Source organism: Abramis brama (assembly GCF_963993115.1).
Source record: "Abramis brama genome assembly, chromosome: 2".
Taxonomy (NCBI): Eukaryota; Metazoa; Chordata; class Actinopteri; order Cypriniformes; family Leuciscidae; genus Abramis; species Abramis brama.
Genome location: NC_139964.1, coordinates 62,621,122 through 62,750,780, shown reverse-complemented (window position 1 = coordinate 62,750,780; position 129,659 = coordinate 62,621,122). Strand labels below are relative to the sequence as shown.

General features: G+C 36.3%; 7 protein-coding genes across 19 annotated transcripts; 6 read left to right on the top strand and 1 right to left on the bottom strand.

Annotated features, from left to right (window-relative positions):
- Window positions 1-12,454: 12,454 nt before the first annotated feature.
- On the top strand, window positions 12,455-27,243 carry abcb6a (ATP binding cassette subfamily B member 6 (LAN blood group) a). Its single transcript, XM_084092099.1, has 20 exons — window positions 12,455-12,696; window positions 13,575-14,127; window positions 15,772-15,909; window positions 16,004-16,193; window positions 18,733-18,825; window positions 18,927-19,119; window positions 19,354-19,475; window positions 20,644-20,753; window positions 20,903-20,968; window positions 21,097-21,222; window positions 22,780-22,856; window positions 22,964-23,027; window positions 23,113-23,198; window positions 23,300-23,357; window positions 23,946-24,050; window positions 24,199-24,373; window positions 24,597-24,709; window positions 26,129-26,223; window positions 26,780-26,848; window positions 26,940-27,243. The coding sequence occupies exons 2-20, from the start codon at window positions 13,612-13,614 to the stop codon at window positions 27,103-27,105; spliced, it is 2,562 nt and encodes an 853-aa protein (XP_083948225.1). The 5' UTR covers window positions 12,455-12,696; window positions 13,575-13,611; the 3' UTR covers window positions 27,106-27,243.
- A 2,386-nt stretch (window positions 27,244-29,629) lies between these two features.
- Window positions 29,630-37,541, top strand: cnppd1 (cyclin Pas1/PHO80 domain containing 1). Its single transcript, XM_084101202.1, has 8 exons — window positions 29,630-29,816; window positions 30,184-30,286; window positions 30,862-30,943; window positions 31,829-31,949; window positions 32,068-32,196; window positions 32,362-32,423; window positions 33,609-33,726; window positions 35,936-37,541. The coding sequence occupies exons 1-8, from the start codon at window positions 29,754-29,756 to the stop codon at window positions 36,542-36,544; spliced, it is 1,287 nt and encodes a 428-aa protein (XP_083957328.1). The 5' UTR covers window positions 29,630-29,753; the 3' UTR covers window positions 36,545-37,541.
- Window positions 37,542-39,256: 1,715 nt separating this feature from the next.
- On the top strand, window positions 39,257-48,793 carry prkag3a (protein kinase, AMP-activated, gamma 3a non-catalytic subunit). Of its 11 annotated transcripts, none has more exons than XR_014605169.1 (13): window positions 39,257-39,623; window positions 40,074-40,110; window positions 40,219-40,325; window positions 40,467-40,548; window positions 40,645-40,703; window positions 41,663-41,723; window positions 42,215-42,269; window positions 43,181-43,307; window positions 43,388-43,553; window positions 43,642-43,679; window positions 43,794-43,940; window positions 46,286-46,454; window positions 48,455-48,793. XR_014605169.1 is itself a non-coding variant. In XM_084107265.1 (13 exons), the coding sequence occupies exons 1-13, from the start codon at window positions 39,567-39,569 to the stop codon at window positions 48,469-48,471; spliced, it is 1,047 nt and encodes a 348-aa protein (XP_083963391.1). In that variant the 5' UTR covers window positions 39,257-39,566; the 3' UTR covers window positions 48,472-48,793. The 11 variants fall into 11 exon arrangements, 7 of the variants coding, with proteins under 7 accessions (XP_083963391.1, XP_083963387.1, XP_083963390.1 ...); XR_014605172.1 differs by lacking the exon at window positions 48,455-48,793 and adding an exon at window positions 48,014-48,153; XM_084107265.1 differs by having other exon boundaries at window positions 46,286-46,379.
- Window positions 48,794-49,961: 1,168 nt separating this feature from the next.
- Window positions 49,962-64,476, top strand: retreg2 (reticulophagy regulator family member 2). 2 transcript variants are annotated; one of them, XM_084105687.1, is made up of 9 exons: window positions 49,962-50,354; window positions 51,379-51,482; window positions 51,796-51,826; window positions 52,992-53,121; window positions 54,382-54,466; window positions 55,922-56,059; window positions 57,157-57,245; window positions 59,556-59,691; window positions 61,938-64,476. In XM_084105687.1, exons 1-9 carry the CDS (start codon window positions 50,113-50,115, stop codon window positions 62,681-62,683), a joined length of 1,701 nt encoding a protein of 566 aa, XP_083961813.1. In that variant the 5' UTR covers window positions 49,962-50,112; the 3' UTR covers window positions 62,684-64,476. The 2 variants fall into 2 exon arrangements, with proteins under 2 accessions (XP_083961813.1, XP_083961814.1); XM_084105688.1 differs by having other exon boundaries at window positions 49,974-50,354; window positions 61,941-64,393.
- A 2,336-nt stretch (window positions 64,477-66,812) lies between these two features.
- Window positions 66,813-74,690, bottom strand: mdh1b (malate dehydrogenase 1B, NAD (soluble)). The gene is made up of 9 exons (XM_084107120.1): window positions 74,649-74,690; window positions 74,030-74,142; window positions 73,760-73,894; window positions 70,435-70,577; window positions 69,479-69,993; window positions 68,662-68,803; window positions 68,250-68,425; window positions 67,715-67,854; window positions 66,813-67,345 (listed from the first exon to the last, which is right to left on the bottom strand). Exons 1-9 carry the CDS (start codon window positions 74,668-74,670, stop codon window positions 67,319-67,321), a joined length of 1,413 nt encoding a protein of 470 aa, XP_083963246.1. The 5' UTR covers window positions 74,671-74,690; the 3' UTR covers window positions 66,813-67,318.
- Window positions 74,691-74,891: 201 nt separating this feature from the next.
- Window positions 74,892-88,252, top strand: fastkd2 (FAST kinase domains 2). Of its 2 annotated transcripts, none has more exons than XM_084097936.1 (12): window positions 74,892-75,006; window positions 76,370-76,985; window positions 79,705-79,808; window positions 79,890-79,956; window positions 81,001-81,124; window positions 81,222-81,361; window positions 81,476-81,648; window positions 83,351-83,514; window positions 83,599-83,823; window positions 86,766-86,850; window positions 86,991-87,105; window positions 87,905-88,252. In XM_084097936.1, exons 2-12 carry the CDS (start codon window positions 76,407-76,409, stop codon window positions 88,031-88,033), a joined length of 1,905 nt encoding a protein of 634 aa, XP_083954062.1. In that variant the 5' UTR covers window positions 74,892-75,006; window positions 76,370-76,406; the 3' UTR covers window positions 88,034-88,252. The 2 variants fall into 2 exon arrangements, with proteins under 2 accessions (XP_083954062.1, XP_083954061.1); XM_084097935.1 differs by having other exon boundaries at window positions 79,890-79,998.
- Window positions 88,253-93,079: 4,827 nt separating this feature from the next.
- gtf3c3 (general transcription factor IIIC, polypeptide 3) lies at window positions 93,080-109,304 on the top strand. Its single transcript, XM_084105686.1, has 18 exons — window positions 93,080-93,285; window positions 93,483-93,582; window positions 94,802-95,073; window positions 95,176-95,299; window positions 97,016-97,207; window positions 98,036-98,201; window positions 98,465-98,612; window positions 100,120-100,252; window positions 101,297-101,397; window positions 101,839-102,010; window positions 102,882-103,084; window positions 103,157-103,258; window positions 105,078-105,213; window positions 105,495-105,720; window positions 107,259-107,449; window positions 107,657-107,781; window positions 108,733-108,885; window positions 109,083-109,304. The coding sequence occupies exons 1-18, from the start codon at window positions 93,199-93,201 to the stop codon at window positions 109,203-109,205; spliced, it is 2,754 nt and encodes a 917-aa protein (XP_083961812.1). The 5' UTR covers window positions 93,080-93,198; the 3' UTR covers window positions 109,206-109,304.
- Window positions 109,305-129,659: the final 20,355 nt, after the last annotated feature.

The following is a 129,659-nucleotide window of genomic DNA, read 5'->3' as shown; positions in this document are numbered from 1 at the left end:
ACAGTATACATACCGCAAAATTAGCCTAAACAAATGCTGAATTTGGAACAGCATAATCATACTATTTCTTAATTGCATAATCATTTACAATTTCTGCCATATAAAGCTGAAATGATAAGGGTAGTATGCTATTCTGAATTCATCCAGCCTGAAAGTCCTCCAAAGCTCTCAGCTGCTAAATGCAACATAATTACAGCTGCCGCTGCCCTCTAGTGGTACGAGTACTCAGAGCTCAGAGCTCATTTAGCATGTTTCGTAATGAGCAGCTGCTGCCTGTCTGTGTCTGTGGGGAGTATGGGGTCATGGATACCTGCTTCATGCGGTCCCCAGCAGATGGCCCTTGCTTTCTGGCACCGGTGTCGCAGACGCCACCGGTCCCATTCAGATCCCCTGGGCCAAATTAGAGGCCATTAATAGAGTTACTCAGAATGGCATAATAGGGTTGATAGGCAGCTCCAACTGATCTGAGACCTGTCCTCTCACAGCTTCCTCTTGTGTCAGAGTGTTTAGCACAGCATGTCATAAAATTCTGTGAAAGACTAACACAACACACCACCCGATAAACACGCTTTGTGCTCGGAGTCGTGAGGGAATCTGCAGTGTGTTTTGTGGAACAGAGTGTGAAAATCTTTTGCAACCTCTGAATATAGAGAATATTAGGGTATATTTTATCAAAGAATTATGTTTTTCCCCTTAATTAGCATATGTTATAGTGTATAAATGAGTAAAAGGAGAACTAAAAAGCATGGTTCTGTGTCTTTTCACAAAGATAAATCTCAAAGAAAAATTTTCATTTAAAAAGTTATTAGGCCTATAGCCTAATTCTGACAAAGGTTATCCACTTGACTTCATGAACTTTTTAACTTTTTATATTGGACATTTAAAAATGGCCTGCATAAATATGTTGATGTGACATATTAATCATGAGCCTAATTTCTTTATATAAGTATAAAAATAGCTTCTTCTTTTTTTACAAGGTAAACATATTTATACATAAGATAGGCTAGACAATATATTTTAAATACATAGGCCTACTGGTGAAACCCCATGTTTTACAGTTCAAAAATATAAATATATGTCTATATTTGAAATAAATGAATCTTATTTCCTTATTTAAGTATAAAAGTACCCTTTTTCATTCTATTTTAATATTAATACAAATTCTCATATATTTTAATTACATATCTTTGAGCCAATGTTTTCTTATGCCATACCATTTCTTTTTTCCATAATGATGACAATCAATATTATTGTTAAATATAGTTTTAAATACATTTCCTCACGTTGTCATGTGATCAAAGTATCAACAGTTGAAAGTATTAACAATAGGCTTGTTCGACTTGAACCGGCGCTGCACAGACCGATCGGTTTATGACATCAAAGTACCGCGAGAGCAATTCAAAAGCATAAGGAGCCGTCTACTTTCTATTCGCTCTCGCGGTACTTTGATATCATTCACCGATCGGTCTGTGCAGCGCCGGTTCAAGTCGAACAAGCCTGTTGTGAAATGTATGTGAAGTTGTCAGCAGTAGAACGGAACTTTTTTGATTGGCATGGGCTGGAGGGAAATTTACAAGGGCGGAGTCAAATCTGAACTTGACCTTTCCTACCAATCAACATTAAAGACTGATATCCCTTGAGAACTCAGTGGAATATATTGAGAGACAAACAATGGGAAGAAGTTCAGTGGTTATTGATTTTATATTTACAGTTTCATGTGGATTAATGTGCTGTGCTGAACAATTGAATGTATGGGAACAATCTTTCGATCAGGGTTCACGTCAAAATGATGTCTTCAGATATCCAATGCCAGCACAAGGGCCTGCACAAACTGATCAAAGTGCGGTAGGCTTTGCATCCAACATGTTTCAAAATCTTCTTGAATCCAGGGGACCTTCACCTGTGGCTCCTTGGAGACCTGACCCAGCATTGGTGGGACCTTCATCGCAAGAGCTACCAATGCAAGCACAATCTCAGAGAACCAACTACGCACCCGTGCCCCTTCATCCTAGCATGCCTTTGCGAAGCCAAGTGAATTTTGGACTGATAAAACCTGAACAAAAGGTTGAGACTTTCTCTCAAACCCAACAGGGATTCCAGAAGCCCATTCCAGGTCCTAACCTCTTTCCTGACATCCATGATGAGGAGGTGGTTATGGAGCCAGATTTCGAACCCAAAGCGCCAGAGCCAGCAAACTCTGTGGAGGTTCATTGTGGCGAGGTCTCTGTCAAAGTGCAGGTGAAGCAAGATTTCTTGGGAAACAATCAGTTCATCAACCCTTCTGATCTGACGCTGGGTGGTTGTCCATCTGTTGGATTTGATGACCATGCCAGGATTGTTGCCTTTGAATCAGCTCTACAAGAGTGTGGAAGCACACTAACGGTACTGTATGTCCTGAGCATTGGTGCTCTAGCTGTTTACTTCTGTTTTAGTTGTGTAATCCAGCTATTAGGAACTTAAGGATTTTTGTAACCTTTTAGACAAAATGCTCTTTGGGTGTTTTCATTTTTGCATTGACCTCAATATGGCCACATGAAAAGGTAAATGTGTAATATTTGAATTATGTGATTGGGATATTGGTTGACTATTTTTTTATTTATTTATTTATTTTAATTTATTTAGCCATGTTGTTATTTTTTTTTGTCTTTGTATGTTTATATTTTAAATGTATAAATAAATAAATAAATAAATAAATAAATAAATAAATAAATAAATAATTTTTTTAATTGAGCATTTATCTTATCTTATTTTGTATTTCTCTTCATCCTTTCCTTTTTTTCTATATTTTATTTTTTATATCGGGTCTTGTTTTTATTTGCATTTTTTTTCTTGCATTTTTTTTCTTTGTCTTTTTTTTTATCATTTCATTTTTTTTTTTTGTATGAATAAAATTAATGTGTTTATGTGGACCATTATTTATTTTCAGATGACTGAAGATTCGCTTGTTTATTCATTTATTTTGGTGTATTCACCTTCACCTCTTCCAAACACACCCATTGTGAAGACCAATGAAGCTAGGGTTGCAATTCACTGCGTCTACCCAAGGTAAACCTCTTTAAATCTACTGCAAAGCTACATGCATGACAACCAGGCTTTAGTTTACAAGAGCTAATGACAGCTTTTTAGTGCAACATATAGAACAAATTTAAGATTTTGAGAATAAAGTTGTAATGTTTTGGGAATGAGATTATAATAGGCCTTTTTTGAGAATAAAGTACAATTTTATGTTTTTCCCCCTCTCAAATGTTTAATCTATTCACTTTTACTTCACATTAATTTTTAACAACCTCATTTTACAATTTAAGTCATATAGTTGTCATACTTTCTTTGGTTCTCCACATGCTGTACATTTTCTTGTATCTTTCAGGAAACACAATGTAAGTAGTAATTCATTGCATCCCACTTGGATTCCCTATGCTGCCGCGAGAGCTGGCGAAGAATACCTACACTTTTCCCTTAAGATCATGAGTGGTAAGTGGTCTTTTAGCATTGTGTTAGTTCTTAACCTGAATGCCTTAATCGTACGGCCTTAACCTGTCCTACAGATGACTGGAGGAATGAGCGACCCTCTAACGTCTACTTTCTGGGAGACTTCATAAACCTGGAAGCCTCAGTGGTCCGTGGCAATCACGTTCCCCTGCGGGTGTTTGTGGAAAGCTGCGCTGCTACTTTGAGCCCCAGCGGGGAAGCAAACTCCGTCTACACGTTCATCGAGAACAGCGGGTGAGCGACTGTTTTAGACAGACCTGTTGAACGCTTTATTTTTGCGCCATTGTTGCTTTATAATGTAAAATCTTTAGGTGCATGTTGGATGCCAAGCTGACGAATTCCAGATCCAGGTTCATGCCCAGGATACAGGATGACAAGATACAGTTTCAGATAGAGGCATTCAGATTTAAGCAAGATTCCCGTGGATTGGTGAGTCCATTACTGTACACTATCATAAAAATGTGCAAAGGGTTACAATAGTTTGTCAATGGTAAAAGGGCAACTTTGTACACTACCAATCCCTAAAAGGTGCACCTTGGAATAGTAATGTGTATCGTTGAGGTATTACTGTGAACTTTCGAGTAAATAAGGTACAACGATTAAGGGTACTGCCCTAGGCGCGTTTCCATTACAGATTTGCGCAAAACTTTTGAATATTTTTTATTTTTTTAATGTCGACAAAAAACTATTGTGAAATAACAGCGTTTACATTGACCGATGTTATGCGACTTTTGCAATAAGTAAAATCATTCCAAAAACCATGGCAACGGACGTTGGTGGGTTTATGTACTATATCCCAGCCACTGCACTAGCCATTATTATTAATCGAAGGAGATGCATGTGTGTTTTCCAAGCATTAATGGTAAGGAACGACCCTTATTATACTTGTGAGCGGCACATATGAGGTGTTTCTGGGTGTTTCTCCCTCATATCTGCTTCGAGGTCTTGATTGTGGCATTTATTTGAGGTTTAGAATCCATTATTCCTGTAATTCTTTTGTCTTATATGAGTTTAATAAAGAACTCTGTCTCGTATTCTGTCCAAACACACCGGCATCTACGTCAGCTGACCTGTAAATGTGCAAAAACTGTTTCCATTGCAGTTTTGCGAAATATTTCTTTTTCGAATTGCCTGAAAAACCACCTCATGCGAGCGTAAACTTTTTTTCCGATAAATGGGAGTTTTTGCGAAATTGACGTGTTTCCATTGGGCGTATTTTCAATTCGCAATTTCAATTTGCGCAATTTGAAGGGTAATGGAAACGCGGCTAGTGACAAGCTGTTGTACCCCTAAAAGTTTTGCACTTTTGCTTCTGCGAGTGTAGCCTACAGTTTGTTCCATTCACACTTGATCTAGATCAGCTGTTTATTAATCTGAATTAATCAGACTGAGTTTCGTATTTTGTTTTTCTCTCCCAGATCTACATCACTTGTCATTTAAAGGCTACTACAACATCCAGTCCCACTGATATGACGCACAAGGCCTGCTCATTTGTTCATGAAACAAACAGGTATGGGTGAAGTAATGTCGGAAACAATTTCAGGAGTCTCCATTAAACGTCCAATGAGTTTTTCCCTGTGTGTCCTAACAGCTGGACTTCTGCAAACGGAGACGATCAGGTGTGTGGCTGTTGTGACACCAGCTGTGCCATGAGGAAGGCCAGAAGTCTGGACACTGATGGTATCGTTCCACTTTTAAATCCATTCAAATATATTTGGAAAGCTATAAACTACTGCTGTGCAATGTGAATGTTATTTCCATCTTTTTTGCATTTTAAGATTCCACGTTGGAAGATGAGGCTACTATTGGACCGATTTTTGTCCAGCAGCTGAGACCAATGGAGAACGAGACTTTACTGCAAATTCAAGAGTCTTATCAAGAGCCATCGAAAGATGCAGGTGACCGTTGACTTGACTGATATGATGGATTTAGCATACAGTGGCCACAAAATGCAAACAGTTTTGGGTTGGTACAATTGTGAAATATTTTAAGAGTCTCTTATGATTTATTCCTGTGATCAAAGCTGAATATTCAGCATCATTACTCCAGTCTTCAGTGTCACATGATCCTTCAGAAATCATTCTAATATGATGATTTGCCACTCAAGAAACATTTCTTATCCATGTTTCAAATAGTTGTGCTGCTTAATTTTTCTGTGGAAACTGTCATGCATTTATTTTAGGATTTTTTTTAACGGAAAGATTAGAAAAAAAGGTACAAAAGCTGTCACTGTGGCGGTACCTTTTCAAAAGGTACAGCTTTGTACCTAAAGAGTGCATAAAAGTCCCTCAAAGGTACATATTGGTACCAAACGTGTACACATTAGTACCTAAATGGTACATATTAGAACCCTTTTGAAGGGTACTGTCCCAGTGACAGCTTTTGTACCTTTTTTTTTCTGAGAGTGAACAGTAGTTTTGTCTGTCCTGCATCCACGTCATAACCCTCACTCCTTTACCTTCTTTCTCCAGAGTACTCCATCGAGTTGGTGCTCATTACTGTTTTGGTGGTTGCAGTTGGAATTTTGTGTGTCATTATCCTCGGAACGTTATTTTGCCGAAGACGCCAGAAAGTGCGTGCGCTGACTTGTGAATGACAATAAAAGGTGTTTTGTCTAATGGGTGTGTTTGTTTCCTTGGTCTGCTGTCGCCCGCAGTTAGTTGGTTAAAGACCATTAGGTTCTTGTTTCTGTTCAGGGAATCCCATCTGTAGTAAATGACCCATCAACTTTTAAAATTGCTGATGCGACACTGTTTACTGGTTTGGAGCATGCTAACAATTTGCCATTGACTGCTTTCTGGCGCTTTTAAAGCGACACAGATGTAGGCTACGTGTCTGTGTGCTTCTATGCTTTCAAAGGGAAAAAGTGAATATCTGACTTTGGATTTGACTGTTCAACCAACAAAATCCTAGATGAGAGTTTGACTACACTGTTAAAAAGATATGCATTTATTGTTTTGAAAAGTTAGTACTTTTTAATCAGCAAGAATGCATTCAATTGATCAAAAGTGAAAGTCATTTATAAAGTTACGAAAGATTTCGATTTCAAATAAGTGTTGTCTCTCTTTATTCAATAAAAGAATCCTAAAAATGCATTGTGCTTTCCACAAAAAATATTAAGCTACACAACTGCTTTCAACATTGATAAATGTTTCTTGAGCAGCAAATCAGCATTAGAATGATTTCTGAAGGATCATGTGACACTGAAGACTGGAGTAATGACTGAAAATTCAGCTTTGCATCACAGAAATTAATTAGTTTATTTTTTTATTTTTTTTTATAGAAAACAGTTCTTCTGTAATATTTCACAGAATTACTGTTTTTACTGCGTCTTTTATCAAATAAATGCAGCCTTTATTGGCATTAGAGACGTCTTTCATCAGCATTAAAATGATTAAAAATGGACCTGAATAAAATTTGTTTGTTTTTTTAAATTATATTTCTCGTCAAATATAAAACCACTTGCATAAAAATGGCTTTTATATTTTGGCGACTGAGTTTTATGGTCCATGTCTTGCGCTTGCTGAAACAGACTGCATCCCTGCACATGGCTCATGGGAACAGGAAGACAAATAGACGTAATTAAAAGGGCCATAAAAGCTATAGGAAGCTTTATTAAAATGAAGTGAGGTATGGAAGTATAATGGTGTGTTTGTAGCCAGCTGATGTTGTGTAATATTGGTGTGTTTTACAAACACATCCATTGACTCGCAGTGACCCAGTAATGAGTAATAAACCACATGGTTTATGGTGTGGTTTTGCTGCCTTACAAATACCCAAAACGAGAGAGAGAGAGAGAGAAAGAGAAAGAAATGCTCATGTGGAAATATTTATAATTCAGGGCAGTTATGATAAATTACTATGTTGTTGTAAAATAAAATATGCCTTTGACTAGATGATTCCAGATCAAAAAATATTTGAACCCAAAATAAATGTTAAAAGGAACTAAACTTACAATGCATTTGACAAAATAATAAATCAAAATGACTGAAGTAAAGCCAAATAAGGTGAGCAATTATTACATTTTTCAATTGTTTTGTTTTTCATTTCAGGATCATTCTGTTTATAATTTTAACCAGAGAAATCAAGTTTAAAGAATTAACGTAATGAGCTGACACCCAAATGCATATAATCCTATTTATGTTGTATGTTTTTAAAGAATGCAACACTTGTCTTGGCTTTTTACTACTTTTGTGTTGGAAATATTAATGACCAAAAAATAATAAAAAGGAGTAAAAACACATGCAAACATTGCAGAAAATCCTACTTTTAAACTCTATTTTGCACTGTTTTCCATTAAAAAGTCTAAATATATATATATATTTTTAAAAATCAATTTAAATGGATTAAAATGTTATGAGATATTACTTTTAAGATAATATATCTTTAATATATATATATATATATATATATATATATATATATATATATGTGTGTGTGTGTGTGTGTGTATGTGTATATATATATATATATATATGTATATATATATGTGTGTGTATACATATACATACAGTACATACATATTCATATAGGCTATATTTACAATTTGTATAAGAACTTTGTGTCCATGTGTAAAATATATCTATAGTATTTAAAATGTAAAAATAAAATAAAATTATTTTACATGTCATGAAATGTATGACATGCCATGTATTTTTTTTTCCAATGGCCATATTTCTATGTATAATAACTCATTTAAACAGCCTTTTTGTGTCGGTTTATAAATGTACTTATAATATAGAATACGTAAAAAAGAATGTAAATGCATAAATATGGAAAATGTTGACATCATTAATATTTCTGTATTTTTTGGCAACTTGTGAATGATGTCTTTCTGGATTTGCCATGTATAATTTCTTTTGTGTAGTGTGTTTTTATGAGAAGCACTGCAGTTATTGAACTCTTTCACTGTAAATGACCCTGTTCTTCTTGTGTTTGAATGAGGAAGGTAGACTGACCAAGATAAAGATGACAAAGGCCTCCGTCATGGAGCGAGACGACCCCTGTCAGAGCTCATAATTAACCCCCTTAATTAAGACCCCCGTCAACAATGAAATGTTCATAATGGAGGAGGAGATTTAATTACCTTTCTCTTGCAGACCAAGATCCAGACACTCAGGAAACAATTAAGTTCCTCTTAGCCTGTGTAATGGCCCTGAGTCTGGGCTTCACTGACCTCCTCTATTAATAACACATAAGATGTCTTCAGATCACAGACTTCACTTCAGTGTATTCAGGAAATGATGAGGTAATTGTCTTTGTAAAATGAATGAACACAGAGGTCATTTCAGCGGCTAATACTGGATTCTGAGGTGAGGATGACTTATGACTGGTCGGGGGAAGTTGGTCCTTTAAAACATATTAACTGATGAAGCTTTTGATGTATATTAGATTAACAAATGCTTTATTTTTCATTGTTAGTCTATGTTAACTAATGTTAACCAACGGAACCATTTTAGATTATTAGAAAACAGCTGTGCCGAACCAATGCATAGAAACAGTCCACAGAATGAGAATAAAATAAAATGTTTAATAAATATGACGTGAACGTGCAATTTGTCTTGAAACACGCACGTATACAATTCAAGAAACGGACAAGAATAAAATAACAGAGTAGCAAGTTTTTGTTTTTTTTAAAGGGATACTCCACTTTTTTTGGAAATAGGCTCATTTTACAACTCCCCCAGAGTTAAACAGTTGAGTCTTACTGTTTTCGAATCCATTCAGCCGGACTCCGGGTCTGGCGGTACCACTTTTAGCATAGCTTAGCATAGATCATTGAATCGGACAGGACCATTAGCATCTCTCTCAAAAAAATGACCAAAGAGTTTCGATATTTTTCCTATTTAAAACTTGACTCTTCTGCAGTTACATCGTGTACTGAGACCGATGGAAAATGTAAATTTAAGATTTTCTAGGCTGATATGGCTAGGAACTATACTCTCATTCCTGCGTAATAATCAAGAAACTTTGCTGCCGTACCATGAGTCCAGCAGGCGTAATGGTATGACGCAGCGCCTGAAAATAGGTCTAATAGGTTAGACAAACTTAGTCCCGGTCACGTTGGAAGTTACCGAGCTGGGGACTACTGTCATAAGAGTCAAGTTTTAAATAGGAAAAATATCGAAACTCTTTGGTCATTTTTTTGAGAGAGATGCTAATGGTCCTGTCCGATTCAATGATCTATGCTAAGCTATGCTAAAAGTGGTACCGCCAGACCCGGAGTTCGGCTGAATGGATTCGAAAACAGTAAGACTCTGTTTAACTCTGGCGGAGTTGTAAAATGAACCTATTTCCAAAAAAAGTGGAGTATCCCTTTAAGTGTGTGTGTAGAAACATGGAGTAGCCTGAGTAAAAAAATATTAAAGTGTCCATGAAATCAAAATGGAAGTTTTTTGGGGCTTTTAGAATGAATATGTTAGCCTTATGGTTATCTATAAGCTAGTGTGCTCCAAAACAATGACAAAATTCTAATTTATTAGATATAAGAATTAAAAATGTAAAGTCTCTCACTTCCGCCAATTAATGATTTTGATGACATTACTCTGCACTTTAGCTTCTCATCAGATTTTCTGTCCAATCAAATCTAGAATCTAAAGCGTCCCGCCCCCAGATAAACGCTGAAGCTACGGCTGAAATCAGTCACTTTTACTATTTTATATTTGTCACATAGTGCACTGTATAGGGGATAGGGAACTATTCAGACAGTGTAAATATGCTTTCCATTGGGGCGAATGAAGTCTGGTTTCACATTAGCGTCACGCGAACTGCCGCAGCGCACACACAGTCTGGTCCAGTCCAGAGACACGATAGTACAGAGCGCGCAGACCAGAAAAGGTATCGGACTCAGAATTCTATATTTTAAAGCGGTATGGAGGAGATAGGAGGAGAAACAGTTTGATTAGAAGCAAATACTGTACAGCTTTGTCACGCTCAATGGCTCTGGCTGAGCTGTGATATAAATACTGCTAATACTGCTTTGTCAAGCTCAATGGCCCTGGCCGAGCTGAAATGCTATTGGCTATTTTTTTTAAAGGGGAGGAGCTGTTCGACGTGTCCCGCCCTGTCTTTCTGTTTCAGTGGAAATTACATCAGCACATGGAATAAGGCTGCACGATTCAAGGCACTTCATTGGGCCTTTAACACCCTGTTTAACACAAAGACAGAGCCTGTGTTCGCAAAAGCATATGCTACTGCTATACTACACTGCACTTACAGTCTGTATAGGAGGCTATATTATGCTCAATAAGTTAATTGTCTGTATGCACGAGATATCCGGATGAAAATAACCGTGCAACAGAGTCAGAATAACGTGCAATGCAACATGATGGACCTGACAGTTGCAAGGCAAGGCAAGTAATATCAGCCATTATTTTAACACTTCTTTTTTTGACTCATAATTTGACAGTGTGTAATAATGCAAGCTGTTTCACATACTACCTAAAAATAGTAGGTACTATAGTGAGGTGGTGTAGGCGGTGTCTGCTGCACAACACAGCCTGTATAATGCTGCCCTCTGCTGGTGATTGAATTGATCCTTATTAAAAATAAAGTCTGTCATCATTTACTCACACTCAAGTTGTTCCAAACCTTTATAAATGTCTTTCTTCTGCTGTACAAGAATGTTTGTAACCATATCTCGGGCCCCATTGACTACCATATAATTTTTCCCCTACTATGGAAGTCAATGTGGCCCAAGATCTACAGTTTGGTGACCAACATTCTTCAAAATACTATCTTCCTCTGTGTACAGCAGAACAAAGACAGGGTTGGAACAACATGAGGGTGAGTAAATGATGACAGACTTTATTTTTAATAAAGGATCAATTCAATCACCAGCAGAGGGCACCAAATTGACCTAAATTGTATAAAAAAGAAAAATCTTAACAGAATCGCTCGCTCTGTGCTGTCAACTGATATTATTTTAAATCACCAGCATTACCCTTAAACATGAATTACACAATGTTTAAAATAATAAGACATAAAAACATATGACATAAGAATGAACACCCCCCCCCCCCACACACACACACATATATATATATATGTTTTGTTTTTTCACTTTTTTTACTGTGAAAAAACAAAACAAAAACCGTCATACCTTAAATAGCTTGAATGCAACTCCACAACTTTGCTTCATTTAGTAGGCTATATGCAGCAGCAGAACCATAAATATACAAATGAGCCCCGCCTCCACTCACTCATACAGGGTCCTCTACAAGTCAGTGTATCAGAATGGTAACCATAATGCTTTTTATGTATCGATATCTACAACGTCAGACACATAATGATAATTAATATCCTTTTGCTTGACTAGTTATCAAACAGCTAGTAAAGTGTTGCTAATGTTACACAAACCATGTTCCCGCTTTGAAAAGGTAGTTTGAGATGTAAGACGCGTTTTTGAAACTGTCTTTTTTCACTACTGTTTTAAGAAGAAAATACTCATTAATGATGTTGACTTATGAATTTGCACATCGTTTGTCTTAAAGCATATTAAAATCACACCATAGATAAACAACTTGATTTTCACCACATGGGGTCTTATTATTGATTGAATTATTGAATAAATTATCTATTCAACTATTTTATTATTATGATGCAAAAGTCATATAAATTAATTGGTCAGAACCGTTGAAAAAAAAAATTCTCTCTCTCTCTCTCTCTCTCTCTCTCTCTCTCTCTCTCTCTCTCTCTCTCTCTCTCTCTCTCAATACAACAGAGAATTGCAAAGACGCAACAGTATCTATCAGATTGGAAACCGAAACATATGGGGTACCTTTGAATCCCATTCAAATCTTAGGATGTCTTTTGACTTTTTGTAGACATAAGAAAGAACATGGTGTTTTAAATTGATAAATCCCACAGTTTATTAATTTACAATAAACGGCATTATGAAAAAATCAACGAGGGACTTTGATTGGACCATTCTTATTTGCGCTGAGAAAAGTCACGTGTACCACGTGACCGCGTAATGAGGGCGCTAGGACCACGAGGCGTTTGTTTGCCCCGGTGTTATTTATTGTGTAATGGATGCAGGAGTGGAACTGCGTGAGTTTCTGACTGTAGTGTAAGGTCATATACAGCGACAACATACCATGACATGTTTTAGGAGCGCTAACATCATCATAATCCATCTGAGGGGGTAGCTAGTTATTCAAGGACGCACACCAAAGACTAGCAGGATCCCACTGACATTGGAAACAGGTTAGTTGATATTCTCACTGTTCCCGTGGACTTGGTTTCACACGGTAATACTATGTTACTTTGCATAGGTACTTTGGTATATGTGGTTATAAATAACAATTACAAAGAAGTGGAGCTGTCATGTTCTTTGTACATGGTACAGTAGCATGTATTATGCATGCATGTTTTATCATGGTAACGTTAGTGTATTAGTAAGTTGGTCACAACAACAAAACAATGGTATTATATTATAATATAATGCATTATAATCTAAGGTATTATTATAATGACAGGCTCGTGAACATCCTCAACAATAAACTTTGCTTTTTAAATACGTATTATTTATTATCTTTAGTAAAATGAGAACATTTAATATCAGTATGTATAAGAAATAATAATGTCATTTTAAAAATCAAGTTTTATTATCGTTGATGTTTTTGTACATGTATGGTATTACTTTGGTATTATTTAAAAGTACCTTGGGGTACCATATAAAAACCATGGTATATGACTATATCATAGTAGCAGTGTCTGGACTTGAAACTATCACTGTACCATGCAGTTATTTTAGTATTGTTGAGATACTATTATAATTTTTATTTTTATAAAGTTTTAGTAATTTTATATTAAAGTTTTATATTTTTATATTTATATATATATATATATATATATATATATATATGTGTATATATGTATATATGTATATATATATGTATATATATATATATATATATATATATATATATATATATATATATATATGTCTGTATAGTTTTTATTAATTAAAATTTTTGTACACAAGTTTATGATACTGTCCCTGTATTATGGTCCTGCCACAGTATGTTTTTGTTGTGGGAAACACAAGTTTATTTTGTTCCTCACCATATAATTTTTTCCAGATATTCTTTGTGTGGCTCCATCATCATCATCTTCATCATGGTGGAGATGAAGAGTTTCTGTGAAGCTGGAGTCTCCATGCAGCAGGTGTGGGTGGACGGCGGTCTGACTCTCTGCTTCTACTTCACCCTGGTGCCGTCCGTCCTCCTCACCCTCTTCTTCCTCTTCGGCACGTTTCTGTGTGTTTGGTACAGCCGCTACGGCACAGACATGGAGCCCAAGTTCATCCCTCGCTCTCGACTCTACCGGCTCCAAGTGGGCCTGTCGGTGCTGCTCGTCCTGCAGGCTCTGGGCTGGATGGTGTTTCGGATCGCTCGCAGCGGAGAGCTGCCGGGATACGTGGTCCTGTACGGCTGTCTCTCCATGATGGGCTGGCTTTGGGCCGTGGCTCTGCTGCGTCTGGAGAGAAGGAGGGTTCTGGTGCGGGACAGGACCAGAGGACACAGTTCGGTACTGTTGTTGTACTGGGCCATAGCTTTTGCGGCTGAAAACCTGGCGTTTGTGTCGTGGATGAGCCCTCAGTGGTGGTGGACTCTGGAGACGTCCGATCAACAGGTATGTGTGTGATTTGTTAGGAATACATCACCAAATAAGTATGCATTATTAAACAATAAATAAGTTTAAAAATAAACTGTTGTCTAATAATAAATCTGTTGATAAAGATGATTTGCATATGCTAAATTGTTGTAGTAATATAAATAATTGGGCTTTTTTTTAAAACCTGTTTATCTACCACTAGGTGAAAGGTAATGGCAAACCTCTCATAAACACAATTCATATCGAGTTGCATCAAATTAAGCACCAGATTGTAGTAGTTTTTAGTGTTTTATATTGTATTATCATGCATGTCTGTAACATATCCTTTGGCACTGATGCCATTGTCCTGCCAAAAGTGAAAGTATTTGAAAGGGGTGGCAGATGTAGGAATGCTGCTCACACACCATGACTCGGCATTATGGTAATTTTGTGAAAGGATTTTTTATTTACAATACATATTGAGTGACTCTGCAATTCTTTGAATGACTCTGCAATTCTGTAAAGTTTGGATGGTCATTAATAACAGTATTGTTGAGTCATTTTGTGCTTTTAAACAGTAGGCAGTGACAATATTGTTGAGTCATGGTCAGGTCTGGCTGCGTTCCTTTTTTGGCCTCTGGCCACGCCCCAACCGTTTAGGTTTGACCAATCAGATAACAGTTTGTGTGACGCTCCATGAGGTAGCAGTTTTACTCTAGTCTTTACTCTAGTCTTGCTCTAAACTTTGAATGTTGAATGCAAAAGTTGATTGCATATTATAAAAAAAGCATGTTATAAAAATGGCCAACAATTTTGCCAGATTTAACTAAAAGAGCATTTACAAAATTATTACAGTTTTCAAATTTGTCTCTAAAAAAAGCAAATGTGTATATATATATATATATATATATATATATTATATTATATTATATTATATTATATTATATTATTATTATTACATTAAATTTAATAAAATTGTTATTAATTTATTTGCCCCTTTTACAGTATATATATAATTTTTTATTTATTTATTTTTTATTATTTATTTTTTATTTATTTATTATTAAACCGTTAATACATCAGTTTAAAAATAAAATATAACCCTTAAATACACAGTATATAATTATAAATGTAAATAGACCTAAAACTTAAAGCTAAGTCTAAATTTAAACATTTTAATATTATATATATATGTTTAAATATTTTAGATTTAAAATATTATATGTTTTTTGTATATCCTTTGCTTTAAATTTGGCACCCCATGCTAAAGATACAATTGTTTTTATTTGTAATTTATTAATTAGAGAAGACAAATCGAGTAAGACACACTGGATAAATTGCAGTCAAATCCATGCCACAATATATATATATATATATATATATATATATATATATATATATATAATTATTATTATTATTATTATTATTATTATTATTATTTTTTTTTTTTTTTTTTTTATTATTATTATTATTATTATTTTTTTTTTTTTATAGCAAAAGAAACCATAAAATCGAAAAACTTTGAAGTAATTTCTTTGCATGCTAACGACCAAAAATCTCAAAACACATAGTGATGGTCTTTACTCTTTACACCATATCAGAGATATGTATGATATGATTGTAGCAGATACAAACAATAGCAAATAATAATGGCTTTATGCATATTGTTCATTGTGACTGCAGTTGGAGTTTGCGTTCTGGCTGGTGCGATACTTCAGCTCAGGTTTGCTGTTCCTGTTGGGCCTCAAAGCTCCAGGCTTGCCTCGCCGACCGTACATGCTCCTGATCAATGAAGACGAGCGAGATGTTGAGCACGGAGCAGTAAGACATCAGATGCACTCTGCTGTTGGCAAATCTGCATAAATAAATGCATCTTACTGTCATAACCATGAATCTCATTAATGCATCTTCTCAGCCTCTCTTGGGTAATTCTGACGAGAACCAGTCTACGTGGAAAGACTTTGGGCAGAAGGTGCGTCTGTTGGTGCCGTACATGTGGCCTAAAGGCAGTGCCGTGCTTCAGCTGCTGGTTCTGCTGTGTCTCGGGATGCTGGCCGTGGAACGCGTCATCAATGTGTTTGTGCCCATCTACTACAAGAACATAGGTGCAGAATAAGAGTCTTGTTCAGTCATGATTGAATTATTTATGAAATATAAGGGAAATTATTGTATATTATCGGGTCAGTAGCCCTTTCTTAGTCTTTTTGTCCACAGTAGTGCAGGCTTCGCAACAAATTTCTGGAATTATATATTTTATATATGTGAATCACAAAACCAGTCACAAGTCGCACGGGTATATTTGTGGCAAAAGCCAACAATACATTGTATGGGTCAAAATTATCGATTTTTCTTTTATGCCAAAAATCATTAGGATATTAAGTAAAGATTATGTTCCATGAAGATATTTAGTAAATTTCCTACCGTAAATATATAAAACATTTATTTTTGTGAGTGAATGCAGCACAATCGCGAACGTAAATGCACAACTTTAAAGGCGATTTTCTCAATGTTTCGATTTTTTTGCACCCTCAGATTCCAGGGCCCGTATTCATAAAGAATCTTAATGCAAAGAGTAGCTCCTAGTGACAAAATTCTAAGAAAATTCTTAGAAATGTGGGCGTTTACTCTTAAAATTGAAGAAAAAATCCTAGTAAAGAAAAAAGTATTTCAGAAAGCATCTTAACTCTTAAAAGAGGTCTTAAGGTCAAAATTGTTAGGAGCACGGACGAGGACTTTTAAGAGGCTTAAGAGTTTCTTTAGCAGAGGAGAAAATGACAGAAAGACGAAGAAGGAGAAGAAATGTGTTGCAGACAATGGATGACAGTGAGTTAATAAGAAGCTATATATTAGATCGTGCAGGGATCATGTTTGTGACTGATCTTATTAGAGACACGCTAATATCTCCGACACAGCGCAGAAATGCCATAGCGCCAGAAATGAAAGTAATCACTACATTACGATATTTGGCAACTGGGAAAATTCCATGTTTGATACATTAAAACCAACATTCAAACCACCACTTAAATAGACACGCCAGCAATCAGTGTAATTGGAAAGAGTGGAACAATTTTTATAATTCTAAGCCAATCAAATACCTTATAGGAAATTAACAGCATGGTAAATAAAAAAAAAGGATGTATATACACATATATAATGTGTGTGTGTGTGTGTGAACGGTCAAATAGGAAAAATTACGCATGTAATTTCAAAGTGGAGGCTTAGAATAGAAATATAAATCTTTTTTTCCTTCTTGGTCAACCAACCAATCACAGTCGTCAAAAGATAGTGTCATACGTAGCAACTGGGTCAACCCCGCCTCCTCACTAGGATAAAAGTTTTTGTCTTTTCCTTACTCAGAGTTGCTCTCAGATCGGTCTCGAATTGCTCTTAAAGGGTAACTAAACCCCTGGTCAGAGCCTGACTCCACCCACTGTCAATATTTGAAAAATGCTAGAAAAGTGGGCAGACCCCAGCGGAGAGAGAGGGGACGAACCGTGAGCGGGGGGGCGTGCACCTGAGACCTGCTGTCACTCAGACTCTAAAATGGAGTTTGCTCACAGGGTCGCAAGACGACGTAAAGTACATGCATCTGATGAGTTTTATCAGAGCCCGTCATTCTCTGGTTTTATCGAGTTGATGTCAAGGCGCACGCTCTCTCTATAGGCATATTCATATTTTGCCGCTATGTGAAAAAATCCAGCAAAATGCGCCGACGCGTTTGTCGACCCCAGAGGAATAACTTTAGCCTAACCATAAATTGTGATTAAATATGATCACTCACATCAAGACGCCGCTGCGGTGGTCGAGTCCATGCAGGAGGAGCAGCGTTTGTCACTGCGTCGCTTTTCAGCGCGAGCTGTGTGGAGAAGCCCATTTCCACCTCGATTGCATTGGAGAAGAAATCCCGCGAAAATGCATGTTTCACACTCACGGTCTTCCAGGCCAAGTTCATGCAAACACTGGCGCCTATTTTCCAAGTCTGCTGGAAAGTTATGCAGTCCAGCAGTGCTGTTGCAACCAGCAACACTACACCTACGTACCCTCCTGCCCACTGTACAATACAGATAAATCTGCGCTAGCTCATACCAAGGGCGTGGTGAGCTCGTACCAGGGGCGTGGTAGAGCTGGAACCTGCTTACGTCACCTGCCACCTTTTACGTCACTTGCCACCGCAACATCCAATAGGAAAATTCAACTGCAGTAGCCACCGTTCAACCTTAAGAGGGCAGCACTCAGACGTTTTTACACCATATATTGTAAAATTAAAACACTTTATACCCTAATGTCAAAAAAGTTACTCGAATCAATGAACAGCACTAATAAAGCCTCATTCTTACAGATCATTAAATAAAAAAAGTTGGTTTAGGGTTTAGTTACCCTTTAAGCTAAGACTACTACGTAAAAGTTTTTAAGCTAAATTAAGAGTTTTCTGAGAGGATTCTTAGAATCTTTAGAATCGGGCCCAGATGTTCAAATAGTTGAATCTCGGTCAAATATTGTACTATCCTGACAACCCATACATCAATGGAAAGTTTATTTATTCAGCTTTCAGATGATGCATAAAGCTCAATTTCCAAAAATTGACCCATGTGACTGGTTTTGTGGTCCAGGGTCACATATGTACATTATTAATCTCCTTTCCAGTGAACCAGCTGACAGATGGGAGCTCTTGGAAGACTCTGGTCACTACAGTGTGTATTTACGCGCTTCTGAAGTTCCTGCAGGGCGGTGGAGCTGGTGAGGGAACATCACCCAATTTAATGATATCTTTGTAGCGTGACGTGAAATATCAGTTTGAATCTGACCACAGTCTCATCTTCATCTGTTTCCGTCTGCAGGAGCGTCTGGGTTTGTGAGTAACATGCGTTCGTTCCTGTGGATTCGGGTGCAGCAGTACACTAACCGTGTGGTGCAGGTGCGTCTCTTCGCTCACCTGCACTCTCTGTCTCTGCGCTGGCACCTGGGCCGCCGCACCGGAGACGTCCTGAGAAGCATCGACAGAGGAACCTCCTCCATCAACAGCCTGCTGAGGTACAGCTGAAAAATCATTTGAAATTTTGACATTAGCTTTAGATAAAATTGTGTCCTGATACCACAAACCTTCTTATCTCGAGGTGTTTGCATTTGGATGCATGTATAAACAAGGTCAACTTTGTAGTATTAGATGCATACAGTCCTGTGTACAGATAGTGTGCTTTTACAGTAAAAGTGATCCCAGTCTCTATTTTCCTGAAATATTTTGTTTTATTTGGTTTCTTCCAACAGCTACATCGTGTTCAGCATCTTCCCCACCATCGCTGACATTATCATCGCCATTATCTATTTTATATCCAATTTCAATGCCTGGTTTGGCCTCATAGTCTTCGTTTGCATGGCCCTCTACCTCAGTGAGTATCTAACAATGTGTATACATGAACACACACACACACACATTTGTCTTCCCTTATTGTTGCCCCCATTTCAAATGATTTACATTCGAAATTTGTAATTTTACCTAAAGTACTATATCTGCTCCTTGTCTGGTCTGAGTATTAAAAGTACAGTTGCATTACTGAAAGAAACGATTTATTTATTGCATTGAGTGACATTTGAGATCTTGAGCAATATATTGTAATAATGTTTTTAGTCTTTTACTAAAAACTAAATACTATAGCTGCCCCTTTGAGTATTAAAAGTAGAATTGCATGCTGAATGTATTTATTATCTAATCCAACTTAATTTATGAAGCACATAATAAAACAACACAGTGCTTATGTAAAAAAATATGTTTTTAACTGTTTCTTAAAGTCATTCAGAGATGATGATTGTCTCAAATACGCTGGTGAACTTACACCATGCAGAGAATGATTGTCCTGTACCCAAAGATCTTGTTTCTTGAGTTTTGTTTTCTTACACTTATATTTCAAGTTATACCCGAATAACTTGTCTAGTTGTTTCAGGTGATTAATTAGAATAATGGATGTGTTTGAAACAGAAATATACTGCCTACTAAGTGTAGTTTGTGAAACAGAATGCAGTATCCATACATCTATGCTATATTAGATTAATTGTTTTGTATATATTGGCAACTAAATGAAAAAAAAAACTTAAGTTGAAATACTAAAATTACTTAAACTGAATACAAATTAATTAAAGCTAAATAGAAAAATAGAAAAAAATGACAAAAAAATCTAATTAAATAACTAAATAAAGGTTAATTAAACATTTTATAAATACTTAGTAATACTAAAATATTGTAATTCTGCAATTGGTGCACATTTATGACTTTGTAAATGTTATGTTAAAATTACATTATTTCTGGCTTATTCGTCACACTGAAAATGTAAGATCAAGTAGTCTAGTGCATTGCATTGTGGGAGACAGTGTGCTTTAGTGTGCTGCACAATTCAGCAAATTTAATTTGTATTCTGTGCAAATAGAAAATTCACACACTGTTAACACCATACGACATTCTGCAGGAGTGCGGTTTTGGTTCTCCTCGTCTCAGGAGTTACTAAAGACAGAAGAAGAGAAATATACCAGATCAGCATTTGATTGATTGACTGTCTCTTTCAGCTCTCACCATCGTCATCACAGAATGGAGAACTAAATACAGACGAGACATGAACATACAAGATAACAATGCCAAATCGAAAGCTGTGGACTCTTTATTGAACTTTGAGACGGTATGGTTTTGCTTTGTTCCCTCTTTGTTTGTCTAAGGTCGGTGTCTGAATATGTGTCGTAAAAAAATAAAATACAATTGTGCTGTGCAATATAATGCACGTAATGCGCATTTTAATATGGAGTGATTGAATTATGATATTGTCAACAGGTGAAATATTACAATGCAGAGCTTTATGAAGCGAGTCGCTTTGAGGATGCCATCTTGAAATATCAGGTAGATTGTTTTTTGACTGCTCTCCACACCAGATTTGTTAAAACGTGTATTTTATAGTTTATTGATTAATAGCTCACAGGAATAAATCATAAATATCACTTTTGTAATTATATTTTATTTTTGCTCAGGTATCGGAATGGAAGACCAACGCGTCTCTGGCGTTTTTAAACCAAACGCAAAACCTCATCATCGGTTTGGGTCTTCTGACCGGATCTTTGCTCTGTGCGTACTTCGTGACCGAGGGAAAGTTTCAGGTACGAACAGTCAGGACAGCTCATCATATCAGGCCACTGCCAGAAACTTCTGAATGGTTTAAAGCAGGAAAAAAAAGATTTGAAACAAATAAAAAAGGAACATACATTTTTATAGAAAGTAGTACTTTTATTCAGCAAGGATGCATAAGTCATAGTAGACATATACAATGTTGAAAAAAGATTTCAATTTCAAATAAATCATGTTTTTTTTATATTTCTATTTATCTGTTAAGCCTGAGAAAAAGTGGGATGGTTATAAATATATGTAAAAAATATATATATTAAGCAGAACAACTGTTTTCAACATTGATATTAATAAAAATAAATTATTTTTGAGTAGCAAATCATCATATTAAAATGATTTCTGAAGAATCATGTGACACTGAAGACTGGAGTAATGATGCTGAAAATTCAGCTTTGCATCACAGGAATAAACTACATTTTTAAATATGTTAATCTACAAAACAGTATTACAGTATTTGCATGTACTTTAGATCAAATAAATGCAGTCTTTTTGAGCATAAGACCTCAAACTTTTGATTGCTAATGTACATTAATAAAATAGATCTGGCTTTAAAAAAAATTAGTTCTGGCTTTAAAATCTGATTGGATTAGCAATCAGATTTTAAATTGCACACCTGTAAGACACATCAATTGAATTCCGTTGTAATGCTTCTTTCTTAAGCTTTTCTGCTGCTTTGCAATAATCAACAGCCTACAGTTTGGCTAATGCACTAAAAGATTTTGATTAAAGTTTGAGATTGTGATAGAAATGCCAATGTGGAATTTCCACTCCAGACTTACTCATGAGGATTTACATGCCTAATGTCAGAGTTCACTGTCTCTGAAGCATATTTTATTGGAGTGTGGTGGGTTTAATGGCTTGAGAAAAAGTTATTAATCTAACAGTGGCAAAAAAAAAGTGTTATTTTTACATATTATTTTAATGTCTTTTAATACATTTTAAAATAAAATAAGAAAACTTAAATAAAAAAGAACAAATTTAAAATACTTCAATTAAATATTAATATTTTGAATTTTTATTAATATAATTTTAATTGTATTTAAATATTATTTCAGGAACCAGACCAGTCTAGGACAATTCTCTGGACTCTAGATCTATAATTATCAAAAAAAGTTGAACTTTTGCATTTGGATGGCTGTAATAGGGTCATTTATAAAATGGGCGTGGCATGATACACTAAAAAGCCTATAAGTCCTAAACAAAAAATCGGTGAGCATATGTGACATAACATCATTAACAAGCATGCAAAATTGTATGGAGATCGGACAATAGGTGGCGCTATAACTGATAAAAAGCTTTAAAACCATGTATTTCCTATGGTACATTGCCTGTTTTGGCTGTAAATGGTATTTTCCATCTATTATATCACTGGTTACATGCTTGCTAAATAAAACTTAATAACTTTTGATGCTTTTGTGCTTAAAGGCCTTAACTGCTTGAACCCAGATAAATGCTGCTTGCAGCTTTAATTGTTATTTTTCTTTGTATCGTCTTGTGTCATGAACGGCTTGTAACTCGTGGTGGTCTTCCAGGTTGGAGATTATGTGCTGTTTGGAACATACATCATCCAGCTCTACACGCCACTCAACTGGTTTGGCACATACTACAGGTATGGAGCTTTTTTCATCTTTATAGATCGTCCGTTTATAGATCACTATTTATATGCGTTTTCAAAAGAACAAAGACAACCGTAAGCATGTATCTTTCCTTGAACAGAATGATCCAGAACTCCTTCATCGACATGGAAAGCATGTTCAAGCTCTTCACTGAGGACGAGGAAGTGAGTGGAGGGACTGTTTTCTTTGAAATTCAGTTCAGAGAAGCTTTTGAATAATTAATGACATGTTATTTGGGATTTTGTTTAGGTGAAGGATGACGTCAACGCAGGAAGCCTCTACTACAGACAGGGGAAAGTAGATTTCGAGAATGTCTTCTTCAGCTACACGCAAGGGTAAGCAGCTTCAGTTAAATATATTTCTATTATTATTATTATTAGAGTAATTTATTTATTTACATTTTATTTTATTTTATACGATGCGGATATTTTTGCAGCAAGGAAATTCTAAAAGACGTCTCTTTCACCGTACATCCCGGACAGACGGTCGCACTTGTAAGTCTGTTCTCTGTTTTATACATCCTTTAAAAGTTTTGCTGCTGTTAATGCCTTTCCTGCTTTGTCTTGGTTTATACAAAAAGTTTGGGGTCGGTAAGATTTTTAAATTATTTTGAAAGTCTCTTATGCTCACCAAGACGGCATCAAAAATACATTAAAACAGTAATATTGTGAAATATAATGTAATATATTCCTGTTATGACAAATCCACATTTTCTCAGCATCATTACTCCAGTCTTCAGTGTCACATGATCCTTCAGAAATCATTCTAATATAATGATTTTCTGCTCAAGAAATATTTCTTATGATTATCAATGTTGAAAACAGTTGTGCTGATTCATATTTTTATGGAAACTGATGGTTTTTTTTCTATTCTTTGAATAGAAATTTCAAAAGAACAACATTTATTTGAAATAGAAATCCTTTATAACAATATAAATGTCTTTACTGTCACTTTTGATCAACTTAAAGCATCATTGCTGAAGTATTAATTTCTTAAAAAAATAAAATAAAATTATACTGACCCCAAACTTTTGCGGGTGTGCGCGTGTGTGTGACTCATGGCTGTTTTGATTTTTTTTTCAGGTCGGACAGTCTGGATCAGGAAAGAGCACCATCATCCGTCTGCTTTTCCGTTTTTATGACGTTCAGGGCGGGTGTATAAAAATAGACGGTCAAGACATCTCAAAGGTGAACCTGCCATTGGCTTGTAATATATAAAAGGCACCCAAACCTGTTCCTACATGAGCATGTGGAGGGATATTTTGTCCTTTGTATCTTATGTTTCACATTTTTCACTTGTGCGCTGTGTTAATTCATACGTCTGGTTGTGTCTCAGGTGAAGCAGTCCTCTCTGCGCGCTCACATTGGGGTCGTCCCTCAGGACACCGTCCTGTTTAATGACAACATCCGGGACAACATCCGTTACGGTCGAGTTGCTGCTACTGACCAGGAGGTGGAGGAGGCCGCGATTGCCGCTGACATCCATGACAAAATCATAACTTTCCCGGACGGTGAGAACCTTTTTTGCCATTGAAAAAGTAGAATTAAACTGTAAGCAATGAATATAAGTAGGAGGTCTGAAATACAGACCGTTATTAATGAGCTCTGATTATTTTGAGTCATTGTGCAGGACGGAAAGCATCATTTAGTTTTTATGCCATCCATTCGGCTCATGTTGAGTCTAGATCATGTTTGAGTTCATAGTTGATATTCATAATTGTTTTATATTTGTAGGCTATGACACTCAGGTGGGTGAGAGGGGGCTGAAGTTGAGCGGAGGAGAGAAGCAGAGAGTCGCCATCGCTCGCACCATCCTCAAAGCGCCTCAGATCATCCTCCTTGATGAGGTACGTCACCAGTGCATTATGGGAGAATACATACACAGTTGTTTTAGGATGAGGGAATTATCCCAGTTTTGCATGATTTCTTGTTGGGAGATTTTTTTTTACTTGTTTTAGCAAGTTTAGGTTCAAAAGTTTGGGGTTAGTAAGAATTACTTTTATTACCAACATTTTTATTTTTATTAGTTTTATTACCAGTAATACTGTTATTCAGCAAAGACACATTAATTTAACAAAATGTGTCAGTAAAAACTAAAATTTCTATTTCAAATAAATTCAGGGGTTTTTTTAAACTTCATATTCATCAAAGAATCCTAAACAAAAATATATCATGGTTTCCACAGAAATATAAAGCAGCACAACTGCTTTCAACATTGATAATAATCAGAAATGTTTGTTGAGCGGCAAATCATCATATTAGAATGATTTCTGAAAGATCATGCGACACTGAAGACTGGAGTAATGATGCTGAAAATTCAGCTTTAATTCAATTCAATTCAATTCAAATTTATTTGTATAGCGCTTTTCACAATACATATTGTTTCAAAGCAGCTTTACAGAAAGTGCATTTCAGAAATGTACATAGAAAAATACAGTTAGTTAATTAATCATGCATTAATTTAGGGCATAAACATATCGCCAGCGTCGAGTCGTCTCTGCACAGGCGTCGAGTCGTCTCTTCACAGGCGTGAACAACAGAATAACAATAGCAATAATGATAACAACAGAAAAGCAGATGGGAAATAATTAGCGCAGCTGCTGTTCATAACAATAATGCATTCAACCTGATTCAACTGTAGTATAAAAGGTAAGTATTATGTGAATGCTTGGCTAAAGAAATGCGTCTTTAATCTAGTTTTAAACTGGGACAGCGAGTCTGAACCTCGAACAATATCAGGAAGGCCATTCCACAGTTTAGGAGCTAAATATGAAAATGCCCTCCCTCCTTTAGTGGACTTAGATATCCTAGGAATGACCAGAAGCCTCAAATTTAGTGATCTTAAAGAGCGCAGGAATAAATTACATTTTAAAATATATTGAAATAGAAAACAGTAATTTCAATTGTAATAACATTTCACAGTATTTTTGATCCAATAATTGCAGCCTTGGTAAGCATAAGAGACTTCTTTCAAATACATTCAACAAATTGGATCTTTTTGGATTGGATTTTTGAACGTTAGCGTGTCAAAAAAAAGAAAAAAAAGCAACAAATTCACAGTAGTGAAAGATTCTGAACCAATGAAATTTCAGTGGACGAAGCTACTCAGCTTTACCGGACAGAAACCGAGAACAAGCAACCAATAATAAGTCTTTTTGTGATTAGAGCAAAAACTTTTTGGTTAGGACCAGTTTCCTGTTCAGTACTCAAGTATTTTTTTTATTTATTATTTATCATGGACTAATTTTCTCATCCTCTACCAATAGGCCACGTCTGCTCTAGACACACAGACTGAGCGAAATATCCAGGCATCGCTGGCTAAAGTCTGCACCAACAGAACCTCCATTGTGGTGGCACACAGGTAAACACATGATTGAATGATTTATGAGAGTGTGATGTTTCAATAATCCGGCGCCTTTAAAGGGGTTAAGAGAGTTTTTACTCAAATCAACTGCCGTCAATTATCACAGTTAAAGCATAATTCATAAAACATGATATTAAGGTCTTTAATACATTACAGGATTTCTTATTGTATAACGCTATAGCCCCTTTCACACAGCGCGTCGAACCCGGGAAATTGCAGTAAAATTGCTCGAGTGCATTCTGTGTGAACGCAAACACGTCCCGGGATTGATGCCGGGATCGATTCCTGGCATGGGGACCTAGTCTCGGAACAATGCCGGGATCAGTCCCGGAACGCGCCCTGTGTGAACAAAAGCCAATGCCGTGAGGAGTGTCGTAGTGATAACTTGATAACCACGTGTCTTTACGGGATGTGTGTGAACACACTCACAGATTCTGGAAAATCACTGGCAGTGTGAATGAACCAAAGTCAAACGATCAAACGAATCACATTATCCGTGTATTTTCCGGAATCTCTGTGAAAGGGGCTTAACTCTGATGTGCATCTATTGTAGATTGTCGACTGTCATTGGAGCCGACATGATTCTTGTGCTTCGTGATGGGCAGATTGTGGAGAGAGGAAGGTGAGTTATTCACTACTACGCTGAACACAAAGTCCGACTCGCTAGTGCATGAACTATGCGGTTTAAAGTCCAGTATTCTTGCTTGTCGTAGGCATGAGGAGCTGTTGGCGAAGGGAGGGCTGTACTCTGACATGTGGATGAAACAGCAGCAGGTGCAGGATTTAGACTCCGCCTCCGACAGCGAGACGAAAGACAGGAAATCAGAGAAACTACAGCCACAAACATCCACTACAGGAACAGGACACAAGGGACACTAGATACGTGATGGGACCTGGTTTTAGTGCATTTTAAAACAAATTAAGATATTTTTGATTAAATCTGAGAGCTGGATCACTCCTCCATAGGCTTCTAAGGGACTGAAACTTGCTGGACGAGAATACTTTTTGTGCGAAAAAAAAACAAAAATAACGACTTTATTCCACTATAAATTTCCTTCTCTCTGGGCCTCGAGTTATTTCACGTAGTGTTTTAGCGCAGCGCGTCTGTGTTGTACGTCACACGCATCACACACATGACCAGCGTCGGCCAATAGTGAGCCTACAACACAGACGCGCTGCGCTAAAACACTACGTGAAAAAACTCAAGGCCCAGAGAGAAGGAAATGAATAGTGGAATAAAGTCGTATTTTTTTTGTTTTTTTGCGCACAAAAAGTATTCTCGTCGCTTGATAAACTTAAGACTGAGCCACTGTAGTCACTTGGACTATATTAACGATGTCTTTAATAACTTTTCTGGGCCAGCAAGTTGATAAGGGACAATTTGATAGTTCTTAATTGACAGAATTATCATTTTTGGGTGAACTAACCCTTTAAGCTCGCACAATGCTGTTGTGGCATATTAGATTTATAATTATTTAATAGTATACATTTCTTATGTTTTTTTGCCAGTTCTCAAAAGTGCTCCATTTTGCTTAAGGATTTATTTATAAGATATTGAAGTCCTTAATATTAAGTCCTTAAGTCCTTTTAACATATATATATATATATATATATATATATATATATATATATATATATATATATATATATATATATATATTTCTTTGCATTCACTTTCCACTCATTTTATTCTAAGTGCATTTATTATCTTAAATAATATGGCCATCAATGAGAGAAGACTGACAGAGTTATTGTGCATTGCATAAATCCCTCCATATCTATAACTTTAGGCAATACATTGCTGACACCTTATTATAATGAATGTACATTCTGTTATTTAAATGAATTTCTGTGGTTGCATTGATTCGATGATGCTTCCGATTTGCTGTTCTTTGTAAGAGGGAAAACTGCTTGTTGTTGTAAATATGCTCATATTCTTTGAGGCTTTATTTAATTTGAAAAGGGATAGTTATCTTTCTGGTGCCATTGTATATCAGTAGATACTAATAATGCTGATATTTGACTTTCTATACAAGCTAAGATTCAATTTGAATGTAGGACTAAGTTTTAAGCAAAGGGAAAAACACTCATCAATCAATTTTAATGTTAATTTCTGACATTATGCACATTCGTCTGATTTTTTTTACTGTCTTTATGATCGTTTGTGTGGTTAAAGTTCATGTTTTATTATGCTGTGTGTGTGGAGTGGTACTTGGGTGCAATAGATGCTGTACTGTACAACTTCAGTTCATCAAAGGGACAAAGGAGATCACTCACTTTATAGCATTTTGACTAAACTCAGGGGACAAGGTTGCAATGAGCCATTGTGATGTGTTTTTAGTCATGGAAAAAGGGAAATAGCCTTGTATACAATAATTAAGTTGTGACTGGCTAAAGTCTAAATAATTGTGTTTTATTGTACAATAAAGATAGAGACTTGCATATGTTCATATTAATGTTTATTCTGCTTACTGATAATCCATTATTCTGTGCATGAAATATTCTCTGTATTGTACATTAAATTGAAATACGTGTAGTCCCTTTATATTTTGTTTACAAATTAAAATACCCATTTTATATACATTATACACACACATAAACATACATAAATACATGTGTGTGTGTTTGTTTAATTATTGGTATGGTTATTGATCTCAAGTGCTGATCATGGGCGTTTTGGGATTAGTTTGTTTACACAATATATGAAAATGTAAAGAAATATGGAATAAAAAGTTATCAGTTATCATAAATATCACCAATCACCGGTGTATATGATTTGCTGAAACCTACGGCTCGTGAGTCGTGAATATGAAACACCGTACGTGATTGGACGCTTGACTGAGTGAGGCGACCATTGAATGCGAAGTATGAAGAACTTCATGAAGCTTTTGCCATAATAGGACAGGTAAACTGTCATAAATACCGATCTAGAAAAAACTTGGAAAAGTACACACACACACAAATGCTTCTTTCCTCTAGTGGGCGCTTTACGGTCAAAAATACGAAATACTCCACTCAAATCTATTTATACATTGAATAAAACATATTTTAAATATATTACTCCGAATGTGAATTACTTGACATATAAATAAAATTTCCTTTCGCAATCTGAAATATAATTATTTTAAAAACGCCTTAGCGCGTAACGTTAATCATAAACGACTGCGATTGGTCCATTAACAACAGCGGTGTTTTGTGATAGATAACACAGAGGAACGTTAATAATAGCCTTTGAATACAATTTCACACAAAAATATTCACTGTACCTGACATATTAGAAACCATAAATATGTTTGACCCAACTTCCGTTCCGTCCACTAAAAGTCCCGCCCCTGTCAGAACCCACACTAACCGCTGTTTACGCTCCTTTACTCTATTTCTACACAGCTGAGCGCAATGACTTGCGTAACTGCGATTCTGAATACGCTGCAACGTATCTGTCACGGTAGAGATAGGGCGCCTCAACGACGCCTTTCTTCGGCCTTTCTGTGTTTTCAGCCCCTTTAAATGAACGTTGGAGGCCCAAAATGGATTTTGGCGATTTATTTGATGAGCGGACGTTCACCTTTTCTGACTTTCAAGAGTTTACGGTCAGTATCTTGGATGTTGTTGTTCCGGTTGCGCTGCTTTGGCGGGTGACCGAGAAACTCACGCGAAACTGACTGATACAAGAACTTGTGTATTTAATAATGTCCTTCCTTCATTTAAAGCCCAGAATATTAGACTAAAAGAAAATGATTACTCGTATATACAGCAAATGTCTCCTTTTTTAGTACTGTAAGACAGTAACTTTTTGCTGTGAGTGTTCTAACTGTTAGTTCGAGGCTTCATAATAGGCCCAATGTTTAGGTGTGAAGAAACTCGCACACCAGTAACGTTACTTATGTTATTGCTTTAATGATGCTACGACATATATCTGACATTTAAACATGTTTTGCATTCTGTCATCCTGATCAGTTCCTGCCTAGACACGAGCATTGGTCAGAGAGAGTAAGGAAACGACTGTATTATGGTCTTGATTCTGACAGCCCGTTGGATGCTTTATCTTGTCCCATGACAGGTGAGTTAACTAGTAAAACTAGTGCAAACTACAGTAGTCAGGATTTGAAGTGGATCAAGAAAGTTACTCAAAGTTGTCCTAAGACAAGAACGGGTATTGTTCAGAATGCATGTATAACTTTGATGAAAGGTTTTGATCCACTTCAAATGTTGACTACTGTAGTAACGTTAGTTTGCACTGTTACGTAATATTTTAATCTAATAATTTAAATTAAATCATTTAAGTTTTTTTTTTATTTTTATTTTTTACATTTTTACAATTATGTGCATGATGTTCTTTAACTATTATTATGTTTATTAACTTTATTTATTACTTAATAATTAAGTATATTTTTATTATGACTTAATTATTTATACTCCTATTTACAATTCTAAGAATTTAATTTGAAGTCTAAAATTACATACAGGGGAACATTTTACTCGTATTTGTACTTGGTCTTTGCATGAAATTGATTGGGGTCAAGCAAAGATTGTATATCATTGCATTCCTAGATTTGGCCATGTTTGGATACTTTTTAACATACATATTCTATACATATGGATACACTTAACTCATAATAATTGTATTTCCACTAGATATTGCTGTGGAACTGCTCCAGAAATCTGCCCCAAGTCCCATAAGGAAACTTCACAAGAAATACGCTGCACATGTGGCCAGGTAAGATTACCTCATTACAATACATGCTGTATATTAGGGCTGTGCGATTAATCAAAATTGATTTTCGATTTCAATTTTGGCTTCCAATGATTATGAAAACAAGATAATCGAGGTAAAACGATTATTGTGCCACTGCCGTATTCCGGTGTTGTAAAATGCAGTCTACTGTCGCTAAACTGCGGGATCATGTGTTTGATATTAAACAGTGTTATTAAAAGAACATTAAGCTGCAAAAGAAACACTGTTCTTTTGTCTTAAGTTATTGTACACAGTTTAGAAAGAAAACGCGTGTGTAACAGTATATTGGATCCGTGCATTAGGTCTTAAAGTGACAGCAGCCTAATAATCCTGCTGCAGTCTGTCTTTAATGATAATTAAACAAAGGAAAATGAATAACTGACTGAATAACTGAAGTAGCTTTAATAAGGTTAATCTATATTTAATATGTACAGTAAGACTGCAGTGTTATTTTACATTTAATTATTCCATTTTTTTATTTAAGGCTGTTACTTATCTGAATACTAGTACATCTTCCTGAAAAACTTAAAAGTTATTTGTCCATTTTTTTTGTAATTAGTTTCTTTGTTCTTATTGTATTGTTGACTGTTAACTTGTCCAATTTATAATTTTTAGGACCTTTTTCTGACATTAGTTAGGCCTAACCTTGTATTACTTTTTGCTGAAGTATTGATAATTGTAAAATTTCACTGATATTAACACTTACTCATCATACAAAATAAGATCATATCGCCTACAAATAATCGTGATTTCAATATTGACCAAAAATAATCATGATTATTATTTTTGCCACAATCAAGCAGCCCTACTGTATATGTTAAATATTCACTGGATCAATATCAAACCCTTTTTTTTTGTGTGTTACAGGGAAGCATGTATATCTCCTTGCGCTATGATGTTGGCCTTGATATACATTGAAAGACTGCGACACAGAAACCCTGAATACCTGCAACAGATCTCATCCTCAGACCTCTTTTTGATATCCATGGTATGCACATCCAAGCATGTTTATTAGCTTTATTTTTTCTGGTTCGCTATTCTGGTCAATTTCAATGATGCTGTTGGTAATAAATCATATTTCTCTGAATTTCTCCTGTCGTCTCCAGATGGTTGCCAGTAAATATTTGTATGATGAAGGAGAAGAGGAGGAGGTTTTCAACGATGAATGGGGTACTGCGGCCAAACTGGATGTTCAGACTGTCAATACTCTAGAGATGAACTTCCTCAATGCGATCGTAAGCGTGACTTTCCAAAGAACCACAGCTATTTAAAGTAGTTTGGCTTGTTTTGCCCTTTTATGTAGAGTATGAATTTTTAAGACTAATACTGGATTAGGTTTCATTGTTGATTGTGATTTTTCTATTGAAATTGATTTGAAACAAGATCTTTCACATTTACAGGACTGGAACCTCTTCACCGAGCCCAGTGACTTCTTTAAAATCCTCAGTAAGGTGGAAACCAGGTTGGTTAACACGCACTTACTGTGTCGTACATCTAATATTATCCTTATGCGCTTTGAGTGAACAACCCTACTGGCCTTTAAGAGGTCACAGCATTTTTGTTCTTTTCAAAAGTTCACAGACAATTTTAGATGGCCTGACCTGTTTTAATAGCTTTTACTGGGCAGTGGCTCCCTTGGGCTTAATGCAGCTGCCCTTTTTAGGCTAATCTGTTTGTCAGAGTGATTTTAAATAGCTGTGCATTTAAAGGTCCCGTTCTTCGTGATCCCATGTTTCAAACTTTAGTTAGTGTGTAATGTTGTTGTTAGAGTATAATAATATCTGTAAAATTATAAAGCTCAAAGTTCAATGCCAAGCGAGATATTTTATTTAACAGAAGTCGCCTACATCGAACGGCCCGTTTGGACTACATCCCTCTACTTCCTTCTTTAATGACGTCACTAGAACAGTTTTTTGACTAACCTCCGCCCACAGGAATGCTCCCTCAACTCTACCGAAATACGTTTATGTACTTGCGCACTTCTTATAACTTACTGTGTTTACTCAGCTCTTACGTGATTTTCTGAAGTAAAACTGACGCTTCATCTTTTGTGTGATGTACAATAAACTTTATTAAACTCATCAGTATATGTTTGATCATCATTCAGACAGCAGACTTGTAGGCTATTAATAAATAATGGATACATACAAGCAGATGAAAAATACGTTATAATAACCGCAATTTAACTACTAAACTATACCTGTTCCATCTCTATACAGCACTCTGACTCTGTAGGCATTATTGTCCGACTCGAAATGAACACCGTTACTGAGAGTTTCTGATATTATCATCATTCCGTGAGATGAAATTGTCCTGAGAGACTGAGTGCGAGCTCATGAAGCTCCGCCCCCTGGGTCGTCCAGCAGCAGCTTATTTGCATTTAAAGGGCACACACTAAAACAGCGCGTTTTTCTGAGCACCAAAAAATTACAATTTAAACATGCTGTAAAAAATGATCTGTTGGGTATTTTGAGCTGAAACTTCACATACACACTCTGGGGACATCAGAGACTTATTTTACATCTTGTGAAAAGGGGCTAATACGGGACCTTTAAGTTCTGAGTCATGTGCTGATTTTGTTGTTACAATGTTATTATGAGTTTCAGTGTAAAAAGATCAAATATTTTAATGTGCTTTTTCCCTGCAGCATTGCGGAGCGGCAAGGTATGAAGCGAGGCTGGTTCACCTACACGGATCTCTGCGTCCTGTTGGAGCAAACCAATTGGAGGGAAGCCCTATCAGCCATCTACCAGCACTTTACCAAGGTGAACAATCAAAGCTAAACCCATATGAGCTCATAAATGCACCAAAAAAGTAGCTCATATAATATGTGCACTGTATTCCAAGCCATCTAAAGCCTGAAAATCTTCCCCGTATTTGCACTCAAATCTCATTTGATTCAAATTTGGCACATCAAGACTGTTTTGACATCAGTGATATTTCACAATGGGGCAAGAGAGAAGATTTTGAGCAAATACCAGCTTAAATTTTGATCTGTTCCTCACGCTAAAGCAATTGTATGGCTTAAGAAACAATATTTGTAATCGTCTTTAATTAGAGGCTGCACAATTTGAGGAGAAAAAATCCAATTATGAATTTTCGTATTAAAAATTGTGCTTTTTAAAGTGTTTACTGTGCATGTTTTTTTAGGGTGGCACAATTTGGACAAAAATTTAGTTATATATATCAATGTGACTATAAAATAATATATATACTGTATAATATCACAATTTGTACAACTAAATGATTAAAATAGTAAATATTACTACTGTATTATTTCACTGTAAAATAAAATATATTATATTGAAATTAATTATAAAATTATAATACTAATATTTATGGCTGTAATTTCTTCGATTTCAAATGGTAAACCATTGAGCTTTAATTTTGGTGGTAATCCGTTGGGAGCCCTTAAAGTGCTTATCATTATTATCAGGTTGAAAAGATGGTGTGTGTTTCATTTACAAATGCTCGTTATAAGCAACCCAAACTCTCAGCACTTATAGAGCTCATGTAGAGCTAGGGCTGGGTACCGAGTTCGATACTTTTTAGGTACCGACCGAATTGCCTCGATACTATTGAGAATCGAAAAATGACTTGTTTTTCGGTACCAGATTTCGATACCTAAGGGGTTAACTCGTCAACGTCAGTGCTCAAACAAATACATATGAAATGCACAACTACACGCCTAAAGTCGCTCGCGCACATACACGTGAACTCTACACACACGAGACGCGCAGAACTCTCCTCGCACATACCCATATTAGACGCGCGCGCGCACACAAACTGTCCACGCACATTCTCATATGAGACGCGAGCACACACACACAAACTCGCGCACATACTCAATGAGACGCGAGCACACACACTCACAATACCCTAAAGATGTGGAAAAGTCGATCAAAGGTGTGGCTACATTTCTCCAGGCTCGATGCCAACAGCGCGCAATGCAGTATTTGCCATAAAATAATTGCTGCAAAGACGGTACCGCGACAGATATGATAAAGACCTTGACAGTGCACGGAGTAAATAAGAGCAGTAAGTTGCTCCGTCTTTGACTGGTAAATGAAGAGATACCTTGTTGATCACTCTGACAGTGTTTATATTACAATAATGACCTACTGAATGTACACTACCGTTCAATGTGTTAGTCAGAATTTTTGTTCAGTAAGAATGCATTAAAGTGATCAAAAATGACCTTAAAACGTGTAATGTTACAAAAGATTTCTGTTTCAAATAAATGCTGTTCTTTTGAATTTATTCATCAAAGAATCATGAAAAAATGTATCATATAGTTTCCAAAAACTGTTTTCATATTTCTGAAGGATCATGTGACACTGAAGTAATGATTTTGAAAATTCAGCTTTGACATCACAGGAATAAATTACATTTTGAAATATATTCAAATAAGATTTTAAATTGTAATACTATTCCACAATATTACAAGTTTTACTGTATTTTTGATCAAACCAATTCAGCTTTGGTGAGCATGAGCTCTTTATAAAAAAAAATATTTTGTTCCTTATGTATATGTATAAGGAATATTTTGTTCCTTTGTGCTTTTTTGTTCCTTTGTGCACTGGCTAAGGAGCATGAGTCAAACTGAAAAAATAAAACCAAAGTTTTCTGAGGTAATGTGTTATGTAATCTTGTTAAAATGGATTTCATAAAATTGGTATAGAAAAAAGTATCGTTCAGGAACCGGTATCGAAATCAAGGTATCGGTATCGGTATTGGTATCGGAATTTTTTGAACGATACCCAGCCCTATGTGGAGCAACATTAACCGAGCCACTGAAAACATAGCGTGTGAATGAACACAGTGTCACACTTCACTCTAAAACCTGCAGCGCATATATTTGTTCACATCCTTTGCGATGTGTTAACCACACTATATATCACGCTTATGCTTTCATTTAGTTTAACTGTTCAGCCCTATCTTTAATCAGTTATTGTGTTCTTTGTCTTCCTTCAGATTACCTGTATGTTGGGTCTCCTGTACTTGACTAGCGTAGCCAGTCTCATCGCTTCTTCCGCTGTCATCCACCAGCTCAGCCGTCTTCCCAACACCAGCCACACTTACTTGGACCCGATTAAGCACACATCCATTCAGACACCAGCAGTCCTTCCTGACACTCGGCCAACCTTAAACCTCAACTGCTGTGTCCTGACCAACGACAGCTTGAAGCCGCGGCCCACCGTCGTGCCAGAGCAGCTGGTTCCTACCTCTTCATCCTATCAGAACATGGTGCTCTGCCTCTGGGGCTCCATCCTCTCTACTTTTTCCTACTCAAACCCCTCGTTGGACATCCAGCCACAAGACTGTTTGGTATCTGAAGTGATCTGTCACAGTCACACGGGCGGTTTCCCCCAATTCGCAATCGCTCGCAATGGTTCGACGACTCTTTCCTCGCCGTGGTATGCCCGTCTCACAGCACATTGGCTCGGGTTAGGTCAGTTTAGCATAGGCCTGATGTTTCCAGACCCCCATGTTAGCTCAATGCCACCTTTTCAAAGACACCCATGTTGCCCAGAGGCTACTTTGCCATTTGGGAAATTGCCATCTCTTCTAATGCCCGGTTAGATGAGTCCTAGAGCAAAATAAAACCAGCTAAGTTTACATACGCAGTCGACTCCCTAGGTTTCCCTTGTTGTAAATGAACCAGTGATATAGGTTGGTTATAACCGGGTTGTGGTGGGATAGTATGTTGGAGAGAGGGTAGTGAGGAGGTTTGGCATATGCTGATCGACAGTGAATCTTGACGTGTGTGATGCAGTGAGTGCACACTAATGCAGTATGAGGCTTTCTTTTCTTTTCCGGCGGACGGGTCTCTTTTCTTTTTTTTTTTCTTTTTTTTTTTAGCTGTTACATGAAACCTCCAAAGAAAGCACCCAAACAAAAATAATGCTTAGTAGTTACATAAGTTCACAAAAGGGTCTGCTCTTATGCCGGAAGTGCGTGCTCTTGTTTGGAGGGAGGGAGGGCTGTATTGTTATGAAGTTTCTTCCTGTGAAAGCCTATTTTCAAGTTGGGAAATTGTTTGAATTTAAGCCTGGTTTTGTTCACTTGGTTTCAGAGAGGACGGGTAGAAGAAAAGCAAAAAGGGATCAGTTTTACAATGTCAGTTATACAATTTAGTTTAAGATAGATCTAAGATTTCTAATGTTCAGATAGTTGATGCCATACGTCATCCACAAAGCGTTCATCGTAGAATGCAACCGTTTTGTAAAAATCCTCAGTATTTTGATATCCTAAAGTAATAACATATTGGAATTGCTGAACGGGCTAATTCAATAGATTTATTTGGGTTCATTGCTTGACTTTAAGTTTAATTTGGCTTTATTTTATGTTCTTTAAATGTAATAAAGTAAATTATATATTATTAGGGCTTGGGCATAAAAATGCACCATTTAACTCCTGATTTAGTGATCTTTTACATATCCACCATAATTTGTTCATGACAAAAATTGGACTATTTTCATGACTTATATTTTCTGTCCCATTTTGTACATTTTGTATAGAAATTATAAAAGAACATATAGCTGCAACAATGGAAGTAATAAAAACATCTTAATCTCAATCTTTTGTATGTCTTTTTATTATTGCTATTTATATTTATTTGTGCTATGCAATAGAAAATGTTTTAAGCATGGATTTGTAGAATGCATATTGCTTTATACTAAACGGTTGTAATTTTTCACTTCAGAGACTTTGGGGGCATGATTTAATTGCTGTATTTTTCCCCCCAATCATTTTATACATTATTTATAGATCGACAGACAAAATTATCAATACTTTTAAATTTTAGAACATTAAGTTTTCTCATTCTTTAAAAGTAGGGATGCACCGATATGAAAATTTCTGCCCATACGGGTAATTCTTTATATTTGAAAGCCGATAACCGATATTGTTGATTGTTGTTGTTGATACTTTATTAATCCTTTACATGAAATTGCATTGTCACAGCTTCATCACACAAAGATACAGCACCACACTTAACAAACAAGTCACTTCCGACTCTACCGATCTACAATATACAAATTAAAAACAGAGTTAATACATAACAAATATAAATAGTTTACTGAGTCTCATCTATATACCATATGACTAGTCGTTGATGAATATTAATATTGAAAATTCAGTAGCTGATGAATATTCATAGCACTAAGCAATCTGATAGCAGCCAACAGACTTCCTGAAGGTGCAGTTGGGACAGGGCCTTAATCATCCCAAGGGCATGGAGTGGATGTGAGGAACTGTCCATTATTGATCTCAGCCTAGAGCGTAGGCTATTCTTTGCTCCGCCACCTGCTGGACCATGTCAAATTCAGTCCCCACAACAGAGCCAGCTTTCTTAATCAGTTTGTTGATTCTAATAATAGAGTCAATAGAGATATAATGGCCGATACATCTAAATCCAGATTTTTAGATAATTTTTGAGAAAAAATGTAGCTTTCATATATCGGACAAATGTTCTTATAGGGATGATGATGTATGGAAGTAAAATAATGACAAATGTTTTTGAATCAAAAAAGCTTGTTGAATTGCACTACTTGAAAAAATATGCATTGCATTAATCCTGCTTGCATTTTAAAGCATTGTATTTTCAGGGCTTGCATTTTTATAGGCTGAAATTCAACATTGTATATTTGAGTCATTCCACGAAATCGTTTCGATTTACACATTTTGGGATTTTTTACTTATATTTATTACTTTTCTGTACACCCCACAACATTAATTACATATTTAACTTCCAGAAAAACACATTTTCCCACCTCAGGCATCATAATCTGAAACGCATGAAATCTGAAAGGTGAATATGGATTATTGAATTTTTAATAATGAAAACGTGTGTTAAATGTTTTGAATTGAAATATTCACAGCTTAAATAATACAACCATGTTGAATTTCAGCCCATAAAAATGCAAGCCCTGAAAATACAATGCATTATTTAAAATGTAAGTAGGGTTAATGCAATGCATATTTTTTCGAGTAGTCCAATTCAACACGCTTTTTTATTTCAAAAACATTTGTCATTATTTTACTTCCATAATGATAACATTAAAAATGAACATATCGGCCGATACCGATATGGTGGCGATATCGTGCATCCCTACTTAAAAGACTGACCCACTTGATCAAGGTATTTGTTTTATTTTACGTAAATTATATTAAAACCCAGTTAAATCACTAAATATTTTTAGCAATATCAAAGACATTTCTTAGTTGGCTTTTAGGGAGGTGTGGCATAAAGTTAATTTTGGACCCTTCATGAAGGAATGGGTGGTCGCGCGCATATCACACAGGCCACGCGCTATATTTGGAATAACCTGCGCGCGCTCTCCTACATGCCAGCTCTCGTTTCGTGTTGTCTGTCAGTGTCAAACCAGACATCTTTACGCCACATTTAACAGGACTCCTACAGCAATATCCCAAAATAGATATTCTTCTTTTCACCAGAGCGTCGTCGCTTTGCCTTTGTCTCTGTCCATCGGCCATACTGCGTTTAGAGGCAGCGTCGCGTCTTAAATAACCGACCTCAGTTCAGTTGATCCTAATATAGCTCTGGTGAAGCGGGATCAGCGGGCATGCGCAGGACGCGGAGATGTGCACGCAGGAGCTCGACTGTAGTGCACACGCACAAATGGACACTGACACGCAGGTAAGTGACAGCAGGTAATAAACCTTCTCTCAAGGGTGTAAATCAGCGTCGGATGCATGCGTTAAAATAAAGGCTTGAAGAGAATGAAGAATGTTTTATACGTTATTTACAAAAATACCATAGTGCTACTGTGCATTACTTTTTTGTATGTGTGCAAAACCATGGTGGTTTGGAAGTCCAATGATGCACAAATTATAATCTATGGTAGCCTATACTATATACTGTATTAAAGTACCATAATACTACCATCTGATCTGATACACCAATTACTTTTTGTAAGGGATGTAGCATAGCAATGCCATTTTTTAGCTACTGTTTTGATGCACATTATGTAACAGTTATGTTATGCATTATTATTAGTGCACCTAATTAAAATTCTTTCATTTAATTTCTGAGCGCATAATAATAGTCAACATAATGATAATGTCAACATGTTTGTTTTTTGGGCAGGACGTTTGCCATGAGGACTATATAATGAACAGCACAGGTAGGGCAACGTACATGTCATAAATCATGGAGAATTTGCATCCAGCACTTTAGGTTCTTAGGCATTTTCAAAATGAAGATGTGATTTGGTGTTTTCATGTCCTTCCAGAACCCGATCCGAATGCAGAAGCTTATATGAACTTCATGAAGAAACACTGTTGTTATGATGCCATTCCCACCAGCTGCAAACTGGTCATTTTTGACACCACACTGCCGGTTGGGATGCAGTACTGTACATTTCCTGGGTGTTATCATTTAACATGATTTAAAATGTGATTCTCGTTGACATCAATAATTAATTTATACACAAAATATTTGTTTCGAGGAGGTGAACACACATCTTTTGTATCGACACAGGTGAAGAAGGCCTTCTTTGCTCTGGTTGCGAACGGCCTGAGAGCGGCCCCTCTCTGGGACAACAAACTGCAGAGATTTGTGGGTAAGCCTGACCCTGATGAGCCTGTGTGTATTCTTTTTATCTTTATGAATTGTTCTCTTTCGTCGTGTTTACTTCATTTCCTTGCCATTTTCTCAGGTATGCTGACAATCACAGATTTTATCAATATTCTTCATCGGTATTACAGGTCACCTATGGTGGGTTGCGATCCCTGCCTCTTCTCTTGTGTTGTCCTTCATGGTTTGAATCATATTGATTTCTGCATTGACTGTCCACATAATGCTGCATGATACAGATATTGTCTCTTTGTTAGCTGATAACATGCCTTGGAATAGTGTTCGGCATCAGTCTTTTTTCATACTAATGATTTCCTCAACCTGATATCTTGAGCTTTTGATTTGTAAATCAGTCTCTGTAACAGTTCAGCCCAGTAAAAAAAGAAAATGAAACTGTTAACAGTGTAGTTACCAAAGAAAGTACTGGTAATAGAAGGTTATAACTTCAGGGTTAGTACCTAGTTATAACCCAGTTATTGTAATTACTATAATAAGTATATAGTATGTACATGTGGAACAGGACTTTAAAATAAAGTGCTACCAAATCTTCTCATCAGCTTTAACTACATTTCCAGATATGTGTTGTCTTCTCAACTTATGTAACAGGTATAAAGAGAAGTAATTTTTTTTACTGTTTAAAAGTTTGGGGCAAGTTCTTTTGAAAGAAATTAATACTTTTATTAAGCATTAAAATAAAAAAGCATTACATTGATCAAAAGTGACAGTGAAGACCTTTATTATGTAACAAACGATTTGTATTTTCAATAGATTTCCTTTAAATTCTGTTATTTTTTTACCTTTGTTTCATCAAAGAAACCTGAAAAAATGTATCAGTGTTTCCACAAGAAGGATCATGTGACACTGAAGACTGGAGTGATGATGCTGAAAATTCAGCTTTGCAAAATAACATTTTGAAAATATATTCAAATCGAAAACACAATTTAAATTGTAATAATATTTCACAATATTACTGTTTTTACTGTATTTTTGTGAGCATAAGAGACTTTCAAAAACATTAAAAAATCAGTAGTCTATATTTAAATATAGTCTATATATTATCTTTATTATTATATATTTTACAGGTACTTTCTTTCTTGTAGGTTCAGATCTATGAACTGGAGGAGCACAAGATTGAGACATGGAGAGGTGATTCATTTCAAAGTAAATAATCTGAACTACACAGATGATGTTTGGATGTTGTCTAGTACAGCTATAAGGACGGACATTACCAGTTTTATCTAATGAATTCTGTCTTAAAGGACGATGGGTTTTACTTACTAAAGCATTTAATATGTAAAATGTTGTGCTGAATCAAAAAAGAAAGAAAAAATGCTTTTGACAGACTTGCATTAGTTGCCCACTTTTTCCCTTCGTTGAAGAAGAAAAGAGTGAAATCAAAATGGACTATTTTTTAATTTTTTTATTTTAATAACCATTCTTTGCATCACTTCAGATGTTAGGATGACATATTTAGTATTGAAACATTATCAGGCTGGCTGTATCTCCACAGGGCTCGATGTATTTTCATTGACTGTCATTGTGTGATTATAGGGCACATTTGCTGCACAGTGTCACCTGAGATGAACGACATGCATTTGATTTTTTCCCAATGTTTTTCTGTTTCTCTCGTCATGTGCTCTCTCTTTCTGTAGACGTCTATCTGCAATATCACGATCAGTATCTCATCAGTATCACGCCTGATGCGAGGTATTAAAAACACAGTTTGAGTTATGTAAGTGGTGCCAGGGTTCCTGGTGCCACATACCGTATTATTCTTATACATAATAATTGTAATCGTAACTTATATATAAGATGCAAAATAGATATTCATGTTTACACTACCATTCAAAATGTTGGGGTCTGTACAATTGTTTAAAAGTGTTTTAATGCATGTTTTAAATATAGTGTTACGGAAAACTTGGTAACACTTTATTTTACAGTGTCTTTGTTACATATGTTACATGTACGTACTATAGTAATAACAGTAAATGATGCATAATTACATGCAATTAACCTTCAACCAAATCCTAATCCTAACCTAACCCTATAGTAAGTACATGTAATTACTTAATATTGCTCAGTACTTAAATATATAATTACACTGTAACAATGACACCTTAAAATAAAGTGTAACCGAAAACTTTATTTTACGCTGTCATTGTTACATGTTACATATAGTTACTATAGTAATAACTATAAATTATGCATAATTACATGCAACTAACCCTAACCCTATAGTAAGTACATGTAGTTACTTAATATTACTTAAATGTATAATTACATTGTAACAAAGACACCTTCAAATAAAGTATAACCGTATTTTATATTTGAATATATTTAAAATTGTTAATTAATTAACCAATTTTTTTGTTAATATCAGTGTTTAAAACAGTGGTGCTGCTTAAAATATGTATTTCTTTGATGAATAGAAAGTTCAAAAGAACAGCATTTTACTCTCACTTTCGATCAGTTTAATGCGTGACTGCTGATTCTGAATGAGTGTTATTTAAAAAATATATATATATATCTTACCGACCCCAAACCTTTGAACAGTAGTGTATCTATTTATAACATATATTATATAATCTATATTTCTACATTTTCCTGTCCGTACACAGCCTCTTTGATGCCGTCTACTCTTTACTGAAACACAAAATCCACAGGCTGCCGGTCATCGACCCAGAGTCTGGAAATGTCCTTCACATACTGACCCATAAGAGGATCCTCAAGTTCCTTCATTTATTTGTAAGCCGAATTCATGGCTCCATTTGAAGACAGATCAGCATGTTTTGGTATAAATAATATGATTTTCTTTTCATCTCCAGGAAGCCGCAGTGCCCAAGCCACGCTTCTTGAAGATGCAGATTAAAGATGCAGGAATAGGAACTTTCACAGACGTGGCCACAGTCTCACAGACGGCCACTGTGTACGAAGCCCTGTCTGTGTTTGTGGAGCGACGTGTGTCCGCTCTCCCAGTGGTGGATGACAACGGTACACTTAACTCAATGAAATAACTCAGAAATGAATGTGTTACAGGACTAAATAAATGTACTTCCCTTCCTTCTGTTTTGTTTTGTAGGCAAAGTGGTTGCCCTGTATTCCAGATTCGATGTGATTGTGAGAATCTCCTTTTTTTAATTTTTTAATTTCAGATATTAAAAGCAGAACTGGGTTATTGAGAGAACTTGTTTCCAATATCTTGTACGATTGTGTGTCTGTTTCTTCTGACAGAATCTTGCGGCTCAGAAAACTTACAATAACCTGAGCATGAGCATGCAGGAGGCAGTGCGGAGGAGGCGCTGTTATGTGGAAGGAGTCATTAAATGTTACCCTGACGAGACTTTGGAAACTGTCATTGACAGAATAGTCAAGGCAGAGGTAAGGATGTGTCTTCTAAACTGAGGCTGCTCTCATTATTTCTGAGATGTTTACTTTGGCTAAAGGACTACAGTTGGAAATCAGCCAGTTGGCTAATACTGGCACATTTATAGAAGTGTGAATTCATGTGAATTGTCTTTATAAATATATGAAGAGTTCAGATGCAAAAGCCTCTAAGTGCCATCTGATCATTTTTATCAAGCTTGTATATTTAAGTTCAGTAATTTCACTTAAATGACAATTAATAGGTCATTTTCATTGCCATTTAAAGGCACAATATGTAACTTTTTTGCTTTAAAAATAGCAAAAATCACTATATCTATGTTATATATATTTTTTAGTTGTGTACTTACATTATCCCGACTGTTTCCAACAACTTTCAAACCAGGAGAAATTTGTAATTTAATTCGAGAAACGTCCCGTTTCTTTATTTCCGTTTTGTCGGCGTCAATGTCGTCATATCCGCGTTGTCCCTGGTTTCCGCTCGTACTGCCATAGCAACCAGAGCCCTCTGATAGTAACCAAAGCGACTGACGCGGACAACTTTGTAGTTCGCAATGTCTATCTGCACGCTGTTGTTGTTTCGTTCAAAAATTATGGACCATGGCAAGCAGACTTTGGATAAAAAAGGAGAACTAAAACGAGAATCAATATCAGCGCGGTGTTTTCGAGATGCCGAGAGCTCCCATAGACAGTATATAAACGAGAGCTCCACGTCCGAGACTTCGACCGCTCCTACATGTACTTTATTAAACAGGTGAGCACATTTACATAAAATTAATCAATGTTATATAGTTCAACAATGATAAAATGTCAGAATATGATCTGTATATTATTCTAATGTTGATCTAGCTTACTGCTAGTCTCATACAGACAGACTAACACATACATTTAAACACATTCAAATGCAGTTTAGTGTGCTAGTGTAATGTTAGACCAGGTGAAACAGCGCTGCGTTACCTCACAAGTTTAATTTGTCTAATAAACTGACCTGTGAGTAGTAATTCTGCGTGTAGTTCGGTAGAATGAAATGTCCATATTCCTTTTATATCCGCGGGACTCGCGTCGCGTGTGGAGCTGATAGCTGTCTCTTAGCAATCCCGAACTGCTTCATATCACAGTCATGATAAAAACATTGATGTATTCAGTCATCCATAAACATTATTAGATCGGTCGGCTTGACGTTGACGACAAGATCCATAATTCTTAGCAAATGTTGTGTCATCAAACTACGCCTTTGTTATTGTAAATAGGTTAGCGACCCCTAGTGGCGAAAAATTCCATAGTGTCCGTTTAAGTGAAATTATTGAACTTAAATATACAAGCTTGATAAAAATGATCATTCTAGAAGAAATTTTCAGATGGCACTTAGAGGCTTTTGCATCTGAACTCTTCATATACATTGGAATAGAAGTATATTTTTATTTCACGCATTTTTTTATGTCTTGTCTTTTTAAATGGCAAATGTGGTACTATTTTATTGTTTTGTTCCGAATTAGATTTGTCATGGTTTGTTATTTTGTTTTACAACAAGTGTCATTTAATTGGAACAGAAGTTGCACTAGTCTTTTCTTCCCTATTGTGACATACACTGCTGTTCAAAAGTTTGGGATCAAATACTTTTATGAAATGAATACTTTTCTTCAGCAAGGATGCATTCAAATGATCAAAAGTGACAGCAGACATTTAATGTTCTTTTGAACTTTCTACTCATTAACAAAAATCCTTAATATATCAGTTTCCACAAAAATATTAAGCAGCACAACTTTTTTCGACATTGATAAAAATAAGAAATGCTTCTTGAGCACTAAATCGACGTGTTGAAAAATATTACTGTTATTACTTTGTTTTTGATCACATAAATGCATTATTGGTGAGCATAAGAGACTTTTCTCGAAAAACATTTAAAAAAATCTTACTGACCCCAAACTTTTGAACAGTAGTGTATATCCGAGTGAAATGGCTTGGGCGGGACTTGATTTTGTCCATGGGGAATTGATTGGATGGTTGTGGTTTTCTATTGGTCGATCTCATGTGAGTGACAGGTTGTCCCGCCCTCACGCCAGTAAACACAACATCATTAGAGAAGAGATGTCTCTGCTAGAGGGGAGAGGATGATATTTTTATTTTGATTAAAGATGACAAGGGCATATGAAAATAATAATAATAATAATAATAATAATAATGTGCACAAATACTGCAATGTTCCATAAAATAAATAAGAGTTGTCAAATTTGATTTCATGGTGACTTTAACTTTTATTTTGTCAAATTTTGTGTTTTAATTTTAGTTTGTGTGCGCGTGTGTGTGTTCTCTCTGAGATGTTTTATCTTGGCTCTGTCCAGGTCCATAGGCTGGTGCTTGTGGACAGAGATGACGTGGTTCGGGGAATAATCTCTCTCTCAGACCTGCTGCAGGCTATAGTCTTATCTCCAGCAGGTATTGATGCTCTGTTTTCCTAACCTGAGGAGATGTTTTCTCCTGTTCCCTCATCTAACCAGCACTAGTATCCAGGTAGGCTTTACTCTGCCTAGCTTTGCCAACACATGCATTGCTACTGCATACAGTACTAGTCAAAAGTTTGCACACACCTACTCAGAGCCGACCCTGACCTCCCTGGGGGAGCTAAATTATGTTAAGGACCCACCTGACACCCCAGTGCTCCCACTACAATCCTCCCCCCTTTAACTAGTACTAATGAAAATGTAATTCCTGATATCAGAAATAGACATTGTTACTAGAAAAAGTACATTCTTAATATCAAGAATTCACATTTAAAATAGTACAAATTTAATTATTGATATAAAAAATGCATCCTGGGAATGAATAAAAGCTAAAATGGCTTGCCGTAGCATGTCAATGTGTTTTTTTTTAAATGATAAAAGCAATACTTGATTCTTGATGGTTATTATTTACTGAGGGATGTGCATCCATATTGACCAGTATGTCCAGCCAATCAACATTTTAAATGCAATATAGCGTATAAATCAATAGTCAAGTCAATACTCCATCTTGCTTTATTCCTCTATGCTTTGAGTTGTAATTAAACCTTGACTTGGAAACTAGATAATTGTTTTAAAAGTATGTGCGCCTAATGCCATCACGCCCATATTGTACTGGTCCCCACTCCCCACAGAAGGGCTTGTTTCATTTCGTGCACGCGCATATGAACGCATGTTAACGTGCGACTTCACTCTCATGGTGTTTTTTTTCTCTCTTTTCGTGACCAGAAGGATAGTTCCTCTTAATTTTCTCATCAAGGTTGTAAACTTTGATTGACGTGCTTTGACACGAGGGGGAGGCGGGGCCTTGAGTAATTTGCGGGGCCCTACGCAACTTGCGTAGTGTGTGTATAGGGCTGATCGGCTCTGCACATACTCATTCTTTATTAGGACTATTTGTTACATTTTAGACCTAAAGTAAAGTCATCAAAACTATAAAATAACATACATCGAATTATGTATTGATCAAAAACGAATTAGAATTCTCTTTTATCTGAGGTGCATCATGGGTTGTTTGACACACTATTACTGGGGTTCACCTGTTGATGCTTTTCCTTCACTATTCACTCCAGCTTATTTATTTGAAAAATAAGTTTATTATTATTAGTAGTAGTAGCAAATAAAAATAATTTAAATAATCAATTTTCTAAATAATTAATAATTGTTATTTTTCTAAATAATAATATTTTTTTCTAATAATTGTTATTATTATTTGAATAATAATAAAATACTAATTGAAATAACAAACAATTATATTAATTGTTCTGAATAAATATATAATAATAATAACAATAATACTAATTATTTTATTTATTTTGTTATATGGAATTTCTATCATAATATAGAAATTTAGACATATGCCTAATTTATATTTGTCTACAAAACACATTTACTGCATTTAAGCATTAAGCATAAAAGTGTGAAAAACACATTCATTCAGGTGTGTTCGAATGTTTTACTAGTACTGGCAAATTACACCACAGTATCATGTTTTTTTATTAATATACTCTTTATAATCATTATTGTATATTATATCGTCTGATGATATCTTATGTCTTCTGTTATATAAAGCTCCAGCACCCATGAATGGCAGACACTCCTAAAACATTTGCATTTTCTCTCTACGTTTGGGTATTCACAACCAGCGAGCAATGAAAATAACTGTAAACGCCCATATGCAATACTAATTATAGAAAATTGCTGATGAATAGTGTACTCCCTGCATGCTTTATGCATGTGCGTGACCTCTTTGTTGGCTGTATGAGTATGTGAATGTTTGAGAATACCCTGGTAGGTCGTGACTCGTGACCCCGGGTCCTTTTGTCATGGTCATTTAACACCAGAGCGTTTGGGAACAGGATAATGTCAGCAAACAGCCACTTACTTCCCTGTGCTGCTGATATTGTGGTTGCTCTACAAAGTATTTGAAGGAAAACCATGGTATTACACAGCTCAAAAAGCATGGTAATATCATTCTGCTCTTTGTAAGTGTATTCTCTTATCCTGTTTCAGATATTCAAAGAGGATAAAATATGAGCAAGCAAGAATGAAGAAAGAATCTCTTTTTTACATGATACATTTACATTGTATGATTTCATGGATTATGTAGAGTGTATAATATATTAAACAACATATTTCTCATTTAACTGAGAGATGGTTTATGATGAGTACTGACAAAGAGAGTTGTTGCTTTAAGTGTTTATGTATGATCGTGAGCACACAAGGCCTGGGATTTTGATCAAATTGATCGTCAAGTTTGCCTTTTTGTGCTGTTATGAAATGTATAGTCAGATTATCATGTGTTTTTTTTTTTTTTTTTTTTTTTTTTTATAAACAATTCACTGTGCTCTTTTTTTGTTGTCTTATTGTCCACCCCACAAATAACAAGAAATATGAAATCTAAAACCCAGAAAAAACATCTGTTGCAACACACTGTAAGATACTATCATTACGGAATCCCATGGTATTGTTCGAGAACCATGTAAATATAAAGTAATTAATCCCATGGTAATACTAATTTCCTATGGGTTTTGCACATTTATCATAAATATCATGGTAAATGAATATGCTACTCATCCTGTACCATAATATTACCACATGTGGCATACTATTGCAAAAAGTAATAGGCAGTACCGTAGTACAGTCATGGTATAAGACTGTAATAACATGGTACTTTGATATATGCCATAAATGTTTGTCATATTCATATACAGATGGTATTTAGACTGTACTGAAAGATTTAAGAATACAATGATAGATGTTCAAAAAAACTTGTCTAAAAACATGGTACTTTTTTTGTAAGGGGTAAAAACATGGTGTATGATTATGGTTGTTATTAGACAATTACCAGGGTCATACCATGTTTGTTTTTTGGGGGATTTATCGTGGTATTAACATCTATATTCTATCCTATTATACCATATCATGTTATATATATATATATTAATAATATACATCACATTGGACATCAGATTTCACCCATTATTAAGTTTTTTCATATGAAGGAAGGACACAAAGTGAATACTGTATTCCACAAAATAAAATAATTTCTGTTGCCAATCCTTACCATCTGTTACATTTTATCTGCTTATTTTATTTCTAAATGAATAAAATACACTTATTAATAAATTAAACTTAAACTATTTGTAAACTAAATTAAAACATATTTTGTTTAATTCATAAATTAACATTTTATTTTAAGTGTTAATAATGTTTTTGAAATATTTATTAAAATATAAATATTAAATTCATATTTAATTAAATAGTATTTCATAATAATTATAATATATTTTAATTGTATTATTTAAAAAAAAATGATCGAACGTTATTCAATAACATTATATATATAATAATATTTTAAACTCTGTATAAATAAATTATATTTCTAAAAAAGCAAAATCAAATTATTAATAAATACGTACTATTAATACATCAATAAAAACAAATAATATTTGGTAAATAAACAATATAAATGTCAAGCTGAAGTTTGTGCTGGATCCAGCTGGTGTCACTCACGAGCGCAGTAAACACGGAGCATGTGACACTGCAAGAGCCTGTAAGATCCACTGTGTGTTTCTGTTTTTTCTAATAATCCATGACGACTCTCTCCTGACCAAACCCCGTCATCATCATCATCATCAACACACACAAACAACACGGGACAAGAGACAATGGCGAGCAGACGGGCCTCGGTGTGCTCCTCCTCCTCGGCGGCGGGTCTGGAGGCCTGGTTCCCCGCGCCCGGTGGCGGCGTTAGCGGCGAGGATGATCCGGAGCTGCGGCGTCTGCGGGAGCGTCTGCGCGGCTGGCTGTCGCAGTGCGAGCCCGCGGTGAACTGCGCTCAGCGGCTGCTGGTGTGGGAGAGGCCGCTGCACAGCATCATCAGCGCGCTCACGCTCAACACGCTGTTCTGGTGAGAGACACACGCGAATAAAGGTGTTCATCGGTGTTAATCCTGACGAGTAGCGAGTAATCCGGTTAATCTGCCCGTTAGCAGATGCTTCAGGTCGAAGTTGCTCCGTGTTGCAGCTTCGCTTCTTTTACCGTGGTATTACTATATTACCGTTCTATGGACATCATGTGCTACTATCATTACGGAATACCATGGTATTTTTGTAGAACCATGTAAATATCATGGTAATTAATCAGATTATACATTCACGGGGTTTGGACATGTATTATAATTATCACATGGACATGGTACATGAATATGGTAGTCATCCTGTACCTTAATATTACCACATGATTACTGTGACATACTGTTCCTGTATTACAAAAAGTAACATGGCAGTACCATAGTACAGTCATGGTGTGAGACTGTAATACTTGTGTGCCATATTCATATGGTATTTACACTGCACTGAAAGATTTAAGAATACAATGATATATGTTCATAGAATTGTGATTGTGTCATGTCTAAAAAACATGGTCATACCATGGTACTTGTTTGTAAGGGGTAAAAATACCATGGTGTATGATTATGGGTTGTTATTAGACATTTACCAGGGTCATACCATGTTTGTTTTGGGTATTTATTGTGGTATTACCATCTATTATATATATATATATATATATATATATATATATATATATATATATATATATATATATATATATGAAGAGTTCAGATGCAAAGTGCCATCTGAAATTTTCTTCTAGAATGATCATTTTTATAAAGCTTGTATATTTAAGTGATTTCACTTAAATGTCAATTAATAGGTAATTTGCATTGCCATTTAAGTGAAATTATTGAACTTAAATATATGAGCTTGATAAAAAAACTATGTATCTGCTTACTATAGTAATAATAAAACAACAATTAAACTTACTTTTCCTATGCAGGAACTGGTACATTTTCATATTGGATGTTACATATGAGTGAGTCACATGTTTTTGTAATTGAATGTGAAGATTTAATAGATGTGCGTGTGTTTTAGGCTCCTGACGTCCACATCTTTGAGACCCCTGTTCCTCCTGAGCGTGTCTCTCATCGGACTGACTCTACTGGAGAGATGGAAAGACAAGCTTCCACAGATCACTGGTAATGCATGGATACACACTGTGTTTTGATTCAGAGCACCTGAAACTGACCGACCCATGAACTATTTTAGACGCTATTACTGTAAAACATCTTGTCATGTTCTCACGAAACAAGGACTGATTGCAAAACTAGTCTTAGGGAGCCTAATGACTGATTAAAATGCACAATTTACAATGCAGCTTCACTTTATATCGCCTGCAAAAACATAATGTTGTATTTTTTTTATTCTATATAAGAATTGCACGAGGCTCAGGCATCCATCGGGCCTCTTTTATTTTGTCCTCGCTCATGTTTGTCCTTCTGTTCTCCACAGTGTGGCATCCAGAGGCGCCTGTCATTGAACGGTATGTGTCTTGAATAATCCCTGCATGTCTCAACAGCACCCCCGTCTCTTAAGAGTGGACTGCTCCTTTTCATAATATCACCTTTGCTGTATGTTAAAGGGGTCATATAATGCCATTTTTGTACAAGCTAATATGATTCTTTAGGGTCTAAATTAAAAGTTTGTAATATACTTTAATTAAAAATTCTCATTAGTATTGTAAGAAAACACTCATTTTACCTGGTCAAAAACAGCTCTGTTTTCAGCACGCCGTTTAAGTGCATGTGTCTTTAAATGATAATGAGCTTTGCTCACCCCGCCCCTCTGTTCTGTGCGTACACCGTAACACAATAACACAATAACCATAACGCGTTGTTCATTATAAACGTGGGATTATGAATTATATTGAGAATGTCGTATATAGAAAACATGCCGTAATGTACCCTGAGTGTAAACAGCCGCATTCATCGTGAAGCGTGCAGCAAGCGATTTGCAAAGATTAATATAAATATTAATATAAAGGTTAATAAAACGTTACACTCACTTCTTCTTCTGGAGGTGCAGCAGGAACACGAATAGTTGGTACCGATCCTTTTTTCAGGAGCAGCTTCTTAGCAAAACCAGCTTTATATTGACCTCGTTTGTAAAGCAGTCTGGTGTGAGAAATGATTTGCGCGAACATGAAAGCATTGACGTTGATCGTGGGGAATATTCCCTTCGAAAACAAACTCAGCCACTGCGTCTTCAGCGGTTCGGATTTAGGAACATCAAATTGATGCTGTGTTCGTTATTACACCCAAGAACAGAACACCACAATCGCTTAGACGCCATTCTGCTCATAGACAGTGCTCCAGCGTATCAACAATGACCGCGCCGGTCCGCGCGGACTATGATTGACAGCTCGCTCACGAGCGAGGGCGGGTCTGTGTTGAAACGCTGCTGTCAATCAACAATCGTGGGAGGGGCGTTCGACCGTGTGACGTCACAAAATCGAACGGCTTGATTTGAGATGGGGGAAAACATATAAGAAGATTTTTATCATTTTATGATGGTTGTGTACAGGCACTGCCAACACACATTTCAGTACAATCAACTTGTAAAAGTGCATGTACCATTATATGACCCCTTTAAGATTGTTTCTTTAATAAATTTGCCCTGTGTAAGTTAATCTGCGCATGTTGTTCCAGAGAAACACTAAGTGATCAGCCACGTCTGTTAAGTGTGGAGGAACTCAGCCATCACCTCGCCGAGAGTTTCCTCACCTTCAGCCTTTACATCCAAGAAATGCTCCAGTACAAACGGCAAAACCACGGCAAGGTGGGAGAGGGATTCTCGAACTTAAAAATAATTGAAATAATGTGCTTTATTCACCCTAATGTCATTTCAAACCTGTATTACTTTCTTTTTTCTGTTGAACACAAAAAGGAAGTAGCGGGTTTTTATTTTTAATTTTATTTTTTTAATTTTAATATTTCTTATTTTCTCAAGTCTACACTGCCGTTTAAAAGTTTGGGGTCAGTATTTATTTATTGTAAAGAAAGTAATATTTTTTTCAGCAGAACTGATCAAAAATGACAGTAAAGACACAAATATATTCTATTTCAAATAAATGATGTTCTTTTGAACTTTCTATTCATCAAAGAATCCTGGAAAAAAAAATCTCACGAAAAATGTGCACAATTTTATCAATTTTGAAAGCAGTTGAGCAGTAAATCAGCATATTAGACTGATTTCTGAAGGATCATGTGACACTGAAGACTGGAGTAATGATGCTGAAAATTCAGCTTTGATCACAGGAATAAATTACATTTTAAAATGTATTCAAATAGAAAATAGTTATTTTAACTTGTAATAATATTTCACAATATTACTGTTTTTACTGTATTTTTGATTAAAAACAAAAACAAATGCAGCATAAGATACTTTTTTCAAAAACATAAAAAATATTACTGACCCCAAACTTTCAATCGGTACTGTTTGTCCAGGGGCCGGTTTCACAAAGATAGACTTTGACTATGGCTTAGATATAGTAGATAGTCAGACTTCAGATAGACATCTAAATCAGACCGTTGCACAAAGCACTTAAGACTCTGATTATCTTAAGTAGGACTACACTGCAATGCATTCTGGGTAAAATAAGGCACTTTTCAAAACAAAAAAACATGGCGGATCGAGTAAGCGCATTCAACCGCTCGGTGCAGTTTACCCCAGCGGAAAATATGTGTTTGTTGGAGGAGTATAACAGTTACAAGGACATTTTACTTGGGAAATTTAGCGGATAATGTAGTAACAAGAAGAAATGTTTAAATTATGAGCCATTTTCCCTTTTCTTTTGGCTGTTTGTAATGTAACTGATTGTTACTGCTGCTTGCCAAGGTAACAGAGTCTTAGACCTCAGTTAGCCTGGGGGTAAGGTGTCTAATTTTTTTGGTCTAAATTAAGTCCGTCTTTATTTTTGTGAAACAGTCTAACTTGCATTAGACTAGTCTATGAGCACATTTTAGACTCGTCTAACACTATAGACAAACCGGCCCCGGAAAGTGTTTACTGATCAATGTTTCTGTTTCATCTCATCAGTTCTGCATCATGATGTGTTCGGGATGTTTAATGCTGGCCATGGTTGGACATTACATTCCCGGGATTATGATCTCCTACATCATATGTGAGCAAACTTCCCTCTGTTGTGTTTGTTTATTTCCATATTATATAAAAAGATAATTATATTACTCCAGAAGATATAGCCAGCAATTCCGCTTGGCAAGGTTAATAAAATGCAGTCACTTTAAATACGGAAATACAGTAGTCTTTATACTATATACTGCTACAACTCAAACAAGTGTCAAAAGGTGTGATAGTAGTGTTTTTTCTCTTTTAAAGTGAATCTCAAATACATATCTTGGTCCTATTTTACCATGAAATCAAAAGTAGGGTGGGAAAAAATAAATAATTTGCATTAAGAAAAAAGGGCTACTTTAGAGTCAATAAATCTTTTTTAATTTTTATTTAAATAGAACTAATTCAGGTTCACTGGTGAATACAGAATACTTAAAATTATATGTGACCCTAGACCACAAAATGGGTAAATTTTTTGAAATTGAGATGTATACATCATCTGAAAGTTTAATAATTACTTTCCATTGATGTATGGTTTGTTAGGATAGTACAATATTTGACCGAGATTCAACTATTTGAACATCTGGAATCTGAGGGTGCAAAAAAATCGAAACATTGAGAAAATCGTCTTTAAAGTTGTCCATTTATGTTGGCGATTGTGCTGCATTCACTCACAAAAATAAATGTTTAATATATTCACGGTATGAAATGTACAAAATATCTTCATGGAACATGATCTTTACTTAATATCCTAATGATTTTTGGCATAAAAGAAAAATCGATAATTTTGACCCGTACAATGTATTGTTGGCTTTTGCCACAAATATACCCGTGCGACTCGTGACTGGTTTTGTGATCCAGGGTCACATTTATATTTCATCATATTTCATAGGTACACTACTGTTGGTTGGGGTTGGTGAGATTTACTGTACAAAAAATACAGTAAAAACTGAAACTGAAATATTGCAATTTAAAATAACTGTTACCTTTGTTAATATATTTTAAAGTTTAATTTATTCCTGTGATCAAAGCTGAATTTTCAGCATCATTACTCCAGTCTTCAGTGTCACATGATCCTTCAGAAATCATTCTAATATGATGATTTGCCGCTCAAGAAACATTTCTGATTATTAGCAATGTTGAAAACCGTTGTGCTGCTTAATATTTTTGTGGAATTTTTTTTTCATGTTTTTTTGGGGTGAATAGAAAGAAAAGAACGGCATTAATTTGAAACCGAAAACTTTTGCAACATTATAAATGTCTTTACTGTCACATTTGATCAATTGAAAGTTATAAATATAATTTTTTCTTTAAAAAAAAATCTTACTGATCCCAATATTTTCAATGGTAGTGTATATAACAACATATTATTTTCTTTAACTGTTAATTTTGACCTAAAGAGTGGTACTATTATGTAAAATAATCATATTTTTAAAATGGCATGTGCGCGGTCGTGTGTGTGTGTGTGTGGAGGTTATCTGTGTGTTTCTGTGTGCTGCATTAGTGCTGAGTGTGCTGCTCTGGCCGCTGGTGGTCTACCATGAGCTCATCCAGAAAATGTACACCGGACTGGAGCCCATACTGATGAAACTCGACTACAGCATGAAAGGAGACACACAACGCCGCAAATACGACAAGAGAAGTGAGAGCGTTGCCTTTAATTAGTGACCTAGGCTGCTAACGTTTCCTTTTTTATTCTTCAAAGCCCAAATAAAAATTCTTGAGGCTACATTATGGAAGCTTATTTCCACCACAGAATAAAACATTTTAAAAGATAATTGCGACTTTTTATCTCACAATTGCGAGTTTACATCTCGCAATTCTGACTTTATTTCTCAGAATTGTGAGATATAAAGTCAGAATTGCGTTAAATAAAGTCTCACTTGCGTCTTATAAAGTCAATTCTTTTTTTCTCGCAATTGCGACTTTATATCACGCAATTCTGACTTTATAACACATAATTGCACAATTTATAATAACACAATTGTGATATATAAAGTCCAATTCTAAGAAAAAAAAAGACTTTTTTTTAACCTCAGAATAGTTTATATCTCACAATTCTGACTTTATAACACGCAATTGCGACTTTTTCTCAGAATTGTGACTTTATATCTCGCAATTGCGACTTTTTTTCTCAGAATTGCAACTTTATATCTTGCAATTGCGACTTTTTCTCAGAATTCCGACTTTATATCTCGCAATTGCGACTTTTTCTCAGAATTGTGACTTTATATCTCGCAATTGCGACTTTTTTTCTCAGAATTGCGACTTTATATCTTGCAATTGTGACTTTATTTCTCAGAATTGCGACTTTATATCTCGCAATTGCGACTTTATATCTCGCAATTCTGACTTCATATCTCGCAATTCTGAGAAAAAAATTCACAATTCTGACTTGATATCGCAATTCTGAGAAAAAAAGTCAGAATTGTGAGATAACAAGTCGCAATTATTATTATTATTTATTTGTTATTCAGTGGCGGAAACAAGCTTCCATATGTACAGTTGCATGTTGGGTTAGGAATTACATTTTAATTAAACATTAAACATTTAAATAATCACTATTGTTTAGTAATAAACTATAGAAAAATGGTTGAATGTTGAAGTGCTGATATATTGTGCGCTTCCGCTGCTGCTATCACAGTTATGGGCTATTTACACAGAAGGTTATTAGTGTTTCACTTCCTGTTAGACTCTGCTCAGGAAAAAGTGTGTGTGTGTGTGTGTGTGTGTGTGTAGAGCTGAGGAAGGAGCAGGAAGAGGGTGATGAGCCGAGGGCAGAGACGGAGAGCGAGAGTGAGGAGGAGCTTTCCTGCTTCGCTCCCACTGTGAGTGTCCTGTCCTGTGGTGATCAGGGGTCATACCTTCACACTATATCCCGTCTTATTCTATATTTAATAAATAGACAGTGCTGGGAAGTAACAGATTACATGTAATCAGAATTACATAATCAGATTCCAAGAATGAAGTACTTGTAATCAGACAACAGTTACTTTTTAATTGATCACATGTAATTCTCACAATGGCAGTAAATTATTTGTAATACTACTTTTCATCTTTTAAATGCTCCTTTCTGAAAAGCCTACTGCTTATATACATTCATAAGGTAGACAAATAAAATATTTATTTTTTTAATTTTTAGTAAGCATTTTATTTTGATTGTTTTTATTATATATATTTATCATATAATTTTTTGTTATTTAATTACTTAATTATAGCTTTTCATTAAAATCACGAACCCCAGTCTGGGAAACTCTGACATAATGTAATATGTTGTTGAAAACAAAGAATGGACTATATTTATCTTTCTCTTTGTGTTTTTATATCTGCCAAGTAATCTAAAAGTAATCCATACCCAGCACTGTTATTAGATCTGCATTATTCTGAATAATTACGATTTATAAACACGATTTTCTTGTTTAAAATAGAGATCACAGTTCTCCCATGATTCTGAACAGACAACTAAACAAAATAACATGTAATTTATGTTCTGACAAATTGTTTATTGCTGCAGTCAACAATTAAAAATTGTAATATATATATATATACAGTGCAATGCATAAGTGAATACACCCATGCTAAAGTTGACTAAAAAGAGGAATAAAAAATCATATTTTGGAAATTGAACTAAATGCCTTAATTTAAAAAATTAGGAAAAATCCAACCTTTAAGGACACCAATTTTCTTTGTGAATGAATAATGTATCGTAAATAAATAAATGTTCTTCCTTAAAATACATGGTGCATAAGTGAGTACACCCCTATGTTAAATTCCCATAGAGGCAGGCAGATTTTTATTTTTAAGTATTTTAAAAAAAAAAATTTTTAGGATACTATGCATCCTGATAAAGTTCCCTTGGCCTTTGGAATTAAAATAGCCCCACATCATCACATAGCATTCACCATACCTAGAGATTGGCATGATTTTATTTCAGTTAAGCCTAAAAGCTAGTTTGATTTGCATTGAGAGATGATCTTATGGAAAGTACCCCATGCCAATCTCTAGGTATGGTGAAGGCTATGTGATGATGTGGGGCTATTTTAATTCCAAAGGCCAAGGGAACTTTATCAGGATGCATAGTATCCTAAATTTTTTTTTTTTAAAATACTTAAAAATAAAAATCTGCCTGCCTCTATGGGAATTTAACATAGGGGTGTACTCACTTATGCACCATGTATTTTAAGGAAGAACATTTATTTATTTACGATACATTATTCATTCACAAAGAAAATTGGTGTCCTTAAAGGTTGGATTTTTCCTAATTTTTTAAATTAAGGCATTAAGTTCAATTTCCAAAATATGATTTTTTTTATTCCTCTTTTTAGTCAACTTTAGCATGGGTGTATTCACTTATGCATTGCACTGTATATTAACTAGAATTATTATTTTTTTAATCGGTGTGAACGAATGATTCAATGACTCACTCATAAAGACTTCACTTGTTTCATTACTGAAATGAATGAATAAATGATTCAATGACAAAATCCTCTTTTAACACTCACCTGTCGCCACCTACTGGTGCAACAATGTAATTGATACAATCTTTATTTGAAGTGTCAACTTACTTTCTAAAGGTGATTTAATGTATTTCGATCGCTACGGTAAACATCAGTGTTTATATCCCAACTATAAACTTTTATCCCAGTACTTCTGTGATCATTTGAGTTTTTCACAGAATAATTGTGTGGTTGGGAAAGAGTGTTTTGTGAAGCTGTTTCATATCTATACATGACAACTGTGTTTCTCATGTCTGAATCGAGATTGTGATCTTTCAACGATAAATCGTGCAGCTCTAATATTACAGTTTGGGGTCGTAATGATTTTTTTTATAAAATGTTTTTGAAAGAAGTCTTCTTTCAGGGTCACGTTTATTTGATCAAAAACAGTAAAAGCTGTAATATTGTTAAATATTTTTACAATTTAAAATAACTTTTTTTATATATTTTTGTGGAAACCATGATACATTTTTTGCAGGATTCTTTGCTGAATGGAAAGTTCAAAAGAACAGCATTTATTTGAAGTAGAAAACTTTTGCAATATTATAAATGTCTTTACTGTCACTTTGCTGAATCTTGCTGAGCCCAAACGTTTGAAGGGCAGTGTGATTCCAGCCAGTGATTGGTTCTCTGTTGGAGCAGGTGGATGTGAAGACCACGGCTCTGGCGATGGCCATCACAGACTCAGAGCTGTCGGATGAGGAGGCATCTATACTGGAGAGTGGAGGATTCTCTGTGTCCAGAGCCACGACACCGCAGCTCACAGACGTCTCTGAAGGTACCAGTGCTTCAAGTGCACCACCGTCTGAAAACTAGCCATTGAGCAATGAAATTGATTGTGTACATTTTTGTGATACAATTTTCAGGATTCTTTGATGAATAGAAAGTTCAAAAGAAAAGCTTTTTTTTTTTTTAAGCTGCAGTCTGTAACTTCTTTTGAGTTCAAAATTATATAAGTGAGTACATCATGAATCAGTTTTCCAAAGCGTGTTTTTGTTTTATCCTGAATCACTACGGTACACCTATAATAAGTGTTTATATTGGGACTATTTTAGACTGGTTCGGGTCGTACCGCTGCGGAGAAACCCAGAGCCTGCGTGACTCGTCATAGACATAAACACAGAGAAGTAGTTCCGGCTACAATGTTCTTCCGCAAGACACATGCGGTTCTGTTCATTAACCGCTAGAGCGGCAAAAGTTACAGACTACAGCTTTAATTAGAAATTTTTACTTTACTGTCACTTTTGATCAATTTAATGTGTCCTTGTTGAATAAAACTATTTTTTTTTTGAAAACCAAAAAAAACTTGAACGGTAGTGTATATAACATTGTATATAATAACATATTTAACATATTTTCTGTTGAATTATACCTTAAGAGTGGTAAAATTATGTGAAATAATTTAGCCTAGATATTTAAGCGTTTAAACATCATCATTTGAAACTAAACAAATAAGATATTAATGTCGATGCCACAGTTTCAGTGAAAGTATTAAGCAAAAAAAATTAAATGCAAATATATATTAGAAATATTAAATGGAATGTTGAGAAAAAGTTTGAGGGAAAAACTCTCTGCTAATAATAAACTCATTCATGGAAAAAAAACAATGAGAAACAAATTTCTCAGGTAAATTCAGATTTTTGAATACAATTTGAATTTATATGTAAAAACATTCTTGCACGAATTCAAATTTGTGTAAAAGTCTTCCGTTAAACCTTTTTAATGTAAATTTGAATTTGAGTAAATCATTTATAAAACATTCTTTCTTCAGTATGACAAAAAATAAATAAAAATGTGCGTAAATGTAGTGCATTTAAACCAAATATTAGGGGTGTAACAATATATCGTGTCACAATATATCGCAATACAAAAATGCAACAATACATACCGTGGATAGTGACAATATTTATTGTGTATAGTTCATCCAAAATAAAAATTAAGAATTCTAGTTTTCAGCGATTTAGTGTCAGGACTAAATTAAACTGCTATATATAATGTTGAATATAATGTATAGTAATGCAATGGGGTAATATTTGTGGGTCCTGATAATGCCAAATGTCTGATGTTACCAGTAAAAAGTGGCTTACATTATTTTAAATATATCTAGTCAGTGACAGAGTGAAATAATTCTGTATTTTTAGCTTCAGAATCATGAATATTTTTATTCTGTCACTGTTGTCCTGTGCATTGGGTTACCAGCACAAAGTCTAAGCCTATTCATTGACACCCACAATGTAAAACCAAATTTAGCATTTTAATCAAAAGTAAATTTTTTGTTAACCTTTTATCATGTTTCTTGGAGTATCGCAATAAATATCGTATTGTGAGTTTAACATCATTGAATCGTGACATGAGGGTATCGTTACACCTCTACACAATATAATCGAATTGTTTAATTCAGTTAACGTAATTGATAGGGGTGTAACAATATATCGTGTCACAATATATCGCAATACAAAAATGCAACAATATGTATCGTGAATAGTTCACCCAAAATAAAAAGTAAAAAGTTTTAGTGTCAGTACTACATTAAAATATTATATATAATGTTGAATATAATGTATAATAATGCAATAGGGGAATATCTGTGTAAAAAAGTGGCCTACATTATTTTAAATATATCTAGTCAGTGACAGAGAAACACATTCGTCTAAAATAACTCTGTATTTTCAGCTTCAGAATCATGAATATTTTTATTCTGGTGTCTCTATTGTCCTGTGCTTTGGGTTTCCAGCACCAAGTCCAAGAATATTCATTTACACACACAATGTATTATCAAATTTATCAATTTTTGTTAACCTTTTATCATATGTCTTGGAGTATCGCAATAATATCGTATTGTGAGTTCAGTATTGTGATATGTATCGAATCGTGACATGAGGGTATCGTTACACCCCTAGTAATTGAATAGTTTTAAAAAGTGCCACTGAGACGCGCTGTTTATACTTTTCAGGGCAATCAACCTCAGAATGACTGTCTAATTCTTTGAAATGAGTATTAATGGCGTTACTCTGTTTTCATCAGCAGACCTGGATCAGCAGAGCGTGCACAGTGAACCGGAGGAGGCGTTCACTAGAGACCTAGCCGAGTTTCCGTCAGTGGACGAGATGCCTTCTATTGAACCGGGTCTGTTCCGCTTCCCGCTGGGCGTTCTGGGGTCCGAGCGGGCCGGAGCGTCTGGATCCGAGCTCCAGGAGGAGGCCCTGTCTCCGGCCAGCCTCCTCATCCAGCACTTAGCATCTCCGCTCCACTTCGTCAACACGCACTTCAACGGACACGGACAAGCAGCGGGGGCAGACCAAAGCAGTGTGGGTACTGAGAAAGAGGGAAGGGTACTGGAACCCGCTAGGTCCCTGGAAGCGCTTAGCGAGGAGATAGTGACCACGGCCATCTCGACCGTAGTACAGAACACTCTCTCAGCCCTGTTGAGGTCTACGGAGGCCAACGAAGGCTCATCCATGGCTTCGTTCCTTCCCACCGAAACGCCTCCTTGCCCGATGGAATCGCCCCTCGAGTCGCCGTCCGCCCAGGAAGCCAGCGAGCAGGACGAGGACGAGGACGCTGACGTCACCGAAGCAAGCACCGAAGAGCAGCCGGATGTCACGCTCGTGCCCACGGAAGAAGAGGACTTTGAGCTACTGGACCAAAGCGAACTGGAACAGATGGATGAGGTGTTGGGCCTTGGTGTTGACGGACAGGTGGAAGTGGGCGGGGCTTCCGAAGACACGCCCCCAAGCAGTCATCAGCGTGCGGACCAGCAGGAGTCCTAGCTTCCCGTCACCTAAACTGTTTGTTTTATTTATAGTCCGTGTAGATACCAATTACTGACACACATGATTTGTGAAAGGGAATGTCGCAGTCAACTATGCCTTTTTTGTTGTTTTCGGGGAGTGAGATCACTGTGATCGTTGGTGTGCTTTTCGTCTCGCAAAATGTACGACAAATCCTAAACGCGATGGTAACAAGGGGTTTTAACAGATCCAAATAGCCTTCAGCCTCAAATCAAGCCACTCGGATTTCAAAAGCGACTTAAAATAGACGTACGACTTTTAATGGTTTACCGTATGTATATTTTGACCAAGAGCCCCCTGGTTTATCAATAGGGTTTAATGCATCGGGTCACGAGAACACGAGTTTTATTTGCTGGTAGGTTAAGGAGAGGATTAGCATGGTATGTCTGCAAATTCTCAACGAAAAGTTGGTTGTGGCAAAGATTTCTTTTCATAAGAATAGCTAAACTAATATATTCTATATTATATACCTATGAAGTGGATGGACTTATTTATTGAAATTGGTTAGAGTGAAGAATAGTTTGCTATTAAATACGTCTCGAATAAATAATAAAGTTGCTGGTACACAGAACTTAAAAAGTTAGTAAAAAGTGTAAATCAATTTCTGATTTTTTTTATTTTTTTTTTTGAAAAATTAATATTGGATTGTCTATATATAATTTTTTTGTTGAGGTATATATCACTTTTTTTTTTTTTTTTTTGCACAAAAGTGACCGTGAATGCAGCATAGCGTACTTTAGCCGGCAGAAAAATTCCCAGTTCATTGTGCTTTTTCCCTCCACGTCATGTAGAAGAATTAGGAGTCTAACCCTAACCTTCATATGCCCATATTCAGGTTCAATATATTATAATTGGATGCACTTTTGAAATTTTGTTGGTCTGTACATGCTCAAATTTTGCAGGACTTTTCCCGGATTTTCATAACCATCCCAAATTCTAAAGTTTGGGGTCGGTGAGATTTCAGCAAGGACGTATTCAAGTGATCAAATGTTACAAGTAAAGACATTCATAATTTAAAAAAAAAGTTTAAATAAAAGTCAAATAAATTTGAACTTTCATGCTGTTGTGCTGCTTAATATTTTACATTAATAATAGAATTGTTACTTGAGCAGCATGTACAATTATTTTTAATCAAATAAATGCAGCCTTGGTGAACATAAGAAACTTCTTCCAAAAAAATCTAATAAAATATTACTGACCCTAAACTTTTGAGTGGTAGCGTACATTGTAAAAATCACATCAAGTGGTCACAGATTGCCTGAAATATAATTTAAACGATAAAATCTTTACTGTACAAAGTTTTGGAAGGAGTTCATGCATGAGCTTGACTGAATTATTTCCCCTTTTTTTTAATTAAAATGAACATTTATAAGAGGGGGAATCCTAAGAGAATGATTGAGCCTTATTTCTATCTATCTTTATAAGATGTACTCAATATGTCATCAAGCTAATTCTAGAATTGACGACGTAAAGCTCAAACAACATATTTGGGATTTATTTTTGAAGAATTTGATTATTCTTTTGTCTTCATGTCAATGTCAAAGGTCCGAGTGACTTCTTACACGACGCAATGAATATAAGATGATTTTATGATCCGATATATATGTATATTTTCAATTATTAATTACACTAAAGGGAAATTATCTTTTAAACTGGAAATGTGTGTATATAAAAACAATGTATATATTTAATGGCCTGTAACATCGGTTTTTACAGAAATGTTCATTGTTTGCTGACAAGTTAACATTCCTTTAAAGTTGAAAGTTGAATGGATTACACCGCGTCCTAACTAGTCATAATGCGACCAGTCAGTTTCTTCCATTATAATTTTGAGTTTTGCCAGTGAAAGCTGACTGGTCAAAAGTTCTGCGCCATGTTGTTGCAAACATGTTCTGTGTTGCTGTGATTGTACTTTTAATTTCAAAGTGGACAAACGAGTTGCTTGCCGCATCGCAGTCTGTTGGCTAGGAGTGTTTTTGCTTTGCACGACCGAGTGCGTTTCAGCCCTTCTCCTGTAGATACCCTCATGCATACACACATCTGATCCCGACCGCAGATTTGTGTTTTCAGATATCCAAGGAGAGATTATCTTTGTTTGATAGTGATTGTGTTTTGCTCATGCTGTTACTGCTTTGATTTATATATATATATATATAAAAAAAAAAACACTTAAAGCATTGAACTACAAAATGTATTGTTGAATGTCAATTTGTTGACTGACTTGCACCGCCAATATCTCCAAATATCTGATTTTCAACTGCTTTGTGTACTTTAAAAAAAGGGGACCGTTCTCATCGAGCTAAAAAGTTTAGCTGAAACTTCACATACACACTCTGGGGACATCAGAGACTTATTTTACATCTTGTGAAAAGGGCATTATACCACCCCTTTAATATAATAAACGAATGAAATTTGATTTAAATAAATAGATTGCATTAAAATAAGAAATAAATCTATACATACATATTTTATTTTTTTCTTCTGAAGGGTTGGTCATATTATTAAGTCATATATTGCATTTATTTAGGCTTTGTCCTCCGTGTGTAAAAAGACTAATTTAGTTAAACTAAATATTTTCCAAATATAATGTTACACATATTTTTTCTTCACAGTATTAACTCTTTCTCCGCCAGCGTTTTACAAAAAAAAGGTGCTAGCCAGCCCCAGCTTTTAAAAAAAAATCATTTTCACAAAACTTTCACATAGCATCTTTGTAAAAAGGCAGTGCCCTGATCAGATACAAAATGATCAAAACATGGAGTAGATCGAGTCCATCATCAACACCCACAAAGCTTCACAGTCCTATACCTCTTCATGGCTCGACTTTTCATTGGGTAACATTAGGCAGTTTTTATTTATATGCTGTTTAATGTTTGAAGATCACAATAGTTTACATAATATGCAATATAATGCTTCTATCGCTTGTTTCTGCTTTTTCTTCGCCTGTTTTTACCATATAACACTGAAAACATGGATTGCTGGAAAATGCTATCAATGGCAGGGAAGAAGTTCATGGCTGTGTCGGAAAATGTAGTGATTTTGTAAGCATTGTTTGTGCACAAAGGCACCTCACGAAACTGATTTCTGAGAGTTTTAATGATCTACAGCAAAATAGGCCGAGCTTTTGAGCAATTATTTAATTACTACAATTGTAATTTCTCGCTAAATGACATCAGAAGTGGAAAACGTTGGTCAAAAACGTACATTTACACACAAACTGACCACTAACTGCAACTTTCAGACGCCATCTTTATTTTTTAGCTCGCACAGGATTGTGGGATATCAAAGACAGCGAAGGATACATCTATGCTGCGTTCAAAAACCGATCAGATGAAGGTATCTCAGGAGGGGAAGCTAACATTGGATTCAGACGTGCCTTGATGCCTTACCTTGAAATTCGGACACAGTCCATGTCTTTACACTTTAAAATATCCATTTAAATTTTAAGACTGGGGTCCCTCGCACAAGAATTTGGGGTTCATGGTGTCTAAAAGATTGAAAACCCCTGATGTAGAGTACAGGTTTTGATATGTTTTTGCATGAAATATTTGCTGACTGCGCTTAGGGAACAGCGAGAGATAAAGCCAGGCATGAAGAAGGTCATGTGAGGTAAGGCTAGCATGTTGACAGTCCTGCGGTGAGCTGGCAACAGAACCGAACGCAGATGGTTGCACGGCTTATAGTCGGAGGTGACTGTAATCTCGATTATTGGGGGTGAATAATCTCTAAGTATGGAAACATTACAGAGGTCTTTGGTATTAAATGGAAAGTTCAGCCACAAATAAAAAAAAAACTGTCATCATTTACTCACCCTTATGTTGTTCCAAACCTGTACGAGTTTCTTCTTTCTTCTGTTGAACTAAAAAAGAAGATATTTTGAAGAATGTTTGTAACCAGACAGTAGCCATTTACTTCCATAGTATTTCTTTCCTGTTATGGAAGTCAATGGCTGTACCGTCGACTGTCTGGTTACCAACGTCTAGCACCAACAACCATGTGACTGGCTGATTAGATATTTGCGTTACAGAGCAGTTGTACCTAATGAAGTGGCTGGTGAGTGTATTGAGGGGAGAAAAAATGAATGATTTCAGAAAGTTTACATGTTTATTTTATGTGCTTTTAGATTAGTTTAATACATGGATAATAATTGGTTAATTTAAATACTTTTAAGACATCCTGCAGCCCTCTTAGAAGTTTCCTGAAAACTGCTCTAACCCTTTGGAAAATTAAGTTTCAAAGTTAGATTAAGGAAATTATAGCATATATACCAATAAATGGCAACTATGAGTGCATCACCTATTAACATATTACTACTCTGGTATTGATTCACAAATTTGTTTACTATAAAAGAGTGAGAACCTGAAACAAATTGTATAGTCTTCCAACCCACATTTGTTTGGTAAAATTGCATGACACTATTAAAGCCTATCAACAAAAGTCTCTCAAGAATTGAGCTAAACATTTTTATAGGCCAAGTTCATCACATTTAAAGCATTGAGATTGTGTAACCAAAAATAACTTTGAAAAATTATTATTAAAATGATGAAGGGTTCAGGTTACTGAAGGAGTGAGTTATCGAAGTCTGCTTTTGGAGAGCCGTAATTAATCTTTCTTCTATATTCTAGCAGCAACGTCTTTCTCCTAGAGCAAATAAATACATAAAACAACATTGATTAACCATTGCAATCTTATCAAAGCTGAACAAGTGTTTTATCCATGTCTTATCAGAAAGAAGCACATAAAAGCATGCATTTATTTGTTATTTAAAGTGCCACCAAACTTTCACTAATCCTTTGCGGTTTCCAAAACTCTCCAAAAAAGCAGAGAACATTCTCTGGTTGGCTAATAAACTTTACACTCTAAGAAAATTTTACTTTACAGTAGAACCTTAAAGGTTCTTTCAGGCATTTAATACATATAACCTTTTAGGGGTTCCCATCATGGGATAATTTCATTGATTTAGTACTATAGAACCCCATTTAATCTATATATATTACTTCTTGCACTCACCATTTGAAGTTCATCAGCACAAGCATCAAGTTTTACCCTCAGCTCATCTGTAACAGTAACATCTGAGCACACTGTCCAGCAACCATCCCTGAAGCTCACGGGCATGGAAAACACCAAACCTGCTGGAATCCCAAACTGACCTGCAGATTTAGAAAGGTCAGACATTTACAAGGATTAGCCTATAAATGAACTATAGAAGATACACTGTGAAAAATTATATGATCAATAAGTTATGACAACATATGTCAATTTATATTGCTTTAACTCATCAAAATAACTTAAATTTTTTACTTATACAAGGTTCAACTCATTTTTTAAGTCAGTTTAATGTAATTTAAGTTGAAATGACTTAAACATCCAAGTTGATTGTAGTCTACTATAAAATTTAAAGCAGCATATATATATCTATATATATCTATATCTATATATATATAATATATATATTTATATATATATTTATTATTATTATTATTATTATTTTTTATACTGTAAGCCATATTTATTTCATGTTTGAGAATGATTTGAATGGTCTTGCCTGTACTGAGTACACCCATTGAGAAAACTTTCTCTGGAGAAGCATCATTATTCCAGGCCCTTAATATGGTCATTATTCCATTGGTTGATGATATTGCAGTGGCTTTGTTGGTCTTTGACGAAATTGTGGCACGATGTTTATGTACTAAACTCATAAAATCTGTCTCCAGCCATTTCCTTATAAAACAAAACATGAGTATAAGTACATTAATGGCAAATGCATTTAGACAATTTAAGATATGTATGGAATTTCAGGTGTTTATCTGAAGGTGACACTCCAGTTAGGCTACGTCGGATTTTTTGTTTACTTACTGATAAAATGGTACCCTTTTAAAATAATTCATGAATTGATTCATAATGGAATTGCATAAAAGAGCCATATGGCTTGAGTCATGCACCACAATGACCTTTACCAATCATAAATCATTTTCATGACTGGCTGAGAAAAACCATCTGGTCCCCGAACTGCGCCATCATATCTGAGAACCTCCGCCCTCTGCAGGTCAACATGGAAACTGCCACTGATGTTTCCCCATACCACAACATCAGTTATGTCTGTGAATATAAAAAATTATAATAATTGAGCACGCACAGAAAGATTTTATTAATATTATTTTATTATATATTTATTAAAAATAATATATATGGTATTAATTTGTTAAAATTAATAGCATTTATTTTTAAATTATTTTAACAATGCAATTCTTGATTAAAATTAATATATCACATATATATATATTATACAAAAATATATATTAATATAAAAATGAAATATGTGAATATAATAAAAAGGAAATATGAGCACAATAAGACAATAAGACTCCTTTTTTAAATTATTTTAATAATTAAATTATGTATATTATGTATGTATTATTATATATATATATATATATATATATATATATATATATATATGATATTATTATAATTATCTATAATTAATATAAATTATTTTTTAAATTATTTAAACAATATAATTCTTGATTAAAATGAATATATATATATATATATATATATATATATATATATATATATATATATATATTTTAATAAAATCTTTATATTAATATAAAATTGTATGTAATAATACATATCCTTCATGAGCTTGTGAATGTATAAAATGGCGTATTGTTTCTTCAGAATATTTTCTAAAATAATGATTAATCATATCAAAATAGTCAAACTGAACTGAATGCAACTGAATATTAGAACAAAAATGTATTATTTTACCTGCTGTCTTCACCGATAACTTCTGCGCAAGCTGAGTTCTTGCCTCGTATTCTAGTTGCGTCGTCATTGCCACAAAGTTGTGCGGGTCAACGGAGGGGGCGTTCTCAATTAACAGCGAGCACTTCAGGTTAATAAAGGAGTCTCCTGCCACTATCACTCTTACGTCCTTCCGTGCATTCGCCTCGATGAGTTGCCCGTAGCAACAGAAACATTCAGCTACCCGGCTCACCATGTGGTCCTTGTCATCCGGCCCATTGTTACCTTCACATATAGGCTGCAGGTCATCCAGAAAGATGATGAAGTGGGCTTCCTGAAATGCCTGTGTCTGGTCTGAATGGACAGTGACCTCATGGAGCTGAGGTAGCGCGAGGTCTTCTGTTTCCATCTTGAGTCCTTGCATCATTTCCTCAGAGCCGCAGGTGTCCATGAGGTGAAGGCTGAAAAGGGGGAGCCCTGGAAACAGTCCCGGGGTGAACAACTGAGGAATGAGGCTGTAGCAGATGGGGTTCAGAGCGCTGAAAGAGGTTTTCTCAGGTTAAACGTCATGCATCTAAAGACAATAACAACTATTCTTTACTCTTTTAAAGTGCCCTATTATGCTATTTTAAAGGATCCTAATTTTGTTTTGGAGGCCTCCTATTTCAATTCACATGGATTAGTTTTATGATCTCTTTATGAACTTTTTGAAGTGTCAAAGTGGTAGTTGCGTAGCTGTCAATGGAGGGACAGAAATCTCTCAGATTTCATCAAAAAGATCTTCATTTGTGTTCTGAAGATCAATGAAAGTCTTACGGGTTTGGGATGATATGAGGGTAAGTAAATGATGATTTTTGGCTGAACTATCCCTTTAACATTCACAATCAGCTATATTACACACGGCATGAAATGTAATATATATCTGAAAACATATAATAGGGGCACTTTAAAGGCGAAGTGGCCTGATAAAAGACGTCCACCTGCTGATCCAGATGTGCAGAGGTCTGAGAGACTTGAGTCGGTGAACTTCCTCCTTCATACACAGTTCTTTAGTTTGTTGATTCTCTGCTGCAATTTTTAGCATCAGATCAGAGTTCATATCTGAGGTAATGCCATAGTAACCCTGCAGGAGAGGACAAAAGTATTGATATTCACATACAGTATCTAAATGAAACAGGATGTCGCTGATCTTGGATTAGCTTCTGATATAATAATTCAGGGCAGAAAGGATCTTTCTGCAGTCATTTTGGTCACTGTGAGTTAAAATGGAAGGTATTTGTTTAATTTTAAGTTTTATCTTGCAGTAATTTAAGAGCTAAAATTAAATCTGATATCCACTAGAGGACACTCCTCCCTACTCCTTTGCATCATGAACTTAATTTTCCATAAACCATTGCCTGGACTCATTATTATTATTTGATCCCTTCCACCCATGTGTCATTATCTTGCATTTACATTTATGCATTTGACAGACACTTTTATCCAAAGCGACTTATATTGCATTTCAAGGTACACATTTACATTCTTATCAGTTCTTGCTTTCCCTGGGAATTGAACCCAAGACCTTAGCATTTCAAGCGCCAATGCTCTACTGTTTGAGCTACAGGAAAGGCATCTTGTTATGGTTATAGAGATATAGGCATCTTGTTATGGTTATAGAGATATAGGCATCTTGTTATGGTTATAGAGATATAGGCATCTTGTTATGGTTATAGAGATATAGGCATCTTGTTATGGTTATAGAGATATAGGCATCTTGTTATGGTTATAGAGATATAGGCATCCTGTTATGGTTATAGAGATATAGGCATCCTGTTATGGTTATAGAGATATAGGCTATAGAGATATAGGCATCCTGTTATAGTTATAGAGATATAGGCATCTTGTTACGGTTTGCCTATATAAGCCCTGTGTTTTCACTCTCACTTTGTGAAGTCTTGTTTGTGTTACACTGCATTTCTGAGCACTTTCTCTGGGTTCCCGTATTATGGTTCTGATTTACTGCCTGGTTTCCTGGATTTCCCTGTTTGCCTGTGTTGTGACCATTTGTGTGATATATGAATTACAATAGTAGATTACCCCTAATAAAGCTGCGTTTGGATCTTATAACCGCATTACATGACAATCTGACATTTGTTTTGCAAAAAAATCACAGCACAGCAGCTATTACAGTTTTTCTTACAGTTTTTCTCCATTGGTTTGGCTCATTTCTTGAAACAGAAATGACATTCTCAAAACAACATGGACAAACCTCCAAACCACTTGGCAATTGTTCACAACAGAATTGAATTTCTCATTCATTTCATCAATTTCATCAATGATTAAGTACAGGTAGCCTACATTTAGCACAATTTCCAAGTGAATAGATCTTGTTGATCTAAACTGATTGTTGATTCTCAGTCTAATGGTTGTTCGCTCCAAAACATGTCAGCGTCATTTCATTGTACAAGTCATCACATGCACAATAGTCTGTTCAATTGTCAAAATTAGTCAAAAACATAATACCATGAATACCATATGTGTGTATATGTATATATATATATGTGTGTATATGTATGTGTGTATATATATGTGTGTATATATATGTGTGTATATATATATGTGTGTATATATATGTGTGTGTGTATATATATGTGTGTGTGTATATATATGTGTGTATATATATGTGTGTATATATATATATATATATACAGTATATATATATATATATATATATATATATATATATTATACCATATAATATTATTGGCCACGGGCAATGGTGGATGTCCCAGGCCAGCAAGGGGGCAATATAACTATGTGTGCTGCCATATCTGAGAATGGTGTGGCCACTCACATCCCCAGTCTTGGCCCATACAATACACAGAAGCTCCTCATCTTCTTGGACCACTTTCATTTTTATTTGATCCCTGAAAATGAGAGAGGCCTCATTGAGGTGCCCAGGAGAGGGAGGGTGAGGACAGCGACCAGTGAAGAACTGTTAGTTGTGAAACTCCAGCTTTATTTACAGCACTGTAGGCTGCATATAATTTTCATTGTTTTTTGTTTGTGTGTTTATATTACAGTATATTATGCTGTATACATTTTCTTTTTACTCTGATGTATGGAAGTTACTTTATGTGTGTGAATGATAATGGTTACAATTTCCTTGGCAGTATGAGTGCAATGTGTGATGTCAAACCGTGGAGGCTACTCTTACCCTAAAATCCTATTTCTTTTTTTCAGTTTTATACACAATTGTATTCTGTTAGCTAGACAGAAAACAGTACAGTAACCACTGTCAGTGAAGGACTGGGCTAAGACTGAAAGGTGGACACGAGGGATATTTCAATGGTCCTCTGCCATAGTGACAAAACATCTAAACATTTTGCCTTGCAGTGCTTACACAATGCCAAAGGGACGAAGCATTTTGGGGGCACTGACTGTTTAGATGAGAAGGAAATGTAGTTTTGACACATGAGTGAACTGTTTTGGGAGAGGTATGAGCTTTTGCAGGTGAACCATGGTGTTGTGCCGAACCATCCACGTTATTTTGGCAAAAGCACCAAGAGTGTTGAGAACGTCCAGTCTGTTTCAAGAAATGAGCCAAAGCAATTGAGAAGGATCTTTGCCATTTTCGTGGCACTGACTCTTTATATGGGAAACAAATTTAGTTTTGAAGCATGAGTGAACAGTTTTGGGAGAGATATGAGCTTTTGCAAGTGAGCTATAGTGTTGTGCTGAACTGTAAGACTGTTCTGCCAAATGATCTTAGAGTTTTGAGAATGTAATTTCTGTTTCAAGAAATGAGCCAAACCAAACTGTAATTGCTTTGGATCGGTTCTCAAATGTGATTTAATTAATAAGTTCAGATCTCTGAACAATACGTTTCTTGTTCACTCATTATTTGCGTGTGATATACTTGTGTGCAAAAGAGTAAATACTGCTTGCAGAGATGAGTTGATTCTCAGTGAAATTGTCATGCTCTTGACTTCTAAATATTCTTTCATTGTGTGAGCCATCATCATCACATGCAAAACGATTCATTCAATTACAAAATCTGACTGCCATGTTGAAGAAACATCTAAATGTTTGACCAGTGCTGCCTATGTGATGACAAAACAAATAAAAAAATAAAATTGTGGCATTGGCCACTTTGCTTACACAATGACTGAGTTTTTAAGCATGAATTAAATGTGTTTGGTGAGTGACTACATTTTGCAAGCGTTTTCAAAAAATGAGCCAAAGCAACTCAGAAAAAACAATTTATGTGGACTGTATCCTATTTTGCTTGATTCCTCTATTTTATTTTGGTGTCATGCAAACCTGAGCATGCTCAAGGAAATCGTTGAAGCCTCCGAGGAGCATTCCTTTCCCCCCGCGATCGATCAGCTCCCTCCAAACTAAAGGACAGCTTGAATGTGTCCATCCATTAGATGCACAGGTGTCCTCCAGCCATGTCTACAAAGAAAGATGGTTCAATATGAATAAAATACATAAATGAGTCAAGGACATCTTTAGTTCAACTTAAATATTGTGAACGGTGTGAAAATGATTAAAGAGCTCTTGAAGCTCCACATGAACTCAGAGGTTTACCTCCCAGTCACTGGGATGCACACAGATCTTGTGAATGTGAAAATCTGGCAGGTTTCTTTGCAGCACATCAGCAAGAAGCTCAGCTTTTGCATAATAAGGACAATCAGCTTTTCCTGTACAGATGAATAGATAATACTATATATACTGTATATGCTGACTGTGACATGATTTACTATAATCATACTGAAGAAGAAACTACAGTTACAGCTATAATGTGGCATAACATTTAGGGCAGGCAGATAAGTTATACAGACAGACAGACATACAGACAGATAGACAGACAGACAGACAGACAGATAGACAGATAGACAGATAGATAGATAGATAGATAGATAGATAGATAGATAGATAGATAGATAGATAGATAGACAGACAGATAACGTTAGATAGATAGATAGACAGACAGATAACGTTAGATAGATAGATAGATAGATAGATAGATAGATAGATAGATAGATAGATAGATAGATAGATAGATAGATAGATAGATAGATAGATAGATAGATAGATAGATAGATAGATAGATAGATAGATAGATAGAAGAACACTGACTAATGTTTGCTTTCATTAAAGTACTAATCTCTGTAATTTTGTTTAATTAGCCATAAAACTGACCAACCTGCAAGAACAAATTTTGCCATAGTCCATTCACATGCGCGTCCGGCCGTTGCTAGGTAACAGTGTGTGTTCCGCATAAAATGTTCTTGGGGAGGAAACATTTTGGATTTCGCTTTCTTTTTTCAAATGTATTTTTTAATGATTTTTAAATAATATTTTATGCATACTATGGATTAAACAAGTTTTATATGTGTTTATTTCACTATTTGGTCGGGGTTTTAAAAATAACATTGTGAAAACCACGCGATACTACAAGCGGAACTATCGTGCGTCAGCAATCGTGCGCGCTCCCTGTTTCTGTTATGGCTGCGCTCACAGTGAGAGCAGTACACATGTGTGAAGACAACAGCAACCGAAGGGTAATATCCTTATATTATGAGTATTACAGATCAAGGGCGCATTAAAATATGTGACTGTGTCATAATTAACTGCAAACATGTAAATAGTATACTTAAATTTAGTATACAATAGTGAGGCATTTCTTCAAGGTTTCTGTACAAGGACATGCAATATAAGCACAAAGCTGCTGTCCTCTAAGTGTATTTGTTTATTTTACTTGGTTTTTCCATTTCCATTTTTCACTTTATTATATTTATGTGTTTAGGTAAATTCAACATTTGGCTATCTATTTGTTCGTGTTGAAATGTATTGTGGATAATCAGACAGATACGTACATACAAATATAAATTTATTTCTGGGTTATTCTGATTCTAGTAATATTTCAAGATCTTTAAATAGTGTGTCTTCAAAACGGTTAAAACTTGCGTTCAAAATCTAACAATTCAAAACTGATTAAAACAGCAATTTGCAACATTTATACAGTACTGTATTAAAAAACATATTAGGTTTTAGTCTTTGTGTGTCATTACCATCTATACCACAGGAGAAAACTTAGGAATATTTTTTGTACTGTAATGTAAACATGGATCATGTAACACATACTGCAGTGAATTACAATTAGTAGAGATAGTGTCATTCTTGTCTTGTAAAGAAATGTACAATAGAAAACATTGTAAAATGCACCTGTTGTCAGTGTGTTTTAGCTCATTGTTTAACAAAACGTGCTAGTGTTGATAGAATTAGCTGATTTGAGACACATATGAAGTGTTTTGGTAGTTTTAGTGCATTTTGAATGTGAAATTAACTACTGTGCCAAACTGAAAGTTGGTAAAGAGAACTGTGTGATTGAAGAGTTTTAAAAAAGTGACCTACAGTCACACCTAAATTTATTCAGACACCTTCAACATTTCTCACATTATCACACTATAGTTTAGAAAATGGTAATAAAATATGACAAGAACTCAAGAGTTATCAAATCAGTTGATATTTCACTGGTTTTGTCCATCCTTCTGTCAGACTGTCTCACACATGAACTAGGTTGAATAGCCGTCAGCTGTTAAATTTAAGTACACAATTAGATAATACCAATTTAGGTCAACCAATTACTAAGCGATGCTTAATTTTGTTCAGTCTGTGGTGTAAAAAGGTTGAATTAGCAATTAAAGAAAAAACACTTGGTCAGGCCTAATTTTTGGTCCCAAATTTTTATACATTTTACTGGTAGTCCACTGTATAAAGAATTTTTGGGTATAAAATGTCACAGTTTACTTTATTTTGCTATCCTCACTTACACAAATGACCTATAGTGTCCTGCACCCACTAGTAAAAAAAAATGTAGTAAGTACCGAGGTTTCTGTTTGACCTTTTCGTTTATTGAAACAGGTTACATCATGTCTGAAGCTTTGGAGAATCACCCACGATGAGCATGCATAAATCAGGTTTGGACATGCTCAGATGTGCTCTGAGATCCACGTCGCTGGACTTTAGATGGACACAGATGTCTTTATGTTATAAAAGGAGAAGCTTTGCTATATCATCTCAGCTGGGAAGAAAACACATACAAGGACGCACATTAAGACAAGTCCGGTATTATAGTCATGATGCTCTTAATGTTCCGATTAAGCAAACTGCAGCTTCTGCAGAGACCAGCGAACCCCTGGATAAAGCAGAAAGGACTCCTTTCTACAGCCATTTGCAGAACTGTTTTAGCCCCACTGATGTGCTGGACACGGTGAAGCAGTTCCCAGCGTCGCAGCATGTCCTCAGCAGCATCTTCACACGCATCTGGGTGAGCACAAAGAAAATGACGGATGAGCAGCGGAGCTGTGAGCTGCGGCTGATGTACGAACACCCGGGGTTTGAGGAGGTCTGTGAACGGGCTGTGACCGAAGCCTGGCGCATGAAGAGCGAAGATCTGGCCTACAGTCTGCTGGCCATCGTCAACCTGGGAGTTTCACAAAACACGCGTGTTGTGCAGACGCTGCTGCGTGTTATACAGGTGAGGCGAGGCCTGTGAATGCAATCACATTGGAGGTTTTGTCCTCTAGGCTGAAAATGTGAATATTCATTAAAGGTGCGTTATGCAATTTCTGAGAAATGCTGTTGAAAGTGGATTGGACAGAGTACCACAACACACTTGTAGCAGCAGTAGGGGGCGTGTCCACTCATGATGGGGAGGAGAGAGAGTGAGCAAGAGGGAGATTTGAAAAAAGACTGTAGACAGAGAGCTGGCTGAGAGACATTATAAAAGAGAGAAGCTCAGAGGAATATCAAAGGGTGGAAAAAGAAGGGTTATGATCAGGCAAGAGCTAGGCCTGTCGCGATAGTCAATAAATCAATTAATCGCACGATAAAAAATAAATAATAAAAAAGATAATTTTTCCGGCCGCGATAATTCCATTTGCATGCTTGTTTGTTTTCCTCGTCTCTCTCTCTCTCTCTCTACCAAAGAGACTGGATGACCACTCTCGGTTCCTTCGCGTATATGAGGAGTGAACTCTCTTCTCTTGTCAGTTGCATGGTCTTTGTGTGGGGAGGTGGCGCGCGGCGCTTGTCAGTCACATGGTCTTTGTGTGGGGAGGTGGCGCGCGGCGCTTGTCAGTCACATGGTCTTTGTATGGGAAAGCGCCGGCGGGACTGCTTGCGCGACTGCCGGGAGAGAGAGAAGACGCTAGTTGTGAGTTGGAGGGAAAAAAAAGAAAAAGATGGAATTGGTTTCAAAGCCAAACGCGACAGCGAGCCCGATCTCATGAAAATGCGTATCTATACCACGTCACGAATGTTATTTCTCGTGCCATTTATATGCCAAAAATAGTTTTTGCGTGCATATATACGCACTTTATGGCGTGTAATACGCACGCACTCCTCACCCCTAATCCTAACCAAGTATTTTCAGTGCGTAGCATATACACGCAATAAAGCGTGTCTCCGTCTTCCCGACAGTAAATTACACAATCACTCAGGCGTTTAGTCGACAAAGTAACAGGACAGTGCAAAATGGTGTGATATGGCCTGTTGAGGCTTTTTTTATTTGTTTACAAAGGTCCTAACTGGCAGTTTTGCCTGTTATGGAATGTATCACTATTTATGTCTGAGCCTAATGTTTAATATTTTTTGAAGTGCAATTTTGTTTACATCCATTTATTGTTTTTGGTATTTATTCAAGTGAATTTTTTTTCAGACACTGAGAGTCCATTGCTTTTATTGTTTTTGGTTGTTTTGTTCATTTTTTGTGGATATTTAAAATGTTTTCCGTTTTCAATGTTTAATATTCTTTAGAAATAAAAGTTTATAGATCTTTGAAAAGGTGTACCTGCATTATTATGCCATTATCATTATATTAGATGAAAATGGTCTCAGAACGACAATATTATCGTTTATCGCAATAATTTCTTGGACAATTTATCGTCCAGCAAAATTTATTATCGTGACAGGCCTAGCAAGAGCTTTAGGACCCGCGGTAATATTAGAAAGGCTTTCCAGCGCTGGAGAGACTTTGTTTCTCGTCCATACGTGAGTAACATTAGTTTTGCTATGCTTCACAGAACCAAGATCTGCTGTTGTTGTAATATGAGCTAGAGTAACAGCACAGTTTCATTGTGGTCTGGAGCTGTTGAACGAACAATTGCTTGTACTGTATATACTCTTGTGTACTGTATGCTCATTTTTCGTTCTTCCTTCTCGTTCGTTATCTTCGCTTTATACCATGGTCTGGGTGAATACTCGATTCTGATTGGCTGCAGGGTGTCCATTAAAAAGTGATAGAGGACACCTAGTAAAGGAGTTCTGGTGAAATTGACTGTTTACCGTTCGAAATTAATAAATAAATGCGCTGGCTACATCAGCTGTGAGTAACCATAGCAACAGGCAGTAAACTGAAGGGTTCTACGAGCTGAGCGGACTATAAATATCTCCGGTTGCTAAATAAACCGTCAGGCGTAACCAGGGAAACCAAGTTATTGTTTGTAAAAACTTTAGATTTCGATTGTAGAACTAATTAAAATATAAACTAATGTTTTAAAAATGTGTTATTTCGTTAGCCTCATAGCATAATTGCCTAAGAAATAATTAATTAAAAAATGACTTAGGCAGTTATGCTATGAGGCTAACGATTTGGCAAGTGACCATGGTATAAGCCTGCTGGCTGCGTGTCGGACGGTTCACGCCTCGCCGTCGTCCATTAATGCCTGACAATGGACACCTCGTCGGGCATTAACCCTTACTTATTTTTCGCAAAGCATTATTTTGATTCTCTTCAGCTATGATAAAGGATAAAAGCATCTGCTAAATGCATAAATGTAAAAAGACATCCATTCTTGCATTGCGTTTTGTGCATTTTGGCAGCGGAGCAATGTGTGTTTGTTTAGGTTGATTGCACATATATATCAACAGTGTTTCTCAGAAATCACGTACTGCACCTTTAAATCACAATCATGAATGTTGTAATAGTTGCACAATATTTAAATTCAGATTTGATTTTAGAAATGGATTTTCTGTGGATAGTATATTTAATGTTTTTAATAGAAGTCTCTTCAGCAAGGTGCCATTTATTTGATCAAAAATACAGTAAAAACAGTAGTGTTGTGAAATATTATAATTAAAAACAATAGTTTTCTGGTTGAATTAATATAATTTATTCCTGTGATGCAAAGCTGATTTTTTAGCTTTATTACTCCAGTCTTCAGTGTCACATGATCCTTGTGTTATGCTGATTCCAGGAACGGCTGAATCAGTTTGATATAAGGGCTCTTTCGGTGTTGGCTTGCTGTATACAGGAGATGGAGGACTGTAGGAATGTTCAGGCCCTAAAAGAGGCTTTAAGGTGTGAAGATTGATACAGCCCTAATATGACCTTATAATGTGTGTGTGTGTGTTTTCATCACTTTGTGTTCTGGTTCTGAAGGTTGTTGCTGAAGGATCGTATTCCTGAGATCCAGAGCGTGGTTGTCCTGCAGAGCATGATGCGTGCGGTGGGCAAAAACTCTCCAATACATCTGAAGAAACAGCTGGCGGTTAGATTTATGATTTATTCTCATCAAATGAATATCACCTAAAATGTATTGTTTACTGACACTCGCACAGAAATTGGATTTCTCAATCAATTGATTTCTGTGGATGAATCTAATAAAAATGTTTAAACAAACAAACAAAGAAGAAATTATATTTTGAATGAAAATAAAGCTTTTTCTGATAATAATCTTATATATTTTTTTGTATTTTTGTGTTATTATAGTTATATTAATATTCTGAAGGAGTGTTTTTAAAATTTTTAGTTTTCATGTTAATTTTTTTGTTTAATTTTTAGTAATTTCGTTATGTGCCTTCGTCATATTCGTTTTTTTTTTTAATATTGCCATTTAGGTTTAATTTATTTTTGTTTTAGTTAGATTTATGTTTTTATAGTTAATGATATTAGTGCTTCAACTTAAAACTTATTTCAGTTTATTGTCAAGGCAACATTTCTAATTTTCATTTAGTTTAAGTTTTTCAACTAATATTTATATTTATTTTATTTCAGCTGTATTTCAATTAACAGAGCTGTTTTTATAAGTTTTAGTTTTAGTCAACAATAATAACAACCCTTAGTATTAAATTCTCATTCCTGTAATAGTGATTGGGGTTTTTTTACAACCATGAAATGTAAATACTTTACAGTTTGGGGAAAAATGTTTTCTCAATGTATTAATTATAATTCATATTTTTGTAAATGATTTAGTTATTTTTCACATTACAGGAAAGAGAATGAGATTTTTTTGCATTATGATAGTAATAATTTGTGAAGGAATTTATGCTTAATTATCTTGAAAATGATATCACAAAACATATTGCTTCATAGATTTAAAAAATTTTCAATGCAAAATATAATTGAGTATTTATTTTCTTATGATTCTGGGATAAAATAATCCTAACATGACGCAGCTGTCTAACAAGAAATGATTATTTCTTGAAATAGAAATGAAATACTGTTTTGTCATGATCAGTTTCTAGCTCGATTCCTCTTTATCCCCCCTCAGACAAAGACTCTGTCGTTGGCAGATGAGTTTAGTCCACCCAACACCCAGTACATGTTCTCCAGCCTGGCTTCCATGGGCCTGAACTTCAAACCTCTGCTGGATGTCTGCAGCAAGAACATAGCTGGTGAGAATGACCATGATCCCCATGAACTACAGTAAACGGCTAGAATGAGTGAATCAAGACCAGCCGCTGTCACTTGACCTTTCATTGTTTCCTACAGAAAATGTGCATGAATTTCCCATCGGTAAGCTTTTGTCTGTCCTGAAGTCCTGCCATGAGCTTCGCTACAGAAACTACACCCTCTTCAGCTCCGTCTCCGAGTACATGGCCAACACGTTTGATATGTGGTCCAACAAACAGGTGCGATATCTGCTGATCCAAGTGAAACTGCACTGCACATTTAAAGAGGAATGCACAATATTTCTTATTGAGCATTGTTTCAAAAACATGATTTTTTCTTTTCATGTTTTCCAGGTTATTCTCATTCTAGTATCATTTGAGGATCTCTTGTTCAGACCTGTGGTCCTGTTGGATGTATTTGCAGAGAGAATCATCAAGAGCCCTGACAGTCTGACCCTGAAAGACCTTCTTAGTGTTTTAAAAGTCTTTTCACTCCTCAATCATGACCTGAAAGAGAAAAAAACAGAGTAAGCCATTGTTTTAATTCTTATTCACTTTACACTGTCAAGTTTGGGGTCGGTAAGATTTTTTATTTTCAGATGTTTTTGAGGCTGAATTTATTTGTTCAGAAATGCAGTAAAACAGTAATATTGTGAAATGTTAATGAAATTTAAAATAACTTTTCTATTTGAAATAAATGTAATTTATTCCTTTGATGGCAAAGCTGAATTTTCAGCATCATTACTCCAGTCTTCGGTGTCACATGATTCTTCAGAAATCATTCGAATATGCTGATAAAGGTTATGTCCTTTTTCAAAGTCTTGATTTTGTTTTTCAGGGTCCACTAGAATAGGTTTTCATATTAGTTTTTTTTTTAAAACACATAATTTTTCTCATATTTGACATTGTTGCAGCACAGTCGGTCAGTAGCGCTCTGTTCAGCTCCTGTCTCTATGAAGCCCCTCCTTCCGAAAAGTGCACTGTACTCTGATTGGTCAGCTGGATCTGTGTGTTATGATTGAACAACCACTTCGAGCGTGTTTGGGAAATGTTATGGTTACCCTTACCATAACCGCGAGTTTCAACACACTACTAACTTATTTTGCGTATGCCATGGGCGGGAATTGTTTAAATGAGGAATATTGTGATGTGTTCGTTCCCGAAGAACTCAAGACTATAGTCGAGGCGTTTCAGGGAGTTCAGAAACTGCGCACTGATATAGAGAATAAGACTAGTTTAGACTAGTCGACTAATCTTGTTGCATTGGAAGTGTCCATCCCCCCCTCCAACTACCTCTTGGTTAAAGGATCTGATGTCATTCCTTTCACTTGAAAAATTTAAATATTCGATTCGGGGCTCAACTGATAAATTTTATAAAACATGGAACCCTATTTTAAATCTTTACGACTCTGTATCCTCACTAGATTTTTTTCCTTCTCTCTCCTCGTTAACGGGCGTATGTGTACGTATATGTTTTTATGTATATATGTGTATGCATATTTTCATTCTATTCTCAATTAAGGTTTTTTCATACAATTTCTAACATACAATCAGGTTTTTTTAATATTTTTATTTTATTTTATTTTATTTTGTTAAGTATAATGGCTTGTAGAGACTTTTGGGGTGGTGGTTACTCTGTTGTTGCTGTGGTTCTTTTCCTCATTTAGTTATATGTTGGAAAGGAATGTGTAAAAGATAAAAGTGCAGACAATGTTTTCTCTTTTATGCTTGTCTCTTTAATGATTTAATGTACGCTCTCTTTTTTAATTTTTTGTCTGTATAATAAAAATTGTTATAAAAAAAAAAAAGACTAGTCGACTAGTCGGTTGCAAAAATTAAATTAGATATTGTGCATATCCCTAAAAAGGACCACTTTAATATTTTTAACTTAATATTTTTGTGGAAACCACTATACTTTTTTTTCAGGATTTTTTGATGAATGGAAACTTTACTTTATTTGAAATAGAAATCTTTATTAACAACATTATAAATGTCCCTACTGTCCCTTTTGATGAATTGAGTACATACAAAATATTAATTTCTTTAAAAAAAAAGAGAATCTTACTGACCTAAACCTTTTGAACGGTAATGTATATTCAGTAAAATTATTTTCCAGTTAAAATAAATATTCTTATATTCAACAATATAAGTCCTCCAAAAACCCAAAGTTTTCGCAGAACAGGCATGTCTCTGACTTCAGCAAACTTACACTTGCTGCTTTTTAATTAGGTTTCTGGCCAGTGTAACGAAGGTCTTAGAGTCCTACCTTCCAAAGATGTCCTCCACCGACCTACTGAAAGCCATTCACTCTCTGGCATTGCTGGAGCACGTCCCTCAAACCCTACTGGATAAACTACTACAGCGGGAAACCCTGGACCAAATACTACAGAAAGGTTAATATCTCTTACTATACTTCCTCTCTCTCCTCATCTGAAGTGCCTCTCAGTTCAGCTGTCATCTGTTATGTGTCCTCACAGGCAACCAGTCGAATAAGGTTCAGAGGTGGCTGCACATGTTGGCTCTGTGTATGCGGCTGGATCAACCTCAGCTGCCACACTCCCTGAGGTCTATCCCAGACTTCCACTTCACAGTTCCTGCTCATAAAGTCCCAGTCAACCAGGAAATGCTCAGTGCAATCAGGAGCATTGTGGGAAATGACGCGGTTCAGGACAGTGTGCTGGAGCAGAGCATCTACTTCATTGGTGAGATGAATCTCGTGTTTCTGTGCAGTTTTCCATTAATTTCAAGTTTGAGCTTAGTGTTATTTACAGTGGCAGATGTAACAAGTTGGATTCAAACTCGCATTTACCACATGAGCACCAGAAGCTCAATGTGTCGAAGCAGATGCGCTAATTGCTAGGCCACAGCTCAGAATTTAAAGAAAAAATGTTCAAAAGTTTTTGAACAGGTATAATTTTCTCCTTCTCATAAAAGACTTTTGTAATAGGCTCTATGCACGATCGTTAATCACACTCGCTGTTTACAAGAACTTCCAGCGGTTAACGTGAATGATGTTAAAGGGTTAGTTCACCCAAAAATTAAAATTCTGTCAGTAATTACTCACCCTCATGTTGTTCCAACCGCGTAAGACCTTCGTTCATCTTCGGAACACAAATTAAGATATTTTTGATGAAATCTGAGAGCTGATCACTTCTCCATAGGCTGCTAGGTGACCGAAACTTGCTGGCCCAGAAAAGTTATTAAAGAGATCGTTAATATAGTCCAAGTGACTACAGTGGCTTAATCTTAAGTATATCAAGCGACGAGAATACTTTTTGTGCGCAAAAACAAACAAAAATAACGACTTTATTCCACTATTCATTTCCTTCTCTCTGGGCCTCGTAGTGTTTTTGCGCAGAGCGTCTGTGTTACACGTCATCACGCATCACACACATGACCAGCGTCGGCCAATAGTGAGCCTACGTGGTGACGTGCAACACAGACGCGCAGCGCAAAAACACTACGTGAACCAACTAGAGGCCCAGAGAGAAGGAAATGAATAGTGGAATAAAGTCGTTATTTTTGTTTGTTTTTGCGCACAAAAAGTATTTTCGTCGCTTGATATACTTAAGATTGAGCCACTGTAGTCACTTGGACTATATTAACGATCTCTTTAATAACTTTTCTGGGCCAGCAAGTTTCGGTCACCTAGCAGCCTATGGAGAAGTGATCAGCTCTCAGATTTCATCAAAAATATCTTAATTTGTGTTCCGAAGATGAACGAAGGTCTTACGCGGTTGGAACAACATGAGGGTGAGTAATTACTGACAGAATTTTAATTTTTGGGTGAACTAACCCTTTAACAATATTGTGAGGCAGTTAGCTGTCAAACCTAAGAGTAAGAAAGAGAAAGGCTTTAAATTGTATATTTCGAGCTACATCGACAACTTTGAGGGTGAGTATTCTCTCATATCATGCGAAATCCGACTAGCCAATCGGTTTCTAAAATCGTTGTCTCCGTTTCTGAGAAAATGAATTTTATGAAAGTTTTGCCGCTAGTACACTTCGCTGTAGAACGCACTATGCCGGAAGTAAAGACGTTGGCTGAGATTCTGCCGGAAATACGTCAGCAGCGTTCGTGCATAGAGCGTATTAAATTAATTAATATAATATAATTTAATATAATTTATAAAACTGTATGTATATAGCTCCTTCCAATAAATTTCAATAAAAGTGCTTGTGTTGTGACAAGCGTAAACAAGTGATTGACAAAAAATAAATTTCAGGAAAACATGTCCGATAAATTATATTTTGCATAATAAAAATACAACTTTCAGAACCATTAAGATATCCAGTATAATGAAAAGTGCTTTACAAGCGTATGACACACTATGCAAGCAATGAACATTTTAAAAATCGTTTATTATAAAATAGTAAATGTTTGAATAGAATAAAATAAGACTGATCAACAATGAAATGTCCATAAAGCAAAGTAGAATAGAAATAAAGCATAATGATAATAATAATACATAAAATAAACTAATAGTAAATTAGAAAAAAAAAAAGACATATACATAAAAGCCAGACTAATAAGTGTCTTTTTAATGTGCACATTATATTAATTATGACCGCCGCTAGCATAGCTAGCGAAAGCGGTCATATAGGGATTGTAAATTTTTCGTCAACGATACCAGGGACACCGAAACACCGGGGAACATGAAATTTGGTGGGCATGTAGCCCCACTAGACTTGTACGGAAAAATTTCGTTTGGTCCCCGGGGGCCACTCCCCCCCCGCGCTGGGCCCCCCCAAACCCAAAAAATTCAGTTTTTCCTAAATAACTACCTGAACCGTGGCACAGAGGATGAAGACATTTTTATGGTATGTTGGTCTTAAGGGCCCACATCAACCTAGCCCATAATCACTCATTTGTGATTTGCGCCCCTTCCCATAAAAAATGAAAATGCAATATTATTCTGCTTTAATCGCCCCTATCTTCAGTTGAGATGTTCAGAACTGCACCATATTTCATGTGTATGATTAACTTGACATCCTCTGGGGGTATGCGAAGTTTCGTAGAATTTCATCCATGGGGGGGTATAAAATAAATTCATTTATGTGCACATTTAGTGACTGTACACTCATCGGCCTGTAGATGGTGGTGTTGAGCGAAGGGTTGCTGGTTTAGGATGATACTGTCACACACACACATGCAGGAATACAAACAAACGCAAGCATGCACACACACTGACATCCACACGCACAGACACACACCCATACACACACACATACAAATCCACATGCACAGACACACACACACAAACACACACGTGCACACACATGTACGCACGCATACATACACGCAGACACACACACACACAGACACAGACACACACATACACAAACACACACACACAGACAGACATGCACATACTACTACTTTTTTTAGGTATATACATAAACACGCAATACAGCCAAATTGCTCCACGTCATTTATTTTTGTGGAAAGCCAGTGCAGGCCTGAGCGGCGAATCTAGTTACATATTCATTTACTTTATGATTTTATTATATATAAGATCATATAGATTAATTTGCACAATCAATCAAATCCCGCTGAATCATTTTACTCATAAAAGTTTCACATTATGGATGTTGTGAATGGCATTTTATGATGGATTTAACATTGTTTGCATCTTTGCTCTAGACTGTGTGATTACTCTGCCTCGTCCAAAAGAAGAAACCTGTGACCTCCATGCAGAGGATTCTGGGTCACCCGAATGTGCCCAAAGGTAGCAAAACACAAGACAGCTGTGATGTTTATATGAAGAAACACATGATAATCTCACATACCTAGATGTTTCCCCCCCAACTCTGGATTGTTGGAAGGTTGTTTTAGAGACAAAAAGCTCTTCTCTGTCCTACATTTCAGGATTGCGGTGGTCTGCGCTCCACCTACGTCATTTTGCTTCGGCACAACACATCCTCGAGCCAGCTTGGTTATCAAACTTCGGCATCTCGAAAAACTTGGTTATAAACCTGTTTTGGTAAGTGTGTTAAACTCTGATACACACTAAATAATCCCACCAAAACCTGACACTCAATATTTTTGGTACACGCGAGACATGTTTTTTTAGTCGTGTATCATAGTAATATTATGGTGTTTGTTGGGAACTTTTAATCCTTCATCGATGCAAAAACCAGGAGACTTGAGATGGATCTTACACACAGAAGAGATTTATTCTTCAGAGTCTGTAGTTCATCATCATCAAGTCTAACTCATAATACAGTATTCATTGTAATTATACTTTTCAAAGAGGGGAGGGATTACATAGAGGTGGAGACTCTGAATAAAGCATGTAAATGAGTATACAGGTTAAGGAACCCAGTCTCAATCCAATCAGCATAACCATTCAAACGCATATGTGCTAATCCAATCAGCCTAACGATTCAACGTCTGGACTGTGGCTCTGGCTCCAAGAGCCGTTAAAGACAATAGGTTAGCGTCTCCGTGATCTGACTCATTTAACTTACAAAGGAAAAACAGGTCTGGCAGGAATATATCGCTGTAAACTCAATAATCACTTTCTCAGTTTATATACTATTGTAGTGGTGGAACCCTAAATTAAACATTTAATAAATTTGTAATACAACATGTTCTTTGAAAATACATTGGAGCAGGATGTAAAATACCATATGAATATGGTAAACATCACAGTATGACATAGTACTTTTTTGTTAGGGTAACCTGCTTCTGAACAACTGGAGAGATGTAACCAAAAGATCAATATCTGGTTCTCGATTTTGCATCTCCAATAATATTCCTCATATTATCATCTTTTTTAGGTTCCTGTAATTGAGCTCAACTCTAAAACTGAGGAAGAGAAGATTCAGATGCTACAGAAGCTCATTTTCCCAGCACAGGAATCCTCTGGAACGCAGGAAATACTGAACAACATCCCAAAAGCAGAGTGAATTTCATAACAGTTCCTGAGGGAGCAGTTCTGTGGTATTTAATTTGCCTTCATGTATGAATCTTACTCAAAGATGGATTCATGATACATATTTATTGATGTGTAATATCAATATTGTACAGTTATGTATTCCTCCGACACCAAGTGAAAAACATAATGAAAGAATGAATAAATATGCAGTGACATTTTTTGATAATAAATAAGACTGATTGACTCAGTGTTTCTTTACAATGTGGTTTTTTTGATTTCAGAAAAATAAGATTGGGATTGTTCTGCCTTTTAACACAAACTCTCCTGACTCATGACTCCATGAAGTAAAATATTTAGATTTAGACATTTTATTTGAAATGTAACGAACATTTTTCACACTCCTCTACGGAATATTCTTTAAAATCTCATCTGCAAATCACCTAAACCGTCATGGACACTCACGTGGCCTGTTGTGGGTGAGTTGTCTTTTTCAAATTTCAAAAATATGTGTATTTCTGGGGTACATCTGACACGCTAACACATTAATTTGGGTATTTTCTCTGGGGTTTTTAAACAACTCCAAATAATTAGTGTTCAAGCTGATGGTCCTGCTGGATTTACCTTGAAAAAAAACAAGTTTTGTACAATATACAAGGCACTCAAACTTTTGTGATGTATATACTGGGTGAACACTCGTTCAACTACTAGCATCTTTCATAACATTATCCAGTATCAAAAAATGTGTCTTGTTGGTGGGGAACAAACGCTCGTCATTCAGGGTCTGAGGGATACCTTCAATACATTTAATATCATACAGTTTCAACAATTCATCATACAAAGGTTGACATTCAATCATAAATGTACACAATGTTTTCAATATTTTTTAGAAATCACACTTTTAGCATTTTTACAAAAAAAAAAAAAACCTGAGCTAGAAGGACCACTTAACACACATGAAAATGGTAATCTGAAATCAAAACCATCTTGAGTCTCGCACCCCTCGATGACCAAAAACGTTGTCAGCCATATGGTAGTGTGGTTCAGTCAGGTAGCAAAAACGATTAAACCTACAGTCTCCGCCTAACAGTCTGGAAAACACCTCTATTTCAGAAAGTGTGTCATGTAAAAACATGGTGTAGGCTGCTAAATCTGTAGAAGATGTCTCCCGCAGATTTATAAGCCTGTGTGGATTTCCAGACCATTGAGTTTGTGGCAGTAGTGTAACTCACTCACATCGACACCCACTCTTTCAAGTGATTCTATATCATATCTATATCTATATCGCTATGTGTGAGACCCATATTGGGTGCAGCAGGATTGAGTGTGCGGTGTGACTGGGTACCGGATCCCTCTCCTGACTGGTGAGAAGATACAAGATCTTCAAAATGTGGTTCTGGAGGAGGTTCTGACACCTCTCCTGCATGTTGGGCATTTACAAATTCTTCAAAATCAATATTTGGTTCAGGATCCTCATCTGTCATCGATCTCATAATGTTTATTAATTCTAGCAATATTTCAGTTGTAGATTCAGACCTATTCATGTCCTCCGTTGTCTGAATTAAACAGGGCGATGTTTCTGTGTTACTGCACTGTTCAAGGCGGACCACACTGCCATCGTCATCATCGAGTTTCTTTTCAAGGATGAGCACGACCTGCTTTAACAATTCCACCGTCAGCCTTTGATCTCTGGCTACTTGTTGGATAGCCCCACTATGCAACCGCTGCTCTGCTATGAGTTGTTTAATCAAAATACCATCCAAATCCAAATACTCGTGCTGCAGTCGCAGAGCGTTATTCTCATGAGCATCTAAGCGTCTCTCAAAAGCATCAAGGCGTTCGTTTAAACGTACCATGAAGGCGTTCAATGTGGTCTTGACAGAGTCCTGTATCAGTCCGATCATGTGTTGAATGTCTATATTGGGATGTGATAACCGTCTGTAAGCCTCCTGATTTGAAGGCATCTCTTCAACATCATTTATATCGGGAACTGCATTGTCAACTACGACCACCTCTGTTAAGAAGAAGGGAGAAAACAAAAAGTTAGTACAGAACTCTATAACACCCTATACCTGCTCTAATAGATATGAAGTTTTCATATAAACAGAACAATCAAATAAGACCAGACCAACAACGACTAAATGAATCCTGTAATACTAATGCACAGCTATAGAGGACGCCACAGGCTGAGAAAATCTTCATGTCTACACTTTTACACACCGTTCTCCATTACAGTCAGTTCAAATGATAAATAAATGCATACTCGAAGAGACATATAAGTGTATGTTTTGTGTTTTTTAAACAACTTGTTGCATATGTATGTTAACAACGCATTGTCACATTGTATAGGCCTGCACTTACACACACACACACTCGACATTTCACTATTACAGCCCAATAAAACATTATCATACTCAGCTACTTTGAATTCAATCCTGCTCACAAGGTTTGATAAGCCTTCTGGAAATACACAGAATAAAGTTTTAAACTGAATTCCTGAAAATACACAAGAAAGTTATACTAAAATTCCACTGATTCCTGTAATAATAATTAAAAAAAAACATGATTTTTTTTTATCTCACACACTCACACACGCAACATTCAAATATAAAACGTAGGCTAATTATACTTACCACTCGCTTGAATCAGGAAATTAAGTTCCTCAACAATCTCGAAAAGACTCAAACCGGTCGCAGAGAACCTGTTTAAGTAACGCAATTGAACAGTGAGTCTCGTATAAATAAATAAATAAATAAATGTTCTTAATAATAATACTAAATAATAAAACACACTTACTGATAGGCATCCATCTTCTCGTGAAGCACACTGGCGTTTCCGATAACAAAATGTGGCGTGGAAACATAGTAGTTTAACGAGGATGATCCGAACTGCTCGGTTAGATACTGATGAAGTGAGTGGCCTACCCCAAATTTATACAAGTAGGCTACCATTGGATGGTCAAAAGTGTTAAATGTAGGCATGCCCCACAACATCATTAACACACATAAACCCCAATCACCACAGATAAAGGGGCAATAGACCCCAGAAGCATCCAAACACGTTTCTTTAACATGCCCGGACATCAGCACGGGAGGACATGTCACAACATGACAACACGCAGGGATGGGTTACTGACTGGGCCTATGGGGCCAGTGCCCAGGGGCCCTTGGGCCGCGTGATCCAGTTTGGTTCAGAAAACCCATGAAACAAATGTTTATTAATGCTGTAATATATGTGTCCCATACAAGGCACTTGGACTATGAGGGCTCCTAACTTCTGTTACTGTTTGGTCATATATGAATATGAAGGCCCCAAAACCTCTTATAGAACTATTGTTTAAGATTATATTTATTTGAACCACTCTTTGAGCTTATTTCTTTGTATGAAAGGTATTGGGGAATTAACTATTTATTATTACAGCATAACTGCCCATTTTCCCTAAACTGAGGTGAGAATTTTTAAACATTGCCTAATTTTATGTTGCCTTAATTCTATATAATCCAACCAGCTGGGCCTAGAGAGAGCAATAGAGTATGTTTTAGCATAGTTATTATTTCAAATTTGAACTGTAAAAAGTAAAAACTTACACCCTTCACTTTTCACTCTACAGTTGTTTGAACAACTGTAAAATATGCACATTGAAATAAAAAAGGCAATTAATCAGTGTATATTGGAAATGACAGATTTTCTTTTATTACTGGTCAAACCAAATTTTAGTATCTACAGCACTAACGAGCACGGCAAGAAAAGTTTTTACATTTTAAAGTTAAATGCAATAATCTGAATTTTGAGAGTTCAGAAATATAAGAGCTCAAACCCATGTTCAGCAGGCAGCCTAAACGTAAATCATTAGAAAGGATTATAAAATATTGGTGGTTGTAAAAAACACTAAGTGTATTGTGATTGTGAAAACATTTGGTGACTAAACAGAATTTCATTAAGTTTAGTAACAACATGTTACAATGTTTACATCAATTAATTTTGTATAAATATCAGCTACTGTATATAGCTAGGCCTACATGCTAATTTTTCTCAAGGAAAAATCTCTCACTAATGCTGTAAACATTCAGGGAGTTGGTATTATTATTAAAGGTTAAAATTAACAACTTAAATATAATTAAGTTTTTATAATAAAGTTATAATATTTTTAATGATATGAAATATAATATGTAATGCAGTGCGTATATTTAGCAAAAATACTCCCATCTAGGCTATAGTTAATTTTTCTAGCTATATGCTCTGGTCATTAAATGGCTTTTCTGAGGTAAAATGTTATATTGTTCTCCAGCTGTTATTGACCTATTTCCTTGGTTGAAGCACAGATTGAGTAATTACATGATACATGATGCATTTCAGCAAGTTGTAGACTACTGTATCTTCCAACATAGTTAATTCGAGTTTATTTACTATTAACTATTAAGAGCTTTAGATGCTATATAGGTGCTATACAGCGATCTGTCACATCATATTAAAGAGCATTATAGTTTGAATTTCGTAATAAAATTGACATAATTTGAAAGCTGTGACTTTGTTTCTTCATATCAAAAGTAACCTGCTCTGTCTTGTCTATCGGTGTCAGTGGCCTCTTTGTCAACACGATGCGTGAGAGTTGGCAGCCATATGTTCACCAACATTATATTTATTAAAAACCGGGGGGAAAATACAACTGAACAAATATTGTGTCCCATATTGTGGTGTTCAGCAGTTTTAACATAGTATCGTCATCATATCAGTGTAGATGTAGATGGACCAAACTAAAACCATTAATATCAAGTAAATAAGTATTGTGATACTTTGTGCCACTCGTCCCAAAAAGGATTGCTATACCACAATACTCAATATGTTGTCCCACCGTGAGTTATTTTTCCCTGTTGTAGGCTACCTACACAAACTTTGAGGGTTCCCCCACCTGCCAAATCCCACTTTAACCGCTGCGTGTATGAATATGTATGTAAAACATACTGAAAAATACATTTCCCGAAATATACAGTCTCTTTCTTCACCAGTGACTGGACGCTTGATGGCGGTGTAGGGCTTTTGGGATAAGGTCACCTGTGTTTGTGTTTCACTCACCGTCGAAGAAGAGTTTGAGCTTTCTAATTGGCTGAAAGGCAGAAACGCAGCCAGTAACAACAGCGCTCATGCCGTGTTATGATTGTACTGTGACATGAAGCAGTAAACTGAATTATTTTGTCTACAATGTCCGAATTGAACGAGTATTTAGAAGGAAAGATTACTTTCGAGGAGTTTGAGAGGCGGAGAGAGGAAAGAAAAGCAAAGAATAAGGTAACGTTAACTGCTTTTACTCCATTAGTAACGTTAAATTTGATCCGCTCACATGTTCACCTTTCAGCTTCTATATAATATGTGTCTTAATGTACAGTTTATTAAAGTGCATTTTGGATTGTGATGTGGGCATGCACCGTAGTAATGCATCATGGTGTTGCTGAAGTAGTGTAGTAGCAGAACATGTTGTGTTTCAGGAGCAGAATGTGTCAGATGAGGATGAAAATGCTGAACTGGAGGATTCTGCTCCATCCACTTCCAAACTCTGTGCTGGAGGAACACGGAGACGCCAAACAGGTGATATTACAGCACAGTACCAGGGTAACAGGGGCATTACAGCACAGTACCAGGGTAACAGGGGCATTACAGCACAGTACCAGGGTAACAGGGGCATTACAGCACAGTACCAGGGTAACAGGGGCATTACAGCACAGTACCAGGGTAACGGGCTTTACAGCACAGTACCAGGGTAACAGGGGCATTACAGCACAGTGCCAGGGTAACAGGGGCTTTACAGCACAGTACCAGGGTAACAGGGGCAACACTACAGGGGAAAGGGCTACAAATAATATTGACATTTTTATGAAACCTCACCTGCTTTTCCTGTCATTACAATGGTCCAATTACATAAACAACATAGCACTTTGTTAAGACTGTGTCCGAACTAATTACTAGCAGTTATAATTTGTTGCTTTTGTTGAAATTTTACATACCAACCATATATATATATATATATATATATATATATATATATATATATATATATATATATAATCAAATATATATATATATATATATATATGAAGAGTTCAGATGCAAAAGCCTCTTAGTGCCATCTGAAAATTTCTTCTAGAATGATCATTTTTATTAAGCTTGTATATTTAAGTTCAGTAATTTCAGTAATTAATTGGTCGTTTTCATTGCCATTTAAGTGAAATTACTGAACTTAAATATACAAGCTTCATAAAAATGATCATTCTAGAAGAAATTTTCAGATGGCACTAAGAGGCTTTTGCATCTGAACTCTTCATATATATATATATATTGTTTTTTTTCCTCCACGATTATTGTTTTTAAAGAGGATTTTCTAATATATTTGGATACATTGAGAGGGATGAAAAGTCCCAAAGCAAAGTATTTGTATTCTTTATTGGAGGATTTTGGTTTTATAATATATATATATATTTAAAAAAAAACATTTTCTTTTAATTCATTTAGTTATTTATTGTTTTACACACTTATTGTTTAGTATGTTGTGTTGAATGTGATTTTGAAAATTCTTTGCTTGTAAATCTTTCAATTATGACTGCCTTTCTGTTAATGTTTAACAAGTATATGAATTAAAACAAAATAAATAGGGTAATTAATTAGTCTTACTTTTCAGATAACATCATTTTGTTTTTATATCCTTGCTCGTATAGTAAACGTATGGAGCGTTTGAATGAGGCATGTGGGGATCAATATTCAGTGTGAGAGCATCACATCACAAGCTGTGTTTTGTGTGCTGTCTTGACAGAGACGACAGAAGAAGGAGTCAGTCCATCTGTTCAGAGAGCCTTTGCCTCCATGATGGGAGACGGGCTGGAGGAATGTGTGGAAGAGGATGAAGAGGATGAAGATGGAAAGATGGACTGGAGAGTTATTGGAGAAGAGGATGGCGACGACGATGATGATGATGCTGAAGAAGAAGAAGATGATGACGAGGACAACGACGGCAATGAAGTCACACCCGGAGACGTGTTCGCCTTAGAAATGGAGCTGAACCGTGAGAATAAGAAAATGATGAAGGTCAGTAGATCGTCCTGCTAGGTCAACATTAGACATCACTGTTATTGATCATGATACATTTTCAGTTTATTTCTAAGCACACTGGTCTCGTTATTTGTTTAGGAGAGACGTCCCCGCAGTAAATTACCACGGGCTCTCAGGGGACTCATGGGAGAGGCCAACATCCGCTACGCTAGAGGAGACAAGGAGGATGCCATCCTGATGTGTATGGAGATCATTCGCCAAGGTGGGTTTTTGTTGTTGGTTATTTGCGGTGTGAAATGCCTTGGTGTATTGGTGCAAAGTTGATGTGGGGTCACTCCAACAAACAGAAAAGGAAGTTGCGATAGTCTTTTCTTCCCTGTGTCAAGTCAACTCATCTTCATTTATATAGCGCTTTTAACTTTTTAAGGAACACTCCACCATTTTTTGAAACAGGTCTTATTCACCTTCTTTCCTACATTTAGATAGGTGGGCAAATGCATTTTTGTCTCAGTGCATGCATTGTTTTAGTTTGACAGGGTCGGTGCTAGCTTAGCTTAGCATAATGAATGGAATCCTTTGTTGCCAGCTAGCATGTCCTGAGTAAAAGTGATATAAAAAATGTAAAAAAACCACCTAATTACTTCCTGTGGCCTGCGTCTGCGTATGCAGAGATTGTTTTGGCTTTATAGCGGTTCTTTAATAAAGTTATTTTCCAGCTAAAGTAAGGGGCCGCTAAGACGACACCATTCTCTCTACACAGACTTTAAAACGCGAACCTGTGATAAACGCTGATGGCGTTCACATGCACATTAAGAATTGGCTCTATAGTTATGTGCGTTTGAATATATGTGCGCAGGTTTGTAATTCCCTACAGACCAAGCCTAAACAAAGTACTGGTCTTTTCTTATAAATTTTGATAAAGAATTTTATTTTATTTAGTCACTTCGGGGTAGGTACGCGAAACGAATTTTCCAGACAACGCTTTATCTGTAGAGTGGTAAAGGGGGAGGATCCCTTTAGGGAGAGACTAGTTGGCACTTCAGCACTGCGTTGTCATCGGGTCCAGGCGAAGGTCCTTCATCAGATCTGGATACGGCCTGGATCCGGCAGGCTGCGGGAAAACCTCGGGATAAACAAAGACACTAAAATTAGCGTAGATGCCATTCTTATGATGTAACGAGGACATCAGGATTTATGGGAAGTGTTCCTGGTTCCGGCTGATCTAATCTATGCAGCCTAACATTGAATTATAGAAGTCTATAATGTATTATGTCAGTGGTTCTCAATTCCAGTCCTCGTGACCCACTGCTCTGCACATTTTGTATGTCTCCCTTATTTAACACACCTGAACCAGATCATCAGCTCATTAGGAGAGACTCCATAAACTGAACTGAGTATGTCAGATAAGAGAGACATACAAAATGTGCAGAGCAGTGGGTCACGAGGACTGGAATTGAGAACCACTGTATTATGTGAATGCTTGGTCAAAGAGATGTCTTTAATCGAGCTTTGAACTGACAGAGTGTGTCTGCTTCCCGGATAATGTTAGGAAGACTGTTCCAAAGTTTTGGTGCTAAATAGGAAAAGTGCGACGTATATCAGAGTGAAACGGCTTCTCGAACAAGAAAAAAATGGAGGGCGGGGCTTGATTTTGTCTTTGGGGAATTGATTGGATGATAGTGGTTTGCTATTGGTCGATCTCATGTGAGTGACAGGTTGTCCCGCCCTCACACCTGTAAACACATCATCAGAGAAGAGAAGAGATGTCACTGCAAGAGGGAGAGGGAGTTATTTTGGTTTAAGATTACGAGGGCATATGAATTTTGAAAAGATAATGATGTGCACGCATTTACAATAAACACTGCACTATATACCATGGAAAATTAGAACTATCAATTTTGATTTTATGGCGACTTCAATTGTAGTTGTGCCTGCATATTAATCCGAGAATAAACCTGGTCTCTTCCACGTCTCTCAGCTCCTGTGGCATACGAGCCGTTCTCCACGCTGGCTATGATCTACGAGGATCAGGGGGACATGGAGAAAGCGCTTCAGTTCGGACTGATCGCTGCTCACCTGAACCCCAGTGACTGTGAGGAGTGGGTCAAGCTGGCGGACATGTCCCTGGAGCAGGACAACATCAAACAAGCCATCATCTGCTACACTAAAGGTCTGTACACACACTGTAGATACACTAGCATTCAAAAATGTGGAATCGGTAAGCTTTTTAAATGTCTCTTATGGTCACCAAGGCTGCATTTATTTGAGCAAAAACATTAATAATGTGGAATATTATAACTAAAATGATAATATTAATATAATAATTTTAATCTATTTAAAATGTTTTTTATTCCTGTGACTTATTCATCATTACTCCAGTCTTTAGTGTCACATGATCCTTCAGAAATCATTCTAAAATGCTGATTTACTAGTAATATCAATGTTGAAAACAGTTATGCTGCTTAATATTTTTATGGAAACCATGATGCATTTTTTCAGGATTCTTTTATGAATAGAAAGTTCAGAAGAACAGCATTTATTTGAGATATAAATCTTTTGCACCATTATAAATGTCTTTACTGTCACTTTTGATCAATTCAGTGTATCCTTGCTAAGAGTTAATTTCTATATATATATAATATGTATTCCTCAATTTATTGATTAATTCATTTATGTATATAATTTTAAATATATAGATTTATTTAGAAAATTAATATTATAATTATCATTTTGTATTATTATTTATAGATATTATTATCATTGTTAATCTGTTCTTGTTCAAATAAAGTTCTTGTTGTAAATCTGTCTCTCTTGACCTCTTCAAAATGAAAAAAATATTTGGTTTGGATTTTAAAACAAAAAGTGAGAGGAAGTGTGTCGCTTCCAATCCGCATTATCACTGAACTGTCAGTTACTGTACCTTACTATAAATCAGCAGATGTCCGTTTACTGAGATGCCTTTGTGAAATGTGTCTAAAGCATGCTGTTGTGTTCCCAGCTATTAAATACGACCCCAGTAATGTTCAGTACCTGTGGGAGCGCTCCAGTCTGTATGAGCAGGTCGGGGAGCACAAGCAAGCCATGGACGGGTATCGCCGAATCCTCAGCCTGCTGCCGCCATCCGATGGAGAACAGTTCATGCAGCTCTCACGAGACATGGCAAAGTACAGTGGCCACATATATTCTGAACCTTATGTTGACCAAGGCTTTTTTGCATCATTTGCATCATACCCTTAATATTTAAACACTACTACTGCTTCTGCACCATGACTTCACATATGTAAGAGGACTCTTATGATTAGATTTTAAGATTTAAATGTATTTTAAGTTTATATATAAATGTAGATATGCGTGCATGGTTGTGTCATCAATGCCTTGACCATTTCTGAATTCCACACAGTTTGAACTGTGCATGTATTTATTTCAGGAGTTACTATGAGAGCAGTGAGTTGCCTTCTGCTATAGGGGTCATGGAGGAAGCTCTGGACAGACATCCTGAACTAGTCTCACATGAGTGTGTCAACATGGCTTCTGAACTCTTCATAGCCAACCATCAACATGACAAAGCTCTAGAGGTGAGACCAGATGAAGACTAGCAGGATGATCAAGTGGCCAATAAGAAAATACATAGAGCCAGTTGGCCGATAATAACAGCGTTATATAGAAATGCATGTCACTCACCGGCCACTTTGGACCCCCTTTTAACTTCAGAACATGACCTCGAGACTAGATTACTGTAATGCTTTATTAGCTGGTTGTCCTGCATCCTCAATAAACAAGCTACAGTTAGTCCAAAATGCAGCCGCTAGAGTTCTTACTAGATCAAGAAAATATGATCATATAACACCGATTTTATCATCACTGCATTGGTTACCTATAAAGTTCCGTATTAATTACAAGGTATTGCTACTGACTTATAAAGCCCTAAACGGCTTAGCTCCAGTCTATTTAACGGATCTTCTATTGCCCTATAATCCATCGCGCTCTTTAAGATCAATAAATTCAAGGCTTTTGGTCATACCTAGGATATCCAGATCAACCAAAGGAGGGAGAGCATTTTCACATTTGGCTCCGAAACTCTGGAATATTCTTCCTGATACTGTTCGTTGCTCGGACTCACTCTCCCAGTTTAAAACTAGATTAAAGACGCATCTTTTCGGCCAGGCATTCATATAATATTGTTAATCTTACAGTTCAAACTACAATCCGGCCTCTAGTTCATAAATGCCAGAGGAGAACTGGCCCCGACTGAGCCTGGGTTCTCCCAAGGTTTTTTTTTTTTCTCCATTAGGTCACCTGATGGAGTTTTAGGACACCATTAGGTCACTTGATGGAGTTTTTTCGGTTCCTTGCCACTGTTGCCTTTGGCTTGCTTAGTTGGGGATATTTTGGGGATATTTAATTTTATTCTATCAATCAATAAATTCCACTAGAAACAAACTTTGTTGTATTATTTTATTTTAATACTGTGAAGCTGCTTTGATACAATCTGTATTGTGAAAAGCGCTATACAAATATACTTGATTGATTTGATTTGAACTGCCTTAATTCTTCGTGGCATAGATTCAACAAGGTGCTGGAAACATTCCTCAGAGATTTTGCTCCATATTGTCATGATAGCATCACACAGTTGCTGCAGATTTGTCGGCTGCACATCTATGATGTGAATCTCCCATTCCACCACATCCCAAAAGTGCTCTATTGAATTGAGATCTGGTGACTCTGAAGGCCATTTGAGTTTAGTGAACTCATTGTCATGTTTGAGATGATTTGAGTGTTGTGACATGGCGTGTTATCCTGCTGGAAGTCATCAGAAGATGAGAACATGGTCAGCAACAATACTCAGGTCGGCCATGGCATTTAAATTATGCTCAATTGGTACTAAGGGGTCCAAAGTGTGCCAAGAAAAATCCAACACACCATTACACCACCAGCAGCCTGAACCACTGATACAAGACAGGATGGATCCATGCTTTTATGTTGTTTACGCTAAATTCTGGTAATAGATTAAGAGTTTTTTTGACTCCCCTTTCCTCTATTGTATTCATGTTTATGTAAGTGCTAAAATGTATGTGTCTGCAGGCACTGGTGAAGTTTTGTGGCATCGTTCTGAAAAGACAAGAGAAGGAGGAAACGGGGACAGAGACTGGTGACCAGACGCCTGCACAAGATACAGAAGGAGAAGAGAAGAAAGAAACCTCAGAAGTGGAAAAAGGTGAGACAAAAGATGATTGTTCTGTCATAATGTGTTTTGTATGGAAGCTTGTTTCCGCCACAAAATAAAATATTTTAAAAGATAATTGCGACTTTTTATCTCACAATTGCGAGTTTACATCTCGCAATTCTGAATTTATTTCTCAGAATTGTGAGATATAAAGTCAGAATTGCGTGAAATAAAGTCACACTTGCGTCTTATAAAGTCAGAATTCTTTTTTTCTCGCAATTGCGACTTTATATCACGCAATTCTGACATCTTTTCTCAGAATTGTGAGACATTGCTTAAACTTATCATTGCTTAAACTTACCAATGTACCTGCATACATCACTATATTGATATATTTATATTTAGTTGTTTTCTTTTTCTTTTCTTTTCTCTTCTCTTTTGTTTTGGGTGTTCTGTATGTCCCTCTCTCTTCTGTATGTGTATATATGTCATTGATCTTTTACCTTGTATAAGCTACAATGTTTTAACTTGCAAAAAAAAAGAAAAAAAGAATTGTGAGATATAAAGTCCAATTCTAAGGAAAAAAAGACTTCCTTTTCTTTTTTTTTTTTTTACCTCAGAATAGTTTATATCTCACAATTCTGACTTTATAACACGCAATTGCGACTTAATATCATGCAATTCTGACTATATCTCCCAATTGCGACTTTATTTCTCAGAATTGCGACTTTATTTCTCGCAATTCTGGGAAAAAAAGTCACAATTTGGACTTAATATATGGCAATTGTGAGAAAAAAGGTCAGAATTGTGAGAGAAAAAGTCGCAATTAATATTATTTATTTATTATTCAGTGGTGGAAACAAGCTTCCATAGTTTTGCTGTACCACAGAGATGTCTAAATATATAGTAGTAATAATAATACAAATGTTTCCTGCAATTAAATGTATTGAAAGGCATCTTTTCATGGTGTACTGTATATATTCTGTGCTGACTTTGCAGTGCAGAGTTTAGTTTGGTAGGACTTGGCTGATGATAATATTGTTAATCAGAGAAGAGCATTATGAACATATCGCTAACATGTTTTTAAATGCATAGGGAAAATCTTAGAAGTGGTGATTCCTGATGATGTTCCCGTGGACATCAGAGTGAAGATGATGGTGTGTCTCATCCACCAGCAAGTCTTCAAACCTCTGGATGTAAGTAGATTTCTACACATACAAGCTCTCATTTGTATCACTGTAGCTGTATTACAGAAACTTCCTATCTTAATTCTTGACTTCTCTGAATTTGATTCTGTCATACAGCCCCTGATTTTGCTTTGTTACTGTTGAAAATACTGCTAATATTGTTGGTTTCTGATTATTTTCCACATATTTAAGTCACCTTGCATTAGAAGTGTCTGCTAAAGTTTTTTTAGACATGTTTTCTCTGAGACGTTTATGAAAGTGCATTATCTGCAAAGCATTGCCTTCCACTTTAAGCATCATATTTGTGTTTAATATGTGTTCATTTTACATTCATAAATAAAGTGTCATTTTAACACTCTCACTCTCAACACTCTCAAGAATCGTCCAGATGAAAGCGTGCTGATAGAATAAATGTGTTTGATTTTCTGGCTTGTGACCTTGTGTCTGCAGCCCATGTTGACGTCTCTGATGGAGCAGAGCCCGGAGGAGCTGGGTGATTTGTATTTGGACGTGGCGGAGGCTTTTATGGAAGAGGGCGAGTATAACTCTGCCCTGCCTCTGCTGTCCGCCCTCGTCTGCTCGGAGAGATACAACCTGGCGGTCGTCTGGCTCCGACACGCAGGTTACACACCTTTTTTGGTGCACTAAATTTGGAAAAGCAATGAAAAAAGTTTGCTGTTATTACAGTAAAATGTATTTTTCTGGTCAAGAACTGTAGCCTGGTTAAAACCAGACCATTCTCAGTAGTAACTGAGTTATGGTCTGGCAAAGCTTCATTAATAACTCATTTCCAAAGGGGCGTCACCAACGGACGTCGCTCAAATGCCTCTGGGCGCAATTGGATAGACCTAAAACCAATCAGAGCGATCGTCATCGTGTAAAGCCATATGCTGCGTCCCAATTCGCCTAAGTTACGCTACGCCATAAAAGTATGTACTCTTTTTGTGAAGAAAAGGTATTTACTTTTGAATGTGTAGCAAAAAAGTAGGCAAGCTTTGGGACATACTACTTCGTCATCTTTATCGGACGGATCTGTCGCGTGCATCCCGTCACTTAAACTGCCCTGTCAATCATCTTGTCACAGTTAAAATCCTCTGTTAAATCTAATTTAATTTCCTACCGTTTCGGAGAGAAATGTAGTAGCACGTTCATCTGCCAGTGGGTCTTTCATGGAGACTGTCCTCATGTGTTTGCAATTTGAATATAATAATGCATTTAAAAGTTGCTGCGCTTCACCAACGGACGTCGCTCAAATGCCTCTGGGCGCAATTGGATAGACCTAAAACCAATCAGAGCGATCGTCATCGTGTAAAGCCCGCCCCAACGTTTCTGATTGGTGCCGTGATTTCGACGGATTAGAAATGGGCTTGAATGAGCTCAGAACTTGCAGAGCAAATCTAAATTTGCCGGAAGTTGTCTGGGTTTTCCCAGGCTACAAGAACTGCCTACTTAAACCACAAATGGTCATCTGATTGTGATTTACTTGTTTGCAGAGTGTCTGAAGGCACTTGGTCATTTGGAGGTTGCGGTGAAGAGCTACAGTAAGGTTGTTGAAATGGCTCCATTGCATCTAGACGCCCGTCTGGCACTATCCACCCTCCAGCAGCAGTTGGGCCGACCCAACATGGCCCTCGAGGCCCTGGAGCCCATGTATGATGCCGAAACCCTTGCACAGGACTCTTCTGCCGCCCAGCAGGTGTGTGCATATCATAGTCCTGCGTTTAAATGCGAAGTGCTTGTGTATAATTATGTGTGTGATGTTTTTCAGGAGCTGAAGCTGCTGTTGCATCGCTCGACTCTCCTGCATGCTCAAGGACGCACTGATGATTACATAGATACTGTATTGACCATGCTGTCCATGCTGCTAAAGGTCAGATTCTGTGCTCAATGTGTGATGGTGATATGAAGACAGATGTGTGGACAATATGATACAGTATATTGATAGATGTACACAAAATACCTGAAATTGCAATATACACTACTGTTCAAATGTTTGGGGTCACTAAGGGCTCACTTTTTTGAAAAGTCTCTTATGCCCATCAAGGCTGCATTTATTTTATTAATCCATCGCGCTCTTTAAGATCAATAAATTCAAGGCTTTTGGTCATACCTAGGATATCCAGATCAACCAAAGGAGGGAGAGCATTTTCACATTTGGCTCCAAAACTCTGGAATAGTCTTCCTGATACTGTTCGTTGCTCGGACTCACTCTCCCAGTTTAAAACTAGATTAAAGACGCATCTTTTCAGCCAGGCATTCATATAATATTGTTAATCTCACAGTTTCAAACTACAATCCGGCCTCTAGTTCATAAATGCCAGAGGAGAACTGGCCCCCGACTGAGCCTGGGTTCTCCCAAGGTTTTTTTTTCTCCATTAGGTCACCTGATGGAGTTTTAGGACACCATTAGGTCACTTGATGGAGTTTTTCGGTTCCTTGCCACTGTTGCCTTTGGCTTGCTCAGTTGGGGATATTTTGGGGATATTTAATTTTATTCTATCAATCAATAAATTCCACTAGAAACAAACTTTGTTGTATTATTTTATTTTAATACTGTGAAGCTGCTTTGATACAATCTGTATTGTGAAAAGCGCTATACAAATATACTTGATTTGATTTTGATTTGATTTGATCCGTAAAAACAGTAATATTGTGAAATATGTTAATTCTAAATAAGTGTTTTCTATTTGAATAGATCCTGTGATGCAAAGCTGAATTTTCAGCATCATTACTCACAAGATCCTTCAGAAATCATTCTAATATGCTGATTTTTCTATTATTTCTATTATTATTATTATTGTTATTTTATAACATTCAAAAGAACAGCATTTATTTGAAATAAAAATATTCTGTAACATTATACGCATCTTTACTGTCACTTTTGACCAATTTAATGCATCCTTGCTGAATAAAAGTATACATTTTTGAACGGTAGTGTATTTTACATAGTATTTACTGCACCATACTCGCTGTATCTGATTAATCCACACCGTTATCAGTCTGTGTAGCCACCATGCTCTAGATACATTGTCTATTTATCTATATTATCTGATTAATCAGACTATTTTTCATTAATTAGCATACATCAAATTGAATTGATGAATTCATTGGCTATAAACCTATATTGCCAGATTCAGTTTTATATAGGCAGATTAATCTGTGACCACCATGCTTTTTCATAAACAACTAACATATACAGTTGAAACAGCGTTATTTTAGTATTGATTGTTATAATATTGATATGCTATTATAGTTTCTGTTAATGTTTTGAATTAGATTTTATTTTTATATTTCTGTTATAATAAGTTAGTTATAGTAATTTTGTTGTGTTTTTATCATTTTATTACTTTTTCCTTTTATAATGTCTAAATTTATTTTTATTTTTTTGTTATTTAGTACTTCAACTAAAACTAAACGAAAATGAGAAATGTTGCCTTAGCAACTAGCTGAAATAAAATAAGTTTAATTTAATTTAATTTTATGTTTAAATCAAATATGAAAATGCTTATTTCATAGTTTTAGTTCTGGTAAAAAGTTTATTATTTTAGTTGTATTGAATCAGCCTATAGTCGATTACCCGTCTAATAAGACCATATCAGTCAACCACTAGTAGTTCATTCCTACTCTCTGATTACCAGGTTTATGAGACTTGATATTTACACATTGTTGTGCTTTCTTGTTTTGTGAAGGTGGCGATGGTGAGGGCTCAGGTGTGTGTCGTCTCTGATACGTCCTCCGGTGTCAAACATCTGAAGCTTATAAAAGTGTCACGCAACAAACTGATGGAGATTGATGACCAAGAGGCAGCTTATCTGGATGTGACGGGTAAAGCACATCACATGGAACTACATTAACACTTGCTCATTGTGCCGTTAAACTGCTGTCCTAGGACTTTAATATCACACAATGAATTGCATGATCAATAATATTTACATGCTACAACCCAGCAGCAGTCGATTGAAACTAAACCAGCTCTTCTTTAAAGTCAACAAGGCTTTGTAAACTTGCATCGAAATATAATGACTGGCTCCTCCTCTGAAACATCTTACCTCTTCATTTGACCTTTTCCAAGTCTTCTTAGGTTTAACAGTGTCTTTCTCTCTAAGGTAAGACAAGCGTCCTCTCTCGAGACGACTGGTGGAAGCTGTTGCTGCGCTGCTTGGCTGTGCTGTGTGAGTTGAAGCGCTTTGCCGAGGCCGAGTTATTAGTCGACTCCACTTTAGAGTACTACTCCTTCTACGACGACCGCGTCAAGCGCAAAGAGCTCGAATACCTCGGCCTGTCCGCCGCCTTCCTCGACCACAACTTCCGCAAGGCTTATGACTATATAAGGTCAGTCAGTCGGATACTAAGTCTGTCTACGTGAACATCCTAAATAAAATTATTCATTGATTCAAAAAGTCAAAATACTACACATTTCTATCCTTGTTTGTTTGTTTGTTTGTTTGTTTGTGCAGTATTTTGGCTAATTTGATTTATTGAAATATGTTTAAAACACAGAATCACAATTTTCCACCAATTTTCACTTGTTTTGGTGGGAAATGACGTTTTCTGTGATTTTTTTTAACATGTTGTTATTATTTATTCTGTGTTTATAAAAACTGATTAAATTGATAAATATCTTACACATTTAATCAGTTTTTGTTTGTTTGTTTGGGATTCTGTGTTTAATACATGATATTCTCTGTTTTTAAAAACTAAATATGTATGTATGTATGTATGTGTATGTGTGTGTGTATATATATATATATATATATATATATATATATATATATATATATATATATATATATATATATATATATATATATATATATATATATATATATATATATATATGTGTGTGTATGTGTATCTCAGAGCAGGGTTCCTCAAACTCTGTCCTGGAGGGCCACTGTCCTGCACAGTTTAGCTCCAACCCTGATCAAACACACCTAGCTATGAGTTTCTAGTGATCCTGAAGACATTGATTAGCTTGCTCAGGTGCGTTTGATCAGTGTTGGAGCTAAACTCTGCAGGACAGTGGCCCTCCAGGACCGAGTTTGAGGAACCCTGTTCTTGAGGAATAGAGGGTGGAATAAATGGGTGAATGTTTTTTATTTTTATTTGATTGAGAACTAGGGCTGTCACTTTACGTTCGAAAATCGATTGCGCAATCGATCGGACCAACCAACACAAGTTTCGAAAATGAAAATAGGGAATCGATTTTAACGGCCTTCTCTCGGAGCGCGTCCAGCTCGTCACGATACGCCCGCAACGAACGCGCGTCACACAGCAACTGCAGGCTCTGACAAACACACATAACAGCAAATTATCCTTCTGCATAATGTGTCTCTTTTTACTACAAAAATGTGAATTTTGCCGGTATTCAGACAGTCTCATGCATACAGATACAGATTCAGGCTACGGTCTACAATTGCATACGTAGGTGAAATTTGTTTGACATTTCTAATCGTAAACACAGCTATGTTGAAGCCTGCAGTAATGTTTTTCATTGATATTATGGCAGTCCACTCTGCTTATTGTTCTTCGAGAATGTTGCACTCCTGTTTGTCATTGTGCACGAAACTTCACGCCAATAAAATCATCAGAAATATTGCTGACTTGTGCGTGTCTCAAGCGCGGCATGCCCTCTTTACGTTCGTCCTAATGCCTGTTAGTTGTCCGTGGATTTGCCTATATTTGGCGTTTAAAATGGAAACGTCTTTAGACATGGTAAATCGATTTTACAATCGATTCAATGAACACTTATGTCTCAAAAATCGCAAAAGTGACAGCCCTATTGAGAAGTGGCTTTAGTGACCATTTGTGCTTCTTTCTCAGTAGAGAACTTGTCTTTAAGAACTGTAAATATACCCCATCTATTGCAGGTTGATGTTAATGGACAATGTGGAACGGACTCAGCTGTGGAACGTGTTTAATCAGGTTACCCTGCACTCTCAGGATGCCAGACATCATCGTTTCTGTCTGCGTCTCATGCTCAAGCACCCCGATAACCATGCGCTCTACCTTCTCAATGGACACACCTCGCTGGTTTCTGGGACTTTCAAACATGCACTCGGTATGGTTTAGACATTAAACCATTTCCTATGGCACAATTGTGGTGTTTATTGCTAGGTTCTGTTCATGAGTGGGTCACACCTAGTTGAAATGTTTATTTTGATTTTATGTGCATAAATGGCATGATTGGTGGAACCTATTGGTGGAAATTACTTATATAATTATTATTATTATTATTATGATTATTTTTTTTCTCTTCTCTGAGTAGGTCAGTACATGCAGGCCTTCAGAAACCAGCAAGACCATCCTCTTCATAGTTTGGTTGTAGGTCTCACGTTCTTCCATATGGCCTGTCAGAGGTTCGTCATGAAAAGGCATCCTCTCGTTATACAGGTACAGCATGATGTGTATTTTTTCTAAATTAGCCACTTTTGAGTGTAAAGTTGCTGAAATTTCCCCTCTGGTCGGCTTTCTAGAACATGCTAGAAAAAAATATGTTTTGTATTATGACAATTAAAATTCTATATATTATATTATTTATAAATGTTAAATGATTTAGCATTAAATAAATATGTAATATTCATACATTTTCATTTACTGCGTAATACAATTTTAGAAAGCATTTTATTACAGATTTATATATTTATTTAAGTCCCAGACTTAAAGTAATGAGAATTTGAGGGACAAATGTGCTTAACTGTCATGAAAATAATGACAATACCTCATAATGGTCTTAAAATTTGCTTATTTTAGGGTGTGTTCATACTTGGTGTGTTCATACTTGGCATGTTTGGTTTGATTAAAACGAACCCTGGTGGGATTGCTCTGGTAGTGCGGTTCATTTAAATAAGTGTGAACGTCTGAACCCTGGTGCCACCAAACAAGTGGACCGAGACGCTGAAAAAATGGTCCATCTCAGTCCGCTTCCAAACGAACTCGTGCGGTTCGAATGAAATATTGAAATATAGAATATTTTATTGCGAACGAACGCAACACAGACCAAAGACATGTAAACAAACCAAAAACAGGACATGATGTCACAAGATGTGACCCTAAAAAGGACACAAAGTTCAAGCATGTGAACATCCCCATGCCTTTAGGTTCTGTATCTTTAGGTTCGGTGTTAAAATGCCAATGTGAATGCTAAGCGGATCAAAAACTAAAGGTTTTTTTTTTTTGTCTGGACCAATCGAACCAAGTGAACTGAACTACAAGTGCGAACACACCCTTAATATATGTTTTTTTTGGGGGGGCATTTGGAGTGTTTTCAATTTAAGAATAGTAGTAATAGTAAATTAAAAAGCTGCAGTAGTCATTTTAAAACTCATTTTGGTTGTTCCTCAGGGTTTCTCATTCCTGTGGCGCTATGTGGATCTCAGAGGTCATTGTCAAGAGTCTTTGTATAATCTTGGCCGGGCTTTACACCAGCTCGGACTCAGTCATTTAGCCATTCACTACTACGAGAAAGCCCTCACCCTCCCCCCACTCAAACTGGAGGTAAGACGCTTTCAGTTTAATATCTGTGATCCACTATACATGCATAAATCATCACAGAAATATCCCAGATTCTCAAAACATTTGTAAACAAGACACATTCAAAGGCTCTATGCTGTAAATATGTATATTTATATATGCGTTAATAGGCTGTTTAAAATGCTTTGTGAAATGCAAATGATTTCTCTTGTCATTTCAAGGGGATTGATGATGATCAAGTGGATTTGAGAAGAGAGATTGCCTACAACTTATCTCTAATTTACCAGTCCAGTGGCAATAAGGAGATGGCCCGACATGTCATCTATACTTACTGTATTGTCTGACTCAGTGAGCCTTTTACAGCTGCTTCCTTAAATGAATAAAATATACTATATTTTTTACTATATTTTCTTTTCAATAAACTAATTTATAATATTCATGCAGTGTTTGATTTTGAGTTGTGTTTGTGTATATATATATGCATGCATGTATATGTAAATTACAATACAATTATCAGCTTAGTCAAATATTTATGGAGCCCCAAAGCCTATTTGCAGTTCATTATGTTGTCTTATATTTTAGCAGAATCTTATAGCCAAAGTACTGGTAGTTATATTATATTATTTTATTTTTATATTATTTTATTTATTACTTGCTAATTAAAGTACTTTCCCTTCCTTGGGGAATGCTAATCAAGATTATTATTATTATTATTATTATTAGTTGCCACCACAGACAGTAGAAATCCCCCATCACCCCCTTTGTGCGAAAAATGAATTTCAATTCACCTTTTTTAATTGAAAAAAATTAATTCGTTGGTTTGGGTGTTTCATTCCCATGGATTGTGTCCAAGCAAACTATTCAAATTATATTCTATTCAACTATTCAAACTATTCAGCCGTCACTCAAAAGTTTCTCAACAATATGTTTGCACAAGTTTTCATACAGGACGGGTTCAGACGAGTCTTTGGCCGTTATGAAACATTTCGACTAATAGAGTTTCTTAAAGGGATAGTTTGCCCAAACATGAACATTTCTGTCATTAATTACTCATGTCGTTCCAAACCTGTAAGACTTTTGTTCATCTTCGGAACACAAATGAAGATATTTTTTATGAAATCTGAGATCTTTCTGTCCCTCCATAGACAGCTGACACTTGCTCAATGGATTAGTTTTACGATCTCTTTATGAACTTTTTGAAGCGTCAAAGTGGTAGTTGCGTACATAGCTGCCAATGGAGGGACAGAAAGCTCTCAGATTTCATCAAAAAGATCTTAATCATTTTTTTTTCCGAAGATGAACAAAAGTCTTATGAGTTTGGAACAACACGGGGATTGGTGAGTAATTGATGACAGAATAAAAATTTGTGGGTGAACTATCCATTTAATAAAATGCTGCATGGCTTTTTAATGTTTAATTTCTTGCTAAATAAATATATTTAGAATACTGCTGTTTAACTTATTTTAAAGATGGGGCCCTTTACTCAATTTGCGCAATTTTCTTTTCATGTTTTTCGGAAGCTGCATTGCTGTTTTTAGCATGGGTGTTGTATTTTTAAATATCCTACATTTTTAATGACTTTTAAGGTAACACTTTCATTCATAGTATTCAAAAAGCGTTTAGAATCTGTGTGAACAGATCCTACATACGTCTTTCGAGTCGTTTAGAACGAATCAAAGAACCGGTTCAGCAGCAGGATGACTCGTTCGCGAATCGAACATCACAACAGTGTGAGAGTGAACGCCTACCTCTCGTGAGCTGCGCGGCTGTGAGCTGGTGCTCAAAACAAAAGCAGACGCAAAGCCCGTGGAATTAATCCAACAACAACACTAATGCAAAGCAACATTCCTCACAACGAATCTCTCGCGCGTTCAGATGAAGCTGTACGCCCGGCCAGGCGCGTGTTTTTGTTCGGGTGCGAGTGTTTTCAGTGGGTATGAGGTGGCATAGCGCGGACACGGGGCTCTTTGTAAATGAATAAGACATGAACGCGGCTGGAACCAGACTGGCACACCGAGCGCACGGACGCAGACCGACACTGCGCAGTAAATATCAGCTGGGCTGGTTCGGCTGGGCTGTGGTTCCTCTGAGACGGATGGTTTAGGCAGAAGAGGAGGAGGAAGCGCGCTGGAGCCGAACGGAGGCCCTCAGCTGCGCACATCAGCTGTTCCGTGCATCCCTGTGTGCTCTTTTGAGCTTTCTCAATTCATCATCACCTTTGTTTGACGGTAGGTGACATGTTTACCTGCATGTGGATTTAATTTGGATTTACTGGCAACATTTTAAATGAGCTGAATTGATAGTGTAGTCATTAAAATAAATGTATTGGCAAAGGCATTACTGCTGGCTGTTGATTCTTATGGGAACTAAACAACAGGATTTGTATGTTAAAGTTTAATTTACTTAAACATTTTATACATGTACAACCTCAAAGCTTTAAAATTGCATTTCAGACAATCGGTCCCCCGGATGCCACAGGTTTCTGTTTTATATATCCTTAAAACACAAAATCCACAGTTATTATTCAATCCTCGTTAGGCCTACATTTAAAGTTGCTCTTATTGTCTAAAAGGTAGCGTAGATGTAAATCTACAAGTTTTCCTGGTGCATCAAAATATATGCATTTGTCATAAAGACCGCTAAATGTATTGAGTATGAGGCGAGCTATACAGTAACACTAGATGTTTTTTCATGCACATGTTAATCTATCTCTGTGTGGATTTGGATTTATTGCTGAAATATTGATTGCCAATGTGACATGTCCATAGTTTTGATAAAACGGTAATTAGCACTCCTTAGACTATTGATCCATATGGGGGCAAAAAAAAAAATCATGAATATTATATTTTAGATTTATATTTTATAAGTGAAATTATATATTGTGTTAAGTAGAAACGTTATTTTGCATTCAAATGTCAAGTGAATTACTGACTCACCTCACATAATCATCAGATTTATTTGACTGTATGCATGTATGTATTTTATTTGGTTTTATTGCCAAAATCGATTGCCTGTGTGGCATGGTCATTGTAGTGGTTAAAAACAAATGTCCAAATGTGTAACAATATTTATTAATGCTGTAATCATCTGTAATGTGTACAATAGGAGCAAATAAATGTTCTTTTTCTTAAAGGTTCTAAAACAACATTTGCTATAGGGTTCTTGAGTTGAGTCTATATGATTCTGCGGAGATGAAAACAGTTTTTGATTGTTCCTTATTCCAGATCAGGTTCCTGATTCTTTAAAGCACAAGTATGGGGTGGTTTTCTAGAGAAAATTAACTTCTATCTTGAGATGGCTCCTCTTTGGGCTGTAAAAACGCTTTTTGGTTAATAGATCTGAATGTGAGAGATCTTGGTTTCCTATATTGATTGTTTTTGTTTTTGAATCAGATGGTTATATTATGGTTGAAATGTCCCAAAAAGTAATTCAGACACGCCTAGCTGAAAGTTTCCAAGACTAGGCTAGTGTTCCTCACAAGTAATGAGGTCATATGAAGCTTTGCTTTGAAGAGCAGCTCCAAAATCCCACTTCAGGACTATTTAGACCATCTATGTGATCTGTGGATTAAATGACACAGTTAAAGCTGGTGGCTCAGTCATTAATGCCTCGTCTCAGACTCAATTTCAGGATGGCCTGGTTCTCGTTCAGTCCAATATTTGCCTCTCTGCAAGGCTCAATTGTTTACATATCCATGCAGATTAATTGCTGAGAGCCGCCCAAGTGTTGGGTGCTTTGCATACTAGTGCTCTTTTGGACTTATAAAATTGCTAGACTCCTCAGATTTTCCTGTTAAATCTAACACCTAAAATGCGGAAAAGTCTGCAGATTCCGTCTGGGCCTTGCAAAGTCTGATCCAATCATCTTGATTTAAGTTTTGATTCATCTCTGTGGATAACGGATGTTATTGGACATCGGATCAGACGGTCTTGGATGAATAATAGCAGAAGTGGAGACAGATCGAGTCTGACATCATTGGGCAGTAAGGGTGGAGATATATGGTTTGAGAGGGCTATAGAGATGAGCGGACAATAAAAGCTTTAAATAAGGGTCTGAAGGAATTCATTTGGCTTGTACTTTGGCATGACAAATAGTTAATTGGGTATGTTTACTTTTTTATTGCAATTAGCTGCGCACAATAGTAAAATTAACTTTTGGTGGTCCAGATGGTAAGGATCAAATTAACTGATAATGTGTTTGTTTTTCTGGCTAGGTTGGCACGAATATGGTTATTCACATTTTGCATTGTTTATTTAGCATGCCTCCACTAAGAGATTGACATCCATTGATGAGGAATTTGTGTAAAATTATTTTAAAAGTTATGTTCAATGATAAAACTTTGGGTAAAGTAATTCACAAGCCATTTCACTTACATAATAAGTTTAAAAAATAAATAATTTTATCAATAAAATGTAGATCTGGACTTTATTTTTTCTCTTAGGCAACAATAAGTGGGACATTTTTAATGAAAGATTTATTTTTTTATTTGGTATATCATGCACTGATAAAACATTTTTAATTAGATTGCTAGGCCTTGAAGAACAGAAATAAGTCTGACTGATTGATCAAACAAGCCATATTGTGTGAAAGCATTGCAACTTCCCATCATTATAACTCCATCATTCTGCCTATCAGTTCTGCCAAGTGTTTTGTCAAAGTCATGTAAGGTGACACCCACTAAGCCAGCCTGAGTTTCATTAGCATGACCCGAACTGGCCTTATTAGCTTACAGAATCAGTGTGTGCCATCACATCAGGTATGCTGTCACACATTTAGTGTTGAAAAGCCGTGGACAGGGTTATTTTTGCGGCTGCATATGCATTTGTAGGATTTTCCCTTTCAGACGCATGTGAGGAGAGTATTTAAATGAATCATGCAAGATGATTTACTAAGGTTTACGCTCATCAATTTACTGGGATTTGCACCATTATTTACCATCCCCAAAAAAGCAAGTCTTAAACGAGATGCTAATTTGTGCTGCTCCTGGTAGATTGTGTTGATCATTATGGAAATGATCCGGCTGCGTCCGGATGTGTTCTTTCATTTGTGCGTCGTCAGTAGATCACGCGCAAAACTTTCCACTCCCATCGGCGCTTTTTTGGAATTGTGCTCTCACGCTAATTTTCCCTGTTTAGTAAATCTGATCCTATACCGTCCAAAAGTTTGGGGTTGGTAAGATTTTTTTTTAAAAGAAAATGATACTTTTATTAAGCAAGGACGCTTTAAATTGATCAAAAGTGACATTAAAGACATTTATAATGTTTAAAAAATTCTATTTCAAACAAATGTTGTTCTTTTAATTTAAGCCAAACAATAGGTTTCTAATTACATTTAAATATCTCGTTAATTTTTTTTTAAATCAAAGTTGTATAACTCTTAAATAGGGTCTTTAGTTAATGATGTTAGTCCCCATTTGTTCTGTAGTTTTTCTGTGAGTAAGATTGTTTTGTTGATGGTGTTATGTTTGGTTAGGGCAGTGGTTCCCAAACTACAAGAACAAAGTGCTGTGTTTTGCCCTTCATTTAACTCTACCCCACCTTAAAATAACATTAAAACCGAACATGCATTCCTAACAGGCAAAATGGTTCCTCTAGTTTAAAAACAGGAAAATGGTAGTGCCGTAAAAGGTCAAACACATGACATCCAATCAAATTACCTCATCTTTTGCGGTCAAAACTGACTGTATCCATACAAGCAACCAGTGTGCATATGATAGGTTGCGTGCAGAGTGTGTTGCCTTAGCAAATCACGCTACGTTACTGCCGTTCTGACTATGTACCTTTGTAAAAGTGGTCACTTTCACTCGCAAGTGAAAGTAACATGTGAAGGCCAAGTGTGGGAACCCATACTCGGAATTTGTCCTCTGCATTTAACCCATCCAGTTTAGTGAACACACACACACTGCAAACCGTGGACACATACACACCCACAGCAGTGGGCAGCCATTCACTGCGACGCCCGGGGAGCGATTGGGGGTTAGGTGCCTTGCTCAAGGGAACCTCAGTTATTTCCTGCTGGTATTGAGATTAAAAACCCACAACCTTCAGGTTATCAGTCTGACACTCTAACCATTAGGCCACGACTGGCCCATAAAACATGAAGAATGAAGAACAAATATAGACACGATGCGTCCCAAATGACGCATTTGTAAAAATCCAATTTAAGTGAAAATGCAACACAGAGGTACAATTCATAATCTTTGTGGAATAAATTAACATTGTTTTCATATTACATAAAGTTTTGCAGTATTAAAATAGTTTTTATGCATTATAAGTAGCCTATTTTAGAGCAGCATGCTACTTCTAATCGCTGGAGGTCTTCTGGACTTTAAGTGTTATAAACATAGTGTTTATTTGACCTGAAGCTGTGGACCGCACTACTACACTGTTACTAACCCATAAACCTTATTAAACACCCTGCCGCTAACCACTTGTTGCTCATTTTAGCCATGGATATTGAGACTACAGAATAACTTGACATTTTCTTAAATAATTTGTGCTTTGGTCTCTGTTGCTTTCCTTAAACTAGTTATTACTTTATTAATCTTGTTTGTTCTGCAAAGATGGCTTTTTTTGGACACCATCAGGTGACGCATCAATTTGTCTCTCAAGTTTAGACATTCCAGATCTTCTATATATGGAAGTGTGTGCATTGATTTATGAGTAACTTTTTGGCAAACTGGTGGCTAGTTCGTGTGAATTTGTAAGATCTCAGTCGTATTTGTTTGTACAATCCGCTTACTTGTACGGTTCACATTGTACAAATTCATATAAAATCGCAACTTCATAAAATAGTTGCGTTTTCCTGTGAGATCAGGTCTGTGAAATGCATGTGTGTCTGTTTGTGTGCGTCTGGTTGGATGTCTGGTTTTCATCCCTGTGAATGTGTGTGTAAGTTAGACATTTCTTGCGTCAAATGCATTGTTAGTTGGTTTCTAATTTTGTGCATTGGTATGTTTACAATGATCAGGTTTGCGGGTGAATCATGGGAAGAACGTATGTCACCGTTCCTGTGTCATAGTGGTAACAATGTAAGCTTAAACTTTGACTGTGTTTCTGCAGCAATCGCAGGAAGAAGTCAAGGCTCTTTCCTGGTGTTTCCTTGGAGGAAAATGCATGTGCAAACACACACTTACATCACTCTGTACCCAAAATAGAATATGCATCATGGCCTATTGTTCATCCAAACAGTGCGGTTACACTGATGTGGCATTTCTCAGCCTTATTTGTCAATACAAGCTGAAATGTGTGTTTGATAAACCCAGATGACATTTATTGAATATTAGTCAAAAGTGACAACTAGGGTTGGAAATTGAAAATTCTGGAATCGGATACTTATGGTCAGGAATCGGATACTAGTTATAAAATTAAAATTTCTACTTTGCTTATCGATTCCCATGTGTGCATTTTAATGTGGTTTTAAACCATTCAAGTGCAAGTTTTGCTTTCTGTGTTGTGAACGTAAGCAGTTGAGAAAGAAAATGCATACGTGTAACAGTATATTGGATCCATGCATTAGGTCTTAAAGTGACAGCAGCCTAATAAACCTGCTGCTGACTTATCAAAGAACAAAAGAAAAAGAAAATCACTCTAATCTTGACTGAATAACTATTGTAACTTTAGGATAGGGATTAATCCATAAAATAAAACTATGCAGTGTTATTTGATTTCAATTTCTGAACTTTGTTCAGTTGTATTTATTGTGCCATTGCTAATTTGCTCATTGTGTTACTAACTGTATACTATTTGTCTAGTTTGTTAGTCTAGTTTGTTAGTTAGTTCTTTAGGCTACTGATCTTCCATTCATCTGCAACAGAATGTTTTGCAAAAAGACAGAATAAATTTGTTTAATATCTAAATGTTTGCTTTTTTTTTTTCCATATTGGAATCGATAAGCAGAATCGGAATTGGAATCAGAATTGCTCAAATTAAAACAATACCCAACTCTAGTCACATTGCCTTTGGGATTATTCTACAATAGACGATAAAACAACCAGATGACTTTTGCACAATAAGTCAGTCTTGAGAAATTTTGTTACTCAAAAGTCTGTTTTTTGTAACTTTCAGTGAAGTATAAACTTGTGTGGGAGACACAAATGAGACAACTGTGGATATACTGTAGAAGTATGGAGCTATAAAAATGAATGTCAATACTATTTCTCAGATAATTGTCTTTGGAGAATATGCTAAAAAATATATATATATAGTTAATATTGTAATCTCTGACTTTAGATTGCAGACTTTATTTTGGCAAATATGAGCACAATTTGATTGATTTTGAGATTGTTTTTGAAACCGGTGGATAAATGTGTAAGATTATTAGCATATTTTTCTTCTGAGAAGCAAAAGACCTTTTGACATTTTTCTCCATGTTTTTTTAGAGATATTAAGGGATATCATTTGTTTTTTCCCCTCTATTCTCATTCTTTGTCCTTTGCTACTTCACAGTTATTGTCAGATTTTGTCAGAGCAGCAGCATAGAAATCTTTACAAATCTTACAAATGAGTTAAATCCATTCTGTCATGCTAAACAGGCAGTAGCGTGACTCATAACATCAGAATGTGTTGTTAAACGGACATACCATGTATTGCTAGGAAGCATGTTAACATGCTACATTAGCCTATTGTTTGGCTGTGGACGCCAGCTGGCATGCACAAACCCGCCTCAGATATGGGTCAGTGTTTTGGCATCTGAGTGGCCGGGATGTGCTGGCTCATCTATAAATAGAGTCACCCTCAACACTGTATAAATAAACAGTGAAGCGATACGAGGTGTTGCATGCGGGGGCTAGTCTAGTTTGAGGGAGTGTTTGCCCCTAAAACTCAAGTTTACTTACTCTTGATCTGAGAAATGTAAACACAGGCAGAAAATCTGAAGATATAGCATCAGTAGCGGTTTTGCTGAATAGTTTTTTTGCTGAATTCGGTTTAATAACTATACAGTGAGTGCTCTTATTGCTGTTTACACCTGTAATATGATTTTAACAGATGAAAAACGTTTACGTTTTATTGATCCTGCAGTTATTTTGGTCGTTTTGGTCGAAAACACCATTTTTAAAGATTTTCCTAGCCTGATTTTAGCCTCTGATTTGAACGCTCTGTTTGAAGGGGTGTGTCTGCTGTGAGACTTCAGTGTAAACACCCACTGCTGTGATTGGCTGCTGTGAGACTTCAGTGTAAACGCCCACTGCTGTGATTGGCTGCTGTGAGACTTCAGTGTAAACGCCCACTGCTGTGATTGGCTGACATGCTTGCATATGAAATATCTAGCATTACATGTGGAACTCTCTCGAAAACTTTTACTGTTACAGCTATTATACGTTTTTACTATTACAGCTAACGAATCGTGAGAAGTTTTTTAAGTATTTCGATCTATTCCCATCACATAAAAGGTTGCAGTGATGAGCATTGAGCGGATGACAGCCTGTTGATCGCGTGAATGAAGATCTTATCATTGCAACGCAGTTTCTGCACTCTCACTAATGATTTCACCAATGCAAACATGAGGTAAGTACAGTAAGAGCTTCGTTGTGCAGCGTAACAGGGTCATTGATTTCATAACGAGTTTTGGCAAGTGTCCAGATAAACTCGCGCTGTGTGATTGACAGCTTTTGGCGATTGGAAAGGGATTGTTCTTTGATCGCTTTCTGTATATATATTAATCACAGTTTTAAGTAAGATTATTTTCATCCTACTAAGAGAAACGACGTTAAGTTGATCGTTTAGTCACTGGCTTGATTTACTGATGCATAAACAGTATTGAACAACTTTGAGAGAAAGGTTATCTGTCTGAACTTGAACAATTACACATCAGAAATTCACATAACCCACTGGTTCTTCAGAGGCTCAGATGAAGGAACTAAAAAAATACTTTTGTGTTCATTTGTACATCCAAACACTGAGCAACTGCCATGCTTCGCTCGTTTGCAAGCCATGATGTCTCTCGAGGAAAAACCAATATCGCGCTCGCGCAGCGCATTTTCTCATGGGCGGGCCAAATTCTTTTTGCAGGCAAAGAAGAGAAAGGGCAGGGGAGGTGACCTTTCCAAAGATTTCTAGATTCGCCCGTCTGAGCTTTCATTTTCTCAAAAATACCCAGGGCTTGGTTTACACCCATCAAAACGTCTAGCTACTGGGGGACCATAGGCAGGGGAAACTCATATTAAGGTTAAAAAACCTCATAAAGTGAAATTTTCATGCAATGGGACCTTTAAATGAGTTTTTGATTTATTATAGAAATAATATACTTATGTGTAAACTGACTATAATGTTTTCTGACAAATAATTGCATGTTAATTGCAATTAAATGAAAATGTAATATAGTTTAAATGATTTTTAAATGCAATTAGCTGAACTTTAGAGTGCTTTTTCAAAATACCTACAGTAAGTAGGACTCATTTCATAATTACTTCTATTGCCTTCGAAATACATGGTTAAAGAGTATACCAAATCTACTGATAAGCATTTATGGGACACTAAAATATACTTTAGTGTAATTTCTTTTTTTTCTTTTTTTATTATATATATGACCCATTTGTAATGATACATTAGCAATTTAGTACATTTACAATATATTAACTTGAATGTATATATTTAATAACATGCTACAGTTAGTATATGCTAGTCAGCACACCAAAATAAGTGTACTTTTTTAAAGCCTGACAAAAGAACATTTAAACATAATGATTTAAAAACTTTTAATTTGACCTTATTACAAAGTGCACTTTTAAAAAGTGTACTTATAAGTAGCCTTTTATTTCATTAATATTATATTATCTAAATAAAAAAAATCTTTTAAGATTTGAAGTACGCTACAAGTGCACATGCAATACAATTAAGCACACAAATTGTACACAGGAGCCTTTTACAAAAACAGAGCAGATATTTTTTTTCAGAAAATGCAATCTACTTTCTAATCATGTTCCCTGGAAAATGTATTTTATTTTTAAATTGATGTTTTTTTCCCCCAATTTAATTTATATAGTAATAATGATGACTGAAGTAACTAAGGTATTTTGGTGGACAATCTATGGTCAATTTTTTTGTGGCCATTAGTTTATGCAGAGCCCAGACAATTCTTCTGGAATGAGTCACAGCATTGGTTTAAATGGTCATTTCCTTTTCCTGCCAAGAGATAATCTTGTTGAAGGAAAGGATGCATACAGCGAAGACTTGCATAATGATGATCATTTAGATACTATGTTGTCAAGGTTAAGGTGAAAGGTTCTACCTCAGATATTCCCATTTACCCAAATAATCTAGTTATCGTCATGCATGTGTCGTCCCATCAGGCCGGCGTTTAGCCTGAGTGCTCTGAGGGTTCAAAGGTAAGGTCTTTCAGTGGAGGCATTAGACAGGATTTGGGAGCGCTGAGTCAGTCATCGGGAGGAAGTGCCTTGAGGTGGGGACAGGATATAAGATCATTAGCTAATGCATCTTAGGTGAGCTTCTGACCGTTCCTGGCAGAGTAACAGCCACAGGCGTCAGCGCCACAGACAGACCTGCTAAACGCTGTGTACAGCACATATCGCCCTCCCCCATTACTTTAGGCGTGTTGGCGCGGTCCAGTTGCCAGCAGTTGAAGTTATATGGACCGTACTAACTAGACAGATGGAGGGGTAAGGTTTATGATTGGGTGTTTAATTGTTTCTATGCTTGTTTGGCTTTTGAAAGGTTTATTATTTCTACATTTGATTGATTATGTTGTGCATTGTTAGCCTGAAGTGTACTTTTTTAAAGCGTGACAAAAGAACATTTAAACAATGATTTAAAAACTTTATTTCACCTTATTACAAAGTGCACTTTTTAAAAGTGTACTTATAAGTAGCCTTTTATTTCATTAATATTATATTATCTAAAAAAACCCAGAAAATAGAAATATTTTAAGATTTGAAGTAAATTCTAGTCAGAATATGAGTCTGATACTGCTCCATTGGGCTGTGTTTATGGGTCGTGTTTCAACCATAGACTGTAAAAAAATATGGACGTAGTGTCCGTGACGTCACCCGTAGGTTTCTGAAGACTGTTTTTGAAGCCTAAAGTGGGCGTGGCCGACCGTCGCCATCTTGGCAGCGTGTCACTCCCGAATTTATTTATTTTTACAGTCAGACAATGAGCTGAGGTAACGTGATGGCTAACAGACAGCAGACAAACGGCTAATGATGACTAATGACCACAGCAGCGGGAATCCACCTGTCACTCAAAAGTGGACACACCCTTAATTGTGCAGAAATTTAAGGCTTAAGTTAATATAATTTAAACGGATGAGTTATAAAAAAATTCACCCCCCTCACAGTTGTCATGAAGGGCAAAATTAGCTGTATAGACCAAAGCCACTTTTTGCTCCAGGCTGTAAACATGTTTTTTTCTGCTGTAAAGTTGGGCGTTTCAACAAGGGGGAGATGCAGATTTGACTCACTTTTGCAGCCAGCCTCAAGCGGCCAGTTGATGAATTGCCGTTTAATTCACTTCCGTGTTGGTTTCAAGAGAGAGACATGGAGGTTGCAGCTTGGTTTCATTTCTTCACTCAATTGGGTAGACCTACAACCAATCAGAGCAACGGAGTAGTGACTTATGTTCTTCATTCATCTTTCCGATCGATAAATGCCTTGATCGCAGTTCTCTGTTCCTCTTTTAAAACTAATGCACTGTTGATATCTTCTATAACAGACGCGATGGCAGAATCTTCACATCTCAATTCTCCAGCGGCAGTCATCTTTGTTGTAAACGAATTCAACCCAAGCGCTCTTTGGTGACGTGGATGATTATGTTACTGTTGATAATGTTGACACTCAAAATATGACGGTATTGTATAATGACGCAATTCAATTTATGCAGCAACTGCATAAATTGAATAAAAACATAAAAAATCAAAAACACACCTAATGCACATTCTTTATGTATAATTCACTGCTCAATCTTGAGTTCATGTTGTTGAATTCGGAAAATGATTCAAACATAATTTGTAGCCTACTTGTGCAAAGCAAACTTGCTTTATACAATGTCTTCGCAAAATTAAACTAAAACGCGTTGGACAGGTCAACTACTGTCATGGCGGAGCAACAGTTTGATAAGAATCTTGTTGAGCAAGTTAACTTTTATCATGTTTATTAATAGCTACTTGAATAGTATTTGTGGTTTGATTCTCAGACATTTGAAGGTAACTTTGTTGCCCCATTTGTGTATTGATCGACACATTAACACAAGGGGCCCTCTTTTAACGATCTGAAACGCAAGTGTCAAAGCGCAAGTAACTTTGTGGGCGGGTCTCGGCGCTGTTGCTATTTTCCCGGCGGGATAAATGGCTCTTGCGCCCGGCGCAAATCTAAAAGGGGTTGGTCTGAAGTAGCTTCATTATTCATAGGTGTGGTTTGGGCGTAACGTGAAATAAACCAATCAGAGCATCATCTCACATTCCCTTTAAGAGCAGACGCGCTTTTTCCTTGGCGTATTGCTATTATAATGGCGGATTTGCGGTTCACAGCCGAGGAGACCGACGTTCTCGTCAGGGCCGTAAAAGAGAGAGAAGTGACATTGGGGATGGAGAAACACACCCAAATTAAACAGGCATATAATAATGTGGGTAAATGTGTAAGCTAGATGTATGCTTTTATAATAAATTGTCTATCTATCTATCTATCTATCTATCTATCTATCTATCTATCTATCTATCTATCTATCTATCTATCTATCTATCTATCGTTTGTAATAATATGATTTGCAAAAATGAAAACTGCTGCTTCTGTGTAGATTAGAGAATCAAAGTGTATGCGCGTTGTGCACGCTATACATTATGGTCAAGCATGCGCCCTTAAAATAGCATAATGAACAACGCGCGACGCGCCACTGACTTTAGACTACGTTTTTTCTGGCCAGTGGCGCAATTGTTTTATGGAACAGTAAAATAGCACCAGGGATTGTTTGCGCCGGGACACGCCTCCTTTTTTGCGCTGAACCGCCCAGGGAGCGCAAGTTCATTCCCTAGTTTAGCGACGTGCTTTTGTGGAGGGAAAAGCGCGCTTTGCGCGGGTGCAAAATAGGAATGAAACATGCGTCGGTGTACAAAGTCAATTGCGCTGGGTGCAAGATAGGGCCCAAGGTATCAGTGTGCAACTTATTGTCTGGCAGGGATTTGCATCTGTGTTTGTGAACTGTTTGAATTATTTGTAAACAATAATTTTATCAAGCCTTATAGCACTAGGCCATATCGTGATATCGATTTTATTATATATTGTGCAGTCGTAGTCCATAGGAATAGACTTTGTTGCGTTGTCAAGAGTCTCTGTCACTCGTGTTGCGTGACTTTGCCAACTGTATTGACACTATCATTATTAAAAAATAATAATAACTCATCCTTTTTTGAAAGCATTAACTGATACTGAGTTTATAAAGACAATAATCTGTTCTATTCATCATTCCAATAATTCCAATAATTTATTGACTAATCTGTCTACTCTCAGCGATTGAGAGTGACTGGAGGTTTGATTTTGAGTCACATCTGGATTAGTTCAGCAGGGATACAGACAGACCACAACACAAAAGACTTTCACCTTGCAGATGACAAAACTTGGATGGAGGAATCCATGTATGTAAATGGTCATATCTTGTTGTTACCAGGATATTGTCGATACCAGAAACTCTTCTGAAACCACCTAGCAACCACCCAGAATATTCTTAGTGTTATTTTAGTATTATTTAGTATTTATTAAGTATCATTTATTTACCAATAATTGGATTTATTAGTATAAAAGCTAATTTGAAATTATATTTTTATTTACATACATATTTTCAGGTTTAATTTTATAGTTTAACTTTAGTTTTAGTAATTGCTTAATTGCAATAAGTTTAAGTTTTTTACTTAATTTTTTAAAGTTGATATTCTGATATTTATATATATATATATTTTAATCATTATTTCAATTATTGAAAAATAGTTTTGTTTTAGTTAACAATAACAACACTGTCTCTAGCTTTGTAACGTCGGCTATTACAAATCACAATTTCGATACATATGGTATATTTAGACATATAATCCTAAAATATAATTAATTTGTACAAAATAAAGAATACAAAAGAGGATAAACTGTTTATTCATTTGAGAAAGATAAAGTGCATGACAGTAATCCAAAAAGAAAAGAGAGATATATGCCGTGTAGTTTGGGAAAAACATGTTAGGAAGAAATTAGAGTGTAATGAAAAATATGAGTAGGACAGGTGGAGGAGGCAGAGATGAAATGTGAGATACTGGAGCCTGTGCTGTTGTGTTTGTGTTTGTGAAAAGAGAGAGAGAGAGAGAGAGAGAGAGAGAGAGAGAGAGAGAGAGAGAGAGAGAGAGAGAGAGAGAGAGAGAGAGAGAGAGAGAGAGAGAGAGAGAGAGAGAGAGAGAGAGAGAGGGAGGGAGGGAGAGAGGGAGAGAGGGAGGGAGAGAGGGAGAGAGGGAGGGAGAGAGGGAGAGAGGGAGGGAGAGAGGGAGGGAGGGGCAATCAGGCCACAGAAATGAGATGAGACCGGCGCGGTAATACAGGGATTAATAGAAGCATTCTGTCACCGCTAAATCCACCCATTCACCCTCTAATCCTCGCCCAGCGATCAGACGCACACCTACTGTATGTGTGCCAGTTAGCGTGCTAGCCTGTAGGATGTGGAAGCAGACATGATGTCAATGATCTGAAGTATACATTGATTTGTTTATTAAAAGTTTGGGGAGATTGACCTTCTGACCTACTGAAAAAACTTAGGTATAGTATCTATCTATCTATCTATCTATCTATCTATCTATCTATCTATCTATCTATCATCTATGAATTATCTTTAAAGACCTACTGTAAGTGACGTGATTGTTAATTGATGGAAAAATCATTTGTTGAAGCCATCTGCCTGCATTGTTTTAACTTTTTTTTAAATAATCATGTTTAACAGTGGTATTCCTGGTGGGAAACTACATTACCCATTATTCTGCAAAAAAATCTACATCATTCAGAGAATCACGACAAGTAAATTGCGCCAAAAGAACTTGTATTGGCCCTCCCGCTCACGGTGAAGCATTGCGAATGACATAAGAGTCAGTTTCCCTACGCTCTCAAATTACTTAAATGTTTTTATAAATATGCGAATATTCATGGACTGCAGTGCTTTCGCTCGTTGAAGACTTTTTTTTTGGGGTCTAATGTTGTGATTCACCTTGCAGCTGGTTTGTTTGGTTCATGGCTTATAAGTCTTTAAGACTTTTTAAGATCCCTATTGGAAAAATACTTCTGGAAACAAGCTGAAAAAGTGTGTGAGCACTGTTGACCTCTATTGCTACATGTTGGTGTTTCCAAGTAGCCTGGTAATACCAAACTCTGCTACTTCGCTTTGCTTCGTAGAAAGAGTCTGGCATGGCATAATTGAAAAGCGTTTTCTTTCTCGCGGGGGGGGGGGGGGGGGGGGGGGGGGGGGGCGTTTGTCTGAAGTTTAAAATCATTGGTTACCCGTAAGCCAATCACATAACGTTTGGTTATGGCGTGTGTTATGCGCATGCTCAGCCGCATCTAACTTCCACTGTAAACACATGTATGATGCGAAAACAAAACCATCGAGCGAAATACCGGAGTGAACATGGCTGTGAACGACTTTTGCAGATTATGTGAAGTAAATCTACGCATCCACGGTACAATCAGTGTCTACGTCGTCACGGCTCTCAGCCCACCCTCTGTTCGTTGATTGGCCAGCTGTTTTCAGGCCGGAGGAAAACGGAAAGCTCTGACGCTGTCTCAGACTGAGTACAGAAGCGAAATGAAATTGAGCGGAAGTACGAAGTCTGACGTAGTCAGGCTAGTTTCCAAGATGGCCACCTTATGAAATTGTCTTTGCTTCTAATCTACAGAAAAAGTAGCTAATCTGAGATAAGATTGATGCTATCCTTTAGATGAAAGTAGCTAGTTACGTTACAAGATTCTGAAGCTACTTATAATTTTTATAAATAGGAAATGTTATAAATAATAATAAACAATTATATAATATTTTGTTTAAAAAAAACAGCAGTTCTCTAAAAAGGGTACAAAGGGTTTTTTGTTTTTTTTTGGTATATTGTTTTTTTTGTTGTTGATTTTTGCCTTTTATTGTGACAGGACAGTATAGAGTTGACAGGAAGCGAGGTGGGAGAGAGACGGGGGACGGGATCGGGAAAGGTCCACGAGCCGGGACTCGAACTCGGGCCGCCCGAGCGCGACGGCGCTACATGTCGGCGCGCTGACCACGAGGCCATCGGTGCCGACAAAAGGGTACAAAGTTAAACTACATTAAATAGTAGGGACATTTTAACATTGTAGCATATGTAGTGTTAAGTTACACACTTCTACTGCTGGTTTGTCATTGGTGGACTCTCGTGTTTAAACCAAAAACAGAAACTGTGTAAATGTAGCTTGCTTTTAAATAGATTCAAAGTCCTGCTCTGTGTATTCATGGCATTTGTGGGACATCAGGAAAATGACTGACCTAGTTTTTCTTAAAACTTCACCCTTCTGATGGCATCCCAGCAATCTTAGCAGGGAGTGCGCTGGTGTGAAGATCTCCTGCTGACCATCACATCAGAGGAGAATAATATATGAGAGATCTAACACTGGTAGTGTGAATCTCCTCTTGATCTTATTTAGTTTCACCTGCTACCAGGACCAACACTTACCGTGATGCTCTCAGAGCAATCCGAGACTAATTGGTGAGTTCAAGAGGAAATGAAAGGCACAATGGGAGGGTCGATGGAATTGGAGTGGAAGTTTTTGAAGGTTCACTGTATGCATTTCTTCATTTAACCTCCGTAGTTCTCGTCAGTGTTTGTATTTGTAAAGGGCTTTTGTGTTGTTAAAGGGTTAGTTCACCCAAAAATGAAAACTCTGTCAGTAATTACTCTCCCTCATGTTGTTCCAACCCCGTAAGACTTTCGTTCATCTTCAGAACACAAATTAAGATATTTTTGATGAAATCTGAGAGTTGTCTCACTCCTCCATAGGCTGCTAGGTAATCGATATCTGCCATCCCAGAAAAGTTAGTAAAGACATTGTTAAAATAGTCCAAGTGACTACAGTGGCTCAGCCTTAAGTTTATCAAGCGACGAGAATACTTTTTGTGTGCAAAAAAACAAACAAAAATAATGACTTTGTGTTGTTAAAGGGAACACAGCATTGTTTTGGATGTTCGGTAAGTTCTATCACGAAATATACATGATAAAAGCCAACCAATCAGTTTGTGAACATATCCCTGTGCCTTTAGGTTCAGTGTTAAAATGGCAATGTGACCTCTAAGGTTTTTGGTCCAGACCAAACGAACCAAGTGAACCAAACTACAAGTGTGAACACATCATAATTGGGCAGTTCTTGGTCAGATTAGGTGAAAATGTGGACCAGTCATGCTCAAACATCTGGCTCTGCAAGACTAGAGAATTGCTGAATGTTCTCCTAAAATGCTGTTTTTAGATGAGCTCTCCAGAACCATGGAGGTGTAACACTGGGTTTCCAAACTGGCTGGCTCCAGATAATTTTCTCAGGTATAAAAGCCCACTCGTCTCAACGTGTCGTTCGAATACGCTTGAGCTGTGTGTTACGACGCTTCTCACTGTCTGCTGTTGTAAAATGGAGCAGTCGGTCCTCTGAGGATTTGCTCTGACAGCGGCATACAGACGAGCTGTTGAAGTAATGATGAAAAGTTTCATCGGAAGCTTTGTGCAACTGTGATGAGGGCTAATTTTAGCAGTTAGAAAAGGTGAGGACAGAAAAAAATGAAATATCTGATGGTGTCATGAGCACAACCAGTTGGCATGATGTGTGAAAAACCATGGTGAACGTAATCTGTATATCAAACAGAGAGAGTGGAAAATGCCTTTCACAACTAAACTGGCTTTTTTTAGTGTATGGAAGTGTAGAATATACTTAAGAAATGAATCACTGTGAATCATTATTGACTAATTAACAGGTGAGAAAAGCTTTAAATAAAAGAGATAAAATAAAAATGGAGTATTTATGGACTGTAACCATAGCATGAACGATCCTGCGCACTTTAGAGTAAGACTACAAACACTTATGCTTCACGGAAAGGTAAACATACTTCACCTGTCACCCCTCAACCTCCCTCCTTCTTGTTTTTATTGATAGTGACATTTCCCAGGAAAGTTCCTTGCTGTCACACTTTTAAACAATGCAGCAGAAATGTGTGGGAGAGAGCGAGTGAACAGCATGGCGGTTACATAAGCACCAGACCGCCCAGTGGGACCTTCTCAACTCCTGCTCAACAGACACACTTGTCCTTTTTTTATCACTCACACATTCACTTATTCACATCAAAAACTAAACTGGTATCAGAAATATTAGTACACTACCGTTCAAAAGTTTGGGGTCGGTACGATTTTAAGTCTCTGATGCTCATCAAGGCTGCATTTAAATATTATTACAATTTAAAATAACTGTTTTCTATTTTTTTATGTGTTTTAAAATATAATTTATTATTGTTATGGCAAAGCTGAATTTTCAGCATCATTACTCCAGTCTTCAGTGTTACATGATCCATGAAATCATTCTAATATGCTGATTTGCTGCTTAAGACACATTTCATCTTATTATTATCAATGCTGAAAACAGTTTTGCTGCTTAATATTTGTAACCTTTTTTTATTCAGGATTCTTTAAAACCGCGTTTATTTGAAACAGTAAAGACATTTATAATGTTACAAAAGATTTGTCACTTTTAATCAATTTAATGCATCCTTGCTGAAGTATTAATTTCTTTAAAAAATCTTACTGACCCCAAACCTTTGAATGGTAATGTGTGTCATGATAAAACTTTAAATACTTTAAACTTTAGCCCATAAATTATTCCACACTAAAAAATGAAAATCTTTGGTTACACTATTTTGATGGTCCCTTTAGACATTCTGCTAACTATAAGTAACTTTGCAGCTACATGTCAACTGACAGCAGAAGGTCTGGACTCTGTCAAGCCTTTTTTTGGCCAAGGACCGCCCAATAGGACGTTTGACTGACATGTAACGCAACCAATCACAGTTCGTTTTGTTCTGTGTCATGTTTAGGGGCGTGACCATATAATGTGGATGTCCCTACAATAACAGACCGGTGTGCATCTAATAAATTATTCATTCAAGAACTTTGTGCAAGTTTACTGCAACAATAGAGCCACGAACTTCACATACTTTTGAAAATCCAGCGTTTAGTTGATCCTGGTAAGCGCTCATTGTCACAGTTGTAAACACAACCGCTTTCTTCTTCCGCTAGGGGTTTAGGCGTCACGGCATTTGTTTCCAGGCGGACCGATAAAGAACGCGACACAAACGTCTCCCGGACATCCTGCAGAATTCAATCAATCAGATCGTGACTTCAAAACACCTGAAGTGTTTCCAGAAAAGTGTGCCATATGCATCGGACGTTCAGCCAACGGTCCGTGGACGTGACGTCTGAGGCTGAGACTTCATGTCTACTAACTCTCAGAGTATTATTAGACCGTTAGGTTAGGGTTAATTGATATGTTGTTGCAAAGTTACTTATATTCAGGAGAATGTTTGTTGAGGAGCATCAGAATAAAGTGTTATCAGATATTAAGCAGACAGTCTACTAATACTCTAATGAGAGTTAGTAGACATGTAGTTGCAAAGTTACTTAGTAGAATGTCTAAAGTGGACTATCGGAAAAAAAAAGTGTTATAACCACACGTCAGAGTAAGGCGAAAAAAAGATCAGAAGATATTTTAGTTTACAGCATCTGAAATGTGACTATTTGTAGCATTGCTGCAGTATCACTGAGCATTAACGTTTCTCTCC

What these genes read in the sequence shown, in the direction of transcription:
- abcb6a (XM_084092099.1), top strand. Translation starts at nt 13,612, where the DNA reads ATGGTGGAGATGAAGAGTTTCTGTGAAGCTGGAGTCTCCATGCAGCAG. An exon ending in TGGTTTGGCACATACTACAG is followed by an intron (nt 22,857 to 22,963) that starts GTATGGAGCTTT and finishes TTCCTTGAACAG; the next exon opens with AATGATCCAGAACTCCTTCA. An exon ending in ACGGTCAAGACATCTCAAAG is followed by an intron (nt 24,051 to 24,198) that starts GTGAACCTGCCA and finishes GTTGTGTCTCAG; the next exon opens with GTGAAGCAGTCCTCTCTGCG.
- cnppd1 (XM_084101202.1), top strand. Translation starts at nt 29,754, where the DNA reads ATGGATTTTGGCGATTTATTTGATGAGCGGACGTTCACCTTTTCTGAC. An exon ending in CTCAGTAAGGTGGAAACCAG is followed by an intron (nt 32,424 to 33,608) that starts GTTGGTTAACAC and finishes TTTTCCCTGCAG; the next exon opens with CATTGCGGAGCGGCAAGGTA. An exon ending in TCTACCAGCACTTTACCAAG is followed by an intron (nt 33,727 to 35,935) that starts GTGAACAATCAA and finishes GTCTTCCTTCAG; the next exon opens with ATTACCTGTATGTTGGGTCT.
- prkag3a (XM_084107261.1), top strand. Translation starts at nt 39,567, where the DNA reads ATGTGCACGCAGGAGCTCGACTGTAGTGCACACGCACAAATGGACACT. An exon ending in AAATGGACACTGACACGCAG is followed by an intron (nt 39,624 to 40,073) that starts GTAAGTGACAGC and finishes TTTTTTGGGCAG; the next exon opens with GACGTTTGCCATGAGGACTA. An exon ending in CCCAGTGGTGGATGACAACG is followed by an intron (nt 43,554 to 43,641) that starts GTACACTTAACT and finishes TTTGTTTTGTAG; the next exon opens with GCAAAGTGGTTGCCCTGTAT.
- retreg2 (XM_084105687.1), top strand. Translation starts at nt 50,113, where the DNA reads ATGGCGAGCAGACGGGCCTCGGTGTGCTCCTCCTCCTCGGCGGCGGGT. An exon ending in CAAGCTTCCACAGATCACTG is followed by an intron (nt 51,483 to 51,795) that starts GTAATGCATGGA and finishes TGTTCTCCACAG; the next exon opens with TGTGGCATCCAGAGGCGCCT. An exon ending in AACGGCAAAACCACGGCAAG is followed by an intron (nt 53,122 to 54,381) that starts GTGGGAGAGGGA and finishes TCATCTCATCAG; the next exon opens with TTCTGCATCATGATGTGTTC.
- mdh1b (XM_084107120.1), bottom strand. Translation starts at nt 74,670, where the DNA reads ATGGCAAAATTTGTTCTTGCAG. An exon ending in GGCAAAATTTGTTCTTGCAG is followed by an intron (nt 74,143 to 74,648) that starts GTTGGTCAGTTT and finishes TCATCTGTACAG; the next exon opens with GAAAAGCTGATTGTCCTTAT. An exon ending in ATGAAAATGATTTATGATTG is followed by an intron (nt 68,426 to 68,661) that starts GTAAAGGTCATT and finishes TTGTTTTATAAG; the next exon opens with GAAATGGCTGGAGACAGATT.
- fastkd2 (XM_084097935.1), top strand. Translation starts at nt 76,407, where the DNA reads ATGAGCATGCATAAATCAGGTTTGGACATGCTCAGATGTGCTCTGAGA. An exon ending in CGCTGCTGCGTGTTATACAG is followed by an intron (nt 76,986 to 79,704) that starts GTGAGGCGAGGC and finishes TGCTGATTCCAG; the next exon opens with GAACGGCTGAATCAGTTTGA. An exon ending in CTGCAGCAAGAACATAGCTG is followed by an intron (nt 81,125 to 81,221) that starts GTGAGAATGACC and finishes TGTTTCCTACAG; the next exon opens with AAAATGTGCATGAATTTCCC.
- gtf3c3 (XM_084105686.1), top strand. Translation starts at nt 93,199, where the DNA reads ATGTCCGAATTGAACGAGTATTTAGAAGGAAAGATTACTTTCGAGGAG. An exon ending in AAGTCTTCAAACCTCTGGAT is followed by an intron (nt 101,398 to 101,838) that starts GTAAGTAGATTT and finishes TTGTGTCTGCAG; the next exon opens with CCCATGTTGACGTCTCTGAT. An exon ending in AGCTTATCTGGATGTGACGG is followed by an intron (nt 105,214 to 105,494) that starts GTAAAGCACATC and finishes TTTCTCTCTAAG; the next exon opens with GTAAGACAAGCGTCCTCTCT.